At 33.7% G+C, this 144,179-nt stretch overlaps 1 protein-coding gene across 3 annotated transcripts; it reads left to right on the top strand.

Annotated features, from left to right (window-relative positions):
• The first annotated feature begins 45,830 nt into the window (after window positions 1-45,830).
• LOC114331179 (gamma-interferon-inducible lysosomal thiol reductase) lies at window positions 45,831-135,940 on the top strand. 3 transcript variants are annotated; one of them, XM_028280674.2, is made up of 5 exons: window positions 45,831-46,008; window positions 49,113-49,343; window positions 63,172-63,309; window positions 67,366-67,566; window positions 74,232-74,570. In XM_028280674.2, the coding sequence occupies exons 2-5, from the start codon at window positions 49,146-49,148 to the stop codon at window positions 74,478-74,480; spliced, it is 786 nt and encodes a 261-aa protein (XP_028136475.2). In that variant the 5' UTR covers window positions 45,831-46,008; window positions 49,113-49,145; the 3' UTR covers window positions 74,481-74,570. The 3 variants fall into 3 exon arrangements, with proteins under 3 accessions (XP_028136475.2, XP_050508420.1, XP_050508421.1); XM_050652463.1 differs by lacking the exons at window positions 45,831-46,008; window positions 63,172-63,309; window positions 67,366-67,566; window positions 74,232-74,570 and adding exons at window positions 87,929-88,066; window positions 112,899-113,099; window positions 135,582-135,940; XM_050652464.1 differs by lacking the exons at window positions 45,831-46,008; window positions 49,113-49,343; window positions 63,172-63,309; window positions 67,366-67,566; window positions 74,232-74,570 and adding exons at window positions 96,418-96,580; window positions 102,828-102,965; window positions 112,899-113,099; window positions 135,582-135,940.
• Window positions 135,941-144,179: the final 8,239 nt, after the last annotated feature.

Here is a 144,179-nt window from a genome sequence, read left to right as displayed (position 1 = left end):
ACAATTCTACCCCTGTCACAATCGCTAACGTGGTGGTAATTTTGGTGTCTCCAAACTCGAGGCATTTTCTTACATTGAATACAATTAGACTTCTTCTTCTTCTTCAGGTGCCATCTCCGCTACGGAGGTTGGCAATCATCATAGCTATTTTAATTTTTGAGGCAGTAGCTCTAAATAGTTGTTTCGAGCTGCATCCAAACCACTCTCTCAGGTTCTTCAACCATGAAATTCGTCTTCTTCCGATGCTTCTTCTGCCATCTATCTTTCCCTGCATTATGAGTCGTAGGATGCCATACTTCTCGCCCCGCATCACATGTCCGAGATACTGTAGCTTCTTTTCTTTAATTGTAAGTTCAACTTCCTTTTCTTTACCTATTCTTCTCAGTACTTCATTGTTTGTAACTCTATCTACCCAGGAAACCCTCATAATTTTTCTATAGGTCCACATTTCAAAGGCGTTAAGTCGTCTCATTGTCTCTACATTTAACGTCCATGATTCCACTCCATAGTATAGAACACTGTAGACGTAACATTTTGTTAGGCGTACTTTAAGAGCTAATGTTAAATCTTTGCTACATAGCACCTTTTTCATTTTTATAAAATTAGAACGTGCTTTTTCGATTCTGACTTTTATTTCTGCAGTGTAGTCGTTATTTTCTGTTATAAGTGTTCCTAGGTAAGTGTACTTTTTTACTCTTTCGATCTGCTGGCCCTCTACTATCAAGATTTCGTTAGTATTATGGTTGTTTTTACTAATTTTCATAAACTTCGTCTTTTTGATATTGAGAGGGAGTCCGTACTCCCTACTACACCTTACTATTTTACTCATGAGTCTTTGAAGGTGTTGTAAACTATCGGCTATTATTACTGTATCATCTGCATATCTGATGTTGTTAACTAAGACTCCATTTACTCTTATGCCGACTGTTTCATCTTCCAGAGTTTCTCGCATTACCTCTTCAGAATAAGCGTTAAATAATAGAGGTGATAGTATGCAGCCTTGCCTGACTCCTCTCTTTATTTCCATTTCTTCAGATGTTTCTTTTTCAATTCTTACTATTGCTCGCTGATTGTAATAGAGGTGTGTTATTAGTCTTAAATCTCTTTCATCTAGATTTTTATTTTTTAGGATTTCCATGAGTCGATCATGTTTTACTTTATCAAACGCCTTATTGTAGTCTATAAAACAGACGTAAAGAGGATGGTTAACATCCAAACATCTCTGTGTCAGCACGTTGAAGGAGAATAATGCCTCTCTGGTACCCATGCCATTGCGGAACCCATATTGAGTGTCACTAATATCCAGCTCCAGTTTAGAGTGTATTCTGGCGTGGATAATTTTCAATAGAATTTTCAAGGTCTGTGACATTAAGCTTATGGTTCGGTAGTCACTTCATTCTTTTGCATTCACCTTCTTTGGCAAACACACAAAGGCTGATGTCAACATTTCTCTAGGGATGATTCCTGTAGTATAGATAACGTTGAACAGTTCTACTATTATGTCCAGGTTTTTCTCGTTGACCAACTTTATCAGCTCGCTAGGCAATTCATCTGGACCAGCAGATTTATTGGTTTTCATAGAGTTTATTGCCTGACTAACCTCTGCTTTGGTTATCTCTGGGCCTACATCTCCCGTTTGGCTATCTACGGATGCACTAGCTTCTCTCTGGTCATGAAATAGTTCCTCGATATACTCTTTCCATCGTCGTAGTTTTCGTTTTGTCTCCATTATAATATTTCCATTTTTGTCGAGCAATATATTTGAGGTTCTTCTATTTCCTATTCCGGCTAGTTCTTTGACTTTTTTATGTAGGTTGAAGTTGTCATATGTGTTTTGCAGTTCTTCTATTTCTTTACATTTTTCAGAGAAGTAGGTTTCTTTAGCCTCCCTAATTTTTCTTCTTATTTGGTTTTGAAGCTGTTTATAGCGGGTCTTATTAATGGTTTTGTTTTTTCTTCTTTCATTCATTAACTCTAGAATTTCCTCCGTCATCCATTCTTCTTTCTTACATTTGGTTGTAGTAAGTACTTTCTTACTTGGTTCTAATATAGAGGTTTTGAAGAACTGCCACTGCTGTTCTACGTTGCAATTATTTCCTGGGTTTCTGTCTAGGTTTGTGTTGATTTCGTGTTTCAGATTTTCTTTTGTTTCTTCTGACTTAAGTTTCTGTATGTTAAGTTTATTGTTGTTGCGGCTTTTTTGCGTCTTTTTTAGTTGAAGTTGAAACCTAGCAATAAGAAGACTGTGATCAGAGGATATGTCTGCTCCTGGATATGCCTTTACTGCCTGAATTGAGTTTCGATATCTGTGCTTTATTAGGATGTAGTCAATTTGATTTCTGACAATTTTGTGCTCTTTGTCAGCTGGTGATTTCCATGTATACAGGCGTCGCTTAGGTAATTTAAAGAATGTATTTGCGGCTATAACATTATGCTCCTGGCAAAATTATATTAGGCGATCTCCTCTGTCGTTTCGTTCGCCAAGCCCATATGATCCTACATTAGGGTAGCATTTTCCTTCGCCAATTTTTGCGTTGAAATCACCCATGATCACTGTTATGTCTCTAGATGCTGTGAGATGTAATGTTTTCTGGAGTTCGCTATAAAAGTTTTCTATTTCTTCTTCATTTTTGTCAGCAGTTGGCGCATAAATCTGGATTGGGTTCATTTTTCCATGGGTTGTCAATAACTGCAACATTATTATTCTTTCGGACATCGGAACGAAGCCTGTTACTGATCTCGTTACTTTTTCGCTGAGGATCATAGCAACTCCATATCTGTGTTGGGTGTCGCTGCTTCCAGAGTAATAGATTCGTCCATTGTCTGTATTGAGTTCGCCAGAGCTGACCCATCTTGTATCGCTTATTCCTAATATATCGATATCTAGTCGCATCATCTCTTGCTGTATATTCTTCAGTTTCCCAGGTTCATACATACTTCTTACATTCCATGTAGCGATTTTGTAGGTAGATTTGTATATATTTAGTGAACAGGGATTTTGCTGACTAACGGCCTGGGAAGCCCTGTCGTTACTGTTGTTTCTTCCCCTGCCGAATCTTGGCATCCGAGAACCATGATTAGTAGGTTGTTGATTGTCATTTCTGTAAGCCATGACGATTTCTAGGGATACTCCATGAGTCTTTAATGCAGTGGTTTCCCGTTGCCTTCTGCATCCTTATACCGTTGACCATTCTGTAGGGTTCATCCGCCTTCGAGACCGATTTCTCAGTCTCAGGACAAAAGAGTGCCCTGCCACTTACCAACTCATCCGCCCGAAGCCGTTGGTCAGTAAGTGGGGGGATTGCTTATACCGGCAATCATTCGGTGAAGAGTAGGTATGTAGTAGAAAGAAATATAGTGACCCGTCTGCCCCCGGAAACCTAATAGCCATTCGGGGTCGGAAGAACAAGAGGTAGCCAAGAGAGGCCGATAGGAAAGATTAAAGACATTTTACTCAAGACTAGTTGAAAAAGAGTAAAATGTGAAGGCCCTTATGATCCGCCAGGTGCGTTTCATAAGCGTATGAGTATTAGTACACTTTGTATTCCCGCTCATACTTCGGGGAGTTGACTACAGGCTGTATGGCTCGTCCAGCATGCCATAGCATGGAGGATAGGGTGCACGCCATTTTACAATGTAAACACCCCAACTCCATGGCCTGACATTAATTAGACTGCGAAATCATAACTAAAACTTTCTGTACCAGCTGGTCGTCATAAATCGATTTCTTCACAAAAAATTCAAATATATAACTTTATTTTCACAAATAGTATAAAAGAGAAAACATTGATATTGCTGTTATCGGTGTAACACTTCTAATGTCATTGAGTATTATATATTTAGTCCAGGGCATTTAGCATTAAAAACACCGTAATAAATCGATACTTAAATACAGTATACAGCACCTAGAGACTTGCAACTTTTTGCATTGTGTTCAGGATGATGTCAAGAAAAAAAAAGTTTACTATAGAAAAATGGGTGGAAACGCATAATTGCATGTTAAAGGGCATAAAATGCATCCACATCCAAAAGAGCATAAACATGTCAAATTAATCATATTAAGGGTCAGATTTTTCTACTCTGGGGTTTTTGGGATCATTGAATATGACTACGCCATCAGAACTGACCTCCCGAGCCCCTAGTATCCAGGGTCACTGCTAAGGCACGTGATCAGGAGGTTCGCGGGGTAATGGCACTAAATTGATGCAAACATATTACTTGGAGGTTTCTGGTGTCGCTGAATACGAGTACGCCATCGGAACCGATCCGAACCGAAGCCTATTATATGTCATGTGCTACTCACACGTTAAATATGGTAGTTGATGATACTGTGAAGTTCAATCACGAAACAGTCGGTTTTTTTAGTTTAATCCAATAATTATACAAATATTTTTCAGCTTCTACCACACGTTGGGATATCATAAAACAACACTTCGAAAGTCTGACTTTAAAGCATTTATTTGGTACACGCTCGTCATTGTACATACATTTTTGACAAAAATCTATGGTGCTTTATGTGACATAACATATTCGGATAAATTTAATGTTAATTCAAAATATCAAGCTATATATTTAGGAGATCAAATATCAACATTTACATTCATATGCTCAGGCCAAATAGGGTCTAAAGTTTTGATGAGCTAAGTTCTGAAGTTAACTTAAATGCTTTACATACAAGAGTTAAAACAATTCTTGCTCGAGTTTCGGACAGACAGCAAAATTAGTGATGTTATTACTACAGTAAATGAAACTGTAGAGAAACTGGACGTAAAGCCTAATTTTCAACCACTTACACAGTTACGCTGTCGAAATAAAAGCAGACGATTAGATTACTAGACCAGGGCATTTAGCACAAAATAAATAATTTTTTAAATACAGCACCTAGAGACTTGCAGTTTTTTGCATTATGTTCAGGATGACGTCAGGAAAAAAGTCTACTATTCAAAAATAGGTGGAAATGCATAACTGCACTGTAAAGTGCATAAAATGCATCCAAAATTGCATAAATATAAAAATAAAGTCAAAATCAGTATACTAAGGAACAAAATTTATTATCTGGGGGGTTTTTGGGGTCACTGAATACGATTACGCCATCAGAACTGACCTCTGGATCACCTGGTGCTCAAGGTCATGGCAAGAGACGTCATCCTCTGGAGTTTCGATGATTTTCGGCATTAAATCGATGCAAACGGATTACCTAAGGGGTATAGGGGTCGCTAAATATGAATATGCCATCAGAATTCACCTCCGGAGTACCTATTGCCCAGGGTCGCTACTAAGGCACGTCATCTTCTGGAGTTTCGAGGGATTTCGGCACTAAATTGATGCAACTGGACTATTCAGGGGGTTTTTGAGGTGGTTAAACACGAATATGCCAGCAGAACAGACCTCTTGATCACCTGGTGCCCAAGGTCACTGCAAGGGACGTCATCTTCTGGAGTTTCGAGGGTTTTCGGTATCAAATTGATGCAAACGGATTACTTACGGGTTTTTGAGGTCGTTAAACACGAATATGTCATCAAAACAGACTCCCTGTGCACCTGGAGCCCAAGTTCACTGCAAGGGGCGTCCTCTTCTAGAGTTTGAGAGATTTCGGCATTAAATTGATAAAAATGGATTACTCGGGGGTTTTTGAGTCGCTAAACACGAATTACTTGGTGCTCAAGGTCACTGCAATGGACGTCATCTTCTGGATTTTCGAGGGTTTTCGGCTTAAAATGGATGCAAATGATTTACTCGGTGGGTTTTTGAGGTCGCCAAACACGAATATGCCATTTAGAACAGACCCATGGGGCACCTGGTGACCATGGTCACTGCAAGGGACTGACTGTGCTATTGAATTTCCTTACTTATGTATATATAAAATTTATATAAACTTTATTTATATCTGACAATATTTTTTCTTTATTTATTTCCAGATCGATTTACTATATTCTATTATGATAATGTTATTATGCGTTGGCGTTATTATTGATCATCATAATCACTAGATATTCCAGAATCCTTCATCTAAGTCATACTCGTGTTCACCAACCCCAAAAACCCAAAAGTAATTTGTTTGTATGAGTTTGGTACCGAAAACTCACGCAACTTCAGAAGATAACGTGCCTTGGGCACCGGGTGCTCCAATGTGTGTTCTAACAGCGTATTCGTATTCAGCAACCCCAAAAAGCCATTAGAAATCCGTTTGAATTCATTTAGTACCGAAAACTTTCAAAACTCAAGAAGGTGGCGTGGCCCCGATAGGGGCTTCACGACCTTGACGTTGGTTCGGGGGCTTAAGCTGACTGTTCAGATAGGGCCGTAGTCTGGCGCAGGAAGTGGATCAAGTATGTGTGTACGAATGCATGGGATCTCCCTAATGAGGAGCTCTCCGATGAAAGAAGGCACCCCCTATAAACGGGCAAGGCCTAATGCATGGTAAGTATGAAAGGATGTGAAACAACCGCGCTAGACCGGTTCCTGTCACGACTTAGCTCTCTGGAGTATCTGGGAATCTTTCCTAGGTACTCGAGAGACTAGGAATGTATGAACTGCTTCAGCGACCAAGAAGTAGCCCGCCCTAAGTTAACCCACCCATGTCTGGTTGTACCACTCCCCTGGCGTAAATTTAAGTAGAAGACCCTCTGGTCTTCACTGCCACATCTCCATTCTACGGCACTGTTCACATCGCCAATATATAGTCAACCGACCCGATATTATCTACCAGCTGTATCTATCCTACACTCCGAGTACAACCAGAAAATGCTATCCCTCCTTCATCCTTTTTCCCACTAAACCTACACCCCCAACACACAAGGTAAAGGTGTAATTGTACCGTGCCCAGGCCTGCATGGCAGTTGTGTGTCTAAATTGAACTGTCTCAAACGGTCGACTGGGGGAACCAGGCCACACCCCCTTTCATTTAAGGCCTTGTATCGGCACAGGGAGCGCTGCTGGTATTGACAGTTTATTTCTCCCATACTCGTGGGATCAATATGGAACCATGCAAAAATTTAAAAGATTTAACCCTAGGGGTCTCGCAGGAGAACCCAACAAACAATCAAACTTCCACTGAGACTGTTCGGCAGAATCTGGAAGAAAATAATCCCATCACATCGGGTAATAAAAATACTGAGGACGCAATGCGGACTCCTTTAAAAGATGCTGAGGATGAGGTTTCTCGGCCAAAAATATCTGGGGCACAGAGAAGAAAGCTTCGGAAAATGAGAGAACAGGGAATTGACACTTCTAAGGTCAAATTACCTCCTAGACCTCAAAATAAAACTCCTGGAAATGCCGAAATCACACAAGCTGTCAAGCGGACTGTGTCTGATAGAAGCACTCCTGAGGAGAAATTAACAAAAAAGAGCAGAACTGCTGCTGCCTCTTTCAAAAAGCTCAGCAGCAACTACAAAGCAGCTCTTACGGGAATAAAGACGTCAATAATTCCCAAAGAATACCCAGACATATCTGTAACGGAAAAAGACTTTGTACTTTTTGCAAGTCTAAACTTGTCGCTGCATGTGAGAGAGCAAATCAATAGCCACACGCAAAAACGCGTATTCAAATTTGATTTAATAGTATTCTAACACTATGGTAATTAAAATTTATATTGAGATATTTTTTAATTTAGTTTTTTATTATGTTTTGAATGATGCATAGTGAGAAAAATTTTGATAGTAATTTAACCCGCGAGTAGTCGCGCTCACTTTTGTAACGTGAACAATCGCGTGTTAGATTTCATCTCACAATACGAATTTAAATACGAATTTACAACAAATTTTTATTTTATAGTATTTTTATTTACTTGCTTTATTAGAAATATAATTTTTAACAATTTTAAAGCTATACTCTCTCCCCCAAAGCCATAAATTCCACAAAAAGAAGAAGAAGAAAAAAACCTTTCTCGAGGCACTTACGAACTTTTTTCAAAATTGCAAAATTTTTCATCAATTTATCGCGAAAAAGGATAAAATGTGAGATTCTATCTAACGGCGCGACTACTCGCGGGTTAAAGAAAAAATGTGGGTTAGGCTACTGTTGCTTTATTTGAAATTGTTGGATAGGCCAAGTTTTTTACCAATAAATACTGAATTCTTAATTTTTTAGTTACTTAAAATGTATGTTATGTGATAATTAAACCTACCTTCATTAATATAAAAGAAAATTCGTAATCCATTTTGCATTAATGTTAGAGCACTTTTATTAAATATTTATATAGTCGGTTCGCTAAACTCAGACGCAACTGGCTAGATATTTTAGTCGATAATTTTTTTTGTTTTTTGCCAATTTTGCAAAATTTGGCAAAATTACTAACTATTTAGTGATTATTAACTATTTAGTAATTATTTTTTGCCAATTTGACTAAAATTGGGAAAATTACCGACTAAAATATCTAGAAAGTTGCGTCTGAGTTTAGCGAACAGACTATAATAATAAACAAAAAAAGGTGCTACTATAGATAGTATTTGCACAAAATAATGAAATACAAGAAATCGATCTCGTTCCAGATACATACTTTGTTGTTGATAATCAAGACTTAACCAATTATGTAAATCTACCTGTTCATTTTAATTATTGAAAAAATGGGTTGATACTTGCATATAAGTACCCTGGGAAACGTTTAAGGTGTTATTCACATAATCAAAGAATACACCATCGTGGGTGGTGTATTCTTTTACATAATAAAAGAAACTAAATAATTTGCATTAAGTTTATTGCGTATTTCTTAAAATACTATTAGGTAGTAAAAATTTTTATTATTACTTAGCAATATACATTTTTGGTATGTTTGGGTCGTCACGTCCTATCGTCTTTCATCATTGTGTACAAAGCCTTCCGAGAAAATATTATGGTATAATAAATAATTGTTATTAGCATTACCTGTATGAGCATACTACAGTATAAAGAGGGACTGTACACAGTAGGCTACCCACAGAAACACCCTTTACAAATTGAATAAGACGCAGAAGAATTATTTATTTTAATTAATACATTAATACAAATTAATACTTTGTATTACTAATTTACTATTTTAGTTAGTAATAAGCCACAAAATTAGACACTAAATGGGAAATTGATATGACAAAATAAATTATTATTATATTAAATATTACTATTATTCTGATACGATGAACACTTGTTGATAGATGTTTACTAACTGTAAAATTAACATTGGCCTGAGCCACACAATTGAGGGTTAGGCCACTGTTGCATTCGTATTTCCAGTATATTTGTCAAGGCAACAATAAAATATATAGTGCCATCTAGCTAAATATCTAGCTTATATTGCATTTTTATGCACTTTTGGATGTAATGTATGCACTTTAAAATGCAATTATGCATTTCCACCAATTTTTCTATAGTAGACTTTTTTCCTGACATTATCCTGATCACAACGCAAAGAGGTGCTAATCTCTAGGTTCTGTATCAGTGGTGTCATGGCAAAATTAGCAGTGCGGGAACGCAGTGCCGCAACGCACTGCTAATTTTTGTTTACAAAACCTAAATTATCTATTATTTTTTTTCTTTTCTTAACCAGTGCGGGAACGCCGTTCCCACGCGTTCCCACACGATGACACCACTGTTCTGTATTTAAAAATCGATTTATTTCGGTGTTTTTAGTGCTAAATGGTGCACATTTTATTCTAAAAATAATTGCTGCACACATATTCTGCTTTATCTTGAGATTAAAATTCGGTTTTTTGACGGGATAGAGAAATGTAAAAATAGCTCTATAAACCATTATTATATGTGAGGTTTTTATATCATTTACATAATCTAAAGTCGGAACTGGTAACCCTTATCTTTGAAGTAACGCGTGTGATAATTAGTCTGGGCAGATTATCGGAGAATAGGCCATTTTTGGGGAAAGTTATTTACCAGCAATTTTATTGCTGGAATCGAATCTTATATATTGTATATATCTTATATATTGTATATATTAATAATATAGGTATGAAAAGTCCGAAGATAGTGTGCTACTTTTTTTATAAACAAAATGGCGCCCGAAAATCTTGTTTTTTTTTTAAGTTTTGCTCTATAACTCCAAAGATTTTAACTTTACACCAAAAACACGCAAATAAAAATTCACCTTAATTAAATTCTGCATAGACACGTGTTTTTCTTAATTTACTTCGATGAAAATTTTCCCCGGAAAATGCGGGTTTTGCCAACAAAATCTCTAATTTTCAACTAAAATTTTAGATAAGTAATTATTTATCAATAATTATGGTAGGGGAGCAAAGTATGCTAAATGTGCAGTCACTCGAGCGCTTTGGGGACCTATTGGGTTGTGATTATTAGGTCCTAAAATCAAAAAAAGTTAAGTAAAATTTTCCATTTTAGCGGGCGCTTGCCATTTTTTAATTTAATTTTCCATTTCCATTAATGGTTTTTTCCGATTATAGCGCCATCTATCCATAATTAGAAAAAATGTGTCGAATAAAAGTTGCTTATTTTTATGCAGAGAATCTAAATCTGGAATAAAAAATGGGGGCTCCCATTTAAGATTTTAAAGTAACCCCCCACCCCACCTCCGCGTAGTGTCGCGTTTGGTACCATTCGATATATTTTTCAAAAATATTAAATAAGTGTATTTTGCAGTTTTTCGATCTGATGTTTATTTTGGTAAATATCGCGTGATTTGTATTTAAAATTTTAAATTTACCCCTCACCCCTCTCTGTGAGGGATCATGTTTGGTATCTTTCGATAGATTTTTGAAAAATATTGAACGTGTAGTTTTTAGTTTTTCAATCTGACGTTCATTTCGCGAAATATTCGCTTTTTGCTTGTGAAATTTTCTGACTTACCAATTTCCTTACGCCCGGCTCAAATCGTCAGATTTTTTAAATATACACTGTTTTGCATGTACTTAACTTACCTTATCTTAATCTGACAATTTCGAGTATTTTTAAGGATAGATTTTTTATTTCGGGCCCCCCTAAACGAACTCCCCTGTGTTAAGAGCCAATATATGGCAGAGGTACATCTGCAGGGTACCACGTTTCTCCCCATATGATAATCTGACGCGCTCGAGTAACTGCAAAAATCCCCGCTTGGGCTCCCCTACCATTAAATAACTTCTCAATATAAAAGATCTTTTCGTATAGATTATAATTCCAGAAGCCGATGGAAATTGAATGAACAGTTTAGCAACAATTAAATTGTTAATTAAAAATTTACGGTCGCTATAATACCCACAATCATTATGATACATAAGAATAGCTATGGGTTTTGTATAAAAGACACTGTACCTATCTAATGTACTTTATAGAATTGAAATTGAACTATTTAAGCGGCCTCAGAAATATTTTAAAATTATAAACATTTTTTTGGCTTATAAACAAATAGAACATATCGGGAAATATTGTATTAAATTAAATCATGGAAACGGTATTGGAAAAAAGCGGCAGGATGCTTCTTTAAAAGAAAAAACGTTTAATTATGATGAGTGGTTCCTGGTATACAATCGGTCAAAGTTGACCGGCATTTACGGCAAAGATATAAGCAATAAGATCATAATTTTCAAACCATCAGCTTTTTATTTTTGTCCTCTTTCTCAGCACTAAAATACTCATAACGTATATTATTATAATAAAAACTTAAAGATTGTTTTAATAATTATACAGCTTTCAAATGAGAATATTTGTGTTTTTAACAGTAAAAGGTACACTTGCAATAAGTTTACCTAAAAAAAGTCTACAACTATTGGAAAAAATATGTAGTTTTCTTTTTTTATAAATAAATTAATCTATTATAACAAAACAAAAGCAAGTTTGACATTTAATAATGCGTTAGTTCGATGGCTCTACTCGAGTTACTTGGGAACAAAAAAAGAATGAAGCAAATTGCTCCATGGTAAGCCGAGAAAATGCATTTTTTAACGTATACCGATTTTAAACTTTGAGATTACATTTTCTCCAATCTAATTTTTGATTGAAATTTTGCTATTTTTGGCAATTTTCACTCGTAATATCGATAGTTTTTATTATAATAATATAAGTTATGACTAGTTTAAAGATATGAAAATTAGTGTAGAGAAAGAGAACAAAACTGAAAAGGTGAGTGTTCGAAAATTATGATCCTATTGTTTATATCTTTGCCGTAAATGCCGGTCAACTTTGGCTGGTTGTACCTCAGGAACCACTGATCATAATGAAACTTTTTTCTTTTAAAAGAAGCGTCCTGCCACTTTTTTTCCAATACCGTTTTCATGATTTAGTTTTATTGAATATTTCCCGAGATATTCTAATTGTTTATAAGCCAAAAAATTGTTTATAATTTTAAAATATTCCTGAGACCGCTTAAATAGTCCAATTTCAATTCTATAAAGTACATTAGATAGGTACAGTATCTTTTTATACAAAAATCGTAGTTATTCTTAAGTGTCATAATTATTGTGGTTATTATAGCAACCGTAAATTTTTAATTAACAATTCAGTTGTTGCTAAACAGTTCATTAAATTTCCATAACCTTCTGGAATTATTATCTATATGAAAAGAGCTTTTATATTACAAAGTTATTTAGTTACTGATAAACAATTACTTATCTAAAATTTTAGTTGAAAATTAAAGATTTTGTAGGAAAAACTCCCATTTTCCGGGGAAAATTTTCGTCGAAGTAAATCGGCAAAAACACGTCTCTATGCAGAATTTAATTACGGTAAAATTTTGTTTTAGTATTTTTGGTGTAAAATTAAAACAAGAATAAAAAACCGCTAAACGCCGTAAAAATGAGTGGCGCATAAAATATTCCAGCTACAAAAGATCTGATATGAATGTTACGTGGCGCGAAAATGGACTTTCATTTGATGCAAAACAAAATTTTAGTTTTATTTTAAAATATTTTTCCATAATATTTGCTAAATTTGAAGTAAACGCGCCACAAAAGAGTAACTTTGATACAGTTTGAATTTTGAAACTCTTTTGTGGCGCGTTTACTTCAAATTTAGCAAATATTATGGAAAAATATTTTAAAATAAAACTAAAATTTTGTTTTGCATCAAATGAAAGTCCATTTTCGCGCCACGTAACATTCATATCAGATATTTTGTAGCTGGAATATTTTATGCGCCACTCATTTTTACGGCGTTTAGCGGTTTTTTATTCTTGTATCAGGAGTTTTTCAAAGGTATTTATAAATTAAATGTATGAAGTTGAATGCAATGTTCCTTTATTACACGTCAAGCTTTATAAATTGTCACCTTTGTTGCATTATCTCCCAAATCATCTAGTGTCCATCGAATGTACACTAGATTTTTTTCTATTCGAAATAGATTGAAAAAAAATATATTGAAATGGCCGGTAAATGAAGTCGGATTGCCCGTTGCCAGATCAAATTTAGCGTCGTAACCACTACAACTACATAAACCATTTGGGGAATAATCGTTAATTGGATTATACTTTTTTATCTTAATAACTTCTAAACGGCTTAACCGATTTTGTCCAGTAAACATGCGTTTGAATATTAACCAGTAGTATCTGATGGATCTAAGGTCAAGTATGATAACTGAAGCTATTACAGGAGTTATTGAGCTTTCGAAACCGTTTTTCCCACAGGAAATAGATTTTATCATATTTATGAAGCCTATAACCTAAAAATTCGAATTTTCCCGGATATGAGGTATACATCGTTAGATTCGTCTTGAGTCCTTCTACAAACGCTAAGTTATTGGCGCAATTCGTACGTTGAAATGTTGAGTAATTGTCGAAAAACCAAAATTTTAAAAGTTTAGTTTTTCAGTTTTTCGGCTATACTGAGCCGTGTGTATGTCTGATCCTGACGGCTTAGACACCATTTGAAAGCTTAAGTCAACACTATTGATTTGATGTATTTGCGGTTCTCCTGCCTCTTCGTGATCCGAATATATATACCCCCAAAAATATGCCGTTTTGTACCTACCAAGTCCTATAGCTGGCTTATGGGTGGTCAAAATAACAAACTACACCGGTTCTAAATCGTCCCTGACCCCCTCTTTAAACACAGAGAAAAATATCAAATCGGTTTAACTTTCAAACACACATACATAGGTACATATCCACAAACATTTTCCCTTTTTTAAATAAAAATTGTGTCACATTTCTAAGCTCTATAACTTTTGAATGGTATAACCGATTTTCTAAATTAGACATGCGTTGGAAAGGTAATGATCAGTTCTATTAGAAGCCGCAAAGGTTGGACAAGTTTTTAAACTTTTTGGGAGTTTTGGTGACGAGAACCAAAAAGAGGCCCTAAATCAGAAGGGCCGTAAAATCTACACCCTTGGACCAAAATCGATGGTTGACATATAAATGGGTGAGTCTTTTCTGAACTTTAAGATGGGAGTTGGCCCAATTTTCAATTCAGTCAGATGTAGAAAATCGAAAATTTTGTGTATATATAGTGTCGCGTGTAGGGTGGTGTGGGTGTGCGCCACTGGCGAGAACTGCCGGTCTCTGGCAATGTTCAAAATTAGACATGCGTTGAAAAGGTAATGATCAGTACTGTTAGAAGCCGCAAAAGTCGGACTTAAATTTTCGAAGTTTTTGGGAGTTTTGGGGACCAGAACGAAAAACAGACCCTAAATAGGAAGGGCCGTAAAATCGACACCCTTGGACCAAAATGGATGGTTGACATATGAATGGGTGAGTCTTTTTCTGAACTTGAAGATGGGAGTTGGCAAAATTTTCAATTCAGTCAGATTTAGAAAATTGAAAATTTCGTATATATAATAGTGTCGCGTGTAGGGGGTGTATTTCTGCGCCACTGGCGAGAACTGCCGTTATCTGGTAATCTTTCCGATATAAAACTAACAGCTTCGATAACTAATAAATCGAAAACTATTAATTTTATTAAAAAAATGTATAATGAACATTTTTTGCTTATAATTAATATTTTTACCAGCATTTGCGGTCAAAATATAAAAAAAAATTTCCACCCTCGAGATGAGGTGGCAACCACCCCATGGTAAAAGCGTCTTTCGGCATCATATAGATTTTGATCCTTGGACTATCCACTACTTATTGTCAAATTTTTAAGCAAATCGATCCATTCTGTAAAAATTGCTAAGTGAAAAATTTCAGTTCCTGGACTAATTATACTTTTGGAGCTCTATAACTTCTGAACGACTTACCTGATGTTGATCACTAAACATGAATTTGAAACGTATTGACAAGTAGTATCTGATGCATCCAAGATCGAATATGATAACTGAACGTATTACAGGAATTATTGAGCTTGAAAAACCGTTTTTTCCCATAAGAAATAGATTTGATCATACTTATGAAGCCTATAACTTAAAAATTCGAATTTTCCCAGATATAAGGTATACACCGTTAGACGCGTCCTGAGTCCTTCTACAAACGCTCAGTTATTGGCGAAATTCGTAGGTTGAAATTTTGAGTAATTGTCGAAAAACCAAAATTTTAAAAGTTTAATTTTTCACTTTTTTGGCTATGGTGAGCACTGCGTATGTCTCAGGTTCATTGCTTAGGCGCCATTTGAAAGCTTAATTCAATCCTATTGATTTGGTGTATTTGCGGTTTTCCTGTCTTTCCTTGAACCTAAGATATATACGCCCAAAAAATATGCTATTTTGTATTTACCTAGTCCTCTAGCTAACTTACGGGTAGTCAGAAGTCAAAAATTAGACCGGTTCTGAATCATCCCTCACACCCTCTTAAAACACAGAAAAAAAAATTCAGATCGGATTAACTTTTCCACACACATACATACATACATACATACATACATACATATTGACATACATACATATCCACAAACATTTTCCATTTTTTAAATAAAAATTGAGTCATATTTCTGAGCTCGATAACTTTTGAATGGTATAACCGATTTTTAAAATTAAACATGCGTTGGAAAGGTAATGATCTATGCTATCAGAAGCCGCAAAGGTCGGGCTTAAATTTTTGAAATTTTTGGGAGTTTTGGGGACGAGAACGAAAAACAGGCTTTAAATGGGAAGGGCCGTAAAATCCACACCCTTGGACCAAAATGGAGAAATAACATATGGATGGACGAGTCTTTTCCTAAACTTTAAGATGGGATTTGGCCCAATTCTCAATTCAGTCAGGTTTAGAAAATCGAAAATTTCGTGTATATATAGTGTCGCTTGTAGGGGTGTTGTGCGCCACTGGTGAGAACTGCCGTTCTCTGTGGATCTTTGGAGTTATAGAGAAAAAATTGAAAAAAAAAACACGATTTTCGGGAATCATTTAGTTTATAAAAAAAAGTAGAAAACTATCTGCGGACTTTGCATACATAAATATATTATTAATATATACAATCATACGATTCGATTCCAGCAATAAAATTGCTGGTAAATAACTTTTCCTTGTATTTTGCTAAATAGCCCAGAGTAAATATCGAGTAACAAATTCAGTCGAAGACATGATTCGTTTTTATAAGACATTTATTTTGAAACCAGACGTACAAGAGATAAGATAATTAGCGTTAATTGGTTGTTAATTTCGTTATTAAAATATAATTTCAATCTATATATCGGACTTTTGTAAATCTCGGATTGGTGTGACAATATTTGATAAACGAATAATAATAAACCACGATCAAGAAAATTAGGAATTGCATTTATTTCCTAACACGAAATAGATGTATAAGGAGAGGAAATATGTCGCTCAACTCGCCAGATGGTCTTCTTCTTCAAGTGCCGTCTCCTAATCGGAGGTTGGATATCATCATCACTATCTTTACTCTATCCACCGCTGCTCTAAAGGTACTCCTACTCTATCCACCGCCAGATGGTAAAAAAGTGTAATGATCACTTGACTCAACGCGCGTAGCTTAGGACGGGGGCGAAACTCGTCAATTTCGCTTAACGTGACAAATTGACGGGGTTCGGAAGGCTTTGGAATGAGTTCGGGATACGTTTAACTCACCTATTATACCATGTTGATTATTCTCCGTTCAGCGCACAGAAAATGCCCTAATGGATTTGCGTTCCGTCTTTTATACTGTCAGAGACGGTATAAAAACACGTTTTGTCTAGTGATGAGCGAGACTGGTCTTGGTCTTGCGGTCTTGGTCTTGGTCTTGCAGCAAGACCAAGACCAAGACCAAGGCCAAGACCGCCTTTTGGTTGCAAGACCAAGACCAAGACCAAGCTTGCAAGAACAAGGCCAAGACCAAGACCGAACCTTGCAAGACCACGCAAGACCAAGACCAACCTGCAAGACTCTTGCACTTTTTTGAGAAAAATTGGTTTTTATTATTTAACTTTATTTTTTAGTTCAATAATATGTACTGACATTGTAAGAAACCTTAAACAATATCGAATTTTTAAAATACATAATATTTTGGTTATATTTTTAAGTCGTTTTGATTAAGTCAAACGGTTTGCATTTTCTCAACCTTCAAAGTGTCCAGAAGGCAAGTTTTCAAACGGCGACAGTTCAAGGACAATTGAAATTACTTGTAAGACAAAAAAAAATGTAATTATAGATAGGGTAATCCATTTAAAAAAAATGCAATTAAAAACGGTTTTAATGTACCAGTAGTTTTCGCTTTTTTGTCTAATAAAAATACTGACACTTATTTCAATTCTTTTCGCATAATCGAGGAAAAACGTAGGTCGCTAAATTTAAAATTAATACAAAAAATATCATAATAAATTTTGAAAAGGGATTCACAATGCTGTGAAAGCATTGTGGCCTGAATAAAAAATAACTGGTTGTCGATTGTAATGTGTCAAGCTTGGTATCGCAAAATCCAAAGCTTAGGTTCAGTTTCTGAATATAATGACAAAAATTCCGATACTGGGAAATTTTTAAAATTATTTTTTGGATTAATTTTTTACAATCAACGAAAGTTGGAAGTTGAATTATTTGTGAAAATCCCGGATGACAAACGCGTAAAGAAGTTTACTGATTTCATATTTGAAAACTATTTGGAAGAATCAAGGTTTTCCCCAGAAAGGGCCAGTACTACAAATATTATGTGCCGCACTTGAAATGCATGCGCATCATTTCAGTGTGTTTTAAATTCTAGTTTTTACTACCCACATCCGAATATTTTAACTTTGTAAATGTCATAATGGGTATTCAATCCAAAAATATGTGAAAATAAAAAGTGCGAATAACACGTGTTACGAGAGCAATGTAGTTTAAATAAAATTAAAGAACTGCAAGATAACAAACTACAGAATTAAGCGTTTATAACTCCCCATTAGGTATAGTTATTATGTTATAGTATTAGGTCTATAAATAGGTATGGTAAATATGAACGTATTTAATAAAAAGTATGTTTTAGTTAGTTTATAAAAAAAGTTAATTATATTAAATAATGATTAAATAGAGTAAAAAATATTTGATTTTTGTGTTCTCTTAAAAAAGTTTAATATATGTTCTTAAATTTGACCCTCGTAGGATAAATACTACAGTGTTCGAGTGAAAGGAGCAGATAATTGTCTGTTAATAACTATAAACCGTTTATCCCTTTTCGTAAAATCCGTGAATTGAAGGTCCCCGACCATTTGCGGCACCTTTAAGAAGCTCTTTTTCTTTAACATTTTATTAAAATACAGGGGCAATAAACAATAATCCAGACTTAAGACGTGGTCTGAAGGCAGGCGGCAGGTATCGACAGCATGCAAAACACAACGTGACACAACCGAAAGCCGGCAATTGCAACAAGGGTTGTAAATGCAGGTTTTTCCTACTGATAAACATTACCATTATAAAAATATACTCTAATCTCTTTATATAGAGAGAAATAATTAGATCATTAGGTGAATGTATAATGTTAAAATTGGTATCCGTTTGAAACTACATTCTACATTCTGTTAAAATTTTAAAGCAAATAATATAGTTTCATTCTTCACATCTTTATTTATTTCAATGTACATTTTATTCGAAATTGTTTGGTTCAAATTATTACTACCAAAAAAGCAAGACCAGCAAGACTCTTGCAGCAAGACCAAGACCAAGAACAAGACCGGCTAGTGCAAGACCAAGACCAAGACCAAGCTTGCAAGAACAAGACCAAGACCAAGACTAGCCTGGTCTTGGTCTTGTTCTTATTTTGCTCATCACTAGTTTTGTCTAATACATAGGTGTACTCTAGAGCCGATAAAATTAAATTTTCGTCACACACGGGTGTATATACACGAGCGGCACGCCCTCAAAAAAGCGCTTAGTTTTCGAGATACTGACCACGGAGGGGTGAATGGCTAATTTCATTCATACTTTATATTTTTGAGGGTGCTGAAAACGAAAATGAGGTTTATTTTGAATTTCATGTGGGGTAACATTGTCAAAATCGCCATTTTACCCCAAAAATAAAAAAAATAAAATCACGTTTTTTTGCGTTTACCTCGCTACAACTCTGTTCTATTTTAACATTTTTTTCTAAAATTTTTACAGTATATAGCTCTAATACCTCTGAAGACAACGGTACTTATTTCAAGCTTTTATTCTTATTCTGATAAAGGTTATGAATTTTTCAAAGGAAAAGGTGCGGATCTGTGCATTGCAAAGTTTAATCGCAAACTCCACCAGCCTTGTACTTAAAGTTAGAAAGACTTAGGACTAAGTAAATATAGTCAGGACAAAATTATATCGGGCATCCCCTTGTTTTTTATCATTTTTAACATTCTTCTTCTTCTTGTAGTTCCTTCTCCTATGGGAGGTTGGCTACCATCACAGCTATCCGTAACTTATTGACGGCTGCTCTGAAAAGATCTACTGAGCTGCAGCTATACCACTCTCTTAAGTTTTTCAGCCAGGAAATTCTTCCTCTACCTATTTTTTTTCTACACTTAATTTTATATTGCATTATGAGCCCTAATATCTCATATTTCGTACCTCTGGTAATGTGGCCTAAATATTCCAGCTTTCTTGTTTTGAAATTCTTTATCACCTCACAATCCTTTTGTAGCCTTCTTAACACTTCTACATCATCACATCTCAAATGCTTACAACTTCTTTATATCGCCTACTTTTCGTGTCCAGCTCTCCCTTCTATACAACAAAGTCGAGAACACGTAGCATCTCTTATCCTCAGCTCCAGAGGAAGGTCTCGATTAGTATTTTGATCATTTTTAACGCAACACGCAACCCTGTTTAACACCTCTTTTGGTTTCTATGCTTTCTGTTTCGACATTTTCGATTTTAACTTTTGGTTTTTGATTCCAATACAGATTTACAATAGCCCGTATATCCCGACTGTCCACATTCTTTTCTTTAAAAAGTTCTACGAGTATCTGACGTCGTACTCTATCAAAAGCCTTTTGATAATCCATAAAGCAGACATAGAAATCCTGATTCATATCTAGTCGTCTTTGCGCGAGAACGTAAAAAACGAACGTTTTTAAACATTATTAAACATTTTTAAACGTTTTTAAAATAATAACTTACAGAATATATCAAATAATTTTTATCCATTAAGGTACTAGTATACACTTTAGAAGACCAAAATCAGCATTTTTTTAAAGAATTTTTTTCTCAGAACCTTTATTAAAAATAAATATAAAACTAAAGACTAAGTTTTCACTCTAATGGTATATAGCATATCCCACCAGAATGAAAACAATGGGAACCTTCTCTGGTTACACCTCCGAGGCTTCTACAATTTGCAAGCCATACGGATGCTGAGACTAAGGAAGATGAGGGAATTCCACAATTTACAATTCACGTCCCATCTGCTCAGCGCGGTAAAGTTCCAACGAGACTGGTTCCCTTCATACTCCACACAGAGTAAATGTAAATAAAACTCTTTACACATTAATATCTAACTCTTAGAGAGTACAAAGAAATATATCTTTTTTCATTTATGCACGTATACTAATATCGTAGAGGGCGCAAAAGTCTAGGCCTCGAAAAAAAGTTGTTCCGATGGCGGACAGTTAATCTCAGGATTGGGATCTCTGAAACAAATAAATCGTACGGCATTTGAAAAAGGAAGATTTCTTACGTGACAATTTACCACAATTTGACCAAAACATAAAAAATAAACATTTTTTAACCATGTAAAACTAAAGAAAAAAAGTCGATTTTTTCACAAAAATCGGACATCGCACACATCTTATGGAAAATATAATGTCACTCAAATGAAATAAAATTTACATGAATAGATGCTTCCTGAAATTTCAATAATTTGATACCATTGCGCCAACTCTGAATTTTGCTTAATTGTAATTAAATTTTATCGAAATCGCATAAGAAGCCCATAAAACTGGCATCCATAAATAATATTAGTCTAGCGGCTATTGAATACAGCTTATTCACCACCAGCTTAAGCCGATTAGAGGCGGTACAACTAACCAAATTATACCTACTTTATTATCACTAATAATAGGAAAAGATAAGAGTAAGCATCTGCCTTAATCCCTCAGAAAGATTTATGTAGTAAGCGAATCACAAGATCCATTTTCTCTCTTTGACACACGTATATTCCTATTTGATTTTAGATTTATTTTTACCAATTTACGCTCTTGTTAATCAAAATACAGAGTTGGCGTAATGGTATTAAATTATTGAAATTTCAGGACGCATCTATTCATGTACATTTTATTTCATTTGAGTGACATTATATTTTCCATAAGATGTGTGCGGTGTCCTTTCCTCAAAAATTTTTTTTGAGGAATTTTTTGCTAACGGTGCTAAATTATCACGTAAGAAACCTTCCTTTTTCAAATGCCGTACGATTTTTTTGTTTCAGAAATCCCAATCCTCAGATTAACTTTCCGTCATCGGAACTACTTTTTTCTCGAGACCGCGACTTTGGCAGCCTCTACAATATTAGTATATAATAATATCGTATGGCATTTTTGCCGGGGAGATCCTTTCGGATAGTTCCGGCGCCAGTTACATCTTTAACCCTGTTTTAAGTAACTAGTGCCGATGTACACTAGCCCAGGGGGACCGACGGCTTAACGTGCTCTCCGAGGCACGGTGAGACGGCTCGTGTCATTATTGGAAATGAAAATGGTTTGTCTTTGGCAGGGCTCGAACCCACGTCTACTGGCGTATGAGGCCAGCGTTTATGCCGTTACTCCACGGCCGCTCACAATATTAGTGAACGTGCATAAATGAAAAAAAAAGATATATTTTTTTTTGTATTATAGGCTATTGATTATGTACTATAGAAAGGAACTACAACGTTAACGGGGTTTTATTATTTCATATGGTCAACGAATCTCTATATATGAAAAAACCGCGGAGTGCTACTATTTAAAGGGGTGCGTTTTTGAGAAATGGGTGAATTAGTCCCTGGGCACAGGTTACATTAGGGTGAGTTCTATGCACTTTTGGTACAAACACATCTACAGCAATATTGTTCCAGGTTAAATTTACTCTCCAAACATCACATTTTAAAGTCAAAAATATTTCTTTTTACAAAAATATATTCAAAAGAAAAGCAAGAAAAAAACACAAAAGATAGCAATTTTGCTTTTTGGCCCATAACTTTTTTCCACATGGATATAAGTATAGACATTTCTTCACAGGAAAAAAACGCTCGTCCTTACTCTTTAAAATGACGTTTAGAAGAAGTCTCTATGATTTATGGTTTCCAAAACAGGATTGTTCAAATTTCGCAACTCACAGCGATTTTGGCCCATTTTTCTTGTTACTTCTCAAACATTGTTCTCTAACTTTTTTCTACGTAGCTTTAGGTATATGCAATGTTACACTCAATAGAAAGAAAAGTCAATAACCATTAAAACGGTCTATCGTAAGAGGCTGTATGACTATTTTTAAGCAAGGTATGGTTGTTCAAAATGTTATACTTGTAATGATTTTTGATATATTTTGCGATTATTTTTAAATTTCTCATTATAACTCTTTTTATTGTATATATAGGTATACACATTGTCTAATAAAAAAGAAAGCTTATTTTCTTTACTCTAAAATGGTGTATCGTAAAAAATTCGGTGACTATTTTTAAATAAGATATCAAAATATGACATATTATACACATGCAATAGGCCCCACTAAAGTGGAACCATATGGAAAACTTTTTTATTATTAACTTTATAAAAAAAATTATTATTTATAAAATGCACTATTATAGTCTAATACCTAAGATGCAATTATCAGATATAAATTTTTATCAATAGTGTACGAGGTACGTTTAAACATATGAATGTCGCTTAAGAGTAAAGTACCTTTATATTTCATAGTATCGAAAAGTGTTATTAAGAAAAGTTATTTGGAATTAAAAATTATGTTATAATATGCAATTATATTTTTCTAATTGAAAACAATAACAAAAATTAAAATTTTTCTCAAATTACGGATACTCTTGGATATCGTATGGATATCGTGTTTAAAAACTGTCCTAGAATTTTTTGCAATACACCATTTTAAAGTAAAGAAATTAAGCTTTTTTTATTCCACAATGTATATACCTAAATATACAAGAAAAAAAGTCATAATGATAATTTTAAAAAATAATCATTAAAAATATAAAAAATCATTAAAAGTATGAAACCTTAAAAAAGCATAACTTGCTTAATAAGAGCCTTTTAACCTTATACAGTAGACCAGTTTAAAGGTAATTGACTTCTCTTTCTACTAAATGTACCATTGCATATACCTAGAAATGCGTAGGAAAAAGTTACAGAACAATGTTTGCGAAATAATGGGGAAAATTACACAAAAAAGCTGTAAGCGGAGAAGTTTAAAAAATCCTATTTCGAAAATATTATAAATCTTAGAGAATCCTACCAAACTTCATTTGAAAGAGGAAGGATGGAAGTTATTTTCTGCTACAGCAATGCCTATACCTATATCCCTGTGGAAAAAAGTTATGGGGCAAAAAACAAAATTGCTTTCTTTCGTGTTTTTTTCTTGCTTTTCTTTTGAATATATTTTTGTAAGAAAAACTATTTTTGACATTAAAATATAATATTTCGATTGTAAGTTTAACCTGGAACAATTTTCCTGTAGACGTGTTTGTACTGAAATTGCATAGAACTCACCCTAATTCACCCTGTGCCTAGGGACTAATTCACCCCTTTCTCAAAAACGCACCCATTTAAATGGTAGCACTCCGCGGTTTTTTATAATTTAGAGGCCCTTTGACCATACAAGACAATAAAATCCCGTTAACGTTGTAGTTCCTTTTAGCTCTCTTATTTTGAACATAATCAATAGCCTATTATCTAAGAGTTAAATATTAATATGTAAGAAGTTTTATGTTCATTTTTAATAAAAATGTTGTGATAAAAAAATTCTTGAAAAATGCTTATTTTTGGTCTTCTAAAGTACAATAGACTCCCGTAAGTTCGGCCTCGGTTAGTTCGGTCTCCGCTTAGTCCGGCCGGCTCTCTGAGCATTAGTCACACACTTTACACATCAAAAATCATTAGAAAAGAAAATTCAGAAAAAAATTACTTACTTTTTTTAAATGTTTAAGAAGCCAAACCACCGATGTGCAATATCATATTTTTAAATTTTATTAGGCCTAGAGTTCTGTAAGTATTGTTTTATAGTATTTTTGTAATGGTCTATCTTTTCATATATTATTATGTTAAATATATGTCAGAGTATTCCTCTGTGTTGTCTTCTACTTAATGTACAAGTGTTTTGTTTTTGCTAGATCCATACAAACAATAAATGGGCATTTTTTAGATAAGCATCGGTTAGTTCGGCCACTTTTAAGTTAGGCCTAGGGTACGGTCCCGAGGTGACCGAACTTACGGGATACTACTGTAGTGTACTAGTATCTTAGATATAGGTGCAGGCCGATCTTATATCGGATCCTCTACTAATAGGGGAACACATTTTTTGTTGAGTTAGATCTGACAGTTGTTTTTCACTAACTTTTGGCGCCTGAATCTGAGAATGACCTCAGATTTTCTCTATCACGTCAACTTTTTAAACTACAGGATATCCTCAAAAATCATGCATATAAAGGAACGGAAAATAAAAATCAGTTTACAATACAGTTTACAAATCATTTAATTTAAGTTAAATCGAGTTCATACAAATAAAATTGTTTAATAATGAACATTACTTACAAATTAAGAAAAAATTTGCGTTTATGGCTTTTTCTTGAGTGTTCAGTTTGTGTACATTCGCGCTTGATGCTCCAAAAATAGTCAGCCATCAAATGTGCATCCCATCTACCTTGGTACCGTGCTTTCATGATGCAACAGAACCAAATAAATTTCCATTATGGAGAACACATTTCAAGCTCCACTTTGAGCTATCTATAAACAGTCTCGAGTCAGATGCGTTATACATAGTTTGAAATTCCCAATTCTTTCATTAAACCACTTACATTATGGCAAAACACAAATCCACCTTCACTTTGAAAATAGTGCAGAAATGCCCTTTCTCGTGTTCGAAAATAGGATACCTTGGCTCCCTTTTCAAGCAAGTTTTTCTCATTGAGTCGTGATGCTAAGAGCTCTGAAGCTTTTTTGGATAGTCCCAAATCTAGCACCAAATCATTTAGCTCTTGTTGTTCGAATCCCTTACGTACGGAGTTATCTTCAATTTCGAAATCTTCATCGTTGGAGTCGCTGTCAACTGCACCATATCCGTATTCCTCTTCTTCCAAAGAGGGAAATTCATTGAAAACTGGCACGGGGTTTTCGGCTGAATACGGCACTGGGCGTGTAGCTGACAGTAAACTAGGATACTCTATTTTGTTTTTCTTGTTTATATCCTGATGTTTTCACTATACAAAAGTAACAATCACTTAAATGATCTTTGGGTTCACGCCAAATCATAGGTATACCAAATGGAAGTTTAGCACGTTCTCCCTTGGTCCACATCCGTAAACCCGGAAATGCACTTTATGAGGTGCCCATACTTTATCTTGATCACCAAGTTTCACTTTAAAATAGGCAAAATATGCTTGTCTGACAAATGTACTAATGTTTGTCCTTTGACTGGGAATGGTAAAACTGCCACATATATAACAAAACGAATCGGGGCTGTTTTCGAACTTACGACATATAGGAGCAGAGGTAACCATGAGGAAACGTTTCAGTTCAAACACACCAAGCAGTTCTATACACTTCAGTAACAAAATACTAAATACTGCTAACCGAAACACAACGTTTCACCACAATATAACAGACATAACTGAATTTAACAGGCAAGTCTAGACAAATTGCAGTTATCAGAGCGACATTACTCCCACCAGGCGCCCCACCCCCATAGAAAAAGAACGTGACGTGATAGAAGAAAACTAAAAACAGTTTTGAAATCAGCATGCCTAATTCTATAGAAAACAGCTAAAAAATCTAACTCAACAGAAATTAAGTTTCAAATTGTTCCCCAGTGATGATTAAATATCGAGTACAATATATTCCAAAAATAACTTCTGCACACACATTGTGTCTTATCTTAAGATTAAAGCTCGGTTTTTCATTGACGTGATAGAAAAATGTAAAAATAACTTTATAAACCATTATTTTATTTGAGGTTTTGATATTATTTACATATATCTAAATAAATTCGATACTGGTTATCGTTATCTTTGAAATAACGACGGTGGATGTGGATTTTCTTTATTCCTTTCTTTTTTGGGGTTGAGTATTATACTTTCACATTCATAAGTAATGTTTTGATTCATATTTTGAGGTTATGAAATAATTCCCTTTTCAGTTATGGAACATCCAAGTATACACACAACCAAACTTATATGGAATCATCTGAAGATGGAAGTCTCATCATCATCTCATTGTATTGATTTGCGTGTAAAGATTAAAATGCTTTGTAGAAATGCTTACAATGAGTGTCCCCGTTTAGGATTTTGTCCTCTTCAGGGTTTGTGGTGAATGTATTGTGTTAGTTCGCAAAAGTAAACAGTCCGAAAAACGCACTGGGGCAAGTGTGGTGTTCCTGGAGTTCCTGGGTTATGCCGGACGGTGGTGTCCAGAAGGCTACAAGACAACAGAGAAGAAAGTTTGATGGAGTTGGTGTTGGTTCCATTGACATTTACGTGTACTGTCCGTGCTTTGCTCTCGATCAATCTCCCTAGAAACCATTGTACAACGACAGGCAGGCCTGCGTCCCTCGTCGGCGGTCAGGAGGTGGCTTTTGAGCGCAGCGTGGACAGTGAGCGTTCGAGTGATGAAAATAGTTGCGGCTATTTTCTTGGGGCGAACAGGTATAATTGTGCAATGGAGTTGGGAAACCGCAAAAAACCAACTTCTCCCTGTTCGGGGTAGGGAAAAGGATAGTTAAAGGTGGGTGCGGTAGGCTAACGGGGTAGCCTCGAGGATGTTTTCGTATTCTACTGGGAGTTCGTCAATGCATGTTTGCATTAGAGCAGACGGTGGGTGAATCTTTTTCCGCTTGGGCTTTGCGTGGTAGAATACGTGGCCAGAAGATGAACAGGAACATTTGAGAGATTCTTGTGTGTCGGAGGGGGGATCGTTGATTATTTTAGTTGTGAAGTTCCTGTTCAGAGAGTTTATTCTCTCGATAATTGTGCGTATGTTTAGGGATATCTCCAGTGCTCGTAGTTGCATCTACGGAAGATTCTCCGTTCCACTCGCAACAACCTCTCTTTCTGTGCTCTAGCGCATAGAGAGTAGAGGCATGCTTTGTACTCAATGACGGGTCGAATATAGGTCTTGTAAGTGTGTAAGAGAGTCTTCTTGTGTGTCTTGCCAATACGTCCTGAGAGAGGGTTGAGAAGTCTGGCTCTGTTCCTTACCCTATCTAAAGTTGCCTTTAGGTCCCCGTCCCAGGTAAGAGTCCTGGTAAACAGTACTCCCAAGTAGGTCGGAGTCGGGCTGAGAACAAGCCTTTCTCCCATCAATCTCAGTGGGTATTGTTCGTCTTCATTTCTGATGATTTTAGCTGACACAGAAGGGGCGCGAAACACAATTGTTGTTGTTTTGTTACAACACCACTTACAACACCAATCCCCGACCGCGTCCAACAGAGCCTGGGCTCTTCTGTGGATGAGTAATGGGTTGTATCGAGAAGTTGTCGTGAGTAGAGCCGTGTCGTCTGCATAGAGAAACAGCCGAGTGCCTGGAATATTTTGGTTTGTGATGTCACTGTTGTAGATAATGTACAGCAGTGGTGCTAGGACTGAACCCTGGGGAACTCTAGCTTGTGGAGTGAAGGGGGTAGACTTTTGATCGCTTATTTTCACTCTGACAGTTCGGTTGTGGAGGTATAAGTGTACAATTTTGGTAAATTGTAATGGTAGCCCGATGTCCAGAAGCTTCCGAACAAGTCCGTCGTGCCAGACCTGATCGAAAGCTTTCTGCACATCCAGGAATGTGGCTATGGCGAATGAACCATCGTTGATGGCTTGAGTAACTTTAGTTGTGAAATCTATTAATGCATGTTTAGTAGATTTACCAGACTGGAATCCATATTGAAATTTTGGGATGATGTTGTGTGTTTCGAGAAAGTTATTGAGCCTTTCTTTTAGGATTAGCTCAAGAACTTTACCCAGAGTGTTTATTAGAGAGATTGGTCTGTAGGATTCCACGTCGGTTCTGGGTTTGCCTTTTTTCAAAAGCATGATGGTATTGGCCACTTTCCAAGGAGTAGGGAAGTGGCTGTTTTTGAGACATGCATTGAATATTTTAGTTAGAAAAGGGATGATACTCTCAGGAAGTTGTTTGAGGCACCTACGGTTGATGCCATCAGGTCCGGGAGCGCTGTTTTTACCTATTTGGCAAAAGCTCTCCGTTTCCCTGTTTGTGAGGGGGTCCATGATAGGATCATAGACTGGAACGTGGTAGTTGAGAGTAACATTTACTATGTATTCTGTGTGGAGTTTAAATAATCGATCAAAGTTTGGGTTGTCTGGAGTTTGAAAGTTGTTTTGAAGCGAATTTCTGAATGCTTCAGCTTTCCCTTCTGGGTAATTGACAATGTGATTGTTGACCAACAGATGAGATGGTTGAGATCGTTTTTGATTAGTTAGGACTTTGAATTTGTTCCAGAATTTACTTCCGTCCCTGTAGTCCAGTTTTGAGGTAGCATCCTCCCACCGGCGAGCCGTTAGGTCGGATATCTCTCTCTTTATCCTGGCACAGATTCGGTTGTATTCTGTTTTGATTAATGGATTTCTGTTGGCCTTATATTGGCTTAGAAGACGCCTTTTTTGTTGAATTTTGGCTATGATGTATTGTGGAAGTGCCGGTGATGTATAGGTTATTTGTTTAAGTGGAATTGCGTGCGTGATAGCCCCGGTGATGAGGTTCTCAATTTGTGTTGCACTTATGTCGATACTCTCGTTAGTATCGAGTTCGCCTAACATAGGAAGATTTTGAGTGATGAAATTTTGGAATTCAGTCCAGTTAGCATGACGATAGTCTCTTATAGATCTTGGAGGGTTGGGTTGTTTTGGAGCTAGTATGTCGGTATTGACAAGAATAGGTACGTGGTCTGACGTTATTGAGTCACCAATGTGGCATCTATCCTCAAACCGATCCAGAATGTTACTGGTAACTAGGATGTGGTCGACAATAGAGGCCCCATTGGCGTTCAGAAACGTGTATTCAGTGTTGGTGATTCTTGAGATAGGAAGGTCTAGTAGTAAATCCGTGAGGCGGATGCCTTCTGGGTTTTGTCGGTGATCACCAAACTGTGTGTGTCTACAATTCAGATCGCCCATCAACACGGCCTTGCCGAGCGTTGAAAAATACTCTAGCAAATACCTGTTGAGTGGTTGATCCGGGTGTTTGTAGTAAGAGACTATCGTGAGGGTTTCGTTGTTGGGAACGTGCACGTCAATTGCCAGGAAGTCCACATCAGGTGGACGAAAATTTGGTGGGAATGTATGAGCGCTGTGTGGTATTCCGTGTTTTATGAGAATACCATTCCCACGTGAAACCTGACAACGGTTTCGATGGATGATCAAATATCCTGCGAAATGTGGATCGCTTTTCGACAGAGTATCTGTGAGTGCGAGGATCTGGATGTTATGTTTCGACAGGATATTCTTGATGAGGGGTCTCTTTTTGGAGAGACCCTGACAGTTGACTGCACCTAGGGTGAAATCCATAAGGGGTGCGCTTAGTGATTGGAGTGGAATGTCAGTTTGACATTGCTTCCGTGTCCATGTACCACTGTGGAGTGGTCATAGACTTGGCTAATCAGGTTAGCCGTGATTGCTGCGATATGCTCACGAAGTTCAGGCAACAGATTCAGCAGCAAAGCAGTCTGGATCGACAGGATGTTTTTGGTTTCTGTTGGTAGATCGAAGGGAGGGAATGATCTTTCGATCGAAAGTGGCTGTACCTCGTGTTGTACGGTAGGGATTGTGTGTCTCTGTGGGCACTTGTTAGAATAGGCAGGGTGTTCACCACTGCAATTAGGGCATTTTGGCTCTTGCTGTTTGGTGCCGGCACTAGACTTGTGATTGCCGCCGCAGTGAGGGCAGACGAATGCTTTTTGAGGGCATTCGTCGATGGAATGTCCGTTTGTGCAGCATTTGCTGCAATATTTGGGAATAGGTATAGTTGGATTAGAGCTGTGAGGAAGTTCGACATTATAGATTTCTCCGTCTAGAGTGATGCCTCGGCTCAGTGTAGTGGTGTACTTATCGAGGGATTTTGTCACTACCTTGACCACCTTGGAATCCCTGCCGAGTCTGAAAGATTTAACTCTCCACAGTTTTTCAACTGGGAATTCCTGTTCGGCAAGCAAGGCAGTGATTTCATCCTCCGTGTAGTCCACATCGATTCCTGTTATGCAGAAGAGGTAGGTAGGTTCTCTGTTGCTGGAATTTGAGTTTTTGTTACGGCTGTGGACCGTAACCATAGTTTGGCCTGTGGCTTTATGGATAGTTTTCTCGATGTCTTCTGCATTTATAGAGTTAAAAAGTCGCAAGTGAGCGATACCGTGAGAAAGAACTTTGCAAGAGTGTATTTTGTTTGATAAGAGTTTTGTGGCATTTATTTGCCGAAAGAAGGTACGTTTATTGCAAAGATCTTTTGGCAGATCTTTTATTAAGTACTCGGACAGTGTAGGATCATTAATGGCATTGACTACGTTCTGGTTTTTGGGGCGAGAACTCGCTGCGGCGTTGGCATATGATCAGCGTTGTCTTCGTTGGAAGACGAATTCAGAAGGTTCTTGGGTATTGTTTGCGCTGACGTTTGCTGGTTGTTGTGAGACTGGAGATTGAGAAGAAGATTGAGCAGATTGAGAGATTGTAGATGCTTTGGGTTTGTTTGTTTTTGGAACTCTTGAGATTGCACCCTGTTTTACCTGTGAGCTTTGCTGCTGAGAGCTTGGTATTGCTTTGAGTGGCGGAAAATCGTGCGAATATCGTTTCAGTAGCGGGTTGGCGGCGTCTTCCTGCTCCATGCGGAGGTAGACCTGTCGGTACCTATCGTGTACAATTTTCATTTCCGCGTTTAGGCTCTCCAGGTCCAGCTCCGCCTGCAGCCGGTTATAATCGTTGGATGGGGGCGTGTCACCTTCCTGCAATAGGGAGGCGAATTGGTTTGATGTATTGGTTTTAGCAGCGTTTGTCTGGGCCGTCGTCCGTGAACGGAGAGACCGGTTGGAAGAGACGAACCTTACAGAGGAAGGCATTGTCGATTGGGATTAGATTGCAAGTCTAGCGATCGGAGGGCACCTCAGCCTCAAGGTGTTCTGGGGGGTAAACCCCAGGGATAAGGGTGGCTTGTCCTACCCCTCCGTGCTTTTCCGGCGTTTTGACACTGACTATAATTACCTGATTTTTGTGCGATTTACCTCGCTGCTATATGGTCCCTCGTTGTAAGCCTTATAGAGTAGGTTTATCCCCGTTTATAGCCGTATACCCCGGCTTGGAGCCGTACTTAACTCGTTAGATAGAGTACGGGGTCGAGTGTATTGCACTCGGCTCAGGGCCAGAGTATTCCTCTGAAACCCCTTAATCCGTCTACCTTTCTAGAGTTGCACGGCCAAGCGTCGTTGGTTTTTCGGTGGGATATACCGTTCTCCTCCGGCTACCTATGTGCAGCTGTCTTCAGCGGTAAACGCTCTCAAACTCCTCGTTAGTCGTCGGTATGAGTAAGGTGTGCAGGCAGTGACCTTACTACTCGACGTCTGAATCGAGAATGGGACCGATGGAAGTCTTTGAGATGTGAGTATACATAGGACTACTAAGAGGAGGTCCTTAGAAATGAGGAGGTCCTTAGACAGCTGAACCGAACAACATAACTGGTCAATGTAATAAAAAGACGCAAGTTGGAATACTTCGGTCACCTGAAAAATATTAACTTTGCAACTGATCATTCGGGGAAAGATCCAAGATAAACGTAGTCCTGGTAGAATAAAACATTATTGCTGAAAATTTTGGGCAACATATCCAGTGATCGATAACGGTCATGGAAGCAGAACCGTAGAGATGGTACAGAATAGCATTTTTCGGTAATAGGTTGAAACTGAACCTATCTATCTCTATCTAATCAGCCCTAAACATCCATCCTTGGATATAGGCCTCCTCTTCCTTCTTCCATGCCTCTCTATCATGGGCAATTTGCATCCATTTTGACCCAGTGTGTTTCTTCAGGTCATCTGACCATCGCATCTGTGGCCTTCCCCTTTTTCGTTTGTGGTTCCACGGTCTCCAATGTATAATCATCTTAGTCCATCTTTCATCCTTCTGCCGTAGGGTGTGTCCGGCGAACTTCCGTTTAAGCTTTGCTACTTGGGTAGAGACATCTTTCACTTTTGTTTTGTTACGGATCCATTCGTTTCTTTTCCTGTCTGATAGTTTAATGTTCAGCATTTTTGTCTTGCCATGGCTCTTTCTGTCTTTGCTATTTTTTCCATATTCTCTTTTGTAAACGTCCATGTCTGAGAGCCATATATTAAAACAGGGAGTATACATTGATTGAAGACTCTTGTTTTTAGGTATTGCGGGTATTTTCTGTTCTTTAGAATATAAGACAGTTTTCCGAATGATGCCCAGGCTAATCTTATTCTTCTCTTTATTTCTTCGGTCTGATTTTCTTTATTTAATCTAGTGATTTGTCCTAGATATATATACTCTTTTACTTGTTCTGTTCTTGTTTGTACCACTGTAATTACTAGTTCTTCTTGTTGATTGGTCATGGTTTTTGTTTTACTGTAATTCATCTTCAGTCCTATCTTTGTCGATTCTCTATCTAGTTCTTCCATCATTTTTTGTAATTCTTCACTTCTTTCTGCTATTAATACAATATCATCAGCATAACTTAAGTGATTTAGATATTGCCCGTTTATGTTTATTCCCAAGCCATCCCAGTGCAGTTGTTTGAACACATCTTCTAGCGCTTGGTTGAATAGCTTGGGCGAGATGGTATCTCCTTGTCTTACTCCTCGGTTTATTTTAATAGGCTCCGTTTGTTTCATTAGCTTAATAGTTGTTGTTGCCTTATTATATATATTTGTAATTAAGTCGGTATATCTGTAGTCTATTCTGCTGTTTTGTAGGGAATTCTTTACTGCCCAGTGTTCCACACTATCAAATGCTTTTTCGAAGTCAATAAATGCCATGTATAGCGGGATATGATATTCGTTAGCTTTTTCGATTAATATCTTCATCGTTAAAAGGTGGTCACTTGTACTGAAGCTCTTTCTAAATCCGGCTTGTTCTCTTGCCTGGTATCCATCTAATTTAGTTGTTAATCTGTTTGTTAATATCTTGGTTAATAGTTTGTACATCACATTTAGTAAAGTTATGGGTCTGTAATTCTTTAGATCCTTTTTATCTCCTTTCTTAAATAGTAACAATGTTACTGCTTCGTTCCAAGTGTTGGGTATTTGTTTTGTCATTAATATTTTATTCATAAGTGTGTACAAAACTTCTCTAGTTGTTTTCCCACCATTTTTTAGCATTTCTACAGTTATCCCGTCTTTTCCTGGCGATTTATTGTTCTTCATCTCCTTGAGTGCTCTTTTTATCTCATTCTTACTGATTTCTGGTTGTAAGTCGGAATTGACATTTTTTAATTTTATTTGTAGTTGCTTAAGGATTTCTTGTGTTGGTTTCTGTTTTGTATTGTAGAGGTTTTTATAATATTCTTGTGTTATTTGTAAAATTTCTTCTATATTATTGGTCTCTATGCCTTCTTTGTTCTTTATACTATTAATCTGTATGCTTCCAAGCTGTGGTTTTAAGCACTTCATATTTTTATTTTGTTCAATGGTTTTTTCTATTTTTTCTTCCTGTACTCTCCTTTGACTTTCCTTGATGTTCCTTCTGATAGCTTTGTTCACCTCTTTGTAATCTTCTGTGTTTCTCTTATCTTGTTCTATTAATGTTTTTCTTTTGATCATGAGGTTTTTTGTTTCCTGGGATATATAGTTTTCCTTTTTTATTCTTGTTTGTGCTACCTCTTTTCCCGCCTTTGCTAATGTATCGGTTAATAGCTGATTTATTTCATCGATATTTTTGTTTTCCAAATCTCTGGTGGCCGGTATACTTTCCCTTATTTTTTGTTTATATTCCTCTTTTGCTTTCTTAAGTTTTCCCATATCTAGTTTCGATCTATTTTCCATTTTCTTTTTTGTTTCGAATTGGCTATTAATGCTGAGTTTGGCTCTGACAAGTCTATGATCACTACCGGTTGAGAAACGATTCAGTACTGTAACATCTTTGATGATAGCTTTTTGTATTGTAAAGATGTAATCTATTTCGTTTTTAGTATTGCCGTTGGGACTTATCCATGTCCATTTTCTTTGCGGTTTTTTGTTAAAAAACGAGTTCATAGCAAAAAATTGTCTCTCCTCCAAGTAGTTCATTAATGTATGTCCTCTATTATTTCTTTCGCCGTATCCATATTGTCCTATTCTGTGTTTGTCTTCGTCTATTTTTCCCCCTAATTTGGCATTGAAGTCTCCAATTATTAGCGTCAATTTAGTTTTCTTTTCTTCCACAGCGAGTGTTATTTCTTCGTCGAAGTTTTCAATATCTTCATCTTTATATGTGCTTGTTGGTGAGTATATCTGTATAATTTTCAACGACGTTTGGTGGATTGTATGTATCTAACGATTCTGAACCTATTTCAAACCTATTTCTAACTGAACCTATTTCAAACAAATACCTATTCCAGAAACCTAATGCGAGTTTCTGATTCCGAGGTGAAAAGACGATATATCGATCGCCCTAGCTTGTTCCTAGTTGTGCCACTATAGTCTTGCGCTGCATCAAATCTAAACGATCAAACTAGTGGGTACCTATAATTTTGTATTTTTAATCTAGAGGATGTATTTAATTTGATTTTTAAATGTATATATATATTTCTTACCACGTTTTTCCTACAATTCGTAAATCTATATAACAACTATTAAAACAAATTTTTCTTGCATGTAATTATAGGTTTTTAAATTACCTAAAGTCGAGGTTTATTCAGAATTCGTTTATGCGAATGGAAAATAAAGACACTAAGTTATTACAGAAGATAGGATCAATTAGATTATAGTCGTATAAATAAAAACATAATGCGAAAGAGTCAAAATTTTAAAAGTTTTAAATGACAACTATACCCGCCATGCCATAAATTAGAAATCTGAAATCTGTTACAGCCGTATCGACCTGAAATTCTTTTGAACCCATCACATTAAACAGATATTAGATGTTGGAATCGAAACACACGCCCCCGATACGTTTCTCTATGGTACCTATTCCGAGAGATCAGTTCAAGCAAAGAATACTCCATCCAACTTGGATGGAGTATTCTTTGGTTCAAGTTTCATTTCAAATCTCTTGCCCGTTCGTTCCGGAAAGTGTACTCAACTACGGCCGGCGCTAGAATCGAAACCGATGCCGTCAAAGTTTTGTCACTTGTAACTACGTGAAATAGTCGATAATCTGTGGATTGACACATATTCCGACGTACCCGCTCCAGTCTCCAGTTCCACCATGCCACAGTATAGAGAAGGAACCTCTGTATACTGTGACCATGCCATCCCTAATCGAAACGAACGTCACCGATGCGTTCCCTACTAACCCTACGGTTCTTTCGATGTCTAAATGGCTGTGCTAAAACCTATTCCGAGCGAGAATCCAGTTCGAGTTTATTGTAAATTGCGAATTGCGGTCGATGTGGCGCCGTTGGAATTAAAACCGATGCCATCGACTTTTTGTCACTGGTGCGTGGAATATACGGTTGGAACCTATTCCGAGGTACCTGCTCCAGTTCCATCATGCCATCTCTAAGCAGAAGTGAACAATGTCCCATTTTTATTAAAATTTTACTTAATATCGTCTAGACTAGATAGGGAATTTCTCGAAGTAAATAATATTTAAAAAATATTAATGCTCTTCCTTAAATAGGACTATGTCCTGTTTCTTCTGTTACAGTCTCTGCTGCGATCCGGAGCTACAGCTCTCCTACCATCGTTTTTTGGGTCTTCCTATGGGTCGCTTGGTGTTGTTGCTTCTGTGTCCTCGCCCATTTCGCCATACATTCAGGGTCCATCGGATCTACGTGGTCTCTCCACATTCGTCGTCGTGCTCTTGTCCATTTCACTACGTCTTGAACGCCTTGCTCTCTCAATGTGTCTTCCTTTCGTACTCTATATCTGAGTGTGATACCTATTATAGATGTTAGGGTTTTCATCTCTGTTGTTCTCATTTTTTGTTTGGTCTTTGTTGTCTCGGCCCTTGTCTCAGCTGCGTGTGTCAATACGTGTCTAACACATGTCTTATAAATGCGAACTTTGCTTTCACTGTCGTGCTAGGCCCAAAGGCGGTAACTAACATTTGATAAAATGGTGGCAAAATCGATTTCAAAATTGAATGCTAAAATTTTGGCCCGTTAGGGATTTATGGACTAGCTAATAGTTTTAATGCATGCATATATGCCCCAGTTTATTAAGGGAACCATTAATTATATTTTAAAACAAAGTTTTATATAAAAAGAGGTAGATACCGCTAAAAGGTTTTATCAAAACTTACTATAAAACTAAGCCTATTAGCGGTATGTGGTTTACAGTTGTGATTGATATGAAATAAAAAGCTTTTCTGTGTATTACAGTTTATTAAATTGAAAGAATTAAAGTACTATTAAATGTTATTATTTTGTTGAGCCACAATATGACAACAACAAATTGACAATATTTAGTTGTCGTTATATTTGTTTTCTTTCCAGAATCAATAAATATATAATATGTTATAATATATAATATCAGTACCATTTGGTCAGACGGTGCTAACTGCGTTTTTAGTCATTTTGTGTTTAGTGTACACAAATAATCAAAACAACATTCTTTATCGTTTAGGCAGACGCTGCTAAATGCACAACGGATATAATTTGATTGGCAGCATTGGTTATTCAATGATAAGAAGTGCACATTTTTCTGTTTATGCGTGATCATATTATCATAAGTATTGTTATCACACAATGATCAAAATACATTTTTCATTTTTTATGGTCAAATAGTGATAAGTGGTACAAGTCACTTGTGCATAAGTCACAAATGAGTATTTTTGTGGAATCAAATTGTATTAATTCATTGTTAAATGCATTCAATAGCATGAAACAAATATTTTGTAGTAGAGACCTCAGCCTAAATCTTAGAAAACGAGTAATAAATTATTGTTATGCCTTTTCTATTCTTGTGTATGTTGTGGAGACATGGACTCTTATTAAGCAATGTAATAATAGATTGGAACCATTTGAAATGTGGACATATCGAAGATTGCTGAGAATCTCCTGGACAGACAGAATAACCAATGAAAAGTACTAAGAAAAATAGAGCACAACAGGGAGATACTGGATTCCACCAAAATAAAAAAACCACAGTATCTGGATCATATGACACGTGGTGACAGTTATGAATTCTTTAAATTAATAATGCAGGGAAAGATTCAAGGAAGGCGCAGCATAGGTAGAAGAAAAATATCTTGGTGTGTATGCAGCTCAACTGAACTCTTTTGAGCTGTAGTGTCAAAAATTAGGATAGCAGTGATGATTGCCAACCATCATCGCAGATGAAGACATAGTGAAGACATAAAGATGACATACAGAAGAAAAGGAAGAAGAAATTCCACAAAAAAGTCAAATAATTCCAGAATAAAAAGATAATAAGTGATATTCTTTAACAATAATCATTTGGTCAAAACATGATAACTTGCAATTTTTTCAAATTTCTTTTTTATTTTCAAACTCTTGTCCCACTTTTTCGAGTCCGTAAAATAAATTGTAACATATCACATAGATTCACATATCTATTTATTCTGAAAATTGCTAATTCCTAGGTAAAACCTTAAACACAAACTCCCATAAACGGTTTTTTGTCTCTCCTATAAAGTAGTAAAAATGGGCATAACATCATCTGATCAAATGGTACAGATATATTATATTGGTTCATTAATATTAGGTAATGTTCTATTTGTGATTCAATATAGACAATTTAATAGACAACCGAACAACATACCTTGTGTCCGGTACATACACAACTAGTCCTGTCGCCAGGGGGGGTACAACGACCTCGTTAATTCAGATGGACTTACCCAAGTTTTTTTTATGTATTTTGACCCGTAGAACACGAATTTTTTGGGTAACAGTTGATCCGGATGTCGATAAGATTGTTATAGACCAAGAACTTGAGGAATCAAATAACAGCGATTTTTGGCAAAACAAAACAATGTTTTGTATTTTTTGGGTCATTTTAAGCAAAAAATATTTCTACAAGTTTTTTAGTAGGATGCACAGTTTTCGAGATAAACGCGGTTGAACTTTCAAAAAATCGAAAAACTGCAATTTTTAAACCCGAATAACTTTTGATTAAAAAATAAAATAGCAATTCTGCTTAGCGCCTTTGAAAGTTCAAGTCAAATTATGTCGGTTTTGATTATTTGCATTGCTAAAAATTTATTGTGTTATTGTTAAACAAAGCTACAAACAACTAGTGCGTGAGTGATGTTTCTATGATTTCTCATTTAAAATCGAACGAGTAGGTAGAATAGGTACTAGTGCAATCAAGACTATTTCTACGTTACATGCGGTAAAACGCATGTAAAAGCACGGGAAACCCTACGTGTTTATAGCTTTGTTAAACAATAAAAAAATAAATTTTTACCAATGCAAATAATCAAAACCGATATAATTTGACTTAAACTTTCAAATGCGGTAAGCAGACTTGCTATTTTATTTTTTAATCAAAAGTTATTTGGGTTCAGAAATTGCAATTTTTCGATTTTTTTAAAGTTCAACCGCGTTTATCTCGAAAACTGTGCATCCTACGAAAAAACTTGTAGAAATATTTTTTACTTAAAATGGCCCAAAAAATACAAAATATTGTTTTGTTTTGCCAAAAATCGCTGTTATTTGATTCCTCAAGTTCTTGGTCTATAACAATCTTATCGACATCCGGATCAACTGTTACCCAAAAAATTCGTGTTCTACGGGTCAAAATACATAAAAAAAACTTGAGTAAGTCCATCTGAATTAACGAGGCCGTTGTACCCCCCCTGGCGACAGGACTAAACACCTATTTAGTATTACAATGGTATTACCTCATAATTAACATTTTTTATAAAATCTTTTATAGTGCGTCTAATAATTTGGGCAGAATTGTACTTATACTAGGAAAAAACAGAATCCGTTCAGATTGTTATAGATGTTTAAACACCTGCTAATGTTAAGCGTTTTAAAAATTCTTCAAAACTGTGAATGTGATTGTAAACCATACTTTTGACTTTCTCAGCTATTTTTATTTTGTTTCTTAGCGACAAAGGTTTGCTATTTTACGACAGGTTGTTATAGAGCTTTTAAGATTTCTATGATCGCCGAGACCTACCCTAATATTATTATGCATTGTTATATTATTGGTTATTTCACAATATTATATTCGGGTAAATACCACTACCTACAGTAATTAGGGCAAATTTTAACATTTTATTAGTTGTATTGTACAAACTAGTTATATGTTATGATTAAAATATTATGACATTGTCTTTTAGAACGAAAAATACCTAATTATGGGATACATAAAATTTTTTAAATATGCAAACAAATTTTTGGATCATTATCCAGGTACATGACGCATTCTTAGAAAATTTATAAAGGAATAAAACCAGCATTTTTGTATAAAACTTAGGTAAACGATTCTCAAAAGATTAAGTAAAGATATCCCAAATCTACAATCTCGTATCTATAATAGCATTGCATAACTAGACTACTAGACATTGTCTAGTTAAACAAATGATAATAGCTTGTATTTAAACAAAAAAAAATGCAATCAATGGGACTGCTAATCCCATGTACGGCCAACAAAGGGTTTAAACATACAGAAAACTTTAAGTATGAAACAAACCTTGCGCCTGTACAGGCTGAACATATTTTTTTCCACCTCTTGTAATTGCTTTACAATAAATATTTTTTCTCTTTCTACAATATTGTCTTCAGTGGTTTCACCTCGTGTTTCACAACTCTTCCTCGACTCCTTGACTACTTGATTTTCTAAAAAAAAAAACAAAATATTTTAAGTCTCTTTTTCTAAAAATATTTGTGGACAGCGTGTGGATATATTATTAAGTTTTTAAAACCTAATTAAAAAAAGACATATTTTTTAAATATAAAAATATCTTACCGCCTAATTCAAGATATAAATCATCCACTTGGCGCAGATTCATATTGTTTAGGACAACATAATTGGTTAATTCTTGAAATACTATAAACAAAAATGAAAATACATTTCAATAGATATAATAATCTCGAAAGGTTCTTACCATCCTCGCTAATTATTTCTTTTACTAACACAACTCTTTTAACTAACACAATAATTTAACCTTGTAAAGTTAGGCCGAATTTACTTTGTAATACTAAGGCGATTTGGCGGTTTCTAAATGTAGGCGTAGCATTCTTGAAAGTAGATTAGCAGTAAGTGCCATATGCTACGGTATATGGACTGCAACTGTAGCAGATACCGTCAAAACGCCATAGTATTTAACATTTGCCGCCAAATGGCTTAGTATTTTAACTGAAAAGTGTAGATACCGCTACCAAAATTGCAATTTTATTTAAAATATGCTTCTACAACTCCAAAGACTTTATAAATATATACTAAATACCCTATTCTACCTAAAAATACAAAAATCTCATTTTCGATAAAAAATCAGTTTCCGCCTTTGGGCTTAGCACGGCAGTCAGTGCTCATATAAATATTTATTCCGCCAGATTATATCCCTCAGGAAACCAGATATTCTCGCCGCTTTTGTTGCCTGCTGGTTTGTGTCTTGTCGCAGATGCCTGTCGCTATATATTTCCACAAAAAAATTAATGAAATAAATAAAAATTAAAAACCTCAAGTCAAGTACGAGGTCGATATAAATATTTATATCGATGTATATTTTGAGATGGATGTGAGAGGTGGCATTTGGATTTTTGCAGATAAAATTAAGTGTCAACTTCAGTAATTATAATTGACTTAAGCTCCTTCTCAAATATGCCCGGAACATTAATAACAAAATTAAAATATTTAAAAATTTCGAAAAACATCGATTCTTTTCAAATTTCATTGATTATAACTTTAAAACGATTCATTTTGGAACAAAGTCGTAGGAAAATAAAATAAAGATAATTATTTTGTATGATACACGACTGGTTTAAAATGTCTTCAATTATTATCCTTTCTGCAAAATAGCAATAAATTCAAAATAAGGGGGCAAAATAAGCCTGTTTTTATTAAATGTTTTTTAACCACTTTGGTTGCACTTAGAACCTTCGTAATTATCTTAGAAAATTCTTACAACATACTTAATGCGTCCACCGAATTTCATTAAAATCGATATAATCGATTTTGCATAATACTTTTGCAATCTAAATTTTGTTAAAAAAGTTAAAATTCTTTAAAAACTTTCTGAACAAAAAGTAGACCATTTAGAAGGTTGCTTTTTTATATATATATATATATATATATATATATATATATATATATATATATATATATATATATATATATATATCAAGAGACGCTCTGCCTATCTAATACACTTATCAGAATTAAAATCGGATTATTTAAGCGGCCTCAGCACTGTTTTAAAGTTATAAACATTTTTTTGGCTTATAAACAAATATAGTGAGGACGTTTGAGTTGGAATAAATTCATTTTCTCGAGAACGGGCAACTCTGGAGATAAATCACGAAACAGGTCGATTTTTATATTTAAATTATAATTTTTTGGCATATACATATATATCTATATCATACTAGTGACGTCATCCACCTGGGTGTGATGACGTAATCGATGATTTTTTTAAATGAGAATAGGGATCGTGTGTTAGCTTTTTCGAAAGGTTGTTCAATTTTCTATTCATTAATATAGACATTAACATAATTATTTATACAGGGTGCCCAAAAATTTTTTTTAATTAATTGAGACAAAAAGAAGAAAGTATATAATTTATTTAATTCGAAATTCGAAATACATTTTCCTGTTGTCCTAAAACAGAAAAATATGTTTATTTGATAAATAACTGAAAAATGAATCTATTCCAACTCAAACGTCCTCACTGTATTTGTTTATAAACCAAAAAATTGTTTATAAATTTAAAACAGTGCTGAGGCCGCTTAAATAATCGAATTTTAGTTCTGTAAATTGCATTAGATAGGTATAGCGCCTCTTTATATGTAAAAAAATTAGCAAACTTCTAAATGCTCTACTTTTTGTTCAGAAAGTTTTTAAAAATTTTTACATTTTTAAAAAAATTTAGATTGCAAAATTATTATACAAAATCTATTAAGTCGATTGTAATGAAATTTGGTGGACGATTTAAGTGGGTTGTAAAAATTTTCTAAGCGAATTACGAAGGTTCTAAGTGCAACCAAAGTGGTTGAAAAATAGTGAATAGGAATAGGCTTATTTTGTCCCCTTATTTTGTATTTATTGCTAGTTTGCAGAAAGGTTAATAATTTGAGACATTTTTAACCAAACGAATATGAAGCAAAATTCAATTATCTTTATTTTACTTTGCTACGACTTTTTTCCAAAATGAATCGTTTTAAAGTTATAAGCAAAGAAAGTAGAAAAAATCGATGTTTTTCGAAATTTTTATATGTTTTAATTTTTTTATTAATGTTCCGGGCACATTTGAGAACGATCATAAGTCAATTATTATTATTGAAGCTGTCACCTTACTTTATCTGCAAAAATCCGAATGCCACTTCGCCGATCCAAAAATAGACCATAAAATGGTTAAAACAAAAAATTGTGCTGGTTGGCAGCTGAATCGTACGTGGCCATCGAAACCAATGACTAGAGAAGAAGAAGAACAGTACTCTGACGTATTGTCAAATATTATCCGTCAATGCATAATTGAGTTACTATCAAATTATTAGTGTTTGTTTTATGTCTTCTTTTCAAGACGAATATAACGATGAAGAAATTGAAATAACATTTGACAATCTCATCGAAGCCCTAAAAAGAGATTTTACGATAGCAGATAGACAATCTAAAAAATTAGTCTCCAGCATTCAGAAAGATGTATATGATACAGTTACTTTTTGGCTACAAAGTGATTTAGATTCGGAGGAAAATGATTTGAATAATAATCACAATGGGCGCATTTCAGGAGCAGATATGATTTCTACTGGCATCGTCAGAATCCATCACAAAGCAAGCCTCGACTTCAAGATTGTTCAACTTTACGACCAATATGAAGTAAATGAAATAATACAGAATATGAGGTTTGATCAAATCGAAAAGTACTTACATCTTATACCAGAGAAAATGTATGAAGACTTTAATAAACTAGATAGGGGGCTGCAAAGGTCAGTAAACAAGTTAAAAGCCCAAATAAACAAATACATAGAAGACGAAAATCATAACGACACTTCACATATAATGGAGGATCTTGATCGGAAATTTCACCATGACACCAAATATGCAAAGAAAGTTGTTCAAGAGAATTTGGGTACCTTGGGAATAAATCCGATTGGAAAAATTACTCCTGAAGAACAGGCCTCTGTACAGTTCGTACAACATGAAATATTTAAATTGGCTAACACTGTAAAACAAGATGTATTGTCTACAAAAATACAGGTGGATAAAACTACTGATGAGTTTAAGGCAGACTTTATGAAAAGATTTTTAAATACGCAGGAACATATTCAAGAGAAAACAAATGAAACACAACACAATGAAGAAAATGCGCAGAAATACATCCAGGAGAAAACAAACGAAGCCCAACATAATGATAATGATGCACATGAACACATCCAAGAGAAAACAGATGAAACACAACACAACGATGATAATGCGCAGGAACATATCCAAGAGAAAACAGAAGAAACTCAACACAACGATGATAATCCCTTATGAATATTAATGTAAAATTAACTGCACTATATTGTGATTAGAAATAAAAAAATCAATAAAAACTTTGAAACACTTCTGAAACTATTTTCTTATGGCATGTCCAAAATAAATATTGTTATGATTTTACTTATTTATCATTAGCTTTATTTCAATATTATTTTCCTTCTTTACGTACCATCTTCGAAACGAAGGTTGGCAATCATTATTGCTATTCTAAGTTTTGACACCAAATCCCAAAGAGTTCAGTAGAGCTGCGTCTAAACCATTCTCTTAGGTTTCTCAGCCAGGACATTTTTCTTCTACCTATGCTGCGCCTTCCTTGAATCTCTCCTTGCATTATTAATTTTAGGAATTCAGATCTATCACCACATGTTAGATGACCCAGATATTGTAGATTTCTTATTTTGATGGAATCCAGTATCTCCCTGCCGTTCTCTACTTTTCTTAGTACTTCTTGATTGGTTATTTTGTCTGTCCAGGAGATTCTCAGCATTCTTCGATATGTCCACATTTCAAATGCTTCCAATATATTGAGGCATCGTTTATCAAGGGTCCATGTCTCCACACCATACAAAAAACAGAAAATATATAACACTTTAGTACTCGTTTTTAAGATTGAGGTCTCTACTACATAATATTTGTTTCATATAATTGAATGCACTTCAAACCTTTTCTATGCTAACTCTGATTTCTTTGGTATAATCGTTTGTTTCATTCATGAATGAAACCTTAATTTATTTAGTCTCATTGGTTAATCTTATTAATGATTCAATCAAATATTTAAAACACTTGATTTATATTATTCTTTATTTTTAATTTATTTACATACTAAAGCATATATACTAACACACCATTTATATCTAATCCATTCATCATCGATTAACTATTTTAAATGGGAAATAAGCCACAATTTTACCAAAAAAATGAATTTGTTAACGTTTCGACGCCCAAGTCGGGTGTCGTTTCAAAATACAAAATAATACTAAATAAACAAAAATGTTGTTACTTAGTTTACTAAGCGTAAGCGTCTATTTGTTACCGTGATTTGTCATTATGTCCGAGAAACCATATAAACAGTGCGGTTGTGGGTCATTGGTAGAACATTCGACTACAGATCGAGAGGTTCCGGGTTCAAATGCGGACAATTGATATTCTTTTTTTATTTTTATTTTTGGATTTTTGGAAAGTGGTAAGTATTAAAATTAGTTTAATATTTAAATAAAATAAAAATAAACTGTAAGTATTTTATTTCGTTGAAATCATTTAATAGAAGTATAACTTCTTACGTGCGTACAAAGTACACACGCATTCTTTTTTTAGTTAATTTTGTTGCCATCCTAGGTATTTACTGAGAATCAATTTTATCGAACTTATTTTATAAGACATTTTGTGTAAAAATACAAACACAATTTACCAAGTTTATCCAAAAATATTAACAGTAGCGTACAGTGACCCTGTTCTTTATGTTCACGGGCGAGGGATGGGTCGCGAATATGAAAAAACGTCAAAAAGTGGGTCGCCAGACATAAAAGGTTGGGAACCACTGGTCTATTATATTTGTTAATAGTTATGGTAAGTATAAATTTTAAAATTATTTTTATAAGCTTAACTTTAACGAACCAAATAAACTTATTACGATCAGTAAAATAAAAAAATTGATGAGCTTTCCGTGAAAAACGTATTTTTTTTTTCATCACGGAATCAGCATAAATATTGTATTACAATGCTATCAGCAAATTATGGTTTCTTTTATTGCCCGACAAACTATATATATTTTTCAACGCAGCTATTTTTTAAATTTTAAATTTAAAGGTTCTGCTAACAGGACTTTCTAATAGGTAAGTAAATGCATTTTTCTACGATCGTTTAATAACATGCTCATTATTCACTATTTTTTAATAGTTATATAATTATATAATAACACCCATTACTTTACCCGTGAGTAATAGTTCATTACTCACGGGCTATTAATCACGGGCTGAAGTTAGGTTCAAGTGGTGCATGACACTTTTAATTAGTCGTATATAAACTACAAATAAAATTACCCAAACTTGTTTATATAATACAATAATTATTAATATCAATAATTAATTTCTAAAAATGTTTAAAGATTTTAACTTTAACAGTCAGTATATTTTTACCTTTATACCTTGTTTACTATCAATTTTGACGTTTATCATTTTCAATGACCGTGACATTAGCGTATTTCCTGTGTTTATTGGAATTTATAACTTGTATTTTTATTATATAGTTAAATATAAATGTACATATTCTTTTTCTCATGATCATCTTTCAGTGCGTCACAGTTTTTCGATTTCTTTCTAACGCATTAAATTGTATGTGACAGAAAAAAAGGCACGTCGGTGATTACTTCTAGTTCTGTGATTATTCTAGTTGTCGATAGATGGCGCCATAATTAAAAAAAAATTTTAATTAGATAATAATATTACAAATATAATCTGTATAATTTATAAGACTATACAAATCAAAGAAAATACCATTTTATAAATGCAAGAAACACATTTGATTTGTTTTTATTCTAAATTGAAAATAAAATGTGACAACTGTCAGATTTAACTAAAATGTCAGGTTAGAATAAATGTCATAAATGTGTATTATCACGGACTTACCCTTTTTCCTATCATTTGTGACGCACTGAAAAATGATCATGAAAAGGACAATACCTACAGATAACATAATATACAGAATAATATACAGAAAACGAAGACCAACTATTATAGTTAATCAGGATAACCAGGTGGTGCTAGGTGAAAAAGAGAAAATTCATATATGGGAAAACTATATTCAGGAGCTCTTTCATGACGAAAGACCCATGAGTGAAGTTGATACAGACGACCAGCTGACTGGCCCTTCAATTACTAAAGAGGAAATAGAAAAGGCAATATTATATTCAAAAAACAATAAGGCACCTGGACCTGATGAAATCCCTTCAGAAATACTCAAACTACTAGATGAAAGGGGAATTTCAGCACTACATAAATATTTAATTTTATTTATGAAACTGGTTGCTATCCTCAGCAGTGGTTGCTCTCTACATTTATTCCCCTACCCAAAAAAGTCAATGCAAAAAGATGTGAGGATCACAGACTCATTAGCCTGATGAGTCACACTTTAAAAATATTCTTAAAAATACTACATCAAAGATTATACAAAAAATGTGAAAGGGACATCAGTGATTCTCAGTTTGGGTTTAGGCAAGGTTTGGGAACAAGAGAAGCAATAGTAGCAACACAGGTGTTGGTCCAAAATTGTTACGATCAGAGGAAGGACGTATTCCTGTGCTTTCTAGACTACGAGAAAGCGTTTGATCGTGTCCAACATCACAAGTTAATGCAGATCCTCAAGAAGCTTGATATAGACCAAAAAGACATAAGATGCATTGAAAACTTGTACTGGTATCAGGCAGCACAATTAAAAATAGACAATTCTATATCCAAATCCATACATACAAGAAGGGGTGTTCGGCAGGGATGTGTGCTTTCCCCTCTTTTATTTAACATTTTTTCGGAAGCCATATTTCAAGAGTCTTTGGAAGATGCAGAGATGGGAATCAAAGTGAATGGAGTATTAATCAACAACATACAATATGCTGATGATGCTGTCTTAATTTGCGACAACATAGCAGATCTTCAACAACTTGTCACTATAATCGGAGAATACAGTAAGCGAATGGGATTAGAGATTAATACCAAAAAGACCAAATTCATGATCATCTCCAGAAACTTGGATGCATTTGAAAACTCCACCATAACACTGAATACTAAGTCCATTGAGAGAGTGAGCAAATTCAAATACCTAGGAACGTGGCTTTTTGAAGACTGGGCATCGGACAGGGAAGTAAAATGTCGCATTGAGCAAGCTCGACAAGCTTTCGTAAAATTCAGGAAGGTACTGACCTGCTCAGAGTTCGACCTTACACTGAGACTAAGGTTTACTAAATGCTACGTGTGGTCGGTGCTGCTATATGGCATAGAGGGCTGGACACTCAAAACGAGGGATATAAACAGATTAGAAGCCTTCGAAATGTGGCTTTATCGCAGTATCCTAAAGATACCATGGACGGCGAAAGTCACAAATGTGGATGTCCTTAAAAGAATCAACCAAGAACGTCAGCTTTTCGAAAACATCAAGAAAAGAAAAAGGGCGTATTTGGGTCACATCATGCGAAACGAAAAATACCAGTTCCTTCAACTTATAATCCAGGGTAAAATTGAAGGCAAGAGAGGAATAGGACGCAAGAAAATGTCCTGGCTCCGAAACATAAGGCAATAGACAGGGATTACTGACATACAATCACTGATACACATTGCAAGAAACAGAGAGTTAATGGAAAATGTGATCGCCAACATCCATTAGTGGATTTGCATTTGAAGAAGAAGAAGTACATACCTACATTATAACTTCATAAAATACATCCACCGATAACAGCCATTTCTTGTTTATTACATTGGTATACACATTACATTTCCTATTTATTACAAATTTGTGTTTATAATTTTTCGGAAACGAATATAACTTGAATTGATAGGGATTTTCAACAACAGTTATTTGTTTCGAGCATCTGTCATATATGTTGTATAATATGTGTATATTAATATTATACACAGATTATACAACATAATGACAGAAGCTCGAAAATTTCTTGTTGAATTTTTTACAATACATAAGACAGCGTTTGATAATAGTAGGCAACCAATTATTCAGCCGTGTATTACTGGTAAACAAAATATATTTTTGTAAAAATTATAATTTCAATCTCGAGTAGTTGATAATATTTTTTACTAATTAACATAAAAAAAGGTCGAAGAAAAAGTATACTATTCTACTTGCATGTAATTGCTATTACTCACGATCATTACACGCTCATTGAATAATATACTAGTTTTTTTGTTGATTATACTAATTTAGTATTTTTTTGTAGGTTTAAGTTATAAAGACAAAAAAAAGTTAAGCGATGAATAGGTTACCTATATTTATTGCTCTATTGCTTTTGATCACTGTTTTACATTCCCAAGCTTGGGAGAGTAATTTTATAAGGAGTAGGATATTATTTGCTGATCAACGGATAGATTCAGAATCTAGCAAATATGAAAGCTGGTTTACTCAAAATTTAGATCGTCTTAACCCAAACGATGAGAAGAACCAGCAACAGGTAAAAGTTTATATAAGATTTTGGAAATATATTAATTACTGAATGTTACACATGCTTCGGCTTTATGACCAAAAATGAAAATTTAAATTATAATAATGGTAGTAGAAATATAATATACCTACAGGTAAATTTTATTTTGTTAAAATTATATCTAGACACTTCTCCAAGAAATTAACGCGCCACCTTAAAAATGGGTCATTTTTGATTTCTCGAATTTTCTAAACCTGTTGTCCGATTTAAGTGAATTTTTAATACGTTATAGACTTACTCTTTAACAATATTGCTGTAATAATATTGTTGCTAGAGAGGAAAATTATTGCCATTGTATGCCGGGTGCACCAATCAAACTGTGTTTTTTCTCAAATTTTCAAATAAATCCTGTGGAATATTCCAGGATTTATAAAATACTGAAATTAAAACCCAGCTATAGCCTCAGGTTTTCTTAACATTCTATTATTTGATTCATTCGCTTATGTTGGATAATAAAAAAGTTAGGTACTTTAATAACTAGCCATGTTCTTTATCAGTACAGGGTGTTTTTCTAAATAAGTATGACAAACTTTAAGGGGTAATTCTGCATGAAAAAATAATAATGCTTTATAAACATATTTCTGCAAATGCTTCGTTTCCGAAATACGGGATATTGAATTTCTTCTTACAAATTGACGATTTATTTATTTTTCTAAAACCGGTTGAGATTTGCAAATAAAATTTTAGTAAGTTTTAAGAAGTAATTATGGAGCATTTTTTTACATACAATTAAGAATTTTATATTCACTATTGGCGGGCATACGGGTAATATGACCTGTATGAACGCCAATGGAGAATATGAAATTCTTAATTTCATTTGCATATCTCAATCGGTTTTGGTTCAATAAATAAATCGTGAGTTTGTAAGAATAAATTCAACATCCCGTATCTCGGAAACGAAGCATTTGCGCATATATGTTTATCAAGCAAGCGGTCATTATTTTTTCATGCAGAATTACCCCTTAATAGTTATCGCACTTATTTAGAGACACCCTGTACTGATGAAGAACATAACTAACTGTTAAAGTATGAGACAAAAAGAAGAAGTAATTTATTTAATTCAAAATACGTTTTACTGTACGATCTATTTTGATAGATTTTTAAAAAATATTAAATATGTATTTCTCAGTTTTTCGATTTGTTGTTCATTTATCGAAATATTCACTTTTTTGTGAAATTTTGTGACTCGCCCAATATCTAGTGTTCTTCGTACTTAACTTACCTTGTCTTAAGAGGCTACAGTAACGATCAACAGGTAGCAACAAACGCGGTCCAAGATTGCGGCTGTAATTTTGAATATTTTGTCGAGATATTTGGCACACATATTCCTAATATAATAAAGAATGGCGGTACAGAGCAAAATTTGAGAAATATATTAGTATGTGTAAATTACTCTGTAATTAATTACAATAGTAAAAAACGAGCCTGTACCGCCATTAAGAAGAACCAAAAAATACACTTTCTTCAAATGAACTTTTTTATCCCATGCCTAGATTTTGTGTAATTTTGGACCTACTAATTTTTTTTATTTCTAACAAGAAATCGAACATATTATATCTAATAACTAATTAGGCAACATAGAGAAATTATTGTCACTGTCATATTGACAAAGCTGCGTTAGATTTTCTCTTACTGTTCAGCGATATCTGTTCAGTGCAGTAGTGTATTATTTTAAGAATTCGTTATTGTTGCTTCATAGGAAAGTAGTGTTTATTTTCAGTTAATTTATTATATTTTTGTGTAATAGAACTAAGTTGTTAGTCTATTTGAAAAAATAGATTATTGTTAGTTGTGAGTTTTAGCTATATGTAGGTAGGTAAGTGTATTTCACGTAAAAATATTTCGAATTGTAATGCGAGTATATGTTAGAGTGCCTTTGGCGCTCTATGAACTAAATAAAATAAGACGGCTCTTGTTTCGCTTCACAACGAAATGATTATTTATTATTATTATTTCGTGCAAATACCTATGTTAACATAAAATTTTCTCCCATTTTGGTTTATTTTTATAAATATTTATTTACTTATAACAAAATTGTTTTCTATTACTTTCATTTAGCGCGCCTATGAGTTAATGTCACATTTAAGTTATGTCAAATATTGTCGAACAATCCCGAAGCACTGTTGCCAAAGTTTCGTAGACCTTACGAAAAAAGATCTGATACTATATCTCGAAGTTATATTGATTACACGCTACTGTATGCTCTTAATCTGAGGTTTTAGAGTTTTTATAAGGATAGATTTTTTTGCTGACTGCCCCCAACGCTCGTCCCTGTATTAAGAGTCCATATATGGTATGCGTACATTTAAAGGGTACAAGATTTCTCCCATGTGATTTTCTGACGTTCTCGAGTACACTTTGGCTTACCCACCATAATAGTATCATTATAAATAAAAAACTAACATATGTTTTTATAAAACATAGACTCAACCCCGGAAATGTAGAACCAGAAGTGCAGATATACGACGGAGATGCAAGGTGGACAACATTAATAACTGGGTGAATAACAGAAAAGTAGAATGGAATGACCACATGAGCCGAATGACAACAAATAGAGTAGTCAGAACAGCGAGGTACGGTTCCCCAATAGGAAGACGATCAGTGGGAAGACCACGAAAACGATGGAACGAAAACTTACTAAAGGCACATTGAGAAACAGACAGAGTTATGTCTACACAAAAGGAAGAAGAAGAAGAGTAACTCCGGAAATCATTAAAAAAATTTTTAAACGATGTCAAGAGTAGAATGTCAAACGACAAACAACAATGATGATTATGATAGTCTCTAATTTTCATTTCAATCAATTGTGGCTTAATCCCATATTGGTAAGGCAACATTTTGAATGAATTGTATTTTTTTTTCTCTGATTCTGGCTTTGGTTTAGAACTAGAACCTTTAGCCACGTAATTGTATAACTTATCACTAAGTCAGGGGAGTAACGTGTAGTGTGTGTGTTGAGTAAGTGTCTTGTTACTTTGCAAAGTCGACGTCATTATCTTTGCAAAGAGACGCTAATTGTTTCCGAACGTCTGCGGTCCCTCCGGTGAGTACCGATCCCACAAGGACAGAAACTATGTTTCATTTATTAATTTATAATAAACGAAAAATTTCTGACCCTGGTAGGATTCGAACTCCCGACCTTTCGTTTCAAAGTATTTTATCTCCAAATGTATAAAACAAAGTTGAAGGTCAAATAGGTACTGACGTGGAGATAAAATATAAGAGTTTACTAAAAATAAGCCAATAAATAGTCCAGAGAAATAAGATTTTTCTCGTGACACATCCCCCTCCAGGCCGAAACCAAATTTTTTGAGTGGTATGGACATCTATATTAATAACCTTTATGTTTCCTGCAGTAGATTTTGATGATATACATAGTTATAAACAAATTTAATAATGAAGATCAAAAAACGGTAAATTTTTGCTTTTTTCGTCTATAACCAAAAAGTTAGCATTTTAAACAAATTTGAGAGTAAGAAACTCATAAATCGTCTAAAAAATTTCAATATGGCGTTCGCTGAATATGTCTATCCTTATTGGTTGCTTAGAAAATTGCAAAATAAATCATAAATTTTGAGTTTTTATAAATATTCATCTTATGTAAAAACCTTAGAACCTTCTTATTACACGCATTGCTGAGACTTCTGGTGCTTAAATTACATTTTAAATTTCAAAGCAATTGGTCAAATAGTTTAAAAGTTATTTAATTTGTTTTTCCCAAACTCATTTCAACACTATAAGTCAGAAAATTATGAGGTTAAAGTAAGACTTCTGACAATTTATGGAAGACGAAGATTTATACTATTGACTTAATTAAAGAAAATGACAAAAAGTAATTTTAAACAGTGTAAAATTATTTTGCAAAAACACGTCGATTTTTTGCTTACTTATAAACAATTAGAGTAACTTTTTAATTGTTACCCGTAGAAAAATTATTTTTTCATATTTAGAAAGACTGAATTTTTATACACATTTAGAAAGAAAAACAATTGTCCTAGGACAATTAGGGACGAAGTTAGCCTCCCCCCTTTTTTAATTCACATGTTTTTGCAAAATAATTTTGCAGTAATTAGAATTACTTTTTGTCATTTCTTTTTAATTAAATTAATAGTATAAATCTTCTTGTTTCATAAACTATCCAAAGTATTAGTGTAACTTCATCATTTTCTGACTTATAGCGTTGCAAAAAAATGAATTTGGGATAAACAAATTAAATACCTTTTAAAATATTTGACTGCTTTGAAATTTAGAGTATGATAAGCACCAGAAGTCTCAGTATTCCGTGTAATAAGAACGTTCTAAGTTAATTTTTACATAAGTTATGGATATTTATAAAAACTCAAAATTTATGATTTATTTTGCAATTTTCTAAGCAACCAATAAGGATTGATATATTCAGCGAACGCCATATTGAAGTTTTTTATACGATTTATGAGTTTCTTACTTTATGAGTTTCTTATGTGTTTTTTTGGTTATAGACAAAAAAAGCAAAAATTTACCGTTTTTTGATCTTCATTTGTTTATAACTATGTATATCATCAAAATCGGCTGCAGGAAACATAAAGGTTATTAATATAGATCTCCATACTACTCAAAAAATTTGGTTTCGGCCTGGAGGGAGTTGTGTCACCAACAGGATATTTTTTTCCTTATTTCTCTGAACTAAAACGGTAAAGTTTTAAAATCACAAATACTAGTAGTCCATTCAGGGATTTCACCTCTCAATCTTTCATCTCAATTTCGGAACCCCAATAAGATGACGAAAAAGTTTACCACTCCTTCCACTGGGCTTCCCCCTTACATAGAGGGAGACGGAAACATCTATTTACCAAGAATCTGTACGTAGAAGAAAACAAGAAAACGTAGATTCAAACGAGAAATGTAGCTGAGATAATTTTAAACAAAAATGTTTTTTGTGTAGAAATGACCTGTTCTCTCAAAAACAAAGCTTGATTCGCATGCTTATTAGAAAATATTAAATGTTTTCTAAAAATAAATAAACAACTTAACAGATACTCGACGATGTTATCTGACAAAGTCGCATGCAGGACCGTCTCAAACCGGGGGTGCAAGCGGTGCGAGGCACCCGGGCGCCAAGTCCAAGGGACGCAAGCAGAACATTTGCTAGGCTCAAACTTAGGCTTTTTGGACTTTAAAAATTTTCGAAATTCCTTTAAAAAAACTACATATAACAAAAATATACAAGTGCGCTTTCAGTATTTTTTACAAAGGCTATTAATGCTTACTACACCTACGATAAGCAAATGAAATATGAAACCCATTTAGATTATTCCAAAAATAATTTCAGAAAGGTGACTCGTAATTTTGACCAATATTGAATGTCGAATTTCACACAAGGAACAACTTACTATTGTTGTTAGGTTCGTTTATCTCAATTCGTCAACAAAGCTTGCCGAAGTTAGAGAGAATTTTCAGGGTTTTTTACCGCTTACTGATACTACCGGACAAGGATTATCTAATTATTTATTAGAATTTTTGAAATTAATGAATATTGATTTTGATGATTTACGAGTCCAAGGGTATGATAATGGGGCAAGTATGAGAAGCAAAAATATTGGCCTTCAAAAAAAATTTTAGACATGAATCCTCGTGCGTTTTATGTTCCTTATGCGGCTCACAGACTTAATTTAGTGCTAAATGATGCTGCTAAATGCTCATTGGAAATAATAAATCTTTTTCAGTTGTTCAAGAAATTTATGTTTTTTTCGCATCAACATTACGGTGGAATGTCATAATGAATGAGATACCCACCTTTACATTAAAACCGCTTTCAAATACACGATGGGAGAGTAGAATTGACCCATTAAAAATATACTTCGTTTTAATATGGGGAAAATTTACGATGCATTATACTGAATTTTTGACAACAAGTACGACAATGACACAAGAAACATCGCAAGCTCATTGATGACAAAATTAAAGAACTAAGTTTGTCTGCTCTGTCGTGACTGGTAAAATATTTTAGCAAAGGTCAATATTATTATAGTATCAAGTTAGTAAATATTTAGCCAACAACCGCACCGACACTGCGTTTGAGCAGATATGAATTGACTCAGTACTAATTGCTAAAGAACTCCATTGCGAAACTAAATTTTCTGAAACTGTTCGTCCACGTCCCCGAAAAAGGCATTTTAATTACGAGGCTGCAGACAAGCCTCTGTTAGATCCAAAACAAAATTTTTAAGTTAACTTCTATTATTATTTATTGGACATTGCCATTGCAAAATTACGTGAAAGATTTGAAATGTTGAGGGAACATAATCATTATTATCGTTCTTGGAAAATATTGTTACAACTTTTTCAAAGTAACTTTATTCAAACTCAAATACAGTATAAACTTTAACAAACTGATAACTGTCGACTACTAAATCTGAATTACAACTGAACTATCAAATGTCAAACACAATGTTTATATAGTTTTCTGACGTTCTAGACGTCACCAGACATTTCTGGGTTATTCCATGACATCCAGAACATTCTCGTACGTGACTACTTCTTCTTTCACGTCGAGGGACTCTTTCTATGTAGGAACAATCTACGGAACTGTCATAACACTGCTCCCTCCTTTATAGTTATTCGCCTCGAATAACTGGTCTATCAGGGTCTGGTTGAAGCCAACAGGGTGGATCAGTTCCATGATATGGGGCTAATCTCTCAATGTGAACTACCTTGGGTTTACTTCTCGCTGAAAACTGGATGCGGTAGACTAGGTCAGCGGTTCTCAACCTTTTTTACTCAGCGACGCACTAACGTACTCCTTACAGATTCGCGACACCCTTATATGTACAAATTTTTGCTAGTGGTAGGTAAATACAGATGAATATATTAACTCTTTATACTTATATATGTATATAATCGGTTTAAAACGTCCTCCGACGTCTTCCGATGCCCAATCTCCATGCATCTCTATCTTCCCAAAGGTCTTCGTCTAAACCTCTCTCTCGGATCTCTCTGTCTATTCCTTCTCTCCAGCTCTTTCTGGGTCGGCCTCTTTTTCTCTTTCCATGTGGTGACCAATCTAGAATCTGTTTTGGCAGACGGTGTTCTGGCATTCTCTGCACATGTCCATACCACTTTAGTTGTTGTACTCTTATATCCTCGACAATCGTATGTGTGACTCCCATAATCTCTCGTATACGTTCGTTATTAATTCTTTCGAGTTTTGATTTTCCTGCGGCACGTCTCCAGTAGTCCATCTCCGTGGCTTGTAGTGTTCTTTCAGTAGTTTTCTTTAACTGCCACACGTCACTTCCATACATTACTATGCTCTTTATAATAGTGTTGTATATTCGATGTTTATTCTTTTTGGATATATGTTGATCCCAAATAATACTATTTAGTTGAGATATGGCCCTTCTACCTTGAGTGTTTCGTTTTTTTATAGCCTGATCTGATTTGCCGTCGTCCGTGATTTCTACTCCTAAATAAGAATATCTATTGTTGTACTTAATGTGTTGTCCGTCGTTTAAAACTAGATTCTGTTCGTTGCCACCGATGTTCATGTACACTGTTTTCTCTATGTTAACTTCTAATCCCCATTTTTTGTACTCTTCGATTAATTTCCGAGTCATGTATTCCAGATCGTCATATTCGTTGGCAATCACAATTTGATCATCAGCAAAACATAGAGTGTACAGGTTGTTATTATTTAATTGTATACCCATGACGCTGCACTTCCGCTTCCAAAGTTTTAATGCTTGTTCCAGATATATTTTGAAAAGTGTCGGAGATAGGCAGCATCCCTGTTTCAGTCCTTTGTCTACTACAAAACCTTTGGAAACATTCGTTCCTATTTTAACTTTGGCGTTGGCGTTATCATATAGTTTTTCCACTGCTGTTATGAGATTTGAGTTAATGTTCGTTTGTCTTAGAGTGTTCCATAACTTGTTTTGGGGGATGCTATCGTAGGCATTTTTTAGATCAACAAACAAAAAGTGGACTTCTTGATCTACAGCAACCTTTTTTTCTATAAGTTGAGTGATACAAAAAAGGTGGTCTATGGTCGATCTACCAGCTCTAAAACCCGCCTGTTCTTCTGCCTCCATATCAGTGTATTCTCTTTCTATTCTATTTTTGATAATTTTTCCATAGATTTTACTAATGGTACTAGTAACTGCTATTCCACGGTAAATGTCGCAGTTTTGTTTGTTTCATTTTTTATGTAAAGTTGAAATGGTAGAGGTTTAAAATTCAGCTGGAACCTCTACTTTGTTTATGTAGTTTTGAAAGAGTATTGTCAGATGTTCATATAGTTTTTCAGTTCCATATTTTATTAGTTCTGAGGGTATATTGCCAGGTCCAGGTGCTTTTTTGTTTTTGGGTGAAGTACAGATATCCTTTACTTCCTTTTTCGTGATTCTTATAGGAGATGCTTCGACGCGTATGTTTTGGTTATTTTCTTTTATTTTGAATTCCCTTCGATCTTCTTGTAACAGTTTATTGAAGTACATGTCCCATGTTTCTAACGAAATTGGTGAGATTAAATCATTTTTCTTGTCGTTGGTCCTAAGAGATTTAATAAGTTTCCAGCTTTCTGTACTTTTGGTTCCTCCTATATACGTATTTATTTTTTGACAGTTTTGATCCCAGGATTCATTTTTTTTTCTGTCTTATCATTTGTCTTACCTTTGCATGATGGTTTTTGTAATTAGACCAATTGGTATCTGTTTTTGCACTTAAATAGTGTTCATACTTTTGTTTCTTTTGTTTTATCGCTGTGTCTATTTCTTCATTCCACCAGTATGGAGTATTTTTGTTTTTCTTTTCGTAATATCCAAGGGCTTCTTTTGCTGCAGAGTGAATACTTTCTTTAATGTAATTGTAGTGGTCTTCGATGTTATTGAAATTTATGTTTTCAAGCTTCTCGTTCAGTCTGTTTTGATACAATATTTTTACACTATCTTGTTCGAGGCTTATAAGATTATATCTTACATCTTCTGCCATCTCTGAGCGAGCTACTGGCTGTTCCTTCTGGCATCTTCTTAAAAACATTATTTTTGCTTTTAAGAAATGGTGATCGCTTCCACAAACTGCACCTCTATAAGCTCGTACGTCGTACATTTTAAGATTTGATCTTTGGCGTACAATCAAGTAATCTATTATAGATCTTAGATTCCTTGTTCTCTGTCCCCAGGTGTATTTATGTACTTTTCGATGTTGATAGAATCCATTTGTAATACGGAGCTGGTTCTGTTCGCATATTGTGATGAGTCTGGTCCCATTGTCATTTGTTATGTTTTCTCCGTAAGGACCAACTATTTTACAGTTTTGTTTGTTTCCGACCCTGCCATTAAAATCTCCAAGCAAGATTAATTCCCTCGTATATCCTATCGATGTTATTTCTCGGTTTAGTTTCTCGTAGAATTCGTCTTTCTTGTTAACCAGTGCATCGTCGTTAACTGCATATACACCTATTACTTTACTACTATAACTCTTTATACTTAATTGCACTTATTGATTGGTATAACGTGGTATATACCTAATAGTTAAAAAAATGGTTGAATGCAGGATTGGTATATTATAACAAGTAAAAAAATATAAATAAAAATATCGTATTCGTAAATCTTGCGACACACCTGATAGGTTCTTCCGGCACACCAGTGTGTCGCGACACGGTGGTTGAGAACCGCTGGACTAGGTCATTTATTTTCTTTAAGACGGTGTACGGGCCTTCCCAGTTTCGTTGAAGTTTCGGACAAAGTCCTTTCTTGCGTGTGGGATTGTATAGCCATACTGGGTCACCCCTTTCGAAAATTGTCCCAGTAGCTTGCACATCGAACCTGGACTTGGCTTTATCACTTTGAAGCTTCAAACTTTTACGAGCAAATTCGTGGACTTTTTCCAGTTTTTCTCTTAAGCTTTCTAGGTACGTCAGGGATGAAGGTTCTTCTTCACAGGTAGGTAATTTTCCGAAAATAAGATCTTGAGGAAGCTTCATTTCTCTTCCGGTGATCATCATTGATGGAGAATAACCGGTTGCTTCATGTTCAGAACTTCTGTAGGCTAACAGGAATAGAGGTATTAGGGTATCCCAATCTTTTTGATTATCAGCAACAAACATTGAGAGGTATTGACAAATAGTTCTATTATGTCTTTCGATCATTCCGTCTAATTGTGGGTGGAGAGGCGTAGTTCGAGTTTTCTTAATACCCAAGATTTTCATTAATTCTTGCCATAATTCTGATTCAAAATTTCGACCTTGATCAGAATGCAACTATAAAGGGACTCCATGTCTTGATATGACGTGTGTTATAAATGCTTCTGCTACTGTAGTCGCTTCTTGATTAGGAAGGGGTGCAATTTCAGGCCATTTCGAAAAATAATCCATTGCAACCATTAAGTACTTATTTCCTCTCTCTGTCAGCGGGAGTGGACCGAGAATATCTACTGCAAGTCGTTCAAAAGGCTCTCCGGAAAGATATTGTGCCATTTTACCACGACTTCTTGTTCTAGGGCCTTTTCTTCCGTTACATAAATCGCATTTCTTACACCATTCTTCTACATCTCGGCGACAATTGATCCAATAAAATCTGTCTCGAACTCTGGCCAGTGTTCTTTTTACTCCAAAATGTCCTCCAGACAGGCTGCTATGAAGGTCTTCCAACACACTTTTAATGTGTGATTTTGGCAGTACCACCTGTTGAACTATACGTACTCCATCGGAACTTTCCCACTTCCGATATAACAAACCATTCGAAAGATGCAAGGTTTCCCATTGAGCCCAGTACGCCTTTATAGTTCGACTGTATTTAGATATTTCCTGCCAAAGAGGTCTTACTCCATTTTTAAGCCAATCTCGTATAACTCTTAAGTCGTTATCTTTCTTTTGACTCTTCTTAATGTTTTCCAGAGAAATCTGGTCATTATCTTCTTGCTGTTCAACTGTGGTCATCCGCAGACTAACTTCTTCGGTTACATTCTCTTTTTGTGCTAGCTGACGTTGGCTTTGAACTTGTAATTCATTTAGTGCATTTTGGTATTCTTGAAATTGTTTATTTAACACATTCTTCTCTTTCATCAGTTTTTGACATTCGTTTTCCAGATTGGTCTGTGTAGTTTTTGCATTATTTTGAATTACCTTACACTCTTCTTGCAATATTGTCACCTGTTCTCTTAATCTTTCTATTTTATTTTTACTAATCGCTGGTTGTTCCTTCAAATGGCTAACTTCAAATTCCAGTGTATTTTCTTCCTTTCTATGGTCAGTTGTAGGAAATCTGTTTCTTAGTGACCATCTACCATCATTTCTAGTGAGACTTTGCGACAGGCTTCTGGATGTCGAACTAGGCGACCTTCTGATCTCATTCTTGTATTCTTCTTTTCGTGCTTGGGATCGGCTTCTGCAATTGGATTTTAGATGTCCCATTCTTCCGCAGTTAAAACATTTTCTGTTTTCATTTCGAGGTTTTTATTGGATATTTTGTAGTAAGCTTAATATCTGGGATAAAACCAGTTGTTCATTATCTGTGGTAGTGACTTGCTTATTTTCTGTAAATCTTATTTCTTTTAATTGTGGAAGAGATCTAGAAATATTTTTCGCCGCTTCGTACTCCTGAGCTGAGATTAGTGCTTTATCTAGCGTTTTGTGGTATTGTAATCGCAGAGCCTGCTGCATTTCGATATCATGCAGTCCATCTATGAAAGCCTGTATACCGATTTGTTCCAGAAAATCTCTTGGTGCCTGAGGATATGCCAAATGTAATAATCTTTTAATATCGGCTTCAAATTCTTGCAGGCTCTCATTATGTTTTTGATATCGAACTTTCAGCTGACTTTGAAAAACCTGCTTCAGATGTTGCTGGCCATACCTTGTCTCTAAAGCTTGTACGAGAGAGGTATAACTGGGTGCACCCTGAGGGAGAAATTGCAAAACAGTTGCTGCTTGTCCTCGAAGCGACACCACCAAGGAAGCTGCCATTTCGTTTTCACTCCAGCCATTTGCTCTAGCTGCAGCTTCGAATTGAAAACGATAAGTTTCCCACGCTGTTTGGCCATCAAACGTGGGTGGTTTTAAAATTTTGCTACTTCTAATTATGCCTGGATCAACGATGGAAGAGGAAAGGGCTGTTTGTTCGGATTCGACATTAGTAACTGAAACAATATGAGATAAAGAAGCTTGGGTATTAATTTTGTTTGCTAACTCTACTATTTGTTTTTCTAAACTATATTTCAAATCGTTTTGTTGCTGCTTTAAATCGTTTTGTTGCTGTTCTATTTTATTTTCTAAATGATTTTGTTGTTGGTCTATTTTGTTTTCTAAATAATTTTGTTGTTGTTCTATTTTATTATCTAAACAGTTTTGTTTTTCTTCTAATATATCTATTTTATTAGTAATTCGACTTACCTCTAACTGAAAATGCTCGTGAATTTGGGACAAACTATTCATAATTTCTACTTCTGCTTGTCTACGCCTCTCCTCCTCTTCTTTTCTAAGCTTTTTATCTTCCTCTTTCTCTTCTTGCCTACGTTTCTCTTCATTTTCTTTCTCTTCTTGCCTACGCTTCTCTTCATTTTCTTTCTCTTCTTGCCTACGTTTCTCTTCATTTTCTTTCTCTTCTTGCCTACGTTTCTCTTCATTTTCTTTCATTTTTAAAAACCATGCTGGTGGTCCGGATGTATCCATTTCCTTCTCAACTTTAGATGATCTGGTATTTACCATAAACAATTCTCAATATCTTCTTCAATATCTCTTAAATCCCACCGCTGTCGCCAATGTTACAACTTTTTCAAAGTAACTTTATTCTAACTCAAATACAGTATAAACTTTAACAAACTGATAACTGTCGACTACTAAATCTGAATTACAACTGAACTATCAAATGTCAAACACAATGTTTATATAGTTTTCTGACGTTCTAGACGTCACCAGACATTTCTGGGTTATTCCATGACATCCAGAACATTCTCGTACGTGACTACTTCTTCTTTCACGTCGAGGGACTCTTTCTATGTAGGAACAATCTACGGAACTGTCATAACAATATATTGAGTTGGAGAAACTCCGAAGAAAACTTACAAAAGACACTGTTTAATTTACAAAAAAAAAACTAGCGCATGGAAATAGATCTGACATAGGTAGATGATGAAGATCTATTCCATGAGTTAGAATTGTTACCAATATTTTTTATAAATAAAGACACAACTCCGCTCGATATTTTAAGTTATATAATCTAATAATTTACTCTCAATTTTCCCAAATATTTCGAAGGATATATTTAACACTTCCAGTAACAGTAGCTGAAGGAGAAAGGTCTTTTTCTAAACTTAATTAATCAAAAATTATCTGCGCTCAACAAGACAAACAGACAGATAAACAAACCTGGCTTTAATAAGTATAGAAAAGCAAGTAAAAAGTATCACCGAAGTAATAAAAACTTTTGCCAACTTAAAGGCTAGAAAAGTTGACTTTGATATAATATATCTAGTGTTATAAGATTGATCTTTTTTGAATACTCAAACCATGTTTTTGTTAAAACATAAATAAAGAAAGCAAACATAATTAGTTTTAATTTTTGCGTACCTATAACCTATATTATAATCTTCTGACAAAAGGGGGCGCAAAGATGAGTCTCGCACCCCGGCGCCGTGTATGCTTAAGACGGCCCTGGTCGCATGACAAGTGATTTCGTCCACAATGCTATTTAAATGGATGTTCAACGCATCAACGTGTTCTACTGAAGTCGAAGTCCCCTCCTCTTGATTTGCTACCTGATTGACCTTCACAGTTTCAGCTAATTGTGTACTACTATAATTCACCTTATTTTAATTATTGTTTTAGGAAGCTGATCTGACCCTTACCCTGTTTTATGAAGGTCTATGCCCTTATTGCCATGAGTTTATTCTAAAACAGCTATATCCTTCATACCAGAAATTGGAAAGTAGCTTAAAATTGGACTTTGTGCCCTTTGGAGGGAGTGTAAGTGAAAATATTTGTTAAAAGAACGGATAAAGGGTCTAGAGTCAAGAGTCTAGCTGGTTAAGAGAGTGAAAAATGCCTCCAGCGATATTCCAATAATAAAAAAACCATGTTGCTCTACATCAAAGAGTATTCGACCAAAAAAATGTTTTAACCCCTAACTCCACCCATTAAAAAATTAAAAGGTGTTTTTTCGTTTTTTTGGCAATATATTGGATTCTTATCATCGTAGGAACTTCTTTTTTCTTTCATTTTGTAGGTTTTTCTATTTTCTTTAACACATTTTTTTCTTTTTTTTTTATATTGAAAATTTTAAAGTGTGTTTAAAAAATGTTAGGCCGAAAAAATGGCGAAAAAAATATATTATTTACTAAACTTCAAATTATCTCTATGAATTTTTTTTTTCAGATTCTTATAGGGTGGGCACCATGTTCAAAATAACGAAAATTCATTTTTCGGTATTTTCTTTAACCGTTTTGAGCCTGTTTCAAAATCATTTTGTACCTTATTTTTCTTCAAATATAACCCAAAAAAAAGAAAAATTTTTAGACCCCTTGTTACGTTGGGATGTCCACGAGTTACTTTACGCAAAGATCCCTAGGTTCGAAATTAAATTATAGAAAATAACTTTCGATAACAGAAAATTACCCCTATTAAAAATACGCAAGTGTAGCTTAAATCAAAGTTTTTATTTGGATGTTGATGTTATCCGAAAAATGTTACAAACTCGACTGACTTTAAAAACATAATATACAATATCTACACATTCCTTAAAACTGCAATACATTCTTATCAATGGTTTCAATCTCAAGTGGGCTAGTAAGCCCATCATCCCTTCACCTTAAAACAACGAAAACAAACCATATGGCCCGCCGTATGTATAAAGCAGAAATATCTTTTAAACACGGACACTGCCATATAATGACTCGACATTCTCCCACCTTGGGGAATTTGACAAAATTTCTCAAAAAATACAGTCACGAAAAATTACAATAAAATATTACATAAAATGAAAAGTAAAAGATCAAAAAACAAACAGAGTCATGAAAAATCAAGTCAAGAAAATGTCGCTTGAATCTTACAGGAGTTTTAACTACCCGGCCATTTCGCGTACATCTTTCATTTAAATCGAGTGCTCTGCTTTTTGTCACTCCCGCACTTATTTCACTTGATTCTTCCTCAGCCTGGAGCTGACAACCGTTCTCTTGAGGCACTGCCTCTGGAGCCGCATCCCGTAGGGTAATAACCTGAACCTGGATATTCTCGCCAGTAGTAGCTTCCTCCTCAACTAAGCAGTCCCTGTGTACCAACATGACAAGAGTTTTTGTGTAAGCTTAAAATCAATTTGCGCACTATAAAATGTTCACCCGGAAGTAAGATAGGCAGACGAAAATCTTCCGTGTCAATTCTCTTGGTAACGCGAGTTTTTAAACGTATAAGTCCAAATTCATCGACAAACGTGTTTAGCGAGGAAATTCGTTTCGTATCTAAACCGAACGCTTCGTTCTGCACTAGCTTCAACACAAACATTTCGCACAAACATTTCTTCGAAGAATGTCCTACTTTCAAACATCGAAAACAGGCTTTCTTTTCTGACAATGTTCGTCGTTTCTGTTCCATGGACAATTTTTGTGCTTTAAAACCATTGGTACTGTCATGCTGTCCTTCACAAAAAATACACCTGCCAACCTCATAATTTATCAACCCAGCAGCGGTCGCTGATGGCTGATCAGTTCCTTGCTTTGGTAATTTTATATTCTTCTTTACAACCAGGTTATTGGATTTATATTTATTTTCAGTGGATAAACCAAAACCTTCCGTTGCTAAATTGCTAAATTAATTTTTTGTTTATTTTGAACTTCATTTTGTAGAAAACTCATTAGCCCACTTAATCTTGTCTCCAAACTTGTAACTTCTGCAGATTCTTCGACATTGTGCATGGATACGGAACCAGAAGGCCTTAAAAACTGTGAAAATCTATGCTATAGTCTGATCATATCCTCCGGTAAACATGACTCAATAAGGGGATACAATATTGCCGCATATTTGTTAGCAGTTATGCCTAAGGTCTCAAGTGAACGAAGTTGACTTTCTATCATATCATATAGTGCAGAAACATTACAAGAACTACTAGAAACTCGACTTAAAATTAACTTTAAAAGCTCCCTAATATATACTTCAATCTGGAGATCCTCTCTGCCAAACCTAGACTTCAAACTCTTTATAATATGGCCCGCCGTATGTATAAAGCAGAAATATCATTTAAACACGGACACTGCCATATAATGGCATATTTTGTCCTAATATCTTTGGTTCTAACCATCGTAGATATTTTTTTTCTTTTAATTTGTATGTTTTTTTTTATTTCCTACATGTTATTTTTTACAAAAATTTTGGCGCAAAATTCAAATTTTTTAACGCTTTTTAAGTTATACAGGGTGTTTCTAAATTAGTGTGACAAACTTTACGGAGTAATTGTACAAAAAAAATAATGAGTTTACTTGTTAAACATATGTCCGCAAATGTTTCGTTTCATATATATGGTGTGTTGAAATTTTTCTTACAAAATGACGATTTATTTATTGCTGTAAAACCGGTTGCGATATGAATGAAATTTAGTGAGTTTTAAGGGGTAATTATTGCACATTTTTTTACATACAGCTAAGAATTTTATATTAACCATTGGCGCGCATACGGGCAATGGTCTGGATTTTTTAGGAAAAAAATTGTATTCTACTGATATATTTCAAATTAAGAATCATTTTTGAATTCCTCTTTCAATTTGTGACAAAAAAAATTATCTTCCCTTTTTTTCGTAGGAAGCGGCGTTTTCGTGCAAATATAAAACATATTACCGCTTACTAGACGTAAGTTTCTATATGAATGTAATGTATAAATAAACTTATTTCGAATCCTTTGGAAGTGTTAAGTTGTTTTATATTTGCATGAAAACGGCACGTCCTATGAAAAAAGGGAAGATAGATTTTTTGTCACAAGTTAACGCATAATTCAAAAATTATTCTTAATTTGAAATATGTCAGTGGCGTACTATTTTTTATCACTCCTTACAGCCCACTAAATTTCATTTGTATATCTCAACCGGTTTTAGAGCAATAAATAAATCATCACTTTGTAAGAAAAATTTCAACACCCCGTATCTCGGAAACGAAGCATTTGCGGACATACGTTTATAAAGCAAACTGTCGTTATTTTTTACGTAGAATTACCCCTAACAAGTTTGTCATACTTATTTAGAAACACCCTGGATAAAGATTTCAAAAACTTTAAAAAAATGTTAAAAATAACATATTGTAGACAATCAAACAACCTACAAATTAAAAGAAAAAAGTTTATACGATGATTAGAACCAAAGATATAGTCGAAAAACGGAAAAATATGTTTCATTTTTTTGTAGTTATGTTCAGGTCTAGGGGTCTAAAAATTTTTTGGATCATTTTTGGGTTGTATTTAAAGATAAAGAAAGCAGATATTGATTTTATAATTGAAACGGAGTCAAAATTTTGGCTATGATGGCTACCCTAAAAAAATATGAAAAAAAATCATGGAGATAACTTGCCATCCAACAAAGAATATATTATTTTTTCAGCAATTTGTTTGGCTCAATTTTTTTAAACAAGGTTAAAAAAAAATTTAAAAATTTCAAAAACAAAAAAAGTTTAATTTCGCGCCAAATATTAAAAAAAAACATGTGTTTATAAAATGAAAAAACCTACAAAATGAACGGAAGAATAAGTTTCCATGATGATTAGAACCAAAGATATCGCCAAAAAAACGGAAAAACTTGTTTTACTTTTTTGGGGTGTTATGGATGAGTCTAGAAGTCTAAACATTTTATGGTCGAATACTTTTTGATGTAGAACAACCTAGTATTTTTATTTTTGGAATGTCGCTGGGGGCATTTTACTTTAGTCTATTCTTTTTTATTGTCAGATAAAATGTATACCAAGAAAACACTAGGCACTGGTAGCGGGGTGAGCCTAGAGAAAATTAAATATTAGAATACATATTTAGCTAAACTCTTTTTCCTATTTGTAGCGTTCTTCACGTAGCGCTGATGGAAAAGTAACATTTACTTGCCAGCATGGTGACGAAGAATGTTATATTAACAGAATCCACGCTTGTGTTCTTGATCAAAAACCATCATCATTAGACTTCGTTACCTTCATCTATCACCATTTGTCTGCCACAGAAGAACGCCGTCGCAACGAACAAGAAGAATTAGAACTGGCCAAAAAAGTAAGTACTTAATTTTTTTTGTAAAGACTGAAATGGTTTTTGTACACACTTATGACTACTAAATGACAGGGAGAGAAGAGTACTTTTGAAGTGTGTGAAATATTTAATTCCTAGCTGAACGCTTTCGGTCAGTGCCGGATTAAGGATCTTGAGGCCCCTAGGCAACCAAAGCTATGAGGCCCCTTAAGAAAAAGGTATTTTTTTATGGTTTGAGATTTTTGGTATCTCTAATTATGTTATTAGAGTAGTAGAATATAAAGTTATAATCTTAAGTTATTTTAAAAAAAATGCATTTTTTTCAAAATTAAAAATTCTACTAGTTATATATTAGGCAAGGGTAATATTCTCCTTTTCATGAACATTTTTCAGTGCGTCACAAATTATAGAAAAAAAGGTAAGTCCGTGATAATACATATTTATGACATTTATTCTAACGTGACATTTTAGTTAAATCTGACAGTTGTCAAATTTTATTTTCAATTTGGAATAAAACCAAATCAATTGTGTCTATTGCATTTATAAAATGGTATTTTCTTTCATTTGTATAGTCTTATAAATTGTACAGATTATATTGATAATATTATTATTTTATTTAATAAATAATTCTTTTTTGATTATGGCGCCATCTATCGACAACTAGAATAATCACCGAACTAGAATAATTACCGAAGTATTCCCAGACGTGCCTTTTTTTCTGTCACATACAATTTAATGCGTTAGAGAGAAATCGAAAAACTGTGACGCACTGAAAGATGATCATGAGAAAAAGAATAAGACAAAAATATACCCTGTTCGTGACACTTCAACAGCCAAGGTACTAAAGCGTTTTTTCGACAGGTAATACCTATAAGAACAAATTGTAACTTTTTCCTGCATAGGGTCTGGCGGCCATTAATTTAGTGTCAAGAAACGGCCTTTTTTCCTTTTTTTCAGATCAATGGAAAATATGGTTTTTCTAATATAAACATATTCGAGAGCATGGAAAAAGCTTTAAAACGGCGTATTACAAAGTTTGATATGATCATTTATTTTTAATATAATTGCGAAAAAAGTCGAAATTTTACAATAACTATTATAAAAATGAGTGTACAGTGTACAGCTTTCAAATTTTTGTCAAATGAGGGTTCTTTGGTGCTTAATAGGTGATAAAAATTTTACAGGTGTCAAATCAAAGAGCATGAACTAGACTTTCAAATTGGTTTAAAAACAGTGAATAAACAATGCATTTATTAGTAATAAATAATTATGCAAAAGTTTCATCAATTTTTCTTTATAAACTTTTTGAATAACTTTTTAAAAAAAATCTATTTGTTTACTCTGTTTTAGATGCACAACTAATAAGTAATATTATTTATATATAATTGATAAAAAATTGTAATAAATATAAATAATTTATTCTATAAAAAAATAAAAAGTTTATAAGGAAAGATTGACGATACTTTTGCATAATTATTATTTATTACTAATAAGTGCATTTTTTATTTACTTTTTTTAAACCAAGTTGAAAATATAGCTCATGCTCTTTCATTGTGGATTGGTTCTAACATCATTTTTATTTTCTGACATGTTATTGCAAAAAAATGCTCTTTGGGATAAACAATTTGAATAAAATTTAAACAATTAAATCAATCGCTTTGAAGTTATTGTCACATATTAAGCACCAAAGAACCCTCATTTGACAAAAATTTCAAAGCTCTACCTTTATTTTTACAATATTTATACGAAATTTTTTTTTTGCAATTTTGACCTTTTTCGCAATTATGTTAACCTTAAGTATATCAAACTTTGTAATAATCCATTTTAAAGCTTTTTCCATACTCCCGAAGATGTTTGTACTAAAAACCCATAAGTTTCAATGTTTTCAATTGATTTGAAAAAAAAGGAAAAATGCCGTTTTTTGACACTAAATTTGGCAAATTTTTATATTATAACAATTTTATAGTTTTTGTTTTGGGCCCTGCGAGGGCAGCGAGGCCCCCTTTGGGGTCGAGGCCCCTAGGCAACTGTCTACTTTACCTAATGGTTAATCCGGCACTGACTTTCGGCTTATATCTTCAGAGCTATGGTAAATAATCAATGGGAAAATCCCAATAGTTGGCTGTATACCATAGGCACAGACCAACCTTGTTGGTCTGTGCCCATTGAATTGGCAAGTACCTAGCATCTTCGAGCAGGGAACCATGGCACCCTTTTAGCATGTGTTCCACTTTATCTATTAACATCGACTTGTAGTCATAACATTTTAACATATTACATTATGTAAACCATATATGATGATGTTAACACTATTTATAGTGTGCTAGTTTCAAAATACTCGGCAGGATGCACTGAAGATGTTCTGTTTAGAACGAAAACGTTCTGCAATCGATGACATTTTATAGTTTTAAATAAACGATTTTATACCAGAATACATCTCGAAGTTTTTACTTCTGTATTGGTTTTCTATAGTAAATAATTTCAAAATATCACTATGAAGAGAGAGGGATCCCATGTAAGATTGAAGAAAAAACTTTTTCCACCTACCTCTACCGAAAGTATACTTTTCCGTACCTGATTGTAGGGAGCAAAGTTGTACTTTTCCTCCCTAGGGAGGAAAATATTTTTCCTCCCTAGGGAGGAAAAGTAAAAGTGACGTCATGGTATTTCATTCATGAAATATAACTTATTGACGCCCTGTACAATATCTATTTTCTATTACGTAAGTATCTATACATTTTAACGTTTATTTAAAAACACTCTATATTTTGCAGAATGGTAAAAAACAGTAAATTTTTATTCTGATTTAACAATGTTTACATTAATAATTTGACTTATATTATTGACAGTTGACAGTTATATTGTACCTACTTATTAGTTTTAGTTCTAACAAATTTTGTTGGTTAGTTACATAAATAAAGTAAAAATGAAAAAATGACTTGTTATTTGAGGAAGGTGGAAAAACCATATGTATAACATGGGAGTAAAGTGCCTTTTCCTCCCTTGAATGATTACTGCCCTCCGCTACGCGTCGGGCAGTAAACTTCATTCTCGGGAGGAAAAGTAGCACTTTCTCCCTTGTTATACAAATAGCTATTCCTTATGCAGTTTTTTATTGATTGAAAAAAATTTGTTCGACGTTGGGAAAAAATCTTGTTGTCTTATCAGTTGTGAAGTTGTGGTTGAAACATTAAAAAACATCTAATACAGGCACAAAGGACTCTCACAAATAACACATGAGTAAATAAGTGTCAGTAAATGCCTCATGAACTTATGCCTCCTTTCGGAATGCTGCCAACGTACGCTTCAGATGGTAAGGTTTTTTGACCTTACCATGATCAAATTTTTGCAATGTATTTTTTGTGAGACTCCTTTGTGCCTGTATTAGATGTTTTTCAATGTTTTAACCACAATTTCACAACTGACAACAAGATTTTTTTCCAAACGTAGAACAAAGTTGTTTCAATCAATAATAAACGCATAAGAAAAAGTTTTTTTCTTTAAGTCTTACATGGCATCCCTCTCTCTTCATAGTGGTATTTTGAAATTATTGACCATAGCTCTGAAGATGGCTTTACAAGCCGAAAGCGGCTCAGCTAGGAATTATAGCTATTTGTATAACAAGGGAGGAAAGTGCTACTTTTCCTCCCGAGAATGAAGTTTACTGCCAGACGCGTAGCGGAGGGCAGAAATCATTCGAGAGAGGAAAAGGCACTTTACTCCCATGTTTTTTCATTTTTAAATAATTTATTTATGTAACTGACAAAATTTATTAAAGCACTAAAACTAACAAGTAGGTGCCTACCATACCTATCTCGATGGTACCTACAGTATAACTGTCAAATATAAGTAAAATTATTAATGTAAACATTGTTAAATCAAAATAACAATTTACTGTTTTTACCATTCTGCAAAATACAGGGTGCTCTATAAATAAACGTTAAAATGTATAGTTACTTACGTAATAGATAATAGAATATTTTGTAGGGCGTTAATTAGTTATTTCATCAATGACATACCATGACGTCACTTTTACTTTTCCTCCCTAGGAAGGAAAAGTACTTTCAATCCCTAGGGAGGAAAAATTCGACTTTGCTCCCTACAATCAGGTCAGGAAAAGTATACTTTCATTAGAAGTAGGTGGAAAAATATTTTATACACTTTAAAAGTACTCTTCTCTCCCTGTCCTATGTAGCAGAGGCTAATTTTGCTAATTTTACTTTAGTTAGAATTGCATTAAATCCAAATTTATTATTAGTGCCCCAGAGAACGACCCCCCTTCTGCGAATACTATCACACCACCCTAAATACGACAAAATTGAAAAATGGGCCAAATCCCATCTTAAATTATACTAAAAGACCAGCCAATCAGCTATCCATTTTGGTCCAAGGATATGGGTGTTAAGACCCTCCCCATTTGGAGTCCGTTTTTTCGTTCTCGTCCCCAAAACTCCCAAAAATTTTGTAAGTTTAGTCCGACCTCTGTGGCTTCTGATAGTATTGGTCATTCGTGATAGTAGTCATCATTCATCATTGTCAACCGTCAAGAATCTGAATCACAAAACCACTACCGCCTTAATTAATTGAGTTTATTGGTTACAAATGTTGATTGGATTATTGCTATTTATCCGATCGATGGACCATGTGGAGACATGAGAGTTTTTATTGTTATACTTTTATTTACGTAGATTAATCACAATTAACAAATGAATGCCGGTTAGATGAATAGCAACCTTCCTGTTGGGCGTTAGGACTGTAAGGTCCGGCGCAAATTAAACCTAAGCCAGGCACAACCTGCGCCGGCAATCTGCGTAGACAGTTCTGCGCATCCTACTATCAGTTCATTCGTTAGCAGGTCAAGCTTGAGAACGTTTGTCATCGGCGTAGTGGGACACGTGACTCACCGCCAGATATTTATTTTTACTTGTTTTTGTTGGCGAGGTGGACGTACCTGAAATGAATACGGAAGGTACCTAAGTACAATTTATTATGATAAATAAAAATATTAGCATAGTCAACACCCCGAGTGAAAACTGCGTTGTCTTTGTCATTAAATTCTGATAACTTTTTGTAGACTAAATAAGCGGCTATACGAAATTAATAATCAAAGTTATGCCTTTACAAAAACACATTATTAGAAAATATTCATGTTACTTAAAACCGTGATCGATAAAAATATCCTGTTACCCTCAAATTCAACATCAGTCGCCTTTGTTCTTCTCCTGATTTCTTCGTTTCTGATTTTGTCTGGCAGAGTTATTCCTAACATTGACCACTCCATTCTTCTCTGCGTGACTCTTAGTTTGGTAGCCGAGGCTTTAGTTAAGGTGAGTGTTTCTGATCCGTACGTCAAGACTGGGAGGACGCACTGATCAAATACCTTACTCTTTAGGCATGTGGGCAACTCACTTTTAAAAGTTTCTCTCAGTTTTCCAAATGCTGCCCACCCAAGACCGATTCTTCAGTTCATGAGTATGGTTATCCCTGCCAATCGTAATTTCATGTCCCAGGTATTAATATCTATCTACGAGGGCATATTACATTTTTGTTTATTACAAATAGTGTTATTTTTTATGACCGATAAGTAGCGGAGGATTATGAATTATGACCTGCAGTAATTGTAAATGATTGCGATCCTGCAGTAATTGTAAATGATTGTGATTCGAGCAGTAAATTGAGGAATATGAGTTATGATCGAGCAGTAGGGGAGAGATTATTTTAAATATGTAGGTATTATGTGCAGAAATAAAATACTCAGACGTGTAAGATATTTTTAAAAACGTTATTATTCTTTTTCTCATGATCATCTTTCAGTGCGTCACAGTTTTTCGATTTCTTTCTAACACATTAAATTGTATGTGACAGAAAAAAGGCACGTCGGTGATTACTTCTAGTTCTGTGATTATTCTAGTTGTCGATAGATGGCGCCATAATTAAAAAAAATAATTTTTTTTAATTAGATAATAATATTACAAATATAATTTGTATAATTTATAAGACTATACAAATCAAAGAAAATACCATTTTATAAATGCAAGAAACACATTTGATTTGTTTTTATTCTAAATTGAAAATAAAATGTGACAACTGTCAGATTTAACTAAAATGTCATGTTAGAATAAATGTCATAAATGTGTATTATCACGGATTTACCCTTTTTCCTATCATTTGTGACGCACTGAAAAATGATCATGAAAAGGACAATAGTTACAAGTACGGAAATACCGATTTTAAGTTGCATACTCAATTCAGTACAAGGATCAGATATATCAGTATTTGTACTCAGTACCTACCACTGAGAACCGGTATCAATTGGTATGTTGTGATCAATATACGGTGCGCTAGAAAAATAACTGCACGGGTCACCCGTCCCGCCGGCGCAGGTTGTGTCTCGCTTAGGTTCAATTTGCGCCGGGCCTAATGCTAATGATTTGCCTCGCGGGGCTTGGTCTGCTATACAAAAAAACGGTTGGAGCTGAACTCCGTATGCTAACATTTGAATATGGACATGAAAATGAGTATTTGCATAAACTAAAATAAATGTAAAACGGAAAAGTATCTTTAAAACAAAAAAGTCTCAACAGTTACGGACACTTCCTAGCAAGCTAGAACTTATCCAATCGACTTTTACAATCCTTTTCGCTAGTATAGCTTTAATATTATTTTGTTAATTTATTAACTTTTTGCAGTGGTTGCCAAGCAGCGTTTCCTGGGATAAAGTTAATGATTGTTATCATGGTGAACGTGGAACTGAACTTCTATTATCATATGAGGATAGACAATCAAAGCTTCATCCTAAATTAGCTTATGTACCAAATATAAGATTTAATGGTGTCTTTGATGTGAAGATAGAACAGAAGGCTCGGGCAAATCTTGTACTTGCTGTTTGCAGCTTACTAAAAGAAAATAAACCAGAGATTTGTAAAGATCAGGTTTAAAAAAGGTTCATCCCAAAATGCTTAAGAATATTAAATGTTAAATGAAATATTCTTTTGTTCAGAATATGGAAATAAATAATGCTTAGTAAACATTTTTGTTTTTATAACCTTATTATTATTTTAGTTTCATTTTTATACTTTATCTTGACTAAAGAAATGATGGGAATGATATATTATTGGAAAATAATGTGGTCATGGTTTAAACACTGAAAAATATATTTCGCACCCAAAGAACTTCGTTAGCTTCAATTAAAATACTTGTTTATACAGGGTGAGTCATGAGCAGTGGCATAACAAGGGGGGTGTTTTGGGGATTATAAACCCCCATTGGGAGGGCCTAATTTATAGCCCCATTGGGAGGGTTAAGCTTACGCTTAGCACCCCAATTAATTCCATACCCCACAGAGACCCTCCAGTAGTTGTAACCCCCCCCCTTAGGATTATCCTGGTTACACAGTTGGTCATGAGGAATTTTACATTCTCCTACCTCGTATGGGCGCCTCTGGGGAATATCAAATGACCATTTTAAAAAATGAGTTCGTTTTGTTCAAAGAAAAAATAAACGTCGAACTATTGGTGAAACATAAGTATTTAATATTGTAAGATTATTATCATACTTTTTTTTGAGGATGTCTATGGCGAGATAAAAATTTTCGTTCGTGACTTCAAGTAAATCGATTAAATTTAGAGGTTGAACGGAGATAAAAAATTTTGAATAAATCCGTTTTTGAGTTTTGGTAAGAGGGTGGTTTTCACTTATAAGGGAGGAAAATATTTATAGAATGAGAGCCATTTACTGTATTCGTCTATAAAATTTGGAACAGAAATGGGAGGTAGCATTAATTTTAATGATTGACGTGTTCGTATGGAGAGGTGGAGGAGAAGATACAACTTTTGACAATTGCGCCAATTTACCGTTAATTCGTGACATAGCGGAAAAGTATTTATGTTCAATTTCGTCTTTATTTTCTGCATGCAAGTCAACATTCTCGTCATTGTCAATTTTATTTCAAATGTCATTAAAATTGTTAAAGGTATTGATTGAATGGGTTCTTCGGTGATTTAATTCAAATTCGTTAATTTCAGTAAAAATGCATGGTTTTTTGGATTTTTTCCGCGTTTGTCTACTACGCGCTTGTACTACCAGTAGCTTTTAAACTTATTTGAATATGTTGAAGCCTCTTCCGACCAATTCCATGAACGTTTAGAAAAGCTTTAAAGTAAACTGGGACGTCAGTAGTTTTATCGTCATTCGTTATTCTAACTCTAAAGAAATACGTTGCATCATGCAATCGTGATGTGGCTTCATCTCGGGCTCTTTTTTGCTGTACGGGTATTAACGTTATTAGGCCTGTTAAGTAAAGATTTTGTTCATCCTGCACCATGCAAATAAAATTGTTTATAATGTTTGATCGGTTTTGTTGATCTACTGTTTTAAAGCACTCGTTTAACAGTATTTTACTTTGACAATCGTCACCTGTTTCATAGCTCTGTTGTCTTAACCGCTTCATTATTCATTCATATTCATTTATTCGACCTGTAATTTTCCTCTTTCTAGTATTTTTTTCGCAACCCATATCATATCTTACACTATCCATTTTCGAACACAATAACACGTACTTTATTTAACGAAGGCTAATCGAAAACTAAACGTTTTTTGTAACAAAATGCGACGTGTGTTCTCCCGACAATACTGAAATTCCACCTTTCTCGAATTTACGCGAGGACCATTCGCTTTTCTTCTCTGTACGAAGAATCTTATACCGTGTGTTAAGCTATGAGGATTCGTCTTTTTTCCACGTTTGAATAACTCACATAATACTACTACTAAAAACCTATATACAGGGTGTCGCCGAAAATAGTGCGTTCCTTTATGGCATATAATACACAATTTAGAACAAAAAAGTCCTATAACATTTTTTTCTAAAGTTAACCGTTTCCAAAAAAAATTACATTGTTGTCCATATAAGTCAATTTTTATTTTCATAAATTCAAATGATCTGGCAACGTAGCGTAGAACCTGTTTGTGACTGTGGAAATTTAACCTAGTCGAATCCCTTGTTTATTTACTATTTGAGGTGTGATTTTTAGGGTTGTTGACATCCCAAAGGTTGACCTGCAAAATAATTATTTCTTGATAATAATGTGGCATTTTTGCCATTATCTGATTATTATAACTTTTATGGTTTAATTCCTAAAATGTAATTAATGCACCTAGGAAAAATTATTTGTACCTAATGTTTTTCTAAAATCTATTGAAATATGGAATTATTTTAAAGAAATTGATAAAATATCAATTATTTACAATAATAAACACTTCATCTTTTAACTAAACTAGTATTATATATTTATTAAGCTTTAAAGGTGTTGAATGCAAGGGTTTTAACTAAATTACATAGTTCGCAGTGGAATTTAAATACAACAGACAACGTTTAATAATTCTAATTTAGTTTTTTACATTATTCTCGGACTATCTATCACTAATTTGTTTACTGGTGATCTAAAAATTAAATTAATTGTTTTTTACTTAATTGACAACAATTTTTATAATAAATGTTAAAAGTGAGCTCCACCTGCGCGATCTCATGCATCGATACGACGAATCCAGTTGTTAGTAATGCCATAGTTAACTAAATTATGTCGGATAGTTTCTGCAGCATCAAAAATGCCTTGCTGTAATTTAGATTCTGTTTGGATTTCATGTCGGTTATCATACACTAACGATTTCAGATGTCCCCAAAAATAAAAATCCAATACATTGAATTCGGGACTCGTGATGGCCACAGAATGAGGCTATTCCTTCAATCCAACGACGAGGATAAGTGGTATACATTACACGTCGTGTTTGCAAAGGAACGTCTTCAAGAAGTACCGGCAAAACATTTTGCAGGAAATTTATATGCCTCTTCATTTAGTGGGTAATTCATAAAATATTGCACCCTTTACCCTTTCTGTATCCTTTACAAATTCCTTGTTGTTAAGAAGTACCCGTTCGTTTGGTACAGAATAAAACTAACCAATTACGCGAAATATCCAATGTCAGTAACAGCAAACAAACCAAATTCCTGGTTTGTTTGATGTGAGGCGACGACCACGGACGGGGTAAAAAAATGTAAACACTAGATGCTGCCGAAATGGATATCGGTTTTGTTGATATTTACATTATTACTAAAAGGAAAAGTGGATGGATGTGTGGGAGAATTTGGCTTGGGAGAAAGAAATGAAAGGGTGGAGAGACTTGTCAAATTCTGCCAAAGCGAGGAGATAGTAGTAATGAATACCTTATTTAAATTACCTAAAAGAAGACTTTATACCTGAATACCACCGGCGGATTCGGAAGATCACATTGTAAGAAACCAGATAGATTACATTTTAATCAAATCCAGATATAAAAACACTATAAAGTCTGTGAGAACATACCCCGGAGCTGACATAAATTCAGATCATAATCCATTAGTAGACGTAATGAAGATAAAACTGAAAAAGATCCAAAAACAAACAAATATACCACGACTGGATGTCTCAAATATAAAAGAAGAACCTGTACGTCAGAGGCTAAAAGCAGAAATAAATGATAACTTAAAGAAAATCAAACAAGACGTGATAAAAACAACAGATGTAAATGACAAATGGAACGTGATACAAGAAACGTTAGTAGAGGCAGGAAAGAAGATATTACCCACAAAAATAATAAAAAAACAGAGATGGATGACTTCAGAAATCCTAGAGCTAATGGAGGAAAGAAGGAAATATAAAGGCAGGAGTAAGGCAAAATACAAGGAAATCCAGAGATTAATAGGAAAGAAAATAAAAGAGGCCAAATCCACCTGGCTGGCAAATCAATGTAGTGAAATAGAAGAATATTCTAAAAAGTATGAGAGCTTTAACATGCGCAAGAAAATAAAGGAAATCACAAATACACAGCGAAAAAGAAAGATGGCCTTCTTAAAGACATAAATGGAAAAATTATTTTAGAAGTCAAAAAGAAATTAAAAAACGCTGGATGGAAGGGCCGCCCGAGAACTTTATCGTACCGATCTATTATCTTTATCGTACTAGATACTGGCATTCTATAAAAATAACAAAGTTACTCGTTATTTTGATATTTTAGAAACACCTTGTATACTTGAAAATATTTTATGGTTCTACGCATCATTAATTCCCGCATTTGAGAAAATGTTCGGGGACACACTATAGATTATTGCATAAATCAATAGAATATTAGTCATACTTTCATTTCAAATTAGTCCATTTTTCTGAGAAATTAATAGTTTACAATATTTGCATTTTACTGCATGGATTGTAATGAAATTTTGGGAGTAGCCCAAAGCCCAATCTCATAATTCAAAGTCTATCCCATATACTATGGCGCTTTTATTATCATGGGGGCGGTTCTCGCCACTTCTCGGAGATAGAACATTTTTATTTTCGAATTGCATGGAGCAAAAGAAAGAATTTTAAGAAAATTTAAAAATGCGTTCTATAATTTGATCTTATTTTTTTCACCCGTCCAACTTTTTGAAAGTAGAAATAACACTATATTCTATATTAAGAGGTATTGCAAAAGAATAACAATGCATTTAAATTCTGGTGAATGAGGGGTTAAATGTATGTACTTCTCATTTTTCCTTAAAGTACATTAGTCATATATTTTTTTGCACCATATCTCGCTTAGTTTGAAAGTAACCGACATTTAACGGTGCTCGGTTTAAAGGCCTTTTCAAACACTACAAAAGCATGAGCACTTTGAGCATGCACCAAAAAACAAACTCTTTTTACCTACCATATCTCTTTTTGTATTATAAATAGAAAATTTACGAAGGAACAAATCTCTTTGTTATTTATAATTAAAAAAATTTTTATATAGTGTTTTTAGTTTGATGCATAGTTTTTAAGGTATTCACAAAAAACCGTCCGAAAACGTGTCATTTTTAAATGAAAATGGCCAATTATCAACTACGCATAACTCAAAAAGTATTGAGTTCTCAAAAAAAAGTATAGATCAGTTTTTGCTTAAAAATAGGTTCTCTAGCCACTTCCTTGCTTATTTTGACCAATAAATTTTCCACCCCCTTGAAGGGGTGGGAATTGCCCCAAGATAAAAGCGCCATAGTATATAGGGTAGATTTTTTTTCTTGAGCTATTCCCTACTTACTGCGAAAATATCAAGTACATCGATGTAGTAGGATGGAATTCGGAGCCAAATACCCTCATTGACTGTCCTATAATAATGCTCTGCTATGATCGCGTGAGAGGGGACACACACAAGATTCTAGCAAAATTTCAATTTTCTGTAACTTTTCGAGTTTTTGAGTTACAGCAACGAGTTTTATGTCATTGGAAAAATAATTTTACATTCTTTCAAAATATGTAAAAATATACAGGGCGTATGTAAAAATTAAGGTTTTTTTTTCATTTCCGGTTAAACCGGAAGCCATATTCTGGGTAAAATTTATTGTGCTAATAGATAACAAAGTACTATATACGTCTGCCAAACTTCAAATTTTAGTTTCTATTACAGAGGTAGTTACGGGTACTCGAACATTTTTTTATAAAAAATTCATAACTCCCCTCCTATGAGGAGTTAAGAAATCTGACCAATGTTATTCAATTTACTGATAGGATATCAAAAATATATCAAAAAATAAACAAATTCCTTGGAGTCATTTTTGAGAAAATTTAGTTCAAATTTATGTCAAATTTTGACCCCTTAAATATAGGCAACCCATAACTTTTTCTGAAAAACTATAATATTCTTGTTATAGCCCCATCTTTAGGCTATATAAATGTTTTTTGAAATTAAATTTATCTTAAACAAGTTTTTATATTGGTAGGGAAATGTATCGGGTGGGCGGTCGGCCATGCTGGCCGCCATTTTGGATTTGGAAATGTCAAATTCCGTATTTCTATTTACCTATCGATGAGCTAACTTTAAGTTAAATTTCATTCGTTTCGGTCAAAATTTGCAAAAATGGACCCCAAATAACCCCCCTATTTCGGCCCCCCTTTGAGAGGTTTTTTTCAAAAGCTTAGTTTCTCTACAAAATTCTCTTAAACTTACTTATACCGAATTTCATCGAAATCGGTCCAGTAGTTTTTGCTGGGAGGTGGCGACATAGGTACGTACATACGTACGTACGTACATACATACATACTTCCGACATGTTTTTTATTTGCTTTTTAGACTCAGGGGGACAAGAACTGGAAGAAATGGACAGCGAACTGGGACCAAAGATCATAATGGAGGAAATCGAACAAGCAATACGAAACGCAAAAAACGGAAAAACTGTAGGTCCAGACGAAATACCTGCGGAATTACTGAAATGTCTAGACGATGAAACTCTACCGGTACTACTGGATCTGTTTAATGAAGTATATAAAACCGGAAAAATCCCTCAGAAATGGTTGGTGTCCACCTTTGTAACAATACCAAAAACAATATACGCCAAAGATTGTTCGGACTATAGAACAATATCACTAATAAGCCATACCCTCAAAATATTTCTAAAGGTGATTCATGGAAGAGTATACAGAAAGCTAGAATATGATATGGATGATACCCAATTTGGGTTCCGCAAAGGACTTGGAACAAGAGAGGCATTGTTTGCGTTTAATGTCCTCTCTCAAAGATGCTTAGATATGAACCTGGATATTTATTCCTGTTTCATCGACTTCGAAAAAGCGTTCGACAGGGTCCGACATGAAAAACTAATAGAATTATTAAAAAACAGAGATATAGACAGACGAGATTTACGAATTATCATCAATCTGTATTGGAATCAAAAGGCCAATATAAAGATAGAAGAACAAAAATCCGAGAATATTGATATAAAGAGAGGAGTAAGATAGGGTTGTGTTCTGTCGCCGCTACTGTTTAACCTGTACAGTGAAGCCATATTTCAGGAAGCGATAGCGGAGCTAAGTGATGGAATCTCTATAAACGGAAGAATAGTAAATAACATAAGATTCGCTGATGACACCGTTATAATGAAAGACACCCTGGAATCGCTACAAGAATTGCTAAATAGAATTAACGATTATTGCATTCGATACGGACTAAAAATAAACAAGAAAAAACTAAATTTATGATTGTCTCAAAAACAGAACATGGAAATGAAAGGTTAATGATAGAGCAAACCCAAATATAAAAAGTTAAGACATACAAATATCTGGGAACCTGGGTTGATGACAGAAATCACCAAAGCAAAGAAATTCAAGTCCGAATTGAAACTGCAAGGCAAGCATTTATAAAAATGAAGACACTGCTTACAAACAAAAACCTTCAGTTGCCTCTCAGATTGAGGGCTCTAAGATGCTACATATTTTCTATATTGCTATACGGAATGGAAGCTTGGACATTGAAGAGACAACACATAAGAAGGATAGAAGCGTTCGAAATGTGGTGTTACAGAAGAATATTGAAAATTCAGTGGGTTCAAAGGATTACCAATGTTACCAAAGTGCTATGACGTTTAAATAAGGAATTAATTATGAAAAGTATAAAAACTAGAAAACTAGAATATTTGGGTCACATTACCAGAGGAGAAAAATATGAGTTGCTGGATAAGGATAAGGATCCAAGGAAAAAGAAGCATAGGAAGAAGACGCATCTCCTGGCTAAGGAACCTTAGAGAATGGTTTAACTGTAGTTCATTACAACTATTCAGAGCAGCAGCCAACAAAGTGACCATAGCCATTATGATATCCAACCTCCGATAGGAGAGGGAACTTTAAGAAGAAGAAGACATTATTACTTTACTCCCTACCAGATACAATTGACCTACAAAGCTACTATTTTTAATTGTGACTGTCTACCTTTAGATTGATGTATAACACGTTGTTGCCAGACTTCAATTTGCATATCAAAATGTATTTTCGGTTTTTGGTCAAACGGCTGAATTTAGAAAAAAATGTTGTAACGGTCGGTTTCATAATCAGTTAAAGTGGACTTTAAATTTTAAGTTGGTACCTTTATAAATGCAATTCATATGGGTAAATGTCAACTTTAAAGTGAACTTTAGTTAATGTTCACTTTATGTTGATTATGAAACCGGGCGTAAGACTTTTTTTGCTCTACATTTTGCATTCTTCCTATTATACCTTTAAGAAACGCACTATTTTCGGGAACCGGTATTGCTGCTCTGACCAAAAATAAAAAACTGACATTTTGCCTTTCTTCCGTGTGGTCTTCACTTGTTTGGTCGAGTCTGATTTATACCGATATAAAACCACCTAACCCTAATTGTCTTTCTAATATTAAAAACTTCAGTAAGTTCTTCTCTCAACAATATCACGTTTCCAGGGCCGGCTTTAAGGGGACGCAGGCTGAGCAGCTGCCCGGGGCTTCCACATTTCGGGGGCCCCCACAAAGCCAAACATAAGAGGTTCATTTAAACAGATATTGGCAGGAGATATAGGAACTCGACATCGACAATGTATCTAAAGTATAAAATGAAGGAGAATAGGAGAATATAATAAATTGTTCATGGTTATGTTTTTCACCTTCCACCGGGTGAGTGTATTGCTTCGTTTGTAAATTATTATCTAGTGTTTGTACACATTTTAGCTATATGTATTTTTCACTTCTTCTATGTATATGTATCTATATACAGCTTGTTAACAGAATGTTTAAAAGCTGCGTCTTTAATCGACAGCAACGCAGACCGTGGCAAAAATATTATTGTTCCTAAAAGAACAAATACTGCTAGATGATCATGGAGGTGATGCCGCAAAAGAACTAGTTAAAGGTTGTAACAATTTCGGAAGACTATGAGCAACAATTTAATACTCATAGAATTGCAATTGCAAATGGTTTGTACCTATAATCGAATCTGTTTACTGGAAACAAAGAGGATATTAGGGAGGACAAACAGCATAATTCGTATTCTTCAAGATCCAAATATTGACCTTAATTCAGCAGTGGCAGCACTTAGATCACTTAAATAAATTATACAGGCAAGACGTCACAATTTCAAAAGATATGAGAACATCAGAGAAGTTTAGTACTCAAAATTTTATCGCTATAATAGATCACTTCATTACTTCTTTAAGTCAGAGGCTGTCTACTCATTCCAATTTTGGATTTTTCCATCATTTTGGAAAATTGGAAAATTTAACTCTCAATGAAATTGAAGCTTACTCACTAAAGCGGGCCAACATTTATAGCAATCATTTAGATGAAAAGTTGTGTGTCCATCTGGTACAGTTTGTAAGATTCTTCAATTCATTTAAAGAGGAAATCAGCTCATCAAATATAAGCAAAGAACTTCAAATGTACCAACTGCTAAAAGAAAAGAATATGAATGATGGTTTTCCAAATGTTGAGCTGACACTTTGTATATATTTAGTTCTGATGCTAACTAACTGCAGTGGATAAAGATCATTCTCAAAATTTAAGTTAATTAAAAATCGACTTCGGTCTACGATGGGCCAAGAGTGTTTGAATCATCTCTCTATAATGAGCATTGGCCACGATGTCTTAATGCAACTAGATATGTCCATCATAATCAAGAAATTTTCAATTAAAATATCTCGAAAAGTTCCCGGATTTTAACTATACATCTTACTAATATTTTTAATATTTTACTGTAGCAAGTTACAGCGCTTGTACTTTTTATTATTTAAAAATATATTTATAAAAGTAGATCAACATTTTTTTAATGGTAGGAGGTAAGGCCCCCACACCAATTCTGCCCAGGGGCCCCCACTGCCTTAAATCCGGCTCTGCACGTTTCTTAAAGCAAAATTTCTTTCTGAGCACATTAAAACTGACTAAAATTAAGATCTTTCATTTTTAAGGAATATCAGTCTTTTCCATTGGTTTTATTTGTTATATAATGTACTTACATTGTTGTTTTTCTCCGTATACTCGACATATGTCAATTATAGCTGATATGATCAGTTTTATTTACATGATAATAATTTATGTCTAACTAAGATTAAAGTATAATTAAGAACACTTCATTATAATAATACTTTTCAAACAAAAACTTATAGTGATAGAGACTATTGTTTTCAGGATAGTATTTCAGCTTTTGGTGTCCTCAATTTGATGGCAGACTATAGGGCAATAAAACTAAGAATAAAACTACCCTCAAAATATTTCTAAACGTGATTCATGGAAGATTATACAGAAAGCTAGAAGATGATATGGATGATACCCAATTTGGGTTCCTCAAAGGACTTGGAACAAGAGAGGAAACAATAATTTTTCCCAAAAATTCATTTTTCTATCGTACATATATTTAATAATCATAGACAAAGTTAAGATATACTTTAATAAATAAACTATATTCAATTTATGCAACGAGCATTTAATGATAGTACATTATGAAACGAGTATGAGGGTTATGAAACGAGCCGTATGCGGCGAGTATAGGGTACGAGCTTCATAATGATAAATAAATGCAAGTTGTATACACTATTTTTTCTATGATCATTCACAACAAAAAATATATTCAAATTTACTAATTTTGTAACACAAATAAGTTGAGTAGTTTGTCAGTTTGACGGTTTGTTTACATATTGAGAACTGTAAAAGCGTATGTATTTGACTCGCCATTGGTCACTGAGCGTGTACTTACTTTATCACGAATGCCATATCGCGATTCTATTGGTTAAAAATCTGTATCTTAATGAAAATCTGTATCATAATGAAGTTCATTATGATACAGGTAGTGACATCATAATTATTGACATATTATAGTATGAGGATATAAAAATATCTATTTAAAAAAACAATTTATTTTTTTAAGTATACTTTAACTTTTTCTATGATCTTAATGATACTACGATTAAAAAATAGATTTTTGAAAAAACATTATTTTTTCAAGGTTTGTTTAAACAAATTAGGCTATTTGTTTATTGATTAATAAACAAATTTATTTATAAACAATTTGTATATTTGTAATGTACATAGAAATTAAATACAAATTAAACAAATAAAGATCAAAATCCATTGAGTAGATCCGGAGATACAGAAAATTGTATTAGTTTGAAATTGCTTTTTCGGTATTTGAACTCAGTGGATTTGTAGATTGCCCCTAGTAACCATTTGAACTTCATTTTTGAAAATTCGTAGAGGGTCCTGTCCTGTGAAAGTACAATGTTTATGCAATTTTTTTAACAAAAAGTACAAATCTCATTCGTTAAAATGGCATCAATAAGATTTCTTAATTATTTTAAACAAATTGGCTGTGAATTAAAAAACGCACATGGTTAACTTTGGCCCAAATAAACCTAGGCTAAATTTTTTTATTTAAAAATATGTGTGAGCTTATCGAATGTATAAAAATATTTTTACGGACAATATTTTAAAGTTAGATATTCTAAATGGTTATAAACTACAAAATTTCAAAAGTTTGGCGTTAGGATTTTTGACTATATGTATTAAATCATATTTTTTTATATCTTTTTAATACATTTGGACAGCATCACTCTTCTACTTTCATTTGGAATACGCTGAATTGTCCTATCTTCATTACTTTCTGTCTTATGTTATTGCAAAACAAAGGTCTCTGGGATAAACAAATAGAATAACTTTTAAACTAATTAATGGATCGGTCTCTAATTTTGAGGTTTTGGGGGTTTGTTAAGTATCCCAATAACCAACTTTGGGCGAAACCCTGAAGTTCTAGGTTAAATTTAGTAAAAGTTATTAACAAATATCGATTTTTATTTATTTTGCAAATTGCTAAGGAACAAATTCACTTTTTCACATTCAAAAATCGGCATTTTTATCTTTTTCAATGTTCGACAAAATCAAGTTTTGTAATTTAATGTCAAATATTTCGCTTTTTAATGGGGTGAAAAAATCAAAAAAAGCCTCGTTTTGTCGCAAAATTAGTAATAATTAAAAAACGGACGCAAACTCTAGGCAGGAAACAGGTAGGTTTTCTTCCTATAGGTCTACAATTACTAAAAAAGTAGTCAGCTACATGGATATTTCTGTGTTCTGAGAAAATCCTTATTTCTCTGGGCTACTATCTTAGTATTATAATATTGTATTTAAATTGGACTATTGCTCGTTGACAAATAAATAATAATAACTTAAGTGTTGATCCTCCACAATCAATAAATAATGTATTCAGTATTATCTCAAAAGATAACTGAAATTCCTCAGAAATAGACCTATAATGTAAAACACATCATCCAAATCAAATCAACGATTTAGAAGAAAAATAGCTTCAAACTTATGGTACATTTAAGATGTTGCCTTAATTTTGGAGAGCAGAGTAGAATCTAGATTACTTTCAGACATTTTATGTTTTAACTTTTTAGGGTTTTGTTTCTTTAAAAGTGTAGGCGCAAATATTTTGCGGCTATCCCTACTTTTTTTCTTTACAGGTAAATTACGTGTAGTAAAATTCTCACTGGTATGGAGATGTAAACATTACCTGACAATTACATTGTCATAATTAACTTAGAGATGGCTTTTGAATGTTCTTGGATAACCGTTACTTGTATAATCGATCAAATTATTAATTCATTTAGTCATTATGATTATTTTTTCACTAACTAATGTATTCAGTAATTACAATATACCATACAACAAAAACTAATATCGAATCGAGAAAAGAGGAAGTGATAAAGCTATTTTTTAATAATATATTGTTACTATGGAACGCTTAGATAAATTTTGAACATCTTTAACAACAAAAAACTTGGATCACAGAATATATTTTGGTGTATTCTCTGCTAGTATCTTCCATAAATAATAAACAATAAATAACTTTTTATTAATTTCACGTCTTAAATCAATTATTTATCAAATACACTATCAATATTATTTAATAATCAATCCAAAATATTCCTGAAGCCCTGTCAAATATTTAGTAGATAATCTTGTTTATCACTGTCTTGTCAGCACATTCTGTTCAACTGAGTGCGTTGTAAGACAAAGATAGCGAATGTTCGATTTGGAAAATCACCACGGAGTGATGTTTATTTTTTTTTCGAATCCTGAAAAAACTAATACCTAAGTATTTTTGAAACATTTAAAGGCAAAATGAAAGACTAAATTATTACAGAGGGCCGAAAGTCCCTTAGAATAAATAAAAAGTTTCTTTGAATGAGATACTTGAAAGTAAAAATTACACTAAATTTTCTCTTTTTCTTTTTGACCCCTTTAACTTATTAAAATTATAGAAGTTTTCAGAGACTTTAGCCTCTCAGTAATTAACGCAGACTTTCATTCTGCGTTTAAATTTTTCAAAAATATTTATTAGTTTTCTCAGAATTCGAAAAAAATGAATGCATTTAAATAACAATGAAAATGAAAGGATTGCACCTATGCCCTTAAGAAACTTTTTTTGTTTTATATTGTGCGTTTTAGCTATACATTTTAACACAAAATAACCTAATCTATTAATAGGCTCGTTTTTTACAATTACCTAAAAATTTGGTGTTTTGTATTTGTGTAATTCACTTTATTATAATTCTTGTTTCAGGAAGCTGATCTGACTCTTACCCTGTTTTATGAAGGTTTATGCCCTGGTTGCCATCGATTTATTCTAACACAGCTATACCCTTCATATGAGAAATTAGCAGATAGCTTAAAATTGGACTTAGTACCTTTTGGATGGAGTGTAAGTGAAAAGTTTGTTAAAAGAACGGACAAAATTATACTAAATTTAACCCGTGTTGAGCTGGCTCCCCCACTTGCAAAAATCGAAAAACAAATAGCCCTGATTTATGAGCTATTTATGAGCTTTCATATTCCGCAAACTAAAAATTTTGAGCTCGTTCCACTGAGCAGGAATTTAATACTTTAGTGGGGGGGCTGAGTCAGCCCCCCCCCCACTACTTAAAAATGGGAATATTGAATCGGTTTTTGCGGCAGAATTACGAGCTATTTATGAGCTCTTGAAATTATATAGTTTCGATTTTTGAGCTCATCCCCTTCACCCCCAAACAACCCTTTAATTGATTTAACTTAAGAGAAAAATGCTGAGAAAACTTAAAATATATCGTATTGCGGATATCATTCCTATAGCTTATATACTCTAAGAATAAACTATTAAATCACGTGCATTTCGATTATTAAGCTACAACCCCTTCGCAAGAAAACCACCCTATCTTCCCGGCTTAAGAGAAAGTTGTACTTAAAATGCATTAAATTAATTATTTGGCGACTACATATCATTTAATAATTTATAAGCTTCCAAATTACGCGCATTTAGATCAGTAAATTGCAATTTGTTTTGTATAGTGCAGTCACTGAAGGTAAAAATCAACGATTACCTTCAATTTCGGTGAAGCTTCATCGATTTTCACGAAAATTGATCAGTTGTTAGAGGATACCTCAAGAAACAAAGGTGACATGGTGCCACCTTGCGCCTTTACCCTGAGGGCGGATACCGCCCCTTCTCTGTGGTGAAAATTATTTTATAAAAAATAAGTGCACAAATCAATAAAAGAACAAATTAAAAGCAAAATTTATTATATAAAGGTATTAAAATAAGTCAACACTTTTTAAGTTATTAAAGATCAAAGATTTTAATTATTCGTGAAAAAAAATGCATGTTTTGAAGCGGTTTTTCGTAAATCACTGAAAAACTGTAAGTGTTTACAAAAAAGTTAATAGTAGTTTAATTCGTATAGCTTATATTCTGGGAATAAACTCTTAAATCACGCGCCTTTCGATTATAGAGCTACAACTCCTTCGCAAGAACACCATCGCATATTCCCGGCTTAAGAGAGAGTTGTACTTAAAATAATTTGAATTAATTATTTGGCGACTACATATCGTTTAATAATTTATGAGCTCGCAAAATATACGCATTTGAATTATTGAATTGCCATTTTTTTCTATAGTGCAGTCACTGAAAGTAAAAATCAACTATGACTTTCGATTTCGGTAAATCTCCATTTATTTTCACGAATTGATAATAACAACTTGCGGTTTTAGCCTGGGGTATATGTCACCCCTTCTCGGGAGTGAAAATTACTTTATTAAACCCACAAATCGAGAGAGGGACAAATTGTAAGCAAAATTTGTTATATAATGTTATTAGTAAATCAATACTTTAATATTTTAATTTTTGTGACAGATAATGATGCATTAAAGCGATTTTTCATAAATAACTCAAAAACTGTAAGTTTTTACAAAAAAGTTTTCATCACTAAAATTGAAGCTAATAAAAAATATAATAATTTGCTTACTTGAAAAACCCTTTAATGTTAATTTAAAGTAAGTTATTGGTAATTAAATGTATATTTTTTTCTACGACTATTCAAATCTAAGGATTCAAGCTTAAATAAGAGGAAAGAGATGCATTTTATAACACTGAGGTACTAAATACTTGTCAAAGTACTTAGAAATACTTATCAAAAATAAGCTCCAGAAAAAGTTGATAGCATCAAAATCCGCTCACCAATTTTCGTGAAAATTAATGGAGATTTACCGAAATTGAAGGTCATAGTTGATTTTTACCTTCAGTGACTGCACTATAGAAAGAAACTGGCAATTCAATAATTGAGATGCGTATATTTTGCGAGCTCATAAATTATTAAACGATATCTAGTCGGCAAATATTTATTTTAAATTATTTTAAGTACAACTCTCTCTTAAGCCGGGAATATGGGATGGTTTTCTTGCGAAGGGGTTGTTGCTCAATAATCGAAAGGCGTGTGATTTAAGAGTTTATTCTTAGAATATAAGCTATACGAATTAAACTACTATTAACATTTTTGTAAAAACTTACAGTTTTTCAGCGATTTACGAAAAACCGCTTCAAAACATGCATTTTTTTTTTCACGAATAATTAAAATTTTTGATCTTTAATAACTTAAAAAGTATTGACTTATTTTAATAACTTTATATAATAAATTTTGCTTATAATTTGTTCTTTTATAGATTTGTGCATTTTTATAAAATAATTTTCACCCACGAGAAGGGGCGGTATCCACCCTCAGGGTAAAGGCGCAAGGTGGTACGATGTCACTTTTGTTTCTTGAGGTATCCTCTAACCACTGACCAATTTTCGTGAAAATCGATTAAGGTTCACCGAAATTGAAGGTAATCGTTGATTTTTACCTTCAGTGACTGCACTATACAAAATAAATTGCAATTTACTTATCTAAATGCGCGTAATTTGGAAGCTTATAAATTATTAAATGATATGTAGTCGCCAAATAATTAATTTAATGCATTTTAAGTACAACTTTCTCTTAAGCCGGGAATATAGGGTGGTTTTCTTGCGAAGGGGTTGTAGCTCAATAATCGAAATGCACGTGATTTAATACTTTATTCTTAGAGTATATAAGCTATAGGAATGATATCCGCAATACGATATATTTTAAGTTTTCTCAGCATTTTTCTCTTGAGTTAAATCAATTAAAGGGTTGTTTGGGGGTGAAGGGGATGAGCTCAAAAATCGAAACTATATAATTTCAAGAGCTCATAAATAGCTCGTAATTCTGCCGCAAAAACTGATTCAATATTCCTATTTTTAAGTAGTGGGGGGGGGCTGACTCAGCCCCCCCCCCCCACTAAAGTATTAAATTCCTGCTCAGTGGAACGAGCTCAAAATTTTTAGTTTGCGGAATATGAAAGCTCATAAATAGCTCATAAATCAGGGCTATTTGTTTTTTAATTTTTGCAAGTGGGGGGGGGCAGCTCAACACGGGTCTAAATTTAAATTCAAGATTCAGTAGAAATAAACAAACCAAGATACGTTAAATGATACTAGGAGCACCCCCGAATCATAATTTAAAATTTATATACAATGTAAATCCCAAATCATTATTTCCAACGTTTATACATTGTAAATTATGATTCGGAAGTGCTCTTAGTGGCATTTAACGTGTCTTGGTTTGTTTATTTCTACTGCATCTTGAATTTAAACTTAGATAGTCTACTCCTTTTTGTTGTCAGATGAAATTTATACCAAGTGAACACTGGACACTGGTAGCAGGTTGGGACTAGATAAAATGAAATATTAGATTACTCATTTTACTAAACTCTTCTTTTTATTTATAGCATTCTCTCCGTAGCGCTCATGGAAAAGTAACATTTATTTACCAGCATGGTGATGAAGAATGTTATATTAACAGAGTCCACTAGACTATGACGCGTTTGACTATGACTGGACGCAGCCCCTTGGTTATTTCATTGTACACATAAGATGATTCTGGAATCCTTTATGGGTAACATTTCTGGGTTACTAGGTAGTCTCCGAAAAGTGTTTGTCGCGCACGCTGTAGTGTCTCGCAGTGATGCAGTGTATGGCTAACTGTTTCAGATGATCTGCTACAGAGTGTGCAGCTGAGGTCTCCAAGACACAAACGCACACTGTATGCAGGTGACCCTTGAATGACGCATTTTACGTAAGGAAGCCTGTTATGATTATGTACTGATTCCTGCTTATTTCCCGCAGTAGGTACTTCAGCCCTGCCAAACACATGAAAATATACATTTTTGCCAAGTGTTTGACCAAGTAAATTTTTCGCTTAGTCGTATAGACGCTTCTTGGTACTCCCAGAGTGTCTCATCGTAGTGATCTTACAAAAAAGTAAGTGAAAGTGCCTATCCCAAACATCGCCATAACATTTATCTCTTATATTTTCGTTTTTTGGCACTTCTAACCTTATATGATATCAATATACTTATATTGTTTTTTATTCTCTGTATAATCGACAGATGTGAGTTACAACTGAAGGGTTAAGAGAAAAAAAACAAGGAATGTCACGTTATCTTTGTTTTGAGAAAATAGGAAATTTAATGTTTGTGACTACATATCTGTAAACCATTGCACTGAAGAAATAGTATTTATTTTTATTTAGTAAACTTAAAGTAGGTACATTGTATTTAATACACAAACACAATTTAACCAAATTTTTAAAGAACAGAGATAAAAAAAATTAAAAAAGTACCTAACTACAAATAAAAACTGAACAAAAAACAAGAACTGTCCAAACCAAACGTCACGTTGTATTTTACATTAAAATATTACTTTACGTTACAAACATTAGTTGCACCAGCTGATAGAAAGACTGAAAACAAAATTATGGCAACAAAAATGGCAATAAAAATTATAACAAAAGGCAATGCAATATTTTTTGGTGGTCTAATGCAATGGCCGCCTGATTTTTTTGACTTGCCAGCAGCCTTTTTAAAATTATAGAATGTCTGTGCCTTACGTTTGTGTAACTCATTTTCAATTGGTAATTTACGAATCTCTGCAGCAACCTTGTCATAATTTAATGATTTTAGTTTCGCATGGAATTCATCACATGCTGAACATAATGTGTCTGACCTTGGGTAGCCAAATGACAAATTAAATTTCGTGTTAAAAATTTGCCGATATAAGAAACTTTAATAGTCGGATGTTTTTCTTTAAACAAGTTGAACATTTTTGTAATATTCAAACTCTCTGGTAAATACTTTTTCTTAGATTCGTGTAAACTGTAATGGGATAATCTAGTTTTAAAAGACTTTGTGGTTATATATTGCTTCACGCGATTCTGGATGCAACTTTCTCTGTTGGGAACTATGCTTACCACGTTTGTCTTGTCCATAAGTTCCTGTAGCTTTTAAATTTTTTTGTAAGTGTTCAATTTTGGCCTTAGTTACACCATGTATTAACATGAATGCTTTAAAACACACATTAATTTGTTGGGAAAACTCCATTACGCTTAACTCTAACTTCATTGACCGTGTTCTAACACTTCAGTCTTTGGAGCTGTGGTTGTACAGAAGGATCCTGAAGATACCATGCACAAACAAAGTCACCAATGAAGAAGTACTACGGCTACGGAGGATAAACACAACCGCAGATTTGGTCAATATCGTGAAGAACAGTAAGTGCAGTACTAGTACTTGGGACATATAATGAGAAATCAAGGCAGATACGAGCTACTCCAATGCAGTTTACAAGGTAAAATTGAAGAAAAAAGGCCCCAGGACGAAGAAGAATATCCTGAATTGCTAACCTGAGAGCGTGGTATAGAAAGATCTCAACACAACTATTTCGTATAGCAACAAAGTCATCATCGCCAGAATGATCGTCAACGTTCGGACGGAACGGACAGGCACCCTAAGAAGAAGAAGAAGTTTCTAACAAATATAAACAGAGGAAACTAAACGATTAAATTCGAAATAAAAACGTTAATTTTTGTTTTTGTTCAAGTGGACTCTCCTTGTTTTTACCTTTCACGCGTGGACATTTCCAGTTTTTATCCTTCGCAGTACTATTTTAAATAGGCATATTTATCGGACGGTCCAAGTTAATAGAGAGTTATTGCCAACGTCTTTTAAGTCGACCTGTAATAAAAGATCCTTTATTTTGACATATAAGCATGCGCAGTATTGCGTCTTTTATTTTTGTCTTTTAATAAAATACAGGCCGCCTGTATTTAAGGAAAATTAGAGGACACCTTTATTTTAATAAAAGTTCCTTTATTTTGACATAACGTGTCAAAAATGTGAAGAAAGGTCTAACTTCACTTGTATTTTGAATTTATCTTGTGATTCTGTGTATTGATAATTTATGTATTGTGGGATTGATATTTGATTAAACTTTCATCATTAAAGTTGTATGTTGGGTTTTATTTATTAAAAACAACTCTAAGTAATATTCTGAGATATAGATTATTGATGTTTTGACCCAAACGAATATAGAAAAGAACATGTTATTGAAGCTTGAGTTATTACAAGAAGTTGTAAAAAGGAATATTACCTAAATAATTTTAAATTGTTACTAATTACAGTGATCGGACTTAAAATATCAGTAACTCATTTATTAAACTCAATATATTTTACATTTTTCTATAGAAATAAATATTTATTGAAGATATAAGAGATTGAAGATATAAGATCAATAAATTTTAATGAAAGTTAGGATTTGTTAAAATTCTAGATTCAAAATAGAGTTCTATTCAACAGATATATAACAACAGTTTAACAAAATAAAACAAAGGTTCAAGTATTTATTTTTGAAAATTTAATCTTTTATAGATAAGAATCTATAAAGTTTTTAATCAAAAGTATTAATACACTTTCATTTTCATGCCATCTTCTTCTTTTGGTTCTTATCCGTTTCGAATGTTGGAAATCATATAGCAATCGTAACCTTGCTTGCTGCGATTCGAAACAGTTCCATTGATATTCTCCCTCTACCAGGTCTTCGCTTACCTTTGACTGTACCTTGCAATATGTACTGCAGCAGGGAGTAACGGTGCTGATTTATCATATGTGTCCCAGATACTGCAGTTTTATGCGTTTAATGGTAAACACAATCTCCAATTCCTTCTTCATTCCTCCTTGTTCGTGATCCATTTCATGCCATCAGTATTTGTTTATTTAAACATTGCCAAAAAAATTAATAAAAACCAGCATAAAGCTTAATTCTTCTATTATCTTTTTGTATATCGGGAAGTTTATCTGACAGATTAGAGGTCTTTTCATTTTCAGATAACTAATTATTGGGAAGTTTATATAACAGTATCCTTAGTATCTGTCTTTTCAGCTCCGGATAACTAGTTAACGGGAAGTTTTTCTCTGTCAGATATCTATTAGTATCTAATCTGTCAGATAAACTTCCTGATAACTAGTTATCCAGAGGTGAAAAGAAAGAGAGGGTCAAATGGATAAAAGATCAAATGCCAATAGCATGTATGTATATATTTATAAATTTATTATTTAAAACCTGCTAATGATCATAAAATACTTAAAATCAGTCACCAATATAATATTTATATTTATTTATAAATTTATTAACAAACTGCAGTCCAATAAAAATAAAATTAGTTTAAGCGCTAGCTTTAAATGTCGAACAATAATTTTAAACAAACACACACACAATTTAGTCGCATTAGATTAGCTCCTGGTTGAAAATGTACTGCCACAGCTTCTATATCAATATCAACAGCACACTCATTTGCCAGTATTTCAACGTTTTCTCTATTATGTACTACTGCAATATGTAAAACTGAACAAGCTGCATCTCATTACATATGGTAAAATGGGAAATCTCTTCACAATACCAAATGTTCTTTCAATAACAATTCTTGAAGGGATTTGTGATGGATTATAAAAACACAACTTCTGTCTGAAAATTCTGGAATGGTGTCATTCGGTAGTTGTAGTTGAGGAATGGATATCCACTATTCCCTAATAATATAATATTCTCCAGAAATTCCCCATTACATATACCCATAATGCAAAAGTATTTAAAAACTCCTAAAATAGTATTTCCAATTTATTGCACTTCCATATTATTGAACGATGAGTATTATGAGATATATTATGTTGTTCTCTAAACATCTTTAAATGACAAAATAATTAAATTTAACGTTTTACTCTTCAATTATCTTATTTTAAAAATGAATAACCATTTTCAATTGTATGGCTTGCAAATTGTAGAAGCCTCGGAGGTGTAACCAGAGAAGGTTCCCATTGTTTTCATTCTGGTGGGATATGTTGTATGCCATTAGAGTGAAAACTTAGTCTTTTATCTTATTTTAATTTATATCGACAAATGGAATTTTATAGGTTATTTTTATATTTACAAAAATATTTCATGTCATTTGTCAAAATAAAAGATTCTTTAACTGCGTTTGCAATACCACTCTTTTAGACCCGTCCTGTATTTGTCCTTTATTAAAGTATCCTGTAATAAAGGATCCTTTATTTGCCGGTGGCAATCTCTATTATCTACCAGTCTACTGTAAATAGTAAATACATAAAATATCTGTTAGATAGTATCACTATCTCAATTTCTTATAAATACAATCAGTTTTATTTTGATGTTGTTAATTTTTGTCTAAGATAAAAAACATATTCAAGAACAGCCTCTTAAAATTATAATAACTGTTATCTCGAAAGCTAAAAATACATTGAAGAAGATGTCTAAATTTTTTAAAATTTGAATATCGTTGTCAATGATGGTCTTTAGACTGTACTCAAGTGTTTGTGTCGTTTATTATCTTAAAGATTAGATTCTGATCACTATGATTTGCATCTGATACTAGGAAATAACATCTGAATATACTATAAAAACATTAGTTTTACCAAAGTATTTACAATATTAAACAAGATGTTCGTATCAAAGTTAGTATTGTTTTTCGCAGCCACTGCGTGCGTGTCATCCAGCGTGCAGGTAAAGTAGAATTCAATATTTTTAATATTCTTTTGGACTTACCTAATTACATTTCTCCATTATAAGTTCCTATCTTAGGCCATATCAATATCAATCTCCTTTACCGACATATCCTGCTAAGCAATTCCCTCCACGTCTTTTTGTCTTCCTCTCCTTCTGCTGCCAGGCCAGGAATCCGCACTTCAGCAATTCTTCTTAGTGGGTGATTAACGGCTCGACGTTGAACAAGACCAAACCACCTTAACCTATAATCTTTCATTTTAGCATGAATTAGTGCCACCACTAGACTTCCCCTAATATAATCATCAATCAGTCCTGATTTGTCCATTGTTGAGGATAGGTCTCCAGGTATTTCCATCTATCAAATTGGTCAAAATTCACGTCATGCAGTATCCTAATATACTCATCCTCAATGTTATTCTTTTTTTTTTTGTCACTGCACTCGCCCATTTAAACATTCTAACTTTCGCGGGTCTAGGACGTTTCATCGCCGCCGTTTCGATGCCGCCAGTTCGATGCCGATGCCGGCCGATTCATCGCCAGTCAATTAATCGCTATCTGATATATTTCCGAATTTTCGACAGTTACAATTATTAGTTATTTTTAGTACTAATTAGGAATTCTAGGAAATGCGAGATATGACGGCGATGAAATGGACTGGCGATGAACCGGCGGCATCGAAACGGCCGGCGATGAACCGGCGGCATCGAAACGTCCCATTCCGAACTTTCGCTACATGCATTCGTTGTTTCTCTATCTTTTTAACTATCCAAAATTCAGTTCCGTACATCATATCGGGTCTTATGGCTGTTTTGTAGAAACCGGGTAGAAACAAACGGGTTTGTAGAAACAATCATAGTGTGTTTTTTCATTAAAGTTCAGAACACCCTCTGGAATATTCTAGCATATATAAAATATTTAAATTCAAACGTATACGAATTCAAACGCGTATTCAAACCTATACGATCAACTTGATACCAGAGAAGGCGAAGCAAAGATATATAAAATAGCCAAACAGAGCAAAGAAAGCAAGAGATTTTAATCAAATTAGATATATCCGAGATGAAAATAATAAAATACTAATTCACGAAAAGGATATCAAAAAGAGATGGAGAAACTATTTTGACAGTTTATTAAATAAAGAATTTGACAGACAGCCCGTCGAGTTAACGGAGACAGTAACAGCAATGATTACCAGAATAACAAACGAGGAAGTGGCTCAAGCGCTTCAAAAAATAAAGAAAGGAAAAGCAGTCGGTCCAGACGATATTCCTGAGGAAGTATGGAGAGCATTGGGAGAGACAGGAATAAGTTGGCTAGCAGGTCTATTTAATAGAATTGTGGAAGTTGGACAAATGCCAGACGAATGGAGAAGCAGTATATTAGTACCTGTCTACAAAAACAAGGGAAACATACAACAATGTACATACTACAGGGCTATAAAACTACTTAGCCACACCATGAAAATATGGGAGAGAGTAATTGATAGACGGATACGTGAAGAAACCGAAATATCCGATAATCAATTTGGCTTTATGCAGGGCAGATCAACAACAGATGCAATTTTCATTGTAAGGCAAATGATGGAAAAATACAGAAATAAAGAGAACAACGCTCATATGGTATTCATTGATCTGGAGAAAGCATATGATAGAGTTCCTCGAGAGATTCTGTGGTGGGCACTCGATAAGAGATGAGTCCCTGGCGAATATGTAAAGATTGTGAGAAATATGTATGAGGGAGTAACGACTAGTGTTAGGAAAGGTGTGGGAGAGACTGATAAATTTCAGGTAAAAGTAGGAGTGCACCAAGGCTCGGTGCTTAGTCCTTATTTATTCTCATTAGTTTTGGACCAGATAACAGCGAAACTACAGGGTAAGCATTCCATGGTGCCTAATGTATGCTGATGATGTAGTGTTAATAGGAAATAGTGAAAGAGACTTAGAACAAAAACTGGAACAGTGGAGACAAGCTCTGGAGGAAAAAAGGTTTAAAACTTAGTAGGACAAAACAGAGTATTTGGAATATTGATGAAATTATTGTGAAAAGCAATAGTTTTAAGTACCTAGAATCGGTATTACAGAGTAATCGAGAAATAGATGGAGATGCATGCAGTAGAATTAGGGCTAGATGGATGAAGTGGAAAGAAGCGAGTGGTGTGTTGTGTGACAGAAAAATTTCAATGAAGGTGAAGGGAAAATTCTATAAAACAGCCATAAGACCGGCTATGATGTACGGAACTGAATGTTGGGCAGTGAAAAAGAAAGAGGAACAACGAATGCATGTGGCGGAAATGAGAATGCTTAGATAGATGAGTGGAGTGACAAAGAAGGATAAAATTAGAAATGAGTATATTAGGGAAAGTCTAGGTGTGGCACCAATTGATGCCAAAATGAGAGAGCATAGGTTAAGATGGTTTGGTCATGTTCAACGTCGAGATGTTAATCACCCAATACGAAGAATAGCTGAAGTGCAGATTCCTGGAAGAAGTAGGAGTGGAAGACCAAAGAAGACCTGGGGGGAGACGATAAGGTAGGACATGATGGTAAAGGGGATTAACACTGATATGACCCAAGATAGAATTGTGTGGAGAATTTCAATTATAGAAGCCGACCCCGCATGTGGATAAGGCAAAGAGAATGATGATGATATAAAATATTTAAATTAGATTGATTCAATGGCTTATGTTCTTTAATAAAGGAGATATGTACTTTTATAATACAATAAATGAGGTATGCTATTTGGTCTTGATCAATATCATTCCAAATCTCGGGAGCTACTGGTTTTACCTCTTGTAAGGTTCTAGGAGGTGTCAAACGCTGTTGTATATTCTTCTGCCAATTTTGTCCCACAAATGTTCCAGCCGGTTAAAATCTGGACTGTGCGATGGCCAATTCAAAGTCCGAAGATTTACCTGTTGTAAATATTCGGTTACAGTTCGTCTTGCATTATCGTGTATTAGCAAAAAATTGTTACCAATATAAGGAGTCTATAGCATGGTAGCTAAGTCCTTCGCTATGTAAGATCGCTGTTTGAACACACTCATTTCATAGCGCTTTTCATTTCCACCAAACAACAAAAAAATGGACTTAGTTGAACGTTTAAATAATAAATCTACTAGTTTTCGTCAAAAACCAGAGTCTTTTTGACTGTTAACAATTTGACATTCATTAAATTGTTCACTTCTTATAGCCTACTTTAGGCTTGTTTATTAAACTAAGCAGAAAGTGAGGATTTATTGATGGGAAACATGGCTAGTTGTTAACGTATCTCACTTTTTTATTATCCAACATAAGCAAATGAATCAAAAAACAAAATGTTAATAAAGCCTAAGGCTACAATTAAGTTTCAATTTCAATATTTTATATATGCTAGAATATTCCACAGGGTGTTCCGAACTTTAAGGAAAAAACATAGTATGATTGTTAAACCAGGTATACAATGAAAATTTACCTCTCTAGCAACAATATTATTATATCGATTTTCTTAAATAATATGGCAATAACATTCTAAAAAAACCACTTAAATCGGAAACAGGTTTAGGAAATTCGAGATATCTAACGTGTATAATTCATCGAGTGACCCGATTTTTTTGCTAGCAAGTTTATTTCCCCATTGCTCCATAATACCGATCCTAGGTACTTAAAACTATTATTCTCCACAATTAGACCAGGTTAATAAGCTGGAAATAGACACTGTTCGGGACACTCAAAGATTGAGGTAGCTGACTACTTTTTAGTTATTGTAGACCTATAGGAACAAAACCTACCTGTTTCCTGTCTAAAGTTCGGGTCCGTTTTTTAATGATTAACAATTTAGTGCCAAAGTCGCGATTTTTTCTATTTTTTGCACCCCATTCAAAAGCTAAACAGTTGACATAAAACTACAAAATTTAATTTTTTAGAACATTGAAAAACCTTCAAAATGCCGGTTTTTGAAAGTTAAAAAGTTAATTTGTTGCTACGCAAACTGCAAAATAAGTGAAAATAGTTATTTGTTAATAACTTTTACTAAAACTACTTTAGAACTTTAGGGTTTCACCCAAAGTTGTGTATTGGGGTACTTAACAAACTCTTAAAATTTGAGACCTATCCATTAATTAGTTTAAAAGTTATTATATTTGTTTTTCCCAGAGACCTTTATTTTGCAATAACATAAGACAGAAAATAATGGAGATAAGGCAATTCTGCGTATGTCAAATGAAAATAGAAAAGTGATACTATCAAAATGTACTCAAAAAAGATAAAAATTTATCTAATATGGTCAAAAATAGTAATGCCAAATTTTTGAATTTTTGTAGTTTACAAACATTTAGAACAACTTTAAAAATAATATCCGTAGAAAAGATCATTTTACATATTCGAAAATTTGGTATTCTACACGAATTTTTAAAAATGTTTTCACTTGGTGACTAGTCGTGGTAAGTGAAGGGGAGCTGGGAGCCGACAAATGCACGAGTTCAAAAACTAAAAAGGGCAACTTAAAACTACTATCATTTTCTATATCTCGGGATCTATTGAATATCATATTTTGATCTTTCTTTTTTTAATTTGTATGTAATTTTTCTGTACATTACAAATATGTAATTGGTCTATTTGCAATTTGACATTTATTAATTAATAAACAATCTAATTTGTTTAAACAATTTTTGAATAAATAATTTTTCCCCAAAAATCCATGTTTTTATTCAGACTATCATTATTAATCATAGAAAAAATTAAGTTATACTTTAATAAATAAATTATCTTCAATGAATAATTATCTAATAAAAATAATTTATTTATTAAAGTGAACTTTAACGTTTTGTATGATCATTAATGATACTATGATTTAAAAAATAGATTTGTGTAAAAAAATATTTTTTCAAGAATTGTTTAAACAAATAAGACTGATTATTAATTAATAAATTTATATAATTTATATATTTAATAAATTTAACAAATTGCATATTTGTAATGTAGGTAGAAATTACATACAAATTAAAAAAGAAAGATGAAAATCCATTGAGTTGATCCGGAGATAAATTGTATTAGTTTGAAATTACTTTTTCGGTATTTTAACTCGGTGGATTCGTAGGTTCCCCCTAGTAATCGTTTGAACTACAATTTTGAAAAATCGTAGAGGGTGCTGTAAAGACAGAATGTTTATGCAAATTTTTTAACAAAAAATACAAATCCAATATTTAAAATGACATCAATGAAATTCCTTAATTATTATAAACAAATTAGCTGTGAATTAAAAAAAAACAAAATGGCTAACTTTGTCCCTAATGAACCCAGGCTAAATTTTTTTTATATAAAAATTCGTGTTAAAATACTAGCTTTCCGAATATATAAAAATATTGCTCCTACGGACAATATTTGTCAAGTTATTCTAAATGTTTATAAACTACAAAATTTCAAAAATTTGGCATTAGGATTTTTGATTATATTGACTAATTCTTTCATCTTTTTTTTAATACATTTTAATACTATCAGTCTTCTACTTTCGTTTGACATACTCAGAATTGCCCAATGTTTATTATTTTCTGTCTTATGTTATGGCAAAATAAGTGTCTCTGGGAAAAACAAATAGAATAACTTTTAAACCAATTAATGAATCCATCTCAAATTTTGAGAGTTTGTTAAGTACCAAAATAACCAACGTTGGGTGAAACCCTAAAATTCTAAGTTAAATTTAGTAAAAGTTATTAACAAATATCGATTTTCATTTATTTTGCAATTTGTGAAGCAACAAATTAACTTTTTAACTTTCAAAAATCGGTATTTTAAAGGTTTTTCAATGTTCTAAAAAATTAAATTTTGTAGTTTTATGTCAATTGTTTAGCTTTTGAATAGGGTGCAAAAAAATCGAAAAAATCGCGATTTTTACAATAAATTGGTAATAATTAAAAAACGGACGCGAACTCTAGGCAGAGAACAGTTAGGTTTTCTTCCTATAGGTCTACAATAACTAAAAAAGTAATCAGCTACCTGGATCTTTGAGTGTCCTGAGAAAATCCTTATTACCCCGGACTAAATCAGTTCACCATCCAAAGATATGATTTTATTTGTAGTAACTCTATCTTTAAACAAACATTCCAAATAATATGTTTTTGTCCTACTGCTTTTTATTTTGTGCAATTTAAGTAGAAATTAGTTTAAACCTAACTTAACCTCATCCATGCTAAAAGGTTCGTTTTTTACAATGATCTACTTTGCTGTGTTCTGTTTTTGCATCACCCACTTAATTTAAACTATTATTTCAGGATGCTGATCTGACTCTTACTGTGTTTTATGAAGGTCTATGCCCTGGTTGTCATCAATTTATTCTAACACAGCTATATCCTTCATACGCTAAATTGGCAGATAGCATAAAATTGGACCTGGTGCCCTTTGGATGGAGTGTAAGTGAAAATATTTGTTAAAAGAACAGATAAAAGCAGGGGTGGGCAAAAGCCGACCCCCGGGCCGGATGCGGTTCTTTTGCTTACTTAATCCGGCCCGATGAAAAATTCCGTAAGTAATTTTTGTATCTCTTTTCTCCGCCAAAAACATTAGCGTATGCATAACGTATAGTCCGTCCGCTATAACTTTTTCCCATGCGGTACGATTCATTTTCAATCAAATTAAGTCAAAACAGAAAGTGAAACGTACGCCGATGTGGTGTAGTATATAGCAGAGGTGGCCCAACTGTGGCTCGCGAGCCACATGTGGCTCTTTGAAGGATTACTTGTGGCTCTCAATAAATGTACCTACCTGAATTACTTTTAATTTTTGTGTTGCAAAATGTCTTAAATTACTGACAGCAAATATAAAAAACTAAGTGTAACATCAGTACCTACTTGTACAAGGAGACCCCTGATCACTGTGGCTGTTCAATTTGGCTTTAGAATATGTAATAAGTAAAATATCTCAGCTGACAGGAGGATTTAAGAATCGAGGATCAAAACTATTGTTTGCCTTTGCTGATGATATAGGTGCAGTCGCTTGTTCTACAAGAGACGTGAGGGAGGTGTTTTGACAACTCGAGGAAGAAACAGGTAGTATGTGCCTTCGAATAAATGAAGAGAAGACGAAATACACGCTAGTAACTAAAAATCCAAGACGAAGAGGTAGGCAGGATATAACAATTAGTAATGACCACAACTTCGAAGTAGTAAAAGAGTTTAAATATCTAGGGGCGGTAATCACAGATGAGAACGACATATTAAAAGATGTCTCAGCAAGGATGGCTGCGTGGAATAGAGCATTATACTCCCTATTATCATTATTAAGGTCTAGCTGATAAAAAACAATATAAATTAAAACTGTACATCCAATTATTCCCCCAATTGTTACATATGAAAGTGAAACATTAATCTACATCAGCGTGAAATAAATAAGCTGCTGGTATTTGAAAGCAAAGTTCTCAAATCATATTAATTTGATAAATGAATGAATGATATTTGTCCCTCGAAGAGATGAATTGACAGGAGAGAAGGTGCCGCAAAGTTGAATTGGTGACTGTGTATGGTACTGAAAACATTGTCAGACATATAAAAGCTAAGATAATATAGGCAATTCATGTGGTAGATCAGAGGAAGACAGAGTGTTAAAGACAGTGTTTTTTGAGAGACGATAGAGGATAGAAGATCAGTAGGCCGTCCCAGAAACAAATGTAAGGATGATGTAGAATAATTGAAGTATCCTGAATTAGTAAAGGCTGCTTGTAGAATTATTTGCATATTTCAAACAACGATGTGAACCATTTTATTTCACTTTAAAAATCACGAAATCCAAACAGTGAGAGAAATGTAATAATAACCTTTTTCACTTTTCAGGTAATTGTTTAATTGCGGCTCGCGAAAAATTTAAAATTTTGACAAATGGCTCGGACTATCAACGAGCTTGGCCACCCCTGGTGTATAGTATACAGTATACAAAATGTATATGCACATCGACGGTCGTTTCAATTTATGTTTTGACTTAATTTGATTGAAAATGAATCGTACCGCATGGGAAAAAGTTATAGCGGACGGACTATACGTACGCGGTGTAGTTCTCCGGCCCGGGAGACATTTTGAAAATTTCATTTTGGCCCGCGCTTAAAAGTATTTGCCCACCCCTGGATAAAAGTAATCTGCTCGTATCATGTGGTATATTTACAGCTTTAAATTATATTCCATTACAATATTACGATTACTACTTTTCAGAAACTCATAGTGTAATAAAAAGAATAACTAAAAATTAGTTCTCGCTACGGTATAACGTGTGAAATATACAGTGACACTTGGCAATTTTGTCCACTTGCGTAGAAAATAAGTAGGAATGCATTAGGTGAACTACTGTGCTTCTGTTGACTGCGCATCATTGGTGGAGCCTAATACCAATACGGCCAAGTGGCACCATATATTTGACAAACTGTAGGTGTGTGAAGAGACTGCCACTGTCAGTAGGTCGCAGGTTTAAATCCGGTAGGAATTGGAAAATTTTTTTGATAAACAAAAATATGTGGAGATTTTTATGTTCGTCTTGCATGAGAGATTTCTTACTGTAGCAATTTGACGTCTTTATTGACATATTGCATATACATTTTGCTCATTTTTTTAGACCATACTATCTGATACACCGTTGCACGTTCTGGAATAGATTTCAAATCCGCTGGTACTGAATTATTTTCTCAATTTCCTCAATAGTTTATAAAAATATAAAATATCTCAATATTTAAGCTTTTACTTTTAATTAGATTAACCATATCCTTGGCATAAGTTATATCGTTACCTAGAGTCACATTCCTGTCGCACATTTCTTTAACATTTCATCAATGGCATCTGCAACGCATTTGCCAAAGCCTGGAGCAGTTTAACTCCATATAGCTTTCTTCAGTCAAAGTGTTTTTGAAAAAGATTAAAACAAATGACAATTGTCAAACAATACAACACTGAAAACGTTTGTTTTTTATACTTCCACAAAATTTATTATAACTATGTGACTACAGGTATTTCGGCAGAGTGCCTTTCTCAAGTGATTTAGTCTACTATGTGTTTGCCTTTTTAAAGTCTTTAACTGAAGAGGTTGAGGAGTGGGGAGCTGTTTGTCTTGAGTTGGTCATTCAGAATTATATCTGTATTTTCAATTTATTAATTTGCGTAGATTCTAATAAAGATAGCTTAAGGCCTTTATTTTGAAAATGCAGAATTTGAAGCTCTTCATTAAAAGAATGATTATGATCTAGAAGGTGAAGTGCGTATGTAGAAATGTCTGTTTTTCTATTGTTGAAATCCCTTTTGTGTTCTACTATCCGTTTGTCAAAGTTTTTGCCAGTTTGACCGATATAAGTTTTCGGACAGTCACCACAAGTTAGTTTATGAACACCACTCTGTAGTTGCTTTCTCTTTCGGCTCTTATTGACCAAACTAACTTGTGGTGACTGTCCGAAAACTTACATCAGTCAAACTGGCAGAACCTTTGACAAACGGATAGCAGAACACAAAAGGGCTTTCAACAATAGAAAACAGACACTTCTACATACGCACTTCACTTTTTAGATCATAATCATTATTTTAATGAAGAGCTTCAAATTCTGCATATTCAAAATAAAGGCCTTAAGCTATCTTTATTAGAATCTATGAGAATTGTTAAATTGGAAAATACAGATATAATTCTGAATGACCAACTCGAGAGAAACAGCTCCCCACTCCTCAATCTCTTCAGTTAAAGACTTTAAAAAGGCAAACACATAGAAACTAAATCACTTGAGCAAGGCGCTCTGCCGAAACAGCTGTAGTCACGTATAATAAATTTTGTGGAAGTATAGAAAAAAAACGTTTTCAGTGTTTTACTGTTAGATAAAATGAACTTCCATCAAGTAACGGTCGAATCCATCAATTATTTAAATGACAATTGGTTTTATTTTTGAACTTGGTACATCGACCATCACTTTGAATGTGACTCGTTTTAAAATGTAATGCAAGAAATTTTATATTTTTCTTTTAATTAAGAAGAAACAGTCCGCATTATCATCAGCTTCGTGCTTCAAACTGTCACTCCTTCTTCTTCAAGTGCCATCCGCGACCGTAGGTCGGCAATCATCATAGCTATTCGGACTTTGGAGACGGCTGCTCTGAAAAGTTCATTTGATGTACATCAGGTGGCGCAGCCGTGATATTCTACGTCTCGCTATACTTATTTTTCTTTGGACCTTTGCTTGCATAATCAGTTGCAGAAGCTGTCTCTCTCCATATGTAATATGTCCAAAATATTCCAATTTTTTTGTTGTGATTATATTGAAGATTTCCATTTCTTTTTTCAATAACCTCTTTGTGTGTGACTTGCTCTATCCATGATATTTTCAGAATTTATTTTCACACCCACAACTAATGATTCCCAGATTCCAGGTATTTTATTCACTAATTACTACAGCATATTCGCAATTATAATTTTGAGAAAAATCAATGATTAGACCGACTTCAGTTTTCTTTAAAACAATTTAATTGTTTTTTAAGCTATTTATAAACTTTGCTTGCAAATTGACTGTTACAATATGTTTCAAATAAATTTGGAATAAGATTATTAAAATTTTCAATTAATTTGGCAACAGTACTTGATATTGATGCTTTAATTATTGTTCTTTATATTTATACATCAGTTTGAATTAAAACACGATATATACACTTATGTATTATTTATTAGTGCATTCTCCATACATACATAATAGGTCTGGATCCCGCGTATGAAAAAAAAGTTGATTAATAGCAAGCTGAAAATTTGTTAATAGCTTAAGGGTGTCTAGTAAACTTTGATATATAGGAACGCTGGAACAGGGGAAGTTTTAATTATGGAACAGGTTAAAAATTTGGAACGGTCAGACCACGAAAACGTCACATGTATTTTGTCCGACGGAACTTCCAATTGATTTGTTACCCTTTCATTCAGATATGCAAAAATCAGGTTGCTATTTATCACCAAATGGGAATTATAATGAGTAGAACACGTAGAATATGTCAAATGACAGGAATTATGACAGGTGATAAATAGCAGTCTGATTTTTGCATGAGAATTTAATTAAAAGGTAACAAATCAATTGGAAGTTCTGTTGGGCAAAATACATGTAACGTTTTCGTGGTCTGACCGTCCCAAATTTTTAACCTGTTCCACAATTAAAACTTCCCCTGTTCCAGTGTTCCCATATATCAAAGTTTGTCCGACTAGACACCATTAAGGTATTAACAAATTTTCAGCTTGCTATTAATCAACTTTTTTTTTCATACGCGGGATCCAGACCTATAACTTTGAAACTTTTTTGATAATCCAAAAATTCAACATAATTTTTTACTCGTATTAATTATTGTAAATTTTGCAATTTTTGAAGCATTGTTTAAAAATTTTCATATTTTTTATAAGGATACGTCTTTCTTGATGTAATTTTTTATATTTGGCAAAAAGGCACGATTACTCTCGTTCCGGGTGGCGTAGCGGCACTATTTTTTGCATTAGTTTTAATATTACTAAACAACAACAAAAAATTGGTTTCCACTTGTCCACAAGTCTCCACTTGTAGATTTTATTTTGTTTAGCTGTGTTCAACTCAGTACTTATTTGTTGTTTTGAACAAGAGATTCTGATGAGTGAATTTGGATAGCCAAATTTGTTTGTTTGAAAGTTCATACCTTCTTTTTCATCTTTATAGAATCTTTAAATGACAACTCAGTCCAGGACGCTGCCTGACTTACCTTAGTGCTGGATCCATTTTTCGTAGTCCCGGCGGCGAATTTACAAAACCTTTACTATTTCAGTCATGGGGGCGACTGAATTCGAGTAGGTTTTGTATGCAGAATATGAGTTACATATCCTATGCTATTTCGGTCCAGAAATTAACTGTATCGGTGTAGGATTTGTAAGCGAAATTTTTGATTATTATTGAGCAAATGTCTATACTGTTTCAGCCATGTAAATAAAACTAATCAAATATTTACTAAGTGGATTTATTATTATATCATAAAATTTAGATATTTTTAAAAATTAAAATGAATAATATATATTTGGATAATATTCAAAATTAAAAACAAATTAATAATTACTAATATACGAATATATACAGTATGTCCCTGTAAGTTGGAACCATATGGAAAACTTTTTTATTATTGATTTTACGAAAAAAAAAAGATATTCTTTATAAAAAGTTCTGCATGGTCTTATCTGATATCGAGTTTTATCAATAGTATACGAGAGATGTCAAAAAATATGAATTTGTCTCAAGAGTAAAGTACCTTTATATATTTCACAAGATTGAAAATTGTGATTACAAAAATTTGTTTGGACTTAAATATAATTTTCTGGTATGCAACTACATTCTTCTAATTGAAAAAAAAAATGATAGAATGCACGCCGAATTTATAAGACTTTCAGATATATTTAAAAAAGATCAATGCCCCTCGAATACCACAGTGCTGAAAAAATTTGTGACAACATCGGAAAAAATGAAAACTCCGTCACAAATAGTATCTGTTTTCTCACACAACTCGATTTGCCAGGAACCGAAAAATTCGAGTACAACCTACCGCTATAGCTCGAAGAAAGGATAGGGGACTAAAAGGTCAGAATCGCTTACAGTCTGGAAGACCAACTACTCTGGAAAAAAAAGAAAAAGAGGAAACCTCACAACATTAGTTTAAGCATAGAAAAAAACGAGTCTAGTGCAAAAAAACACTGACTAGTGCAAAACATTGACTCTGTTCAATAATTTAGTAAGTATCTAATATTAGTAAATACCCATGTTAGATATTTTTTAATTCTTATAAAATATGTCCCACTAAGTTTAAACCTTATGGAAAACTTTTTTATTATTACTTTTACGAAAAAAAGTTGTTCTTTATAAAAAGTTTTGCATGGTCGAAAACCTAAGATACAATCATCAGATATCAAATTTTATTAAAAGTGTACGAGGTATGTCAAAAAATATGATTTTCTCTCAAGAGTAAAGCCCCTTTATATTCCACAATATTAAAAATTGTTATTATCGAAAGTTGTTTGGAATTAAAAATTATGTTCTAATGCACAAGTATGTTCTTCTAATTGAAAAAAAATTGAAGATACCTAACATCATTTTTATTTTTAACTTCGAAATTATTAATTTTACCAAAAGAAAGGTACTCTTTATAAAAAGTTTTGCACGTTCTACAAAATAAGATTCAATAATAATATTTCAAATTTTATCAATTGTATACGGGGTATGTCAAAAAATAATATGAATTTCGCTAAAGAGTAAAGTACCTTTATTTTGCACAATATTGAAAAAATGTTTTATAAAAAGTTGTTCAGAATTGAAAAACATGTATGAGCATACAAATACATCTTTTTATTTGAAATATTGTGAACTATAAAGGTATTTTACGCTTGAACAAAATTTATATTTTTTGACAAACCTTGTATACAATTAATAAAATTTGATAAATTATGGTTATATCTTAGTTTCTAGACCATGCAAAACTTTTTATAAAGAATAACTTTTTTTTCGTAAAACTAATAATATCGAGAAAATTAATTTGAGATAATTTGAGAAATTTTCATTTTTTTTTCAATTAGAAGAATGTAGTTGCATAGTATAACATTATATTTAAGTCCAAATAAATTTTCACTAGTAATACCACTAGAGGTCAAATTATTTCCGGAAATTTTTTTGAGATCATGAATATTTTGAAAATTTCCCGAGTCGCAGACGAGGGAAATTTTCTAAAAATATTCATGATCAAAAAAAAATTTCCGGATATTAATTTGACTTCGCGTGGTATTCGGTAAGAAAATTCCACACCAAATTTGCATTTGAAAATCCAAAGCTGCATGAACAGATTAATATCGCGCCATAGCTTTGTCAGCAATTATTTAGGCTTTCAAATTCGTAATTTCTACTCATTGTAGTTGCATGGGAATACCATTTCAAGATAGAAAATAGTATATTCTTCAATTTTACATAAGTTTTGAGTAACTACAAGTGATAGAAAATAAATCAAAACTAAATTATGTAAACAAATAAAAACCAGTCTGTCAAAAATGTTCTGTTATTGTAAACGTCAAAAAATTACCACTATAATTCGCTGTTGGGTACCCCACGAGCAAAAAATTTCCGATAAAATACCTCCGTTGCCATGGTGATCTGTCAAAATAACGTATTTTGATTGGTTCAAAATTACAGGTGTGGAATTTTCATAATAACAATTTTCAATATTGTGAAATATATAAAGATACTTTACTCTTGACAAAAATTCATATTTTTTGACATCTCTCATATACTATTAATAAAACTTAATATCAGATGAGTGCATCTTCGGTTTTAGACCATGCAGAACTTTTTATGAAGAATATGTATCTTTTTTTAGTAAAATCAATAATAAAAAAGTTTTCCATATGATTCCAACTTACAGTAATTACAGTATATTAGTAATTATTCATTTGTTTTTAATTTTTAATATTATCCAAATATATATTATTCATTTTAATTTTCAAAACATATTTAAATGTTATGATATAATAATAAATTCACTTAGTAAATATTTGATTAGTTTTACTTACATGAAAAACAGTATAGACATTTGCTCAATAATAATCAAAAATTTCGCTTACAAATCCTACATTGATACAGTTAATTTCTGGACCGAAATAGTATAGGATATCTAACTAATATTCTGCATACAAAACCTACTCGAATTCAGTCGCCCCCATGACTGAAATAGTATAGGTTTTGTAAATTCGCGTCCCGGCGATAGCCGAGGTACTTTAAAATGCCCTCTCGTCACCGAGGCTACTCAACGTCTACCTGCTAAATCAGACCCTCCTACTCGGTCATCCAGCGCTCCGAAAGCAGAATGGCTACTGTAAGACCGGCATGTCTGCACACATATGGATGTCCTGCAAACAGACTTCCTTGGAACCTCTTATTTTTTCTTGTTTTCCTCTACTTCCAATCGAACAACCGATTTCTCAGGATGTCGACCTCCCTCTTTATGACTAGCCTTGAATTTGCAATTTGCAATTTGCAACTCGACCATAAGTTTTTCAAGAGCCGCTATATTATCCTTGAGGCGTTCCATCTTTGGTCTGTCTTTGTAGTCGAGTGGCTGTTCCTCTCCCTCCGAACTGGTCGTTTCTGTTCTCTTATTTTATCTTCTTTTTCTTAATCTCTACTTCTGTCATTCATCATCGAAGCCGCTTCCATTGTACGAGCTTCTCGCTTCTCCTTCTTATTCTCTTCCGTTTTCTGTCCTTAGAATCTCCTTCGTTTTATTTTCTCGGTCCTTCTGTCTGCTCTCTTTTCCCTTTTTCTCTTTCTAATTTCTTTCTTTCTTCCCCTCTTTTGAACTGCTCTTTCTCACTTCCTTCTTTCTGATATTCTCTGTCTTTCCCGTTGCTTTTGCTTACGCTTGTTCTAGCTCTGAATTCTTCCTTTTCTTCCACTTCCTTCCTCCAGCTTTTCTCCCCTCGAGTTTTATCCCTTTCTTTTTGTCCCCCTCTTCTGTTTTCTCTTTTGCTCCCGTTGCTCTCTTCCGCCTTTATTGTTTCTCGTTATTCATCTCACGAGTTGGGTCGTGCTGATCAATCCAGTGGGGCAGTACGCCCTTTCCCCTCAGGATCGCCGTCTTCCTTAGGCATCGCTTCTAACCCACTATGTTACCCCTAGGTCATGCGCACCTTCGGCATGGTGGTGTTACACCTTGAGGTTGGGGTGACGGTATATTAGGATTATGCATAGCCATCTTCTTCTTCTTGATGTGCCTATCCGTAACGAATGTTGGCGATCATCATGGCAATCTTCATTTTATCTGCAGCAACGCGGAAAAGCTGCACAGATGTTGTGTTGAACCAGGTTCTGAGGTTCGTTAACCATGATGTTCTTCTTCCTGGACCTCGCTTTCCAAATATTTTTCCTTGCAGGATGGCTAATAGCTGCCATCTTCATCTACATTGCATCTATGCATTTCCTTTTGTTTTCAGTGGTTTCCTCCATTAGTTTTTATATTCGTGGAGGTTTTCTCCTAGGGTATAGGTTTCGGTATAAGGCATGTATGATGGGTAAAAGAGAGTGTTGTATGATAGTGTGGGGTATTAACTATCACACAGAGACAGGTTAGGATCTTGCTTAAAGTTCAGCGGACAATTGCTCCAATTTGTCGCCTGGAATGAGCAGGAGAAGTTGTGGAGGTATTCTACTGAGCTGCGCGCCTCCACACGGGGGAAAAGATCCTATTTATCGAACTTTTGGCCAAAATATTGAAATGCTGAGATTAAATAATACTTACATATATACACAGCACAATATTGATTCTCTATTTGCATATTTTACTAAACTCTTTTTCTTATTGTAGGAATCTTCACGTAGCGCAGATGGAAAAGTAACATTTACTTGCCAGCATGGTGATGAGGAATGTTATATTAACAGAATACACGCTTGTGTTCTTGATCAAAATCCATCCTCATTAGACTTCGTTACTTTCATATATCAACATTTGTCTAAGACTGACGAACGCGATCGCAACGAAAGAGAAGAATTAGAACTAGCCCAAAGTGTAAGTATATTTTCTTTAGCTCAGTTTTAGTGGAGTCACTGAAGGTGGATATGAGCTATTACCTCCGATTTTGTTGAACCTCCATCGATTTGCATGAAAATTGGTGAATGGTTAGAGGATATCTCAAGGAACAAAGGTGACATGGTGCCAACTTGCGCTTTTACGCTGGGGGAGGATGCCACCCCTTCTCGGGGGTGAAAATTATTTTATTAAAATTAACCCCGTAATTCGATAGAGGGACAAATTTCAAGCAAAATTTGTTATATAAAGTTATTAAAATAAATCAAAACCTTTTGAGTTATTAAAGATCAAAGATTTTAATTTTTCTTGAGAAAAATGCATGTTTTTAACCAATTTTTCATCAATAATTCAAAAAGTGCAAGTTTTTACAAAAAAGTTATAATTATCAAAATTAAAGCTAATAAAAAAATGATATAAACCCCTTACTAGAAAAACCTTTTAATGTTAACTCAAAGTGAGTTATAGGTAATTGAATGTATATTTTTTTCGGCGAGTAAAAAACTCTAAGTATTCAAGATGAAATAGCGGGAAATTGATGCATTTTATAACATAAACTTATTAAACATTTGTCAAAGTACTAAAAATATCTCTCAAATGAGCCGCCGAACATGTTGATAGCGTTAAAATTTATGCTCCAATTTTTTTTCAAAATTTATCTTTTAAAAATTTTTCCAAAAAATGTTATGGTTTTTTTTTAATAACTTCGTTCTTGTTTACGATATCAGGTTCAACTAAAAACTGTTTGAAAGATAATTCCAAGTTCTATTTAATCTCGTTGAACCGAATCTCTTAAACCCCTTAGTTTTTTAAAAATAAAAGGTTAAATGACCCCGGTTGCACGGTTCCCACAGCAAAATTTAAGATTTAAACGTTTCTATCTCGGTTATTTTTTTACCCTATATAAATAGTAAAACAGGTAAAATATTTGGCACAGAAAAAACTAAAATTTGGTTATATATAATTTTTTACATATATTGGATATTTTTGGAGTTATTATCAAAAGAATATCAGAATTACAATAATTTTAAAAATTATGATTTTTTAAATTATATCTGTTTTTCAAAAATATGCATTCTAAACCGGTCAAAATTATCGAAAACATTAATTATGCTAATATAAAGAAGTTGTTGTAAGGATTACTATAAATTTTAATTTTTGTGGAAATGGTGTATATTTTATTTTTCACTTTTTCCTAAAAAATTCGAAACAGTTCTTTTATTTTCATTATAACTTGCTTAATTTTGACGCTACTACCTTTTTCTGAAACTCATTTGATAGGTATTCCGAAGTACTTTGACAAATGTTTAGCAGGAATATTTTACACATTGCATTGTTTTCCCGTTATTTAAGCTTGAATACTTAGATTTGAGTACTCCTCGAAAAAAATACACATTCAATTGCCAATAATTCACTTTGAACTAACATTAGTTTAGTTCTTTATGTGAGGAATATATTCAATTTTTTATTATCTTTAATTTCAGTACTAATAACTTTTTTGCAAAAGCTTATAGTTTTTGATTTCTACGTGAAAAACCGATTTAAAACATGCATTTTTTTACCAAAAAAATAAAATTTTTGGTCTTTAATAACTCAAAAAGTGTTGATGTATTTTAATAACTTTATATAACAAATTTTGCTTATAATTTGTCCCTGTGTCGACTTATGGTATTATTTTTAATAAAATAATTTTCACCCCCGAGAAGGGGTGGCATCCACCCCCAGGGTAAAAGCGCAAGTTGGCACCGTGTCACCTTTGTTCCTTGAGATATTCTCTAACCACTCACCAATTTTCATGCAAATCGATGGAGGCTCAACGAAATCGGAGGTGAAAACCTTCAGTGACTGCACTATTTGCAAAAAGTAAATTTCGGTATATGTATAAGTAGAAGTAAATTCCACAATAAAAAATTGTATGTCCTGTAGTCGGCTGTATATGATATATCACAAATTTTTTTACTAAAAATCCTTTATATAAGATATGTTTATTTAACGCGGCACCTGCCACGTGGCTTTGCAAGGCGCCAACTGCCACGTGGGGTACTCACAGCACCCCTTAAAAATTTTCTGTGATCTACTTGTTTAAAAAACAAAATAATGCGTTGAGTAACACAAGAATATAAATAAACATGTTTTATTAATTTATTAGCCACTAATATGTTATAAAAGAGTTAAAAAATAAAATGAAAAAGGTGTTATAAGCAAATTAGCAAGTACCAAGCCATAATAAATAAAGTTAAGTAAAATATCTAAAAAAAATTAAGATTTAGTGAGTATAGAGTCTATTTTAATAATTTAAATCAGTTATTTCAATAAAAAATGTAAATTTGACCTGTTTATCAAAAATACAAAAAAAATTTAAAACTTAAAAGTGCCAGATGATGACACACCAATTCGACTTTAGAGCTATAAGTTCAGAATGACACTAAATAACCACTTCAAACACTAACACATATATGCTATATAATATTATAGAAAGCTACTATGACGCACAGCTCGGTTACCAAACTTAAAATACCAAATATTTGATAAAAATGTGTTATGGGGTGCTGGTAGCACCCCACGTGGCAGGTGCCGGGTTAAAAAAAAACCTTTTTCTTCTTCTTCCTTCTTGTATGTAGGCTTTAAAGCCCGTTTCTTTTTCAATATTAGCCTCCTAAATTGTTTAAGTTATCGCACCATCTTTTTCTTGGTCTGCCAATACTTCTTCGTCCATTTGGTGACTTATCTTGTGCTATTCGTATTATCCTATCCTCTACCATTCTACTAATGTGTTCATTCCACTCCTGTTTATGTTTAGTGACCTATCCATTTATGTCTTCTTCATTGCATGATCTTCTTATGTTTTCGCTTATCTCGCTATCCAACAGACTTTTCCCTGATATTCGTCGAAGTATTTTTATCTCTGTTGTTTGTAGTCGTCTCGTTTTAGATGTGTCAGGTCTTGTCTCCGCCGTGTATGTCAATATAGGTCTAATTGCTGCTTTATAGATTCTTGCTTTTGTATCTTACCTTAGATGTTTGTTCTTCCAGGTTGTCTCATTAAGAGATCCCGCCGCTTTACTTGCTTTTAAGCTTTGTTGTCGTACTTTCTCTTCAACATCTCCGAAACTGGTTATATCTATTCCTAGATATCTAAACCTTGCTTCCTGCTTTATTATTTTCCCATCAATTTCGATTTTATATCGTATAGTCGAGGAAATGAAGCTGAAAAAATGGCAAAACCTCGCAATTTTTTCGTCCAGCATCGATTTGTACAAAAATTTGGGCTTATTCTCATTTCACCCTCTAGTTCATTTTCTATATTGAGCCGTTGTACGCTTTTGGTTTTTTAAGGGTGAAAATCACCCCTAATTGTAAAAAATTATAAAATAACATTTTAAACTTTAATATTTTCAACATTTGGTTCTTATTAGTTACATAATGATTGTTTTATGCTTTAAGATATACTATCATAATATTTCAACCCTTAAAACCACCCTTGTTGGAGCTATATATAAAAAATTTACTTATCCTAAAAGAATAATTTGGGATTAGGATCATCTCACCCTGTACTTCATATTCTATATCATGCTTAAGGGCGTTGATTATTTTTAGGGGTGTAAACTACCCCTTACTGTCGAAAATTATATAAGAACATTGTAAACTTTAATATGGGTAAAATTTGGTTTTGATTGGCTAAAAATAATGATTGTTTTATACTTTAGGATATAATATCATAATATTTCAACCCTGAAAAACCACCCTTAATAACATTACAGTTTTTATAAGTAGATATTTTAATAGATCTATACAGAAAAAAAAGTAGAATTAAAGAATTACAAAAACATTTATTTACACAAAAATACGAATTTACAAATATGTACAAATACAAATACAAATAGTTTTTTAGTCATCTTCCAGTATACGAACCGGTTCTGTGGTATTATACATACAGTGCTAGTCAAAAGTCCGTACCCCGCTCGTATCTTTTGACTGGTTATACTTATAATAGTGAAATTTGGAGGAAGCAAATGAACGGACGTAGGCTTCTTAACTAGTCATGACAGGTGACGTAAAAGTGACAGATGACTTTACAGCGCCACTGTGACAGATAATTTTAAATGGTACCCTATGGTAAGCGATACCTCGTTTGATAGGTATTGAAAATACCCATTTACCTATACTAATTTTGTTTGAGTTTAAGCTCATTTGGATGAATAAATGAAATAATATAAAATTGTAGTTTCGCATTTAATTAATAAAAATTTAAACCTCCGCCTATGGTTACTTGTCAAAAAGGTTGACGTTGACGTAAAAACTACTAGAGAGCTGAAAAATGTCAACTTTTTTGACAAAATAACCATGGGCGGACATTTGAATTTTTAATAATTAATTGCGAAACTACAAAGTTATATTTATTTCATTTATTCACAAAAATCAAAATCAATTTAAAGCCAAAAAATTAGTATGACTGAATAGATATTTTCAATACCTTTCAAATGAGGTGTCACTTGCCATAAGGTCCCATTTAAAATTACGTGTCACAGTGGCGCTGTAAAGTCATCTGTCACTATTACGTCACCTGTCATGACTAGTTAAGAAGCGTACGTCCGTTTATTTCCTCCCTCCAAATTTCACTATTATATGTATAACCGTTCAAAAGATACGAGGGGGGGTACGGACTTTTGACTAGCACTGTATATTGAAAATTATCCATAAGCGGACTATCCGAATTTTTCGAAAAAAAAATTCGTTTTATAAACATATCTCCTTCATTTTTGGCGACAAAAAGTTTATTCAAAAATGACTTTGTAGGATTTTTGAAGAGTTATAAGACTGTGTAAACTAAATTCCGTAATATCCCTTAGTTTTTAATTAGGGTGGGTTTAAAGGGCTCAAATAAGGGGGTGTTTGCTCGTAAATAGGGGTTTTAAACAGCTATATCTCGCTAACTGTTCACTGTAATGAAAATATATGCACAATGAAATTTTAGTTATTAAAAATTCTGCAATTTACTAGTCTATCATTTTTTTCGTATCTCCAGTATTTTCGGAGATATTTTGAAGTAAAAGGTGAAAAATGGGAAATTCCAAAAAAATAATTTTTCTTTAAACTCGAATTTTTTTAAAATTAGGCCTTTTAAACAGGTCAAACATCTTAGGTGTATTGATAATACAAATATAAAAGGAATTACAGAAAGGTGAAGACCAATTTTTAAATAGGAGGGTAGTTGGGGGCTGTTTTCACTGATTTTTTCATAGAGAAAAGTAGGTACCGAGCTTTTTTTGATCATAAGTCGCCTAATTTTCAGGCTAAAAACTTTTTATTATTAATTTTTGAGAGGCCCAACTGTATACTTGAAAAAATATTTTTAAAGTTTTCCTCGAAAAATGCAAAGATTTTCCGTTATTTTACTTTGAATATTTCAAATTACGCATTTGACGAAAAAAGCTAACTTTTAACATGCCGTATCTCGGTTTGTATTGATCTTAAAGATATTACAGAAAAATAATTTGGTTTGTATTACTAAAAGGTACAATTTTGATATGTACAGTTTTTTTGATTAATGCATATTTTTCGATGTATTCTCAAAAAACCCTCTAAAAAAGTCGATTCTTTCATCGAAAAACTGTTACTTTCAAGCGCGAATAACTCGAAAAATATTAGTTTTACGAAAAAAATGTAAAAAAGATTTTTTCTCAGAATCACTTTTTACATCGATTTACATAGTTAAAATGTAATAAAAAATTCCCGCCCCCGAGATGGGGTGGCACCCACCCCCAAGGTTTTAGCGTACAGCGGCATGATATAGAAAATGATCCTTGGACTATTCCCTACCTTCTGTGAAAATTTCAAGTAAATCCATGCTGGACGAAAAAATTGCGAGCCAAAATGCTTCATTTCCTCGACTAGTAGTAGGTATTTAGATGTTGTCATACGTTTAGGTAAAAAACCCTTTCGGGTTAAATCACAGAACATTTTCCAAATAAATATTTTATCTTCAGTCCTGCTACTAGGTATACATGTTTACAGCCCGTACATGCAGGCGGTTGCGTTGCGTATTAGGGTACCGGTACACCTATATTGGAACCGTATTTCTCATGATCTGATCCGATCCGATGTACTATCATTGCACTATCCAATGTAGGTGCAACCTGAAAAATCCAAAAGCCGCGGTTCAAGTTAACCAAGGAACGAATGCAACCGCAAAGTATCGTACACATGCAACCGCTAGTTTAACAGCTTTTAAACAGGTAAACCGCGACGTAAACGCCTGCACTGGTACCAAGGTTTAAAGTCACTCTGAGGGAACAATGGTTTTCATTCCATTTCACCAGAGTGAAAACCAATTAAATGTTATTAAATTCGTATGAGATTACATGGTTCCTGTAAATTTTATAGGATGTTAAAATTTTAAGTAGATTCACTTCATGGCAACGTAAGCTTCCCACGAGGATTACTGGCCGGGATACATGGGGTGGTATGAATAAAAACTAAGTATAAACTCCGAGTATGTTCTCATGAGTATGAGCATAAAGTATAAGTTTATACTCCATTTCATATGAATAAAAATATGTTGAGTGAAATACTACTCACAGTATATGTATAAGAATAGATAGTGTAACAACTAGCTGATGATTTTCTGTTGGAGTGAATGAAAAGGGAGTGGTAAACTCCAACAGAAGTAGTAAAAAGAAGAAGATCTACTTAATGTAGCCAAAGGACAAAAATGTGTGGCTTCTCCGTTGAAGAAGCTGGAGTAACTAAAATACAACTTTGTAGTAGTATTTGTATGGAAGGATGCCAAGACAAAGAATATCGAATTGATACAGGACTAGAGATGAGAAATCATTAATAGATAGATATAACTTGAATGGCTAGCTAAATATGTATGAGAAGGGCCACTTGACACTCAAGGAAGGATTCGGCCAATTTGCACGGCTATTTTTGGCCAGACAATAGATTAAAGGAAGTGACAATGATGGCTCGAAAAGAAGATATGAAGATAATGTTCAGAAAATAGATAGAGTAAATATAATAATATACTGAAAATAGAATGAATTTTTGGGCGCCAGAAGAAGGATAACTAGGTTAACGCTCTTCCAGGTATTCTACGCTGCTATAGAGTATGTTAAATTTGTAGTACAAGTATGTGAAAAGTTATTAAAGATTATTAAATTATAAAAATATACTACTAAAAATAAAGGAGTAATAAGAAAAAAAAAATCACAATAAATGTATATTTATTGAATGTAACTACTAGATCTTTTTAACAATCTCTGAGTTAGGACAAGTAACTAGTGTGTAACTCTAACATGACAGGAAAAAGTGATACTAGTGAAAGTCAATTACAAAATCATCATACAACTATGATCTAAGAATACTCTTTATAAGGTTAGAAAAACTGACTACGGGTACCTCTAATACAGGAAGTACAACTTACAACTAGGTTAGTAGAACCCTCACCAAATAATAATTGTACGTTTATAATACGTACACCTTAATTAAATACTACCTGATACTATATATAACATATAAATACCTCACTGTGAGTGGGACAGGCACAAGCCTTATTGAATAAATAAACCTACGAGTGGATACACAGATCCTTTTCCTAACTCGTGGTTTATAATAGTAATAATAACAAGTGAAACCAAAAACTAATCTGAGGGATTAGAATCCAGAAGTTCATATGAATTTAATAAATTAAAGTTAAAGTTAAATAAAGTTAATAAGTTAAAGTTAAGTAAAGTTAATAAGTTCGAGTTAAATAAAGTTAATAATTACAATTTTGACTAATATGTGAAGTTAATTTTTAAAAATTTAATTAAACATATACTAAAATAATGGAATGAGTTTAAATAATTATACAAAAGTGGAACACAGCCTAAAAATAATCAAGATAAGAGTACCGACTACTATTATCAGGGAAAATATCTGAGCTCAGAAATTTATACCTTTATAGATTGCAGAGTGTTGGGGAACGCTATCAATTAAATATTATGTTGTAAAGAAAAAAAAAACCTATAAAAAATATAAAGCAGGAAAAATGTGTGTGCAATTGAACTATAAAAAAAAATGTACTAAATATCACAAAACCAGTCTGTCTTTAATAAGAGCACAGTAAATGTTCCCAAACAAACCACTCTTTCCTAATCTTGAAGTTGATGTAATGAGCACCCAAGGGTGCTAACTCTCGCTAGCAGCTGTCCTGCTGGAGGTACAGGAGAGGAAGACTGGTAGAAAGCAGCTGAAGGTACTCAAAACTGTTGGAAAGCAGCTGGAGGTACTCAAAAAAAGAAAATGTGGAAATAATCCAGGCTGGTCGCCTATTGATTGTTTCTCTCTGTGTGGTCTGGCCTTGGTGTTGTTGTAGGGTGGCTTTAAGATTTCATGGTAGGTGCTAAAAAAAACACAGTGTGGTGTTACTACCAATCTACCAATGTCAAAAAAAAGAAGCAAGAGATACGAGGAGGTGTTTTTATTCCTATGGGAATAAGAAGAAATAGGTCATTAAGTCCAAAAACTTGAATGACTAGACAGCTTGACCTTTTATCAGGTTGCTATCAGATGACCTTGGTCAAATAACACAAGTAATTTCCAATTGAAATACAAAATATAATTACTGTGAAAGAATATTTTATTATAATATATACACCGGTATATAGATATATTATACAAGGATGAAATATAGTAAGACTAAGCGATGGATACTTATTTGATCATCGTTCAAAAGATAGGAGTTCTGTAGACTTGAAAGGAATATAAAAAATGGAGTTTAAATTAGCTCTATTTTCCAACTGGAAGCACAAATTAACAACGAATATTGAATTATCTCTAGATGAGTTTGATCCATGAAAATAAAACATAAAAACCATGAAAATAGACTATGTGAAACTTAGTTAGCAAATGTCAAGGACTTCCAAAATGGCTGAATAAAATACTTAATAAAATGTGTATTTACCGGGGTAGAACTCATTGGATATAGTATGCTCTAAAATTCTTCAAATCCACTGCTGCTGGATAACTTCACTATACTTTTATTGTAATATTTAATCAATTTGGAACTGAGAATTAGAGGTGAATAATTGAGTCTAATGACCCCGCACACTACGATTCAGACCGAACACTCGAGAAACAATGGCAATCCAAGGCTCACGTTCACAGCTGAATCCTTCGTACCTCTCTACTAAGCATTGGCTGTCAAAGTGGGGAAACCAATGTTGCCACGTTTTAAATGTGACGTCATCAAGCATTTAAAAATTCTGAGATGGGTTTAAGTTCTATTTGAATAAACATTGAAAGAAAATAATTCTGAAAATAATTAAATAATATTTTGGATAGTTAAATAATATCTTCCCATCAATAATCGATTCTATAAGGGGCGGAACGTCACATTCCCTTTCAACCACCAGAAAAAAAATTTTATTTAAAAAAAATTTTTTTTTTTTTTTTTTCAAAATATTAAACTAGAGTAGTAGTGCTTAGTGTATCATTCCCCGTTGATTCGCAAGATTACAAATAATCACCACTAATAATCAAGGGAAAGTAGGATGGTCACTGCAGCAAATAACGGGAATTGCAAAATATGACCCGAAGTCCTAGTAAAAGTGCTAAAGATGAGACATAATTTATAATGACAAATAAGTGTCGAATTGGCAGTAAATCCAAAGTTGAACTATCCATGGACATCAGATTTATAAGGAGTATATCCAAGGACGAACAACCAGGCAAAGGTGAGAGCCAATTCATACCATAACGCAAGTACATATACTAAAGTCACCAATGAAATCAATAACTATAATAAGTGAAGAATCAAACACTCAATCCTAAATTGAACTAGCAATGGACACCAGATTCGTAATAGTATATCCAGAGAAGAACAACTAGGAATATTTATAGAATAATTTTCACCAATACCAACTAATATAAATAGTGAACATACCAAAGGAATGCAAACACATTAACCAAAATAAATGTGGAATCAGACACTCAATCCAAAGTCAGACTATCAATGGACAACAGATTCACAAAAGCATATCCAATGAAGAACGACCAGGAAGATTTATGGACCAATTCACATCCATACTAAATCATATAAATAAATTAGGTCTACGTACACCCACATCCGGTAATACGAACCTATACAACCAAATAAACAAAATAAGTGAAGAATCGGACACTTAATCCAAAATCGGACTAGCAATGGACACCAGATTTATAGGAGCATATCCAAAGAAGAACGATCAGGAAGATTTATGGACCAATTCTCACTAATACTAAATAACTAACTAAATTAGCTCTAGATCTACCCTCATCCGGTAATATGAGCCTATCGAAACTAAATAGTAAAAATAAAGGATGAACTTATAAGTTCTATGACTCCATGGTAAATACAAAATATGACGGGAACGAGCTCCCAATCTTTTATAAGACTGTATATTCATGTGAACATACATAGGATTATCCAGGAGATATTCCTGAATCTAAGCAACAATTAATGCCTAAGGAAAGAAGAGGGAATCTACTAAAAAGAAAATCAATAATTTGTCCCAGTGGGTTCATCACTAACATTACGACTCTACGTCTATGGAAAGTCAAGCATCAATATACTATGAACTAAGAGACATAAAATAAGCAAACTAGACTTCCCTATTATCGTGTGAAAATGTGCCTGGAATATTTGGAACAATTGCACAAGAATGGTTAGGAAGTGTTGTACACCATTTCCCAACCAGAAATATTATCATGGATAAACATCTGCCTACTCTGACAAGAAAGACATGGATTACGAAATCGGATAGCAGTGATCAGTTGCTGAACTTCGAACCCACGTATTCACCAACTTTGAGCATTAACAGACTAGTTCATAAGAAGAAATATGAAGGACTCAAGAATTCATTTATAAATCAAAATTCCAAATTCATTCCAGAATCATCCTGTGGAGGAAGTAAGAATCCGAATTAATATAAAGTATTTAAGGTACCTGTGACAAATATCAATAAAGTAACCCAATAACAAATTAACAACCACAACTTCTTTCCAATATGGCAAATCCAATGACATGATATAAAAACAATAAGAAAAAAATAATAGGTATGTAATCAAATATCCAAGATATAACACATAATCTAAGATATGGTAGTGTAACATAGTTCCATCTATATTAAGCAAGAATACTTGTATGAGCCCACACATCCAAATATCTTAATATATAATAATCAACAGCCCTTTTATTCTGAGAGGTTGAGTACAAAACTAAGAGTACAAGTGGAGGTTATTAACTTGGTAATACTACTGGCTGGATTAGTATTTGAGAATATTTGTCGATAATGACTCAAATGCAATCTATAATACAAAAAAAAATAATAATAAACTCATACAAGCGGTATTACACAAGAATTCGGTACCTAATAACTAATACGTGAGAAATCATCAAGCCATGCCGAAGGATAAAAATTGCTATGGTCAGGCATTATCTGGTGATTAACAATTTAAACTAAAATACTATACCATAATAAAACTAATTAAAGGCAAACACAGGAAGATATTAGCTTAAACAACCCTGTTAAGCTAATCTTCTTCCGATGAAGTTGAAGAATCCACATCGTCCATGGTGTTGTCAGGCAGTAAATCCTTTACATGAAATTGACCAATTCGCTTATTAGTCGAATTGTCCTTTAATTCATAAATCAAAGGAGATATTACCCTTGAGACAGTACATGGGACATATTTCTGGCAAAACTTTGCAGAAATGGCATCACCCTTATTGGATTTGACAAAATTGCGCTTTAAGACTCGATCACCAACAAAGAATCGCAGATCTCGTTTCCTCAAATTATAGTGCTGCTGGTTCCTTAGGTAAGAAGTTTTTAACTTCTTCCTAATGTCTGCGAAAATATGAGGTAACGTCTGGAGATCATCTAAGCGATGAAGTTTCTCAGATATTTGAGGAAGATTTTCGGAATTGTCTGAAATTACACCAAAATAATCACCTGATAAAGCCACATTCCTACCAAAATTCAAATATGCTGGAGAGCACTGGGTAACTTCATGGACAGAAGTCCTTATGGCTTGAGCTATGGAATGAATATATTGATCCCAAGCTCTGTGATCAGGGTAAGTATAGGACCTTAGAGCTGTGACAATACTGCGATTTACTCTCTCAGTATGATTTGCTTGTGGATGGTAGGCAGCATTATAAAAGGTCTTTTGAACCTTATATTTAGCTAGAAGATCTTTAAAGGCCTTCGATACAAACTGAGGACCGTTGTCACATGACACAATTTGAGGAACACCATACACCAAAAAGACTTGTTCCTCCAAATATTTTAAAATTGCTGGAGTTGTGGCCTGGCGAAGGGGACAAACTAAAGGAAATTTAGTGAAATAATCCACAACTACCAGGCAATAGGTATTACCCTTGTAACTCCGAGGATAAGGTCCAATGAGATCCATTGAGATCATCTGCCAAGGAAAATTTATGTTCCTGAAGGAACCCATAAGTCCAGCCTGTGGTAGGTTACTTGGTTTACAAGTAGCACAAACCATGCATTTAGAAATGTACCTTTTTATAGACTTCCGCATACCAGGCCAATAATATAATTCGGCAATACGGTGATAAGTCTTATAAAAACCAAAATGACCCGCCGTAACTTCATCATGAAACATATGCAGAATATTTTCCCTATTTGGCGTAGGTACAACTATTTTCCACTCCGACATATTGGATAAGGACTCTATCGGACTTAAGATGTGTTTGTACAGAATATTATTCTCTACCTTAAAATCAGGATATTTTTGTGGGTCTTGAGTGACCCTATCAATCATATTCTGATACCACATATCAGGACTTAAAGAGGACAGATCTAGGACATTAATATCATGGACACGTGAAAGAGCATCTGCGACCACTACCCCGTTTGCCTTTCTATGGACAATCTTATATGAATAGGCAGCCAGTTTGCATATCCATCGAGAAAGCCTCTGTGAAGGGTTTTTCATACTATGAAGCCATACTAAGGAACTATGATCAGTAATTATAGTGAAATTACGACCTTCCAGATAATAACGAAAAGCTTCTAACCCATGGATGATAGCTAAGAGTTCTTTCTCCGTAGTTGAATAGTTTTTCTGGGCCTTGTTCAACTTCTTACTAGTGTACGCTATGGGGTGTTCGGAGCCATCTTTCAACTGAAATAATACGCCTCCAGAAGCTGTATTAGAGCAATCTGTCATTAGATAAAAATGCTCATCAAAATTAGGTGACATCATAACCGGAGCGCTCGTTAAAGCATCTTTAACGCGCCTAAAAGCTTCGTCAGCCTCAGGAGTCCAAGTAATGGTCTGTCCCTTTTTCCTGTTCTTCAAAAGATCAGTAAGAGGTGACAACAAAGTAGAGTAGGACGGTACAAATCGCCGATAATAGCCACACATTCCCAATATCCTACGGACTTGGGTGGTGGTCTTTGGTATAGGAAAATTTTTGATAGCAACTATTTTCTCAGGATCAGTCCTCAGCCCCTGGTTATCCACAACATAACCCAAGAACTTAAGACTAGGGCGACAAAACTGACATTTATCCAGATTGACCGTTAGATTAGCTTCCTTAAGACGTAAAAATAACTTATCTAAAATTTCCATATGAAGGGAAAAATCAGGAGTGACAACCAAAATATCGTCTAAATAATAGAAAACATAGGGCTCTAACGGTGGACCAATGACTAAATCCATCAGACGACACATTGTCTGAGGAGCAGAAACAAGACCGAAAGGCATGGTGACAAACTGGAATAATCCTTTACCACTGACAGCAAAAGCAGTATACTTCTTGCTCTCTTCACTCAGTGGGATCTGTAGGAAGGCCTTAGACAAATCAATAGAAGAGATGTATTTGGCATTCTGAAGTTTGCTCAAAATCACATCTATTCTGGGGATAGGATAAGCATCCCTGTTAGTTGTGATACTGTTTAGTTTTCGACCGTCAAAGCAGATCCTGAAGGATCCATCCTTCTTCTTCGTTAACCAGAGCGGAGAACAGTAGGACGATGTTGAAGGTTCTATGATATTTAAAGCAAGCATCGAATCTACTTCCTTTTCTAAATCTGCCTGCCAGGCTTGAGGTATGGGGTACTGATATAATCTGAAAGGAGTGGGATTTCCCACTTCGATAGTGTGAGAGATTAACGACGTACGACCTAGTTTGTCTTTTGAAGAAAGAGTAGTAAATTTAGAGATCATACTCTCTAATTGCCTTTGTTCAGAGCTTGATAAACTAGCAAAATCGTGAATAGCACTAAGGGTAGATAAATTAAATTCAGATATGGAAAAAGAAAAATCAGAACAACTTAAGGTACTATTGAAAGCATTGAAAAAGTCCATACCTAAAATTATAGAATTCTGCACGGAAGGAATAACATAAAATGTAATTTCCCTACATAAATCTGCCACTGTGATTTTAATTTGGAGTTTGCCCGTAATGGACTGAACTGTACCATCTGCAGTAGATACTTGCAAAGATGAAATGGGCATAATGGGAATACTAGAATTTTTCAATAAATTTAACGAATGTGCCCCTATCAATGAAATATTAGAGCCACTATCTAACAAAGCTAAACACGATTGTCCTAAAATTTGAATAGGAAGATATGGCCTATTATCATTTTGTTTCCTAACTAATAACGAATTAATATCTAGATCTAAAGTATTTGGTTGTCTACAACCGTTATATGGAACTAACCCAGACGTATCATCATCATTAACAAAACTAGAATCTAATATAGATAATGGAACCACATTACTATCACAATTATTATTGTTACGTTGAACACTACCAATCAAAGAAGCGTTTGTAAATGACCATCTGTGATCATTTGAATCAAGCGAATCTAACGTATTATCTATAGAAATAAATTTCTGGTTTAATTTTGTTTTGTGGTGTGTGCTGCTTTCTTGAACGACACCCCTTTCCCTTTTCGTGAAGATGGGTTTGGGTTGATGGATGTGCTTGGTCCAGCAGTTTCGTTTGACGATGGGGTTTGATTCCCTGATTGGATGTTGGACGGAGAAACGTTCAGGGGACGGACCTCCGACGTGTCGTTTCCCGAACACTTAGAACAGTTTCTTTTAAGGGTGTTCTCTCGGCCACAACCATGGCAGAAAATACGATTTTGAGGAATCCCACAATTGTAAAATGGGTGACCAGGCTGATCACAATTCCAGCAGACAAGAGAACTAACAACCGAAACATTATGTTCATGACCCTTATTTAGCCAAGAACGTTGCCTAAAGGAAGTTGGCTGAGAAGAAGAGTTAGAAGAGGATCGAGATGTGGATGGAGGTTGAGAAGACCAGGATAACGTTTCCTCCAAACGTTTGCATTTTATAGTAAGGTCATCAATGTTCTGAATGTCCATAAGAGCTAATTGTTGATGATAAAAGGGCAATAGACATTTAAGGATGATTTTAATTTTAGCTAAATCTGACAAAGGAGTGTCTAAACGACTACACATACCTAATATAGTATTAATAAACATAGTAACAGATTCCCCAGGTTTCTGCTTATGATTCTTAATTTGATCTAATAAATCATCCTGGAATGAATACGGAAGAAAATCCGACTTCAACTTTTTAATCAGATCAGACCAACAAGAAAAATTACCCCTGTTATTCATAAACCATGTAAAAGCGGTCCCGGTGAACAACTCAGCAGAAGCAGCAAACAAATCCTCTTCCGAAACACCTCTAGATATTCGAAGACATTCAACCCTTTCTAAAAATGACATCACATCAGTGTGCTGTTTTTCACCTGAAAATGAAATACCCCATTTGTGTACTTGAACAGGTTTGGAGTACGTAAAGCTAGGTACATTGACTGAAGCATTAGGAGTAGAGGTAGCAATGGGGTTAACTCTAGAATCAAGTTCACCCTCTAGTGTTAATATTTTAAGAGAAACAGACCTCTTGAACGGTTCCTGTTCTTCAGAAGGACAGTGTAGCAAGTGTACACGGGCAGAAATATGGCCTAGACGAGATGTTAATCGCGCATACTCTGTATCCTTTACAGTTCCCCTAAACTTTTCGATTTTTTTAGACAAGCTGTCCAATGTTTCAGTGATTCCTTTTTGTTGTTCCTCAAAAGGAAGGGATACAGCTGAAATTTGGAGAAAACTTCTATTGCCAGCTTCTTGTTTCAAAGCACCTCTCAAAAGATTGCGTTTTTTATCGACAGTTGTCGACTCCTCTGGCATTATGTCCCGAATCTTTAATTCATAATCCAATTCATCCACCAGAAGATGTTCAGCTTTAAAAGCACACATGATGAGAGCAAAGTTATTGACAAATAGTCCAAAGAACAGAAATATGAAAAATATGAAAATATGAAAGTTTGCACGCAAAATATATATAATATAAACCGAGAAAATATCAGCAACACACCAACAAAATCAAAATAGCCAGCAAAAAAAAAAATATATATATAATGCAGTATATAATCTAATAAATAAGATCAAATAAATATATAAGATCAAATAAATGGATAAATAATCCAATAAATATTGTATACTCAAGTAAACCTACTACCTAAATACTGGAAGTAAATTTTTTTATTTATATGTAACTTACCACCACTCTAGAAAAAATATATATCTATAATAATAATAATAATAATCAACACTTAGTTGTACCTCCAACTATACCACTATTGACTGAAGAAATAAAATTGTTATATGAATTATATTATTAATAGCAATATTAAATATAAGTTCCCAATAAAAATTCAAAATCTAACCCAGAATGTAAGCTGCACAAACATATACTATAATGAGGTCCCAAAATATAAACAAAAATCAAAACAGCGTTTAAGAATACCTGATATGTATCAGAAATTAAAAATAAAATAAATAAGTAACAATATGTGTATAGGATACCAAACGGAAATAACAAAGAGATTTCAGATAAAAGAGAAGAATTGACCTAAATGAATACTGTCTCAGACCAAAAATAAAGCCACCACGTTGGAAAGCCGATGTAACAACTTTCTGATGATTTTCTGTTGGAGTGAATGAAAAGGGAGTGGTAAACTCCAACAGAAGTAGTAAAAAGAAGAAGATCTACTTAATGTAGCCAAAGGACAAAAATGTGTGGCTTCTCCGTTGAAGAAGCTGGAGTAACTAAAATACAACTTTGTAGTAGTATTTGTATGGAAGGATGCCAAGACAAAGAATATCGAATTGATACAGGACTAGAGATGAGAAATCATTAATAGATAGATATAACTTGAATGGCTAGCTAAATATGTATGAGAAGGGCCACTTGACACTCAAGGAAGGATTCGGCCAATTTGCACGGCTATTTTTGGCCAGACAATAGATTAAAGGAAGTGACAATGATGGCTCGAAAAGAAGATATGAAGATAATGTTCAGAAAATAGATAGAGTAAATATAATAATATACTGAAAATAGAATGAATTTTTGGGCGCCAGAAGAAGGATAACTAGGTTAACGCTCTTCCAGGTATTCTACGCTGCTATAGAGTATGTTAAATTTGTAGTACAAGTATGTGAAAAGTTATTAAAGATTATTAAATTATAAAAATATACTACTAAAAATAAAGGAGTAATAAGAAAAAAAAAATCACAATAAATGTATATTTATTGAATGTAACTACTAGATCTTTTTAACAATCTCTGAGTTAGGACAAGTAACTAGTGTGTAACTCTAACATGACAGGAAAAAGTGATACTAGTGAAAGTCAATTACAAAATCATCATACAACTATGATCTAAGAATACTCTTTATAAGGTTAGAAAAACTGACTACGGGTACCTCTAATACAGGAAGTACAACTTACAACTAGGTTAGTAGAACCCTCACCAAATAATAATTGTACGTTTATAATACGTACACCTTAATTAAATACTACCTGATACTATATATAACATATAAATACCTCACTGTGAGTGGGACAGGCACAAGCCTTATTGAATAAATAAACCTACGAGTGGATACACAGATCCTTTTCCTAACTCGTGGTTTATAATAGTAATAATAACAAGTGAAACCAAAAACTAATCTGAGGGATTAGAATCCAGAAGTTCATATGAATTTAATAAATTAAAGTTAAAGTTAAATAAAGTTAATAAGTTAAAGTTAAGTAAAGTTAATAAGTTCGAGTTAAATAAAGTTAATAATTACAATTTTGACTAATATGTGAAGTTAATTTTTAAAAATTTAATTAAACATATACTAAAATAATGGAATGAGTTTAAATAATTATACAAAAGTGGAACACAGCCTAAAAATAATCAAGATAAGAGTACCGACTACTATTATCAGGGAAAATATCTGAGCTCAGAAATTTATACCTTTATAGATTGCAGAGTGTTGGGGAACGCTATCAATTAAATATTATGTTGTAAAGAAAAAAAAAACCTATAAAAAATATAAAGCAGGAAAAATGTGTGTGCAATTGAACTATAAAAAAAAATGTACTAAATATCACAAAACCAGTCTGTCTTTAATAAGAGCACAGTAAATGTTCCCAAACAAACCACTCTTTCCTAATCTTGAAGTTGATGTAATGAGCACCCAAGGGTGCTAACTCTCGCTAGCAGCTGTCCTGCTGGAGGTACAGGAGAGGAAGACTGGTAGAAAGCAGCTGAAGGTACTCAAAACTGTTGGAAAGCAGCTGGAGGTACTCAAAAAAAGAAAATGTGGAAATAATCCAGGCTGGTCGCCTATTGATTGTTTCTCTCTGTGTGGTCTGGCCTTGGTGTTGTTGTAGGGTGGCTTTAAGATTTCATGGTAGGTGCTAAAAAAAACACAGTGTGGTGTTACTACCAATCTACCAATGTCAAAAAAAAGAAGCAAGAGATACGAGGAGGTGTTTTTATTCCTATGGGAATAAGAAGAAATAGGTCATTAAGTCCAAAAACTTGAATGACTAGACAGCTTGACCTTTTATCAGGTTGCTATCAGATGACCTTGGTCAAATAACACAAGTAATTTCCAATTGAAATACAAAATATAATTACTGTGAAAGAATATTTTATTATAATATATACACCGGTATATAGATATATTATACAAGGATGAAATATAGTAAGACTAAGCGATGGATACTTATTTGATCATCGTTCAAAAGATAGGAGTTCTGTAGACTTGAAAGGAATATAAAAAATGGAGTTTAAATTAGCTCTATTTTCCAACTGGAAGCACAAATTAACAACGAATATTGAATTATCTCTAGATGAGTTTGATCCATGAAAATAAAACATAAAAACCATGAAAATAGACTATGTGAAACTTAGTTAGCAAATGTCAAGGACTTCCAAAATGGCTGAATAAAATACTTAATAAAATGTGTATTTACCGGGGTAGAACTCATTGGATATAGTATGCTCTAAAATTCTTCAAATCCACTGCTGCTGGATAACTTCACTATACTTTTATTGTAATATTTAATCAATTTGGAACTGAGAATTAGAGGTGAATAATTGAGTCTAATGACCCCGCACACTACGATTCAGACCGAACACTCGAGAAACAATGGCAATCCAAGGCTCACGTTCACAGCTGAATCCTTCGTACCTCTCTACTAAGCATTGGCTGTCAAAGTGGGGAAACCAATGTTGCCACGTTTTAAATGTGACGTCATCAAGCATTTAAAAATTCTGAGATGGGTTTAAGTTCTATTTGAATAAACATTGAAAGAAAATAATTCTGAAAATAATTAAATAATATTTTGGATAGTTAAATAATATCTTCCCATCAATAATCGATTCTATAAGGGGCGGAACGTCACAATAGGTACTCTCTATTTTATTTTTAAACTTATAAGTAGAGTGTTACTCTACAAATAAAACTTATTTATTTCTACCTGGTCTGAAAACCACATTATTCAAATACAAATGACTTTGTAATAAACTTTAGATTAAATTTTTCTAAAACATCTTCATAGGTGCTGTGGAATGAATATTTTAGATTCTCCCATGTCTTATTGTCTGCGTGTCTTGAAAATTGTAGAAGGCTCAGATTAAGGGTTGTCACCAAAAATTTTCTTTCCGACTGAAGAGATCTACGGTACTCGTACTTCTGTCCTTTAGATTTCTCTTTATTAGAATAGATGTTGCTGATGCGTCCAATAGCATATAATTCTTTATTATTTTGCTTACTAGACAACTGGATTTAATTTTGGTTCAGGGCAGTGGCGGCTCATCAGAGGAGGCAACGGAGGCTTAGCCTCCCCATAAATTTTTTACACATTATATGTCATCTCTGGGATATAATATTTCTATAATTATTGATGAAATGTCACTGTTTTGTTTATTTTGAATCACGAGAAACAACAAGCGCTCACACCTCGCTGTGAGCAGCTCCTCATATCCCTACCAAGGGAGGCAGAAACCAGACTCGACTCCGTAGTGTTATAAGTTACGACAAACTTCTCGAAACCAGCAATATAGTTTCCTATGGGTACAATAATACTCGATAGAGAAACGTAATATTATATCGCTTCACGTCATACTACCCAGAATTATAATGCAAGGGAGGCTAAACCAGAATTAGGCTCACTTGTGTTTTACTTATATTCTATAAGGAAATTAATAGTCAGGGTATTTCTTGGCGTGATTTTATCAGTTTATTTTTCTTTTTTTAAATAGTGTTTGGTGAATTTTTGTAATTCCTATATTTTTATTTGTGTTGTTATTGGCTTGGTAAGGTTAATTTTTACAATTTACGTACCGTTGTTTGTTTATATAAAATGGATAAGTTAAACGAAATCAAAATATCTGAAGATATAATTGACACTGGCTGCTCATGAATAATTTTATTACTTTAAGTATATACATATAATAAAGCTTATATTATTAAAACTTTAGGAAGACCACAGCCAAATTTAACTATTATTAAATCGTCAGGTAATCGTCAAAATCGTGCATTTAATATTAATTGGTATAATAAATGGGACTGGTAACCGGGTCTATTAAGAGGAAAAAAGTTTTTTGCTATCCTTGTATCTTATTTTCAACACAAACCGAACATACAACGTGGTCTAAAATAGGATATTCAGATCTAAAAAATTTACCTCGTTCAACTGAAAGACATTCCAAATCTAAAGATCACATATTTTCGTCGTGTAAATTAAAACTTTTTGCCAAACAAAATATAGTACCTAACTGCTTTAGATACAGCTCAAAAAGAAGCCATAATTACTTACAATAATCAGGTTTTGGAGAATGGGATGAATTTAAAAAGGCTTATCGATATAACAATATATTGGGCTTCGCAATAATTAGCTTTTCGCGGACACGATGAAAGTGATGATTTCATTAATCGCGGCAATTACAAGGAACTTCTATCGTTGTGGGGTAAATATAACTCAAAATTCGAAAAATTTCGTTAATTTTAGATTTAATCCTGTTTTTATAAAGTTCTTTTACCATCAATAATTCTAACAATATTATTATTATTATTAATTACAAAATCTATTCTACATCTCAGTTATCAATGCAAGCATGCGGTAAGAGGGAGGGTCCCCGTAAGGTGAAATGTAAATAAAAATGGTCAAAAACAAATGGAGCCTTAAATTACATTTTTCGTGCATTTTTTTGCTAGTGCAAATTTGTCTAGATTTTTTATAGTTAGAGCCTCCCCTATTGTAAAACTCACGAGCCGCCACTGGTTCAGGGTATGCCCCAAACCATTCTGAAGACTCCATAACGAATATACATATGTCAAAGAATAGTGGTAGCCCCTAAAACAAATTAAATCTTAAGCTATGTTTAGTTATGTAATCGAGTTTTATTACAATCTTCAGCTATAGTATAGGCTTGGTATTCTTTTATTAATCCACAAGGAAAAAAGTTTGACTGTAGCCTGACTGTATACCATATACCACAAAAAATTTAACTAAAATCCTTTATAAGAGGTATATAATTTGTTAAAATTCCCTTATAGGGCTACGTCACAAATTCAGAATGTTTTCGATCTGAATACAGATCATTATCAGTATTGAACCTAAAGTAAGTAGGTATAACCTATGAATTTAATGCAAAAATTTTAAAATGTTGACAAAGTTGAAAAAATTTTAGGTTATACTTACAGGATGTTCACATGCTAAGACACCAAAATTGAAAATATATGGGTAAAGACCCTTTAAAATGATACAGTCATGGATACATTAACAAAAATTGATTTAAATGACATGGATGTTATAAATAACACATGATTAAGCACCGGGCACCATTTGACCCCTCACCTGAATTGGGACACATCCTGAGGTTCAGCTACCTCATATCTTGAACGGTCCATGGCCATCAGTTGCCATCAGTTGCCAGTTGATGATGATCTGTATTCAGATCGAAAACGTTCTGCATTTGTGATGTAGCCCTACAAGGGAATTTTAACAAATTATATACCTTTCATAAAGGATTTTAATTAAATTTTTTTATTTTTTTTTTTATTTTAATTTTTTTGCAGTTGTTGCCAAGCAGCCTTTCCTGGAACAAAGTTAGTGATTGTTATCATGGTGATCGTGGAACTGAACTTTTATTATCGTACGAGGATAGGCAATCAAAGCTTAATCCCGAATTACCTTGGGTACCAAATATAAGATTTAATGGCGTCTATGATGCAGATATAGAAGATCAAGCTTTTACAGATCTTACATCTGTGGTTTGCAACTTACTAAAAGATAATAAACCAGACGTTTGTAAAGATCATGTGACAAATGTTCATCCAAAGATGATTAAAAATATTAAAAAATGTTGAATGAAATAAGTGTTTCGTTTAAATACATGTTTTCGTAATATATAAATAAATAATACTTGTGAAACGATTTTTTGCTTTTTTATATCCTGATTAATCCTTTACGGTCATTGTTACAGCCTGGTAACATATCGAAAAAACATATTTCCTTCTTAATACTCCACTATATGTACATCTAAGACGGATTTATTATTCCAGTTCTTTAGAGCAAATACATTATTTCTGTTCCTCAATTATCCCCAGTCATAGAAGAAAGGAAACTTATTACGCAACACCAATATTGGTTCAGAACACAACATGGAACGATAGAACAGGTACATATAGACTGGTAAGACACATCAGAAGTGATCTAGAAAATAAAAGATACTATTCTGCTGCATTCCTGGATATTGGTCAGGTCTTCGACAAAATATAGCATGCTGGCATCCTCTATAAACTAAAGAAAAACCTTCCCCATCCTTTTTATCAAATCCTAGTAAGCTATATTTCTAACCGATATTTCCTAGTCAAGCAGAATAATGAATTCACAAGACCAATAAAAGCCGGAGTACCACAAGGAAGTGTCTTGGGATCAAAATTGTACTTGCTCTATACTGCTGACATATCTACAAGTAACAACGTGTGCAACTTTAACTGATGAACCGCTGTACTAGCCTCTCACCATGATCCAATCACAGGCTCCAGAACTCTTCAAAAATATCTTAACAATATCCAAAGATTGCTTAAAAAATGGAAGATAAAGACGAATGAGGGTAAATCCACTCATGTAACATTTACCATGAAAAACCCATGTACATCTGTAACTCTGAACGAAACACAACTCCCACAAACCGATACTGTCAAGTACCTAGGAATCCACCTTGATAAGAGATTAACTTGGTAAAATCACATTTTCACAAAAAGAAAACAACTATTTAGGAACAAAATTCCGAGAAATGAACTGGATCATCGATCGCAAATCTCAACTAACTCTTGAAAACAAACTGATGATATATAAAGCTCTATTATAACCAGTGCGGACCTATCGTATCCAAATTTGGAGGACAGTCAATCAAACAAACCTAGAAATACTGAAGAGATGTATGTATGTATGTATCGGTTTTAGAACGTCTTTCGACGTTGTCCGATGCCTAACTTCCACGTCCTTCCACTCTAAGATCCCTTATACTCATTGCTTTGTTTACCCCTTCTTTCCATGTCTTTTTGGGTCTTCCTCATTTTTTGCGGTTTGGTGGTACCCACTGCATGATCTTTTTGGGCAATCTTGTGTCTTCCATTCTTTGAACATGCCCATACCAAATCAACTGTTTCCTCTCAATGTCTGTTGTAAGGTAACCATCTATTCCAATTCGTCGCCTTACTTCCTGATTTCGAACTCTTTCCCTACGGGATATACCTAACGATCTTCTAAACACATCCATTTCTACAGCTTCTAATTTTTTCCTGTTTTTCTCGGTTATTCTCCAAGTTTCTGCTCCGTAAAGTAGGCTGCTTTTAATAAGTGTTTCATAGATATTTTATTTTCGCTGTATTCCTATTTCGGAGCTCCAAAATATTCCATTTAGACAGCCAATTGTTCTTCTAGCTTGTGTTACCCTTTTCTTTATTTCCTCATCGTCTTTTCCCGTTCTATGGAAGATTACTCCCAGGTAAGTGTATTCACTACAGGATGTGATTTGTTCATTATCCTCTAGTTCGATATTGGATAGCTCAGCTCCTATGGGTAGGTATTTAGTTTTTTCCACATTAATTTGCAAGCTCCACTGTTCATATTTCTCCTTTAGTTTTCTTGCCATATACTGTAGGTCGTCTTTATCATTAGCTATGATGACTTGGTCATCAGCAAATTGTAAGGTATATAAACAGACCTCTCCGAAGTCTATACCCATACCGGGGCATTTACATTTCCACTGGTTTAGTGCTTTTGCAACATATATCTTGAACAAAGTTGGTGAAATACAGCAGCCCTGGTGCAGACCCTTGTTAACTATGAACTTTTTAGATAGTGTGTTGCCATTTTTTACTTGTGATGTAGAATTTTCATATAGATTTTTTAAGGATTTGACTAGAGTGTAGCTGATGTTAGTTTCTTGTAGTGATTTCCACAATTTAGTCACAGGAACGCTGTCGTATGCTTTACGGAGGTGAACAAACATGAGATGGGTCTCTTACTGCAGAGATTCCAGAACAAAATCCCTAGAACAATGCTGAATGTCCCTTGGTACGTGCCATACTATGTGATAGAGCAAGACCTCAACGTGCCATCCATAAAAACAGTAATAACAGAATATTACAAAAAATATTCCAGGAGACTAGAATCTCACCCAAACGAGTTAGCCATTAACCTCACTGCTGACCATAATGAAGTACGACGCTTGGAGAGATTCAAAATAGTAGGTCCACTATTTAGCGCAAGTAGGTCCACGCAAGAAAATTCGAATAATATGTGACAACTAAACTTATTTTAACTTGTTTTAATTTAATTTATGCAAAGAGGGTGATCACTGGATCTCCACACGTCAAATTTTCAATTTTTTTCAAATAATTTACCTACTGTTCTTAGTTGAGGACAAATTGTAAATATTACAAAATGTTCAAAATCAAAAAGAATGTGTGTGTACTTTGTACGCACGTAAAAAGTTATAATTCTATTATAATATTATTTCAACGAAATAAATATACCTGCTTAACAGTTACAATACATAAAATTAACAATAATTACCAAAATTTAACCAAAACTTAACAATGCCAAATATTAAAAAAAAACGAAAAAAGTATGAATCGTCCGGGAATTGAACCCGCAACCTCGCGAATTCTCAATCTCTGGTCCAATGCTCTACCAACAAGACCATCAAGGCACATACTATTAACGTGTCAGATATACATATTTACACATCACGGTGACAAGTGAAATATAAAAATAGATGTTTTATTATTTTACGCCCAAGGAAGACAAATCCAAAGACACAAAATTATAATAAAAAACCTTTTAAACCACATTTTTCAAATTGCGCAAGTTGTATTATTAATATTAATGTTAATAAATGAAATATAAATATTTTGACGTTTCACAATTTGACAATATCATAACAAAATTTGATCTACTATTTTTAAAACACTTACCAGTGTAAGATTCTTTAGCTTTGAATAAGCGAGATCGTAGATCGTCCCGGTTGATTGTTGTTATCCACAGTTATCTACGCCTTCGAGCTAATAGGTTTTTTATCAGTAATTTTGCGGCACTCATACTAGTCACAGTTTGATGGGCTTTCACATTGACATGCAACAATCATCTCTTCTATGTTAATAAGTCAAAAAATATAATATGAAAACTATTTAAAAAGACAGTATAACCATTAACTAACTTTTTGTTTGTTGTTTCTCTTCCTACAAAATTTTAAAACGCACCAACCATACACCATACATAACCAAACCACAGTCCCACAGCTGTGATACAGCTGCCATATTGGATAATTTTTGTCATGTCATTTGAACATCCAATCAGAACAAAGTTGTAATGCGACTGCGCCGGGATCAAAGGTTTTAATCCTATTAAAATTCACCCTCCTATGCGCGTAAAGAAGTATAACTTCAAAAAAGAATATGAATCGTCCGGGATTTGAACCCGGGACCTCTTGATCTCCGGTCACACGTTCTACCACTGAGCTATATCCCTTTTGCTTTAACAGGTTACAAGATTTCTCATACATACTGACAAATTTAGTAGACCAAGTGGTATACAAAAATACTTTAAATATCTTACTATTATTATAAAATATCTTATTCCCGAGGAAGACAAATCCAAAGACACAAAAATTATAATAAATAATACATTTACTAAGAACACTAATATTATATATCCTTTTATATGATATAATATGACTTATTTGCGCTGACAGCGCTGATACATACATATCTTGAAAGATTAGCAACGAAATACATACTGTCTGTATGCGCATGCGCCCGGCTTTATAAAATTTCACTCTCGATCGTAAAGAAGTATAACTTCAAAAAAATGTGGGAATAGTCCATCAAAACTTACTCCCGAACTACCTTGGGTACCAAATGTAAGATTTAATGGCATGTATGAGGCAGATATAAAGGAACAAGCTTTTATAGATCTTACATCTAGCGCTTGCAATTTATAAAAATAATAAACCAGACCTTTGTAAAAATCATGTTAGAAATGCTCATGCAAAGATGATTAAAAATATTAAATGTTGAATGAAATATGTTTTACATTTAAATAAATTTTTTCGTAATATAATCCAGAAAGCCACTGCGCATCCGGTAGGAAAATATTCCGATTCGAATTTTTTGCACAATCTTACTCAAAAAGGACCACTTTTAACAAATTGGCATGTGTTGCCAGGACCAAAAGTGGGTCAAAAATTTTTTAAACGTTTTTTTTTTTGTTTTTTCCTAAATTTATTTTTTTTTACATGGAACAATAGTTATTTTCCTAACAAGTGCAGAAAGTCATTATTTTCCGCACGCGACTGCAGTTTGCCGAACGACGCGAAGCGGGAGTTCGGCAAGCAGTCGAGTGCGGAAAAGAGACTTTCTGCAAGAGTTAGGAACAATATTTTTTCTAAGAGTCTTTAAAAAATTACCAAATCTTAATCAATTAATTTAATTAATATGAAAATACATACACAAATTAATTCTTTGACAAGGTTGTCAAAACCAAACTTTCAATATAATTAGTTAGCATGACGACGATCTTGGTTTCCATGACGATGATTCAAAACGACTGTTATTGTCTACCGATTTGACTTTCGAATATTATGTCAAAATAATTTTGACAAACAGGAACACAATAAGATATATTTGAAATAAATTAGTAAATAATATCTAAATATTAGTTTATTGCATGTATTATAATTACTTTAAGGCCATATTAACATATCTAAATTAACACGCGTGCGGAAAAGTAAAAACCGCGTGCGGAAAAGTAACACGCGTGCGGAAAAGTAACACGCGTGCGGAAAAGTAACACGCGTGCGGAAAAGTGAAACTTTCTAAACTAAAATGCGTGCGCGAAAGTAGACATTTTCGCACGCTCGTAGAAAAATTTTTTTTTGGTTTTTGGATCATTCCAAACAGAAAAGGTCTGTAGTGACATTTCTCTAAAGTTGATAGTTTTTAACATACATATAAGCGATTAAAAATTAAAAATTGCGAAATTGGGCATTTTTAACCCTCAAAAACTATGTGAAAAACTGAAAATTTGAATGTTGCCAAGGTAGATCGATATTCTTTAAACATCAATTGATGAAATCCCGAAGAGTTTTTTGCAATACAATATTCAAAACTCCTTTATTTTCTAATTGCTAATCAAGCGTGCGCGACACTATTTTCCACCGACAGTATGGTGCAAATGAAAGGAATAAATTCGTTATTTCGTAAACCGTCGACTTTAAGAAAAAATCTCGAAACAGGTCGATTTTTATTTTGATGATGATATCGTGGCATATATGGTATACTAGTGGCGTCATCCATCTGGGCGTGATGACGTAATCGATGATTTTTTTTAAATGAGAATAGTGATTGTGTGCTAGCTCATTTGAAAGGTTCTTTAATTCTCTATTCAGTAATATAAACATTTATATAATTAATTATACAGGGTGTCCTTCTACTTTTTTTTGTCAAATAATTTAATTTAATAAAAAAATTTAGGACACCCTGTACAAATAATTATGTAAATGTTTACATTAATGAATAGATAATTGAAGAACCTTTCAAATGAGCTACCACACGACCACTATTCTCATTTAAAAAAATCATCGATTACGTCATCACGCCAGGACGGATGACGTCACTAGTATACCATATATGCCACAATATCATAACTCAAAAATAAAAATCGACCTATTTCAGTATTTTTCCTCAAAGTCGCCGGTTTACAAAATAACGACTTTATTCCTTTCATTTGCACCATAGTATACACATGCAACGGTGGAAAATAGTGTCGCGCACGCGTGATTAGAAATTAAAAACCAAAGGAGTTTTGAATAATGTATTGCAAAAAACTCTTCGGGATTTCATCAATCGATGTTTAAAGAATACCTACCTACCTTGGTAACATTCAAATTTTAAGTTTTTCACATAGTTTTTGAAGGTCAAAAATGGCCGATTTCGCAATTTTTTAATTTTTAATCGCTTATATGTCAAAAACTATCAACTTTAGAGAAAAGTCACTAAACACCTTTTCTGTTTGGAATGATCCAAAAAACCTAAAAAAAACTTTGTTCGATGCAAAAAAAATAATTTTAGGAAAAAAACAAAAAAAAAACTTAAAAAATTGTTGATCTACTTTTGGCAACATGCAAATTTGTTAAAAGGGGTCATTTTTGAGTAAGATTGTGCAAAAAATCCGAATAGGAATATTTTTCCTTGCGGATGCGCAGTGGCTTTCTAGACTAATATGTATTATAAATAAATAATACTTGTGAATCGATTTTTTTGTTTTTTTTTGTATCCTGATTATTCGTTACAGCCTCGTAAAATGTCAAAACTTTTAAAGACGATGGTAAATACATTTAAATAAAATACATACATAATATCTACATACTAGCTATTGCAAGTTAACTGTTTATTAACTTTATTATACAGATTATTTTTTGTATTTTAAGCTAATAATAAATTGTTGAAAGACTGATAAATGAGTACATCCTTGATTTTCACTTCCTTTAATAGTAATAATTTATTTTTATATTATCATTTTTTTTTGTTGTTGCATACCACTAGAAATGATAAAAATGCTGCGCCTTCCAGGAAAAACATAATAAATGAGTATCTACATATTCGTAATTTTTTATATTCTGAATATTTTAAACAAATGAGCTTCCCTAACATAAAAAAGAGTGAAGACACCGGAGGCACGTGAAGCCTACGTGAGAATCAGGAATAGAGTAAAATAAGAAGTAGATAATATCAAAAACGAACACTGGAAGAAATTTACCAAAGATATGGATCCCAGAAAAAGGTGTGTAAGGTGATAAGAAGACAAAAAACAGAAGTGAATGAATTTGTACGGATAGATAACATTACGGGGAACAATGGACTGAACATTTCACGAAATTATATGGAAAAGGAGAAGAAGAGAGCAGAGAAAGAAACATTAACGAAACTTACGATAAAGTACTAATATCAGAAGAGCTGCAAGAACGAATAAAAAAATTAAAAAATAGAAAAGAACCTGGTCCTGATAATATAAACAATGAATAGTGCGGCAGATTCGTGCAAATATTATAAGAATTGTGCATTTAATGATAGAAGCATATAATTGGGACTACATATACTACACATACAAAGGTTCAAAATGAGATATGAGGCCATCTCAGATTTTACATTTTACAAAAATGGCGGGCATTCAAAATGGAGACGATACATATGTGACTAATAGCACGATAACTTTTAAACAAAAAGTCCGACTTCAACCAAATTTGGTATATGGTTTATTTTTTTTATGCATAAGATCGAGCTCCTGAACCGGAAGAATCGGTTTACCAGAAGTTGCTTTTCCTGATTTTTTTTGTAAAAATATGTTGTTTTTTTTAATTCGTTTACCCTGTATATATTAATTTTTTAAAAAGGTAATACCGGCAATTGAAAAGAGCGTAAAAATTTTTTTATGAAATATTTTGATCTTTTTAGTTATATTAATTACCATGTAATAAATGCATAAGTTATCTTCACATGTACCTATGTGCGGCAGATTCGTGAAAATATTATAAGAATTATTGTGCATTTAATGGTACAAGCATATTGGACCACATATACTACACATGCAAAGGTTCAAATTTAGATATGATACCATCTCAGATTTTGCATTTTACAAGAAAGGCGGGCATTCAAATTGGCGACTATACATATGTGACTAATAGCACGATATCTTTTGAACGAAAAGCCCGATTTCAACCAAATTTGGTATATAGTTTCTTTTTTTAATGTATTAGATCGAGCTCTTGAACCAGAAAAATCGGTTTACCAGAAGTTGTGTTTTTCCTGATTTTTTTGTAAAAATATGTTGCTTATTTTTTAAATTCTTTCACCCTGTATATTTTAATTTTTCAAAAAGGTAATACCGGCGTTCAAAAGAACGTAAAAATATTTTTTAGGAAATATTTTGTACTCTTTTGTTATATTAATTACCATTTATTAATAAATGCATAACTTATCTTCTCATGGAGGTACCTTGTGCGGCAGATTCGTGCAAATAATAATATAAGAATTATTGTGCATTTAATGGTAGAAGCATGTAATTTGGACCACACATACTACACATACAAAGATTCAAATTTAGAT

Source organism: Diabrotica virgifera, chromosome 5, assembly GCF_917563875.1.
Source record: "Diabrotica virgifera virgifera chromosome 5, PGI_DIABVI_V3a".
NCBI classification, from domain to species: domain Eukaryota; kingdom Metazoa; phylum Arthropoda; class Insecta; order Coleoptera; family Chrysomelidae; genus Diabrotica; species Diabrotica virgifera.
Note: the sequence above shows the minus strand (reverse complement) of the source record. Positions and strands in the feature narration are given on the sequence as shown.

Bases quoted from the DNA above. Each gene is read 5' to 3' on its own strand.
- LOC114331179 (XM_050652463.1), top strand. From the start codon at position 49,146: ATGAATAGGTTACCTATATTTATTGCTCTATTGCTTTTGATCACTGTT. The intron at 49,344-87,928 runs GTAAAAGTTTAT...TTCTTGTTTCAG, and splicing joins ATGAGAAGAACCAGCAACAG to GAAGCTGATCTGACTCTTAC. The intron at 88,067-112,898 runs GTAAGTGAAAAG...TTCTTATTGTAG, and splicing joins TAGTACCTTTTGGATGGAGT to GAATCTTCACGTAGCGCAGA.